The following is a 124,968-nucleotide window of genomic DNA, read 5'->3' as shown; positions in this document are numbered from 1 at the left end:
CCCTCAGAAAAACGGGTTTCTTTCCATTTAGCTATTCAATAGTTGATATGACATCGTCAAATTAATTTAGTATGTATTTGGTACTTACGTGTTATACCGACCACACTTTGTTCTTGACCTGTAATGAAACCGTTTTTTTTTTTTGTCCACTCGGAGATAACCATCTCAGCCTGAGCGAGATAAATGGTATATATCTTCTATATATATAAAATAAGTTGTCTGTGGATGGATGTGTGGATGGATGTGTCAGGTGACGTCACCTGAAAAAACTGGATTAGGTGACGTCAAAACTGAAAAAACTAAAAAAAGGCAAAAACTACAAAAAAAACTAAAAACTAATAAAAAAAATAAAAAAGCTAAAAAACTAAAAAAACTATAAAGGTAAAAACCAATAAAAAACTAAAAAAAAAACTGAAAAAACTAAAAAAAGGCAAAAACTACAAAAAAAAACTAAAAACTAATAAAAAAAGTAAAAAAGCTAAAAACTAAAAAAACTAAAAAAAAACTAAAAAAAGGTAAAAAACTAAAAAAAATAAAAAATAAAAAAAAACTAAAAAAAAGGAAAAAACTGAAAAATAAGCTAAAATAAAGGTAAAAACCAATAAAAAACTAAAAAAAAGGAAAAAACTAATAAATGACGACACTCAAAGAGAAAGCGACCAGGACAAAAGGAATGTTCGATTAGCAATCAACAAAGCACCGGGACACAGGGAGTATAAATGACGACCAGGACATAAGTAAAAAAAAAAAAACTATCTATATATATAAAAATAAGTTGTCTGTGGATCTGTGGATCGTGGATCAGGTGACGTCACCTGAAAAAACTGGATCAGGTGACGTCAAAACTGAAAAAACTAAAAAAAGGCAAAAACTACAAAAAAACTAAAAACTAATAAAAAAGCTAAAAAACTAAAAAAACTAAAAAAAAGGCAAAAACTACAAAAAAACTAAAAACTAATAAAAAAAATAAAAAAGCTAAAAAACTAAAAAAACTAAAAAAAGGTAAAAAACTAAAAAAACTAAAAACTAAAAAAAAACTAAAAAAGGTAAAAACTAAAAGAACTAAAAAAGAAAAAAATAAATGACGACACTCAAAGAGAAAGCGACCAGGACAAAAGGAATGTTCGATTAGCAATCAACAAAGCACCGGGACACAGGGAGTATAAATGACGACCAAGACACAAGTAAAAAAAAAAATTAACAAAACTAAAAAGAAGGTAAAAACTACAAAAAAACTAAAAAGAAAAAAAAACTAAAAACTAATAAAAAAACTAAAAAATCTAAAAATCTAAATAAACTAAAAAAGAAAAAAAAAGGAAAAAAATAAAGGAGAAAAACAAAACTAAAAAACGAATGTATATACAGACCGGTACACCGGGATACAAATGACGACCGGGACACAGGGAATATAAATAACGACCGGGACACAGGGACACAACTACAACGAGGACACCGGGGGAAACAGGGGGATATAAATGACGACCGGGACAAAAAAACTAAAAAGAAATAAAAACTAAAAACTAATAAAAAAAACTAAAAAATCTAAAAATCTAAATAAGCTAAAAAAGAAAAAAAAGGAAAAAAATAAAGGAGAAAAACAAAACTAAAAAACGAATGTATATACAGACCGGGACACCGGGATACAAATGATGACCGGGACCCGGGACACAGGGAATATAAATGACGACCGGGACACAGGGACACAACTACAACGGGGACACCGGGGGAAACAGGGGGATAACCTGACAATCTATTTATATGCAAAGACAATGGGACAGCAAAGAATGTTGTATATTCGCAAGTTTTACGTAGTTAAAACCATATATATATATATATATCTATATTCACAGGTGGGACATAGGGACACAACTACAATGGCGCGTAACTATTATGGCGCGTAACGACTTACGCGCGCGGGGGGGCTTGGGGGGGGCGCGAAGCGCCCCCACCAACTAGGTGTTGGGGTGGCGCGAAGCGCCACCCCAACAGCTATGTATGTATATTTTAATTAGATATTTAATATATAGAGGTGGTTAGGTTAGGTATTTAATACAGTGCGTTCTGTGTGGCCTGCTTTCCATAATTTTCTGTTGTAGTTTCTGTAATTTTATTACTAAAGTATAATATTTTCGTCACATGTTGGTATATTTTATAATGGTTAACCTAACTTCACTTCTTTGTTGTGGGCGCTATAACACGTAAATACCTGTATTTTTACTGTTTTTATGGCACTTGGTATGGTGGCCGGTTAATTCGGAAAAAAAAGAAAAAATGAAGAATTTTTAACTTAGGAACGGGTGATGGGATCTTAATGAAATTTGATGTTTAGAAGGATATCGTGTCTCAAAGCTCTTATTTTAAATCCTGAATTGATCCGTTGCCATTGGGGTGAGGGGGAACCAGAAATCTTGGAAAACGCTTAGAGTGAAGGGATAGGGATGAAACTTGGTGGGAAAAATAAGCAAAAGTCCTAGATACGTGATTGACATAACAGAAACGGATCTGCTCTGTTTGGAAGAGTTGGGGGAGGGTTAAATCTGAAAAATTAGAAAAAATGAGGTATTTTTAACTTACGAAGGAGTGCTCGGATCTTAATGAAACTAAACCAAAAAAAACAAGTTTTTTTAAATGAAAGTAAGGAGTGACATTAAAACTTAAAACGAACAGAAGTTCCTCCGTATATGAAAGGGACTTTTCGTCCTCAACGCCCCACTTTTTACGCTTAAGTTTGACTCTTTCTCTTAGCTCTACATTTAAAACAGTAAAACAGTTTAGCGTAAAGAGCAGGGCGTTGAGGAGGAAAAGCCCCTTTCATATACGGAGTAATTTCTGTTCGTTTTAAGTTTTAATGTCGATCCTTACTTTCATTAAAAAAAAAACTTGTTTTTTTTGTTTAATTTCTGGACGCTTTTGAAATAATACATTTTTTGATCTTGGCTCTCCGCGCATAAATAATTAAAACGAAATTTGCATATTGATTTTTTTGGGTTGAATGGCTTTTTCATAGTTTTAATCGAAAGATTTTGAGAAAAAAGGAAGCGATACAGGAGGCCTAGTTGCCCTCCAATTTTTTGATTACTTAAAAAGGCAACTATAACTTTTAATTTTTTACTAACGTTTTCATAAGTAAAAAATATACGTAACTTGCGAATTAACTTTCGTAGCGAACTTCTATATTCGTATGTTTTTATTGCGTACTAACTGTTGGGATGGCGCTTCGCGCCCCCAAGCCCCCCCCCGCGCGCGTAAGTTGTTACGCGCCATTGTAGTTGTGTCCCTGTGAATATAGATAGATATATATTTATGTTTTTAACTACGTAAAACTTACGAATATACAACATTCTTCGATGTCCCATTGTTTGTGCATATAAATAGATTGTCATGTTTACCGACTCTTGAACATGCAACATAAAATTGTCCATGGGAAAAACAATCCGTATTCAGATCTATACCTTATTATTCTAATGATTGCCCTTGAGCTTTGTTGATGGTGATTGCTAATCGAACATTCCCTGTGTCCCCGTCGTCATTTATATATCTCCCTGTGCCCCCGGCGTCCCCGTTGTAGTTGTGTCCCTGTGTCCCGGTCGTCATTTATATCCCCAGTATCCCGGTCGTCATTTGTGTCCCAGTCTGTAATTTCTCTTTGAGCGTCCCGGTCGTCATTTACATTCCCTGTCTCCCGGTGTCCCGGTCGTCATTTGTGTCCCGGTGTCCCGGTCTGTAATTTATCTTTGAGTGTCCCGGTGGTCATTTATATGTCCCGGTCGTTATTTGTGTCCCGGTGTCCCAGTCTGTAATTTCTCTTTGAGTGCCCCGGTCATCATTTATATTCCCTGTGTCTCGGTGTCCCGGTCTTCATTTGTGTCCCGGTGTCCTGGTCTGTAATTTCGCCAGTCGACAAACATGACATGACAAACAACTTCATGACGACATACAGCTCAATCCTTGTAATGACTTCAGTCGACAAACATGACGTCATTCGAAACACAAACATGACGTCATTCGACAGACAGACACACAAACAAACAAGTTATTTTCATATATATAGATATGAGTGGGCTCACCCCTCGTTGATACCTCGCTCTTTACACTAAAGCTTAAATTTTGTCCCAATTCTTTAAGAATGACCCCTGAATCACAAAGGCCGTAGAATAAATAGTTGAAATTACTAAAAATACTTTGGCGTAAAGAGTGAGGCATTACGAGGAGGTAAACCCCTCATATGCGTAATAATTTATATTCATTTTAAGTTTTAATGCTGCTCCTCACTTTCAGTAGAAAAAACCTTTCCTATTTATTTTTTCATTGTTTTTTTAAATAATGCTTGCTAGAAAATCCTGTGCCCCTCCATTGAAAGTCTCTTCCCCCTTGAGAAGTTCCTCCATGGAAAGATCCTCCCTCGTAACCCCCTTCCTCAGCTCTCCCCCCAAACCAAAAAAAAAAATCCCCTTGAAAACATCTGTACACTTCCCAGTAACCATTACTATATGTAAACACAGGTCAAAGTTTGTAACTTGCAGCCCCTCCAACGGGGACTGTGGGGGAGTAAGTCGTCCCCAAAGACATAGTTATTAGGTTTCTCGACTATGATGAATAAAATGATGGCTATCTCAGAATTTTGATCCAGTGACTTTGGGGAAAAAATGAGCGTGGGAGGGGGCCTAGGTGCCCTCAAATTTGTTGGTCACTTAAAAAGGGCACTAGAACTTTTAATTTCCGTTAGAATGAACCCATTCGCGACATTCTAGGACCACTGAGTCGATACGATCACCCCTGGGAAAAAAAAACTATTTAACACGCATCCGTGATTTGTCTTCTGGCAAAAAAATGCGAAATTCCACATTTTTATAGATGGGGGCTTGAAACTTCTACAATAAGGTTCTCTGATACGCTGAATCTGATGGTGTGATTTTCGTTAAGATCGTATGACTTTTAGGGGGTATTTCCCCCTATTTTCTAAAATGAGGCAAATTTTCTCAGGCTCGTAACTTTTGACGAGTAAGACTAATCTTGATGAAACTTATATATTTGAAATCAGCATTAAAATGCGATTCTTTTGATGTAACTATTTGCATCAAAATTCCATTTTTTTCATTCTTGGCTCGTTCGTTACCACGAACTATTTGATTTCATATTTAGAAGGACCTCGTAACTCAGATCTCTTACTTTAGATTCCGAGTGGATCCAGAATCATTAAGGGGGAGTTGGGGGAGCCGGAAATCTTGGAAAACACTTAAAGCGGAGAGATCAGGATGAAACTTGATGGGAAGAATAAAAACAAGTCCAAGATACGTGACTGACATAACCGGAACGGATCCGCTCTGGATCCGGTGGCATATGGGGGGGGGGGGGGGGTCGGGGGCCCAAAATCTTGGAAAATGTTTAGATTGGAGGGATCAGGATTAAACTTGGTGGTAAAAATAAGCAGAAGTTCTAGATACGTGATTGACATAACCGGAACGGATCCACTCTATTTGGGGGAGTTGGGGGGAGGGTTAATTTTGAACAATTAGAAAAAATAAGGTATTTTTAACTTACGAAGGAGTGATCGTATCTTAATGAAATCTCATATTTAGAAGGACCTCACAGCTCAGTTCTCTCATTTTAAATTCCGACCGGATCCAGCGTCATTGGGGGGAGGGGACCGGAAATCTTGGAAAACAGTTAAAGCAGAGAGATTAGGATGAAACTTGGTGGGAGGAATAAAAACATGTCCAAGATACGTGACTGACATAACCGGACTGAATCCCCCCTCTTTGGTGGAGTGGGGGGAGGGAGTAATGTGGAAAAATTAGAAAAAAATGAGGTATTTGTAACTTACGAACGGGTGATCAGATCTTAATGAAATTTAATTTTTTTAGAAGGATCTTGTGCTTTAGAGCTCTTTTTAATCTTGACCAGATCCTGTTACGCTGGAGGGAGTTGGAGGGGGAAGCCGGAATTCTTGGAAAACGTGAAAATTGAGGTATCTTTATCTTACAAATGGGTGATCGGATCTTAATGAAACTTGAAGTACCTTATGTCTCAGATGCTCCATTTTCAATTCGAATCGGATCCAGGGACATAGGGGGCTGGAGGGGGGAAACAGAAATCTTGGAAAACGCTTAGAGTGGAGATATCGGAAACTTGATGGGAAAACGCTAGAGTGGAAACTTGATGGGAAGAATAAGCATAAGTTATAGATACGCGATTGACATAATTGGAATGGATCTGTTCACTTTGGAGGAGCTGGGGGGTGTTGGTTTGGAAAAATTGAGGAATTTTTAAGTTAAGAACGGGTGACCGGATCTTAGCGAAATTTGATATTTAGAAAGAACTTATGTCTCAGAGCTCTTATTTGAAATCCCGATCAGATCTGTTGATATTGGGGTGAGTAGGAGGGGGAAACCGGAAATCTTGGAAAACGCTTAGAGTAGAGAAATCAGTATGAAACTTGGTGGGTATAGTAAGCAAATGTCATAAATACGTGATCGACGTACCCGTGCTGGATCCACTCTCTTTGGGAGATTTAAGGGGTGGGGTTAAGTGCTCTGGCGAGCTTCTGGACGTGTTAGGACGATGGAAATTGGTAGGCGTGTCCGGGAACTGCTTAAATTGACTTGATAAAGTTGATATCCCCGATTAGACCACCTGGGGGGGTTGAAGGGAGAGAAAAGGAAAAAAATGAGGCATTTATGACTTACGAGTGGGTGATCAGATCTTAATGAATTTTGATATTTAGAAGGACCTCGTGACTCAAAGCTTTTATTTTAAGTCTCGACCGGTATTAAGCCTCCGATTTTCCTTTTAAATCAATCTATTGATTCTTAGAATTTTGCTAGAGCTCATAACATATGAGCTTTTGGCTCTTGGCTCGTCCGGCCTCGTCACAAGTGCCATATGAGCTCTTAGCTCTTGTTTTTAATAACAAACAGATTTGCTGAATTTTACGCATGCTCATTCACAATAAGGTTTTACTAATAGCGAGATCTAGCTTGCGATGATTCGTGCATCAATTGAAACCAAGCACGGTCACAATACGGAGTTAGCTGGCGTTACGAACTAGATTGAAACAAAACTGAAGTTTAATGGAATTGAAATTAGCTAGGAAAATTGGAATAAAAAGGAAGTGAAGCATTGGAGGAGCTACTGGAGCTCATCAGGGCTTAAGAAAATTTTCATGACAATTATAAAAAAAAACTAAATGAGATCTGAGATAAAGACAAATCCATGGGATAGTTACGGTATTAACTGATTTCAGTGTTTAAGTTGTCCATTGTGAATGCTAGTATCAGCTATTACGGGGTTTTGGAACGTTTTGAATTTCGGTATTAGGGAAATCAAATTGTGAATGGACCTTAACTGCATCGTTAGCTCTTGCTTCCCATCATATTCGATTATGACCCGACGATCTACTCTGACAAATTTCCTTGTGACATTGCTTTTCTACCCAAGTTCGTGTCCTACAGAGATTGGATGGCACCCTGACACCCCAAAAGAACAGCAAGTACGCTAACTTATAATTGCTATTAAGTCTGTTGGAGATGTGACAACTTCTTCTGGTAGATATACAAATGACAAAATTCTGGAGACCACCCTCCCTTCCCATTATCTGTGAGGCAGATTATCACTGAACATGTTTCAGACTACTAATCCTGCAATCTCAGTCCTGACCAATCTGACTCTATAGGCATGAAAATATTTCACATAGGTCAATCACCATTGCAAATTTTATAAGAAGCAAAATATTCAAAATCTGAGATTTTCTAAATCTTCTTTCTAAGCATATTTTCGGGAAATCTATAAAACAGAAAACAAGGCATTTGGAATTTAAGACGTTCTGGATTAACATTTCTAAATGTGTTTTCAAACACCAAAAAACGAGAAGAACAATAGGAAATTTCTCAAGACAGTGGGAAACAAATTAGAATGGATATTTCGGCCCTATGTCCAAGGGCCCTCCTCAGCAATACAAATAAGAAAAAATAACTTACTAGAGGATAAAATCAATAAAACTAAAATGAACAGTTTTCAAAAAAAAATTTCGTCGCTATTTAAATGTGTTTTCTAAAAATCCCTTGTATAGACATAACTTCTAATCTTAAAACTTAAGGAAGCAATGCTATGTTTTTGTATGCGAATCCAAAATTACATGATCCTAAGAAGTTTACTTCGGGAGCTAAGACAATTTTGTTTGAATTTTGTTTAATTTATAATGAAGGTTGTTAGAAAAATTCTTTATAATTTCCTTTGGAAAACAATTATTAGAAAAAATTTGATAATGCTTCGGTAAACCATCCTGGAGTCACTTTTCTTTGCAGCCTCTTCGGCAAGTGCTGCTTTTTGTCCTATATGGTTTCACTTGTCTCTTATTGCACTCTTTTTGACAGCTTTATCCTCTTCTTTATAGTGTAGCTGTAGACAGTCTTTACGCATTCAGGATATCTCTCTTCGTTTCCTTCCGCCGTTCAATGAATTCCCATGTTTCTTCCGATATCCATTCCTCCTTCTTTCTTTTCTTGTATCCAAGACATGCCTTGGCGGTATCATGGTAGGTATTCTTGATTATCAACCACATATCTTCGACACCATGATTGTCAGTTTTATCCGTTATTTTCAAGGCCTCAAATCTGTTTTTCAGAGAAACACAGAAATCCTTTTGTAAGTCTCACTTTTTCAGTTTGTCGGTGTCGAACTGCCTATAGATACTGGTCACTTTCTTCTTTTGAGCTTTCAACTTAATTTGTATTTCAGCCATCATCAACGTATGGTCTGAATTCACTTCAGCTCCTCGAAAACCACTAATGTCAAATAAGCTGCTTCTCCAACATCTTTATATTAAAAAGTGGTCAATTTGGTTTTTTGTCCGACCATCTTGGGACACCCAGGATTATTTGTGGATTTTCTTATGCTCAAACCGTGTGCCATCTATGATCAAGTCGTTGCTCAGCACGTAGTCTACAAGAAGGGCTCCATTTTCGTTGATAACTCCTATACCATGTCGGCCCATAGCTTCTGGACAATACTGATGGTCTGCTCCAACTTCGGCATTGAGGTCACCCACAACACAGAGAACATCATGTCTAGGCACATCTTTGTTAATCGCTTGTAACATTTCATAGAATTCGCTTTTTCATCTTCGTCAGCTTCATTTTTGGGAACATAGCAGGCAATGATGGTCACTTTCGTGTGGTTTGAGATATATCGAACCACCAATAGACGTTCATTTATAGGGTTCCAGCTTACCAATGCCTTCGACACGCTTTGTGACATCAAAACTTATTTTACATTATTATATTAAACTTATGACACTGGAGATAATAGAACTGCTTATAAAATTTTTGTGGGTATATTAGATCCTGTTCCAAATAAAGTGATTTATAAATAAATCATTATAAATAATTTATAAGTTATTTATAAATAAAAGATAAAATTGGTTCAATTCTGTTTTCACAAGCATTCCCTATTACTGAGCTAAAAAAGTAAAGTTGTTCAGCAAAGAATTAAAGACCTTCTTAAGAATTTGAAGGAAGAATAAAATTATTTTGTATTAGAATTTGAGCTCAAAATAGACAGATATCAGAAGCACTAGCGCTGACTTCGCAAATGTGCCTCTCGTAGGCTATTTTATATCTCTTTTTTTCAACCATTTGTTATAGAAGGTATAGTTATAGAAGCTTTGGAGGGGCTCAATCTGAAGAATTATTTAGAGCCCAAATATGATTATAGGGCAACTAGATCCCCATTCTATAACCTTTTTACCCTCTGAGCACTCCTGCAACCCCTGATGATATGGGATCAAAATTTCGAAGTGGTCATTTTGTTCATAATCACCAAAAAAAAATCTAATAAACATGCCTGGCAGGTTGACATGACCCCCCACAGCTAAAGGAAGATGGCCCTGAATTTCAAAACTATCCATTATTCTGGGAGAGGTTTTTAGTAGAGAAGGTCGGCATGTTTTATCTTCATCATTTGATTTCCCAGAATTCCTAAAGGTAACACTCCTGAAAAAACTTATGTTCCAGAGTAATTAAAAAAAAATGTTGTATATACGATGGTTTCCAGAATACATTAAACTGTGAGAATAAATTATAAAGAAAATGGCTTGGTGGATTTTATTAAGACTTTCACGGGGTTTTGACAGGGGGGAATCGGAGGTTAAGTTTTGACTTAGGGAGAACAGTGCAGAGGAGCGCAGAGCTAAAAGAGTTTTGTCTTTAATACCCCTGAATGTCTTTACACTATAAGCCCCTATGAGATCCATAATCTATTCATGGTTATTAGCGAGGTAAATCAATAGAACATAATGTGTTCCTTGTTTTATCATAGCTTATTCGCAATATCTTGTGAAAAGTTTGGGGATAGATTCAAAACTCTAACGGAGTGTTGGGGGGGGGGGGAAGAAACGAGAGTACCTTGAATTTGGCTTGAATGGGGAGCATTGAAGAGGGGGCCAAAAAACGTTTGTCTTCATTCCGCCAAAAAGTGTTTCACCCTTAGCGGAATTTAGAATCGATTCACGGTGAAGTAGTAAGGTTAATCAAAAGACAGTATATATATTACCCAAGCTATTAAAATAGTGTATCAGAAATTTAACCACAACGGCTCGTGAGATGGATTTAAGACTTTGGGGGGGGGCTTTGAGAAGTCATCTAGATTTCAATAAAAAAAAAACTCTCTAGGTATCCAGGTAATAAAAGCATCGCATCATCAATATCCTAGAAACAGCTTGAAGTCTGAACTAATGATTTTCAAGTGTTGGAAAGGGGTTAGGGGATTCAAATTAATTGTAAGAGATGAGTTTAAAAGGAACAGACAATATTTGCCTTTGATCTGCCTAAAAGCACTATTAACGCTCCTCGGAGCTTAGAATCTCTTCATTGTGAAGTAACAGTATAAATCTGAAGACATTGTGGAGCCAGATTATCGAAGTAGGGTATCAACAATATTCTCAACTGCTTAAAGAAACGGGATAAATATTTTGGAGAGCGTTGGAGAGTTCAAAGGGGTCTCAAATTCTGTCTTGAAGGGAAGGGATAAAAAGGGGGAAGGATCATAAAAATATCTATAACGAACATATAGTGCCAGTGTTGGATTGAAATCTGTAAATATAAGATTTTGAAATCCTTATGGACTAGCGTTGGCGGAAATCAGACACTATTTGTTAACTTAGTAAATTCTAATGCAAGGTAAATTTTAATATTAAATATTTTTAATGATTTATATTCAATTATTAAAGACAATATCCTAAGTAAAGCTCAGGTTATTTTGAGTCATAAATGATGCATCATGTCTATTTGCAAAGTAGGAATGGGGAGGGTGCTTACAAGACGAACGGACCTAAGGAACCTACTTAGTGTCCACTGATTATGGAGACCCTGATGAACATCTTTACGTTAACGCACTTTGGCACCCACACATACACGATTTCCCATGCCTTCAGATCTCATAAATGATACAAATAAAATTTTCGTTTTTATCCTTTTGTTCTCTTTTGGTTTATATTTTTTATAACATTCAAGAAATTGTTGTCGGCTCTTCACCTAAAAACACATCACTCTTCGATCTCCACTAAACCTGATCCTAAACATATATAATTGTTTTTCAAATAATTTTCAAAGGCGTATATAACAACGATATACCTTTCTGATGAATAGAATAAATAGAACATTAATTTTATAAGATTTGTTTTTTGTTTTTTTAAGCATCCCCTTTGAACTTTCAAAGCCACCGCACAAATGTCTATGACATCGTTTTCTATCCTCTTTCCCCAAATGTTAATTGGTGCCCATAGTTGTATAAAATTACAGGCAATTGTGTTTTATAGCCCAATTGTTTAGCCTGTTAGCATTATAACTTGCTTAAAAAAAAAAAAAAAAAAAAAAAAAAAAAAAAAAAAAAAAAAAACAAGGGGTCTTACATCCCATTAAAGGGGACGCTCCTCATTACTCGTTATTTTTGTTCAAGTGCCGTTGCTATGCTTCTTTACAACTATTTCTCGTAATAATATATGACCAGAATTGTGTTTTGATAGTTTGTCAAATGATCTTCATCAATTTTTCTAATTCATTGCACCTGTCGAATACTTTCAGAAACTCCACAGGTGCTTGATTCTGCGCATTTCTCTCTTGTATTTAGAAATAGTAAGAAAACGAGTGGTATACTTATAAGGTTTCCATTTGGCTCTTGAAGAACTTATTCGTGCCGAGTTCGTCAGGGGGAAAAGGCCGAAATACCGGCAGTGCCTACTGGGAATTCGACGGATCGAAGTTACTGGATATCTTCTTGGTAAGAGGGAATTGCCCGAATCTTTTTAAAGAACAACTGTGGATCTCAGTGAGAGTGAAATATTCCTTCCAGTGAAATATCGTTATGGTTTTTGTACAGAATATATGGATAGATTGGCTAAGTAGATTTTGTGCATGCTAAGAAATTTAATAATGCTTTCATTCAGAATAATAATTTTAAGAAGCAACACATTCGTCCTGTTCTGTTTATAGGGCAAGTTCTTAACAATTTCTAAGGCGGGCAACTGGAAAACTTTTAAAGGGAGGAGGCTATCCTGTAAAATCTTTTAGTGTGAGCGGGCGTGTCATTTTTTTCTAACTGTGGCTACATTTTGAATTTCTATGTATTTAGTATTTCACGGGCGAAAGGATAAACGCAAAATGTTTTCCTTTTAGTAAATGACCATATTTGTACATTAGCCGGCTCAAGTAAAACTTTGAGACATTGGATTTTTTGAAATTTTGAGCAAACTATGGAAATCATTTATGCAGACGTACATAATTATATTCCTGTTTATTCTTCTTTTTACAATAATCATTCGCTGTGTGTGGTTATTTTCTAGGAATTAGGAATCAACCCTAGAGTTTTCCACAGAAAGTGAAAAAAAGAAGAATTTAAAATACCTACTAGTGCACTAGTTGAAATGTACACCACTAGAGAAATTTTTTGGAATAAATAACCGAATAATGATTTGTTTTTATGAAGCAAAATTCTTGAAGGGACACTATATCTAAGGGTTTACAATATAAAGAAATCTCAGGACTAAAAAATAAATTCAAGATCTATTCAAGATCATCAAAAAAAATATTTATTAATTTAAAAAAAAATATTTTTATTAGCTTAACCCATGGTTTTATTATGTCTGCACTTTCGAGAAATTTGCGGAAAATTTCTCAGGATATTGTCTATTGAGCACAAAAGTTTTGAAAATTGTTGGAGCACGCTTAAAATAAAACAGTTTTTCTTTTATTCAGAAATTAGGTACAAAATGATTCAATAGAAAAATCATATTATCTAATGTATTTGTATGAGACGAATACGATAAATGCTTATCAAGATCATATTTCACAGTACACATATAAGCCTTAGAAACTCGACTTCTTTCTTTAGAAGGACATCTATTTTGCATTGATATATCACTTATATTCAACTATTTTTTGCTGGGAATGCTCTCATAATTTTTTTTCTATGGAATATTTCCTACTATGTCTGTTTTATCTAAGTTCTTGCCTAGTTTTATCTAAGTACAATGAGATCAGTTCTGTTTCCAAAAATTCCAAATCCAATTTCCCTATCTACCTTTGGAAAAACCTGTCCATTTTTTAATTCTCCGTCGATGAACCTTACCTTGGTCTGATTTATAAAATATAATTCGAGTCTTTCTGTCAACAAAATTTGTCATCAATTTCTCTGTTTCAATCAAAATTCCTATTCCTGATGGAAAGCATCCATGGTAAACTTTTTGGAATGGGAAAAAACCTTAAAAGCGTGGTTATTGAAAGTTTTACTGCCACTAAGATTGGAAGGATGCTTGAGCATCCAAAAATAGTAAATTTGGTATAAATTGATATGATCAAAGCTCAAGATGCTACAGCATGCCAGTTTCTTCAGTCAAAATTTCTTGACAGAATCACATTGTCAACAAGTAAAACAGCACATAAAATCAGTCAAAGTCTCCCAAAAAACGGGGAAATAAATCTCATAATGAATATTCACTCTTGTGCTAACCCTTTTTTATTACTGATTTTGATTTCACTTCAGGTAATTAGACGTTTCACACTGGTTTGCATGGTGTCTGCAAGAAAGTAAACTTTTATTTGTTTGATAGATTTTTATTAAATCGCCACATAAAGGGGAATAAGGCTACAGTAGGGAAAGAGTAGAAGAAAATTCCAGTATCATTAGTCAGTTTACAGTTTAATATACGGTCAGTCAACTGGGTAACCAGAACAATTCGTAGGCAACATTTAGCAAATCTTCATCCACTTTTTGGGGCACCTATGTTTCAGAGCAATATTTTACCACTGTAGCTTCCAATATTATAATTTTGGCTTGCAGACTTATCTTCACATTCTCCCAAACTTTTTTTAACTGTTACAAAATACCCTCAGCCTTGGCCATTCTGCTTTTAACATCTTTACTGCTCCCACCGTGTTTATCAATGATACTACCAAGGTGAGTGAAGCTGCCCACCTGATCAATCTTTTCTCTACTCAGTGTCACCTTTTCATCTTCATTTATTCCTAGCGTTAGTGGCATACTCTTCTTAACATTAATTTTCAAACCTATTCTAGCACACTGAACTCGCAAAACCTCTAAAAGTTCATTCATTTTGCTCAAAAATTCATCTAGAATGCTCAAATCATTAGCTTAATCTAAATCCAGGAGAGTTTAGCCTATCCATTTGATTCCTTGGTTTCCATTGCCTGTCTTGCGCTCCTTAGGACAAAGTTCATGAAAATAATCCATATAGGAGTTGAATAGCAGCGGCGTCATTTTTTTTTTGGGGGGGGGAGGGCAAGGGAAATAATTTGGATACAAATGATTTATTTACTAATTTGGATAAAAAAATTATATTCAATATTTTGCATATAATTCCAAAATATTGCATAATCTCCACTCTCCGGGTGGAGACCCCTCTTGCCCCAATAAAAATGCTGGAGCTACGTCCCTGGGGAATAGAACACAACCCTGCGTAACTTAAGAATTAATACAAAACCAGCTGCTAACCTCATTTCCTACCTTAACCGCTGCAGCTTCATTCTTGCACAAAGCACCGATCGTTTTGATGAGTTTGTTTGGTATACCATACAAGGATAAAACTACTAGAAAAATATTCAATTTTTTTTCCATTTTTCTTATGGTGTTTACTTAAAGAATAAACTCATGCTATTTAAAAAAAAAAACAATTTCTTTTATTAAAGAAGAACTTATCTTATTGAAACAATATTACTCTGTCTGAACTTCTATTGGTTAAGACCGAAAGGAGACAAAAAAAGAAGAAAGAAGCAAATTATGAGAAACGGCCTGATTATCTTATTCTGTAGCCGTAAGAATAAGAGTAGCCGTTAATTTCTGAGAAGAAATAAAGCTGCCACGTCATTTTGGACTTAGGACGATTTTGGATCTGAGTGTCAGAAAGCTAAGAACTAGGTGAATCTAGCATAAAACCAACTTTTATTGGCTTCAAGACTTAATCAAGGTAAAACAATGGTTGTAAATTAAGTAAAAAATAGGATAGATCGGAGTTTGTCTTTCAAAGCTTATTTTGGGTAGACTTTTGTACCTATGTCTTAGACAGGGGCTTTTGCTATCTTGGGAAGTAGCTAAATTAGGTGAATAAAACTTACAGGAAAGTTTTTAGAGCCTGAATAATGCCCTGTTAAGAGGCCTAGGCTGGCTTACTGCCACCATTTTCCCAAAAGGGCATTGACAAAGCTTGGACAAGATTTATGTAATAAAGTAGCCTATAAACTTTTAGAAATAAATCTATCACCTAGTGCATTCAAGGCCCCAAGAATCTCTTTTTTAGCCTCATAGCTTTGGTAATCCTGATATGTAGGGTTTGCAATAATTAAAAATAAATGTGCTGGCTATTCAATTTGGAGGATCCATTCTATATTAGTAGCTCTACAGAACAAACCAGGTAAAGCTCTAGCTATTTCTTGGTAAAACTAGAATTTCACCAAACATCTACACTAGGCTAGTAAAATAAAAGTAGACCTAGTAGCCTATAAATTGATATCTTCTTAAATGTTATTTTTAATTTTCAAATAGCCTAGGCCTATCATGTTAGGTATAGGATTTGTGGTAATATAGTCTCTCAGATATAGCCCAAAGTGTTACTTCTACTGCTATTATTAACAACTCACTACAGCACCAAGCTGCCTAAGGCCAACACAGCTATGCACCACAACCAGTTTATTTCATGCTCTATCCTATTTGTTCAGGTGATTAATATGGGCTAATTATTACTACAGTAAATTTTTCACTATTCATACTATTGACTTGCAAATAAAGTGAACATACCACTTGATGCCTTTTTTATGTTCTTTACAAATATAATAATTGCTTCTATTGCAAATTTGAACTTAAGCCCTTTTTGAGCTCTTGAAAAAGACCAAAGTTTTCATAGTTTTTGGGTAGGCCTAAATAAAAAAAGACTTAAAACATTGTTTTCAAACTTGTTGTTTCATTAGAAGTTCATTTTTTAAGTATTGTATTACCAACAAGCACTGATAAATTTGCACAAGCATTGATAAATAAATAAATTTTGTAATATTATGCCATTTTATTCTTCCTTGATGCAGAATGTTCAATTAAAGTATGTATTTTTGACAAAATGATATTCTATATTTTCTCAGTGCCAAAATTTGTTCAACATTGTGATAGTTAATGCAGAAAAACATAGAAAATGTTGAATTTTTTCATTAAAACAGAAAAACCTGAACTAAAGTAAATGAAACAATAATTTTTAAAGGGAAAAAAGATAAATACCTTTATTATTACAGTTAAACAATCTTGGAAACTGAAACCAGCCAGATATCTCCTTCATCTGAATCCTCATCAGAATTTGCTCTTTGGTTTGCTTCAGCCTCCACTACTCTAGAAGGTGAGGGCTCTTGCCCAGGGAGGGGGTAAAGCTTTTTGGCTTCAATTAAAAAATATTGCAGGTTTTCTTCTGGCTCACAGATCTCAAAGAAGTGGCCTCAAGTACATACTCCTCTTCTCCAATCTTTTACAATTTTCTTCAGATAGTGTTATAGTCTCTCAATACATTGGGTGTGGATGGTCACATCCTCAGGGTAAACAAAGTTGTTGGAGTGATATATATGGTGGTGAGTAAAAACGATTTCTGACAGACTAGAGTATGCTGCCCAGCAGTAGCTTATAAATATTGAACCTGGCCTTATGTATCTTTGAATAAGAGGGACTAAAATTTCTTTATCCCTTCCCAGAGTCTCACTACCATCCAAGAGGGGAATTATAAACTTTCTCTTGCTCACCCTCTGGATTCCTCCAACTACCCAAACCTGGCTGAGAGGCCTCCCTCTATTATATTTCTGTTGGACCAAAACTCTTCCATTTCTGTCTACAACAACACCCTCACCTCCTATTGGCTCTTGGTGTCCTACCCAATGACCAAGTACCTCACTACATGTTGACTTCCAGTCCACACTTGTTCTTGACCTAATCCCCAGTCCTAGCATTATTCAAAAATGCTGCCACATCTCTGTCAAATAGCATGTGATGACTTTGTTGTGTAGAAGTCTGGTGCCATGTAGGAAACTTCCCTTCATATTGCTTACAGATAAGTTGCATTGTTTCCTCTTTCTTGCTTTTGGAATTGCAACTGAGTTGTTACATATCTAAACATTATTTGACAAGGAAGTAAAGTGTGAATAGGGGGTTTAGCAGTGAGGACAAATTACTTCAGTTGGAAACCATGAGCCCTGAGAATAGAAGACATTCAAAAATAAGAAAAATGGGTAAAATTCTAGTTAATTGACTTCTTGCTATCTCAGAAAGGGTTTAGGTTAGGAAAATGAAACTTTCAGCAATGAATCTCTGGACTAAAGTATGTTCCAGGAAGGTATTTTGAAGCAACTACCTCCACTCCTTCTCCCTCTAGAGGGCCCTGACCTTTGATGACCTTTAAATATATATGTGTTATAAAAGTGAAACCTTGCAAAATAGATCTTCTGCTTAATTGAAGTACAACAAAATTGTTTCCAGCTTCATAACTTTGCTCAATTCCATTTTATAAGGTTTTAAAGATATGCAAATACATTTCCTAAATTTTGAAAAAAAAACATTGATATGGCTCAAAATTCTACTCAAATAACAGGAATTGCATTTTCAGAACTAAAGGCAGAGAAAAAGCACCTAGTAACTGAAAATTAAGGTAAAATGTTGTTTTGTCAAAATTTCAATAGGTATAGACCTGTCATGGAGGCAAATTTCAGGGCCCTCTACAGGGAGAAGGAGTGGGGGTGGGTACTTTAAATACCCTCCCGGGACATACTTTAGCCTGTAGACCCATCCCTGAAGGTTTCATTTTCCTAACCTAAACCCTTTCCAAGATAGCACCAAGTCAATTAACTAGAATTTTACCAGAAAATTTGATTGGAAAGAGCATTCAATATTGAAATGTATTGCATATTTCTTTTTTTGTTCCAACTCATTTGCAGCAGTGATAAAATTTGAGAAAAAACACACACATTAGAAAACAGCAATATATATATATATATATATATATATATATATATATATATATATATATATATATATATATATATATATATATATATATATAATAAGCATGAGTTTTCTTCTGATCCTGCTCTTGAATCAAAATTTGAAGAATAATTCAGTGGTTGTCTGAAAAAAAAAATGAACCTTCAACATTTATAAATAAGCCAAGTGATGTATCATTTTGTTGTAAAAAACCTGAGAAAAGAAATTCCATGAGAGTTGATGGGATTACTATTAGACATTTTGATTATGCAAGTGCTTTTCTTTTTAATTATTTATCTATACTTTTTCAAATGTCTATTGAAAACAGAGTTGTTCCTTATCAATTTAAAGTTGGTCAAATGACCCCTATCCCAAAAAAAGACAAAAAAAGGATTTTACTGTGTGTAATTTTTTCTGACCTATAACAGCTTCTTGTACTGTTTTTAAATTATTTGAGTCAGTTATTTTGGATGAAATTGTTTCGAAATGTTATGTTCCACCCCACCAGTTCAGGTACCAAAAAGGTATTAGCTGGGAACATACCATTTTTGCTGTAATGAATGTCCTTGCTGATGCAGAAAGAAGTAGTTTTACTTGAAGTGTATAAAAAGGGGTAAATTTTTACATAGTAAAATGCCTTCTGTATATGTACCATCACATTAAGGGAAAGTTAAAGGGGGGATCTTCCCCTCTTGAAATTTTGAAAGGAGTTTGTCAAGGTGGCCTTACCTCACCATCTTTATATAATAACTGTGTTCTACATGCCCAAGATCCTGTTGATTTTTGTTGTATTTACCATGGATTTAATATGTCATTAATGACTTTTGCAGAAGACATGAATTTAAGCTGTACTTTTAGTGGATGTGGAAACGCGTTTCATCAGCTTCATATTGAATATAAAAATATTGGACTTTCTTTCAGTGTAGAAAAAACTGTTGTTGTAGCTTTCAATTTTAAAGAGAGAAATATCCCTACTTTTTTTTATCTTTAGCTGATGCTCAAATCACCCTTTCTGAAAAATAAGTTTACCTTATAATGCCTATTGGAAAAAATATCAAAGAAAATGAAATTATCCCTTGAAAATTTAAATAAAAACTGAGAATTGCTTATGCTTCAATTGTATCTAATATTAAATACATGGATAAATTAAGTCTTGCAAAAATTTATAATAGCCTAGTTGTATCTCATCTCCTTTCTCTTTGTCCAGTTTGGCAGTTTTTTAGTGAACCTCAGAAACTATCTGTTTGTAGAGTATATTTTCATTATGCTAAATTCCTTCTCAGTTTTCTCCTTGGACTAGAAATAGTTACTTAATGAATAAATTCAATCTAGTTTTGCCTAGATGTGTTATTGATAAAAGGCTATTTGATTTTTGTTTTTTCAAAAATGTTGATAGTATCTAATCCTTGGTCAGCATTATTTATTTTATTGTCTTTTGGCATTGATTTGTATTTATTAATAGCTTTTTTTCTCTTATTACTCCATCATTAGGGCGTTTTGCCCTCTTTTTGTAAAAGACAGGCTGTAAATAAATTGAATTGAATATATACATATATATATATATATATATATATATATATATATATATATATATATATCAACCTTAGGTTTATATAAAAATTATTACTAATTTTGACTTAATATTAATTTAATAATTAGCATAATTAATGTTAGCAATTATCATAACTAATTGAATTATTCAAACCTAGTAATTAACAATTAAATAAAAAAAGGTACCTGAAATAATCACCACTGTCATCATCCTTGTGCAAAAATTCAATTGCAGCCTCAAACAACTTGATTTGATAACCTTCACAATCTGAATTTGTTGACATTTTGAATATCTGTAAGTTTAAATACTGTCTTGGATTAGAACCTTGTGGGATATTTATCTAAACCTTCTTCTGCTGGCTTTCGGGTTTACAATATTTTGTCAAAAATGCATACTTTAATTGGACATTCAGCATCAAGGAAGAAAAAAACAGCATAATATTGCAAAATTTATTTGTCCAACTTAGTTGTGGAAAATCAGTGCTTGTGGATTATATAACATTAGAAAAAAATGGATTTATAATCCTAAAAACTTGAAATATTTGGTTATTTTTAAGAGCTCAAAAAGGGCTCAAATTTGAATTTGCAATAAAAGTCATTATTGTATTCATAAAGAGCATAAAGAGGAATTACCTTAATTTGCACTTCGGAGCAAATTAAGATCCATAGATCTGTTGAATGCTCCTGAGTTGAATCGGTGATGTCTCATAGCAGGTATGAGCAGGACGGAATGTCCCACTCATACTTCCAGTCTTTCATGGCCCACTCTTTATCCAGTGCCTTCTTGAATGCTTTGGGGGTGGGGGCTGAGACTGTTGCTTTGCACAGTTCATTCCAGGGGTTGACAACTCTGTTGGTGAAGAAACTTTTTCTGGCCCTGGTTCTGACTGACTGCTTGAACAGCTTCTTTGAGTGTCCTCTTGTGCACTGTGGGGGGCCTGGGTGGATGGGCAGGATCTTGGCATATGATGAGTTCAGCAATTTGCGGGTCATCATCATGTCGCTACGGTTGCGCCTGTACATGAGGGTAGGGAGGTTGAGAGCCCGTAAACGATCTTGATAAGGTTTGTCTCCAAGGTTTGTGATGGCCTTGGTTGCTCTCCTCTGGACTCCCTCAATTAGCCTGACATTATCTCCTTTGTATGTTGGGAAGGCAACGCACATGCCAAAATTCAAAATGGGTCTGACTAGTGCCTTGTAAAGTTTCAGGAAAACTAGTGGGGATCTGCTGGTAACTGTTCTTTTGATCAGACCTAAGTTTGTGTTGGCCTGGGACACGCTCTTGATGGTGTTGGCATGGAAATTGAGAAGGCTGTCAACGATGACCCCAAGGTCGCGTTCCTCTGTGCTGGTCTTGATGGGTGAATTGGAGTTGGAGGCATGTTCATGCATATGGTATTGGGCGCATGGGTTTGAGGATCCAAAGTGTAGCGTGCTGCACTTGCTTATATTGAACGATCAGAGCCATTTGTCTGCCCACAGCTGGATTTTCTGGACATCTGTTTGCAGGGATTTTACATTCACTGCTCCAAATAGCTTTGAGTCGTCAGCATAGAGAGACAAGTTGTTTTCCACCTCGCTGAATATATCGTTGATGTAGATGTTGAACAGTGTAGGACCAAGAACAGTTCCCTGCGGTACTCCACTGATGACATCACAGGGCTCGGAAAAGACCTTTTCACCTCCAGCACCAAATAGTCTGACTCTCTGGGTTCGTCCTGACAGGAAGTCCATAAGCCAATCAACCAGGTTGGGGTGTAACTGGGCAGCAGTATGCTTTTCTCTTAGCCTTTTGTGTGGGACTTTATCAAAGGCCTTAGCAAAGTCTAGTAAAACTAGGTCCACTGGCAATCCTTTGTCAAGCAAATCTGTAATGATGTCGTATGTTTCCAGTAAGTTTGTTTCTACTGACTTTCCTGGTTGAAACCCGTGCTGATTAGGGGATAGAATATTGTTGACTTTCAGATGTTCCAGTATTGCATCATTGACCACTCTTTCAAGGATTTTTGCGAATACTGATGTGAGACTTATAGGTCTGTAGTTTTCTGCTTTAAGTCTGCTGCCTTTTTTGAATATTGGGGTCACAAAAGCAGTTTTCCAATCAGATGGGACAGATTTGGCATTAATAGACTTTTGGAATAGGTCAGACAGTGGTCCTGCGATGATGGTTGCCAGTTCCTTCAGCAGTCTTGGGTGTGAGTGATCTGGTCCAGCCGATTTATTTGTGTCAAGATTTTGAAGCCGTTTGAGGATGTTGGAGGGGTCGATGCTGACTTGCTCCATCGTTGTGGGGGCTTCATAGCCCGGGCAGTTTGGCAGGGGGCCTTCCGGTTCACAAGTGAAAACTGAAGCAAAGTGCCTATTTAGTTCGTTTGCTACATCAGTTATGTTGGTTACGGTAGTGCCACAGGGTTTCACCAGTCTGGAGACAGTTCGACGGGAGTGGTTCTTGCTAGAGACATAATTCCAGAATTTTTTAGGATTTGTCTTACTTTTAATTAAGTCATATGTTTGCTTTATTTGTAAGTCAAGAATATTAAAAGCAAAAAATTTACTGTTACCACTACTAACATCTCACTACAGCACCACCACATGAAGCAAACACAGATATGAATACTCCTCCTCCATCCCAGTCTGTTTAAAGCCTCCCTCTTTATCCTTCCAAGGAGTTTCCATTTAATTAAATTTTTCCTTATTTACATCTTTAATTTTTCCTTATTTACACCTGATTTGATGATTATTGGTGATTTCATCATCCCATTAATTGAGTGGGTTGATGGTCTTGGTGTTGCAGTATCTATTGATGGAGATTCATCATTTGCATCTTGTCTATCTGATAATTCCTTTTATTAAACAGTCGACAAGGCATCATGGTAACCAGAGTCCTTCCTTGTTTGGATCTTGTAATTTTGAGCAGTCTAGACTCTCTCATTAGAAATGAATTTGTTTCTCCAGTTGGCAACAGCAACCACTCAGTCATCTTATCTGTATTATCCTTGAATAGTCATCTACAACCTATTCTTCATCCTCAAACTTTTATTTGACTATCAAGTAATATAAAAGGAACTACACTCAATATATTTGTTAGAACTATGCATTTCTGATGTCAACATATCATGGACAAATATTAAAGAAGTCCTCCTATGAACTGAGAGAAAGCACTACCATGTCATCTACCAAAAACAGCTGAAAACACTTCTAATCCTCAAAAAGAACACAAAGAGAATAATTGACAGGAAAGCCAGAGTCTGGAAAAGGTACAACAAGGATAAAGCAAAAGAAAATTGGCAGAGTTGTGTGAAGGCTTGGAACTTTGCCTCCAATGTTGCTTGGAAACTGAAGTTTAAGCATGAGCAGAAGCTTGCTGGAGATATTTGCTAAAAATCCTATCCAACACACCCTTCCTGACCTCAAACATAATGACATAACCCACTCATTGCCAGTAGATAAGGCTAATGTATTGAATACCTAGTTTGCCTCTGCCTTCACTGTCTGATCTTGTCCAACTATCCCTACAGCACCATCAAATTTAATATCTGGCCCAGTGCCTAAATTGTCGGCTACTGAAGAAATGGTCTTAGCTAGCCTGGATAAACTTGATATTAACAAATCCAAGGGATCAGACGGGATACACCCAAGGCTCCCCAAGGAGTGCTGAAATGCATTCCAAGAAAATTTAAAGAAAATGCTCCTCAATCTGAGAGAGAAGCCGTTTCTTCAGCCAGCAAATAACAAACTTGTGCTATCAACTCTCTGAATATACACATGCTGCTGATTCAACAGGTGCATTTAAGCAAAATCTTGACAAAGAATGGCTACACCAAGAATTCCTGTACAACTGGGAAGCTGTTGAGTCCTCAACTGACATGTAGCAAGCAACTGTATCAAGCAACCTACAGAAGTTATAACAGAGCATTACAAAGATGGAAAATCCTTAGATTTGCTCAAAACTGCAATTTAAGGTAATTTTTAAGGTAAAATCCTCCCACCCTATTTAGAGATGATCTGCTTTTGTTTGGCCCTAGCAATTGTCTAACAAGGATGATTTTGGGCAATATGTCATCCTTGTTTGTGGCTATTTGAATGGCTATTTGAATGGCAATTTTTCATCATCCATCCATAAAACATACCCTAACCACCTTAACCCTTCCATTGTTATACCCCTAGAAAGTCAAATTTAACTCTATGTAGTCTATTGTTTGATGTATGGCCATGCAAACAAGTGCCCAAGGCTATCATTGCTCAAACTGGGAATGATAATGCACACTTTCCTTGAGTTTTGCTTAGAAACACAAAAAGTAGGTGAAGGCATTTTCTGGTGATAGGCAGTGCACCAGAATGAGCGACTAGAAAAGTAGCATGCTCATAAAAGGTGCTTTACATGTTTGTCTGGGTTGCAGCAGTAGCTAGCTACCTAGTAAGAAACGATCACATCCCATAGTAAAAAAAAAAACAAAATAGCCCATAACTCCTAGAAGTAGTGTCAGATAAAAAAAAAAGAAGTACACTATTAGAACTGCCTTGTAAAATACTGCTATACTGGAAACTAACAGTCCCTGGGCATCCCATAGAAACAGAACAAAATAGCCCATAACTCCTAAAACTAGTGTCAGATCAAAAAAAAAGTACACTATTAGAACTGCTTTGTCAAATACCCCTTTACTGGAAACTAACAGTCCCTGGGCTTGAATAACAAGGAAAATATATTGGTAAAAATCAAGAAAAGTGACTAACCAGCAAAGATTGGCTGGGTCCAAATAAGCTAAGCCATTGAAACTATCCCAGTTCTATTTTTTTTTATACTGTGATTGTGGCAAAATCATTTTCAACGTTTAATAAGATGACAAATTTATACCTGGTATTTGATGTACTGAAATGGTCATGTTGTGACACAGTAGGATTGATTGTTGCTTAGTAATATAGGACCTGTAGTTTGATTTCAGTTGCAACATGGTCCAGAATTACATAAAGATCATCTGTTAGCATCTCCAAATAACCAAACAGGATTAAGAATATGCTGAAATTGTATATTGAATGTAAATTACAATATTGTTTATAAATTACTTTATGGAATATAAACAAAGGAATTAAGTAAAAATATAATTCTATTTTGAACAAAATTCCTATTAGGGTTTGATAAAACAGATTTTATTAAATCCCCCATGCATAAACTGATGGAGTAATAGGAATTTCATACTGTTAAGAATAGCATTTTATTTCATTCTTGGTTAGACCTGTGGGCACCCATACATTCTAAAATAGCTAATGTTTATGGACTTGTGTTCACTGGTGGTAAATGTTGTTTTAAAATGGCACCCAGACCTAGAAGATTTACTTAGCATATAAAATGTTAGTCAAATGAGTTTTTGTCCTCAAAATGAACAATCTGAATGTATTTTTATTTACAAGTTTAGTAGAACACTTGTAACAAAACATTGAACAAAAACATTTGTTACACCATGTTGTATTTGCATTATTTATGCATTGACCCAGCTCATGTTTATGTTTTATTCTAGAGCAGGACTATTAAATAATAGTCCTTCGTCAAGCAGTCATCCAAGATGGAGGATGCTCATGCCAAAAAATGGGAAGAAGTAGTAGACTATTTTGGAGTAGACCCAGAAAGAGGATTAGCACTGGAACAAGTCAGAAAGAACCAAGAGAAATATGGACCTAATGGTTAGTTTGGTGTTTTTACTCTGTTTAATTTCTTAACCTTAATTTTCTATTTCGTTGAAGGTAGGTGAATTGTTAAATCAAAATATATAGAATGAAGAAATAAGAATAATGAGAATAAAATTTGCGAGAATGGATGCTCCTTTCAAATATCTGAAATAAAACTTGTATTCGAATTTAGAAATTTACTTCAAAGAAGGCTTGGGCGTGAAGGGGAACTTAGATCAGAACTCCCTCTAAGCAGAAAATTTTGTGAATTCCTACAATGCAAAGTAGAATTTTGAGTTAGTTTTGTGAATTGATATGTACAAAAAAATGAATGTTGAGCACAATTATTTTGTGTTTTGACTTTTGTCCCATTCCCTAAAAAAAGTCCAAAAGTTGGATTTTATACACTGTGATCTTGAAGCAAACTTTAGAAAAACTCTCACTTTCTGAGGCTGTAATGAGATAAAGGTGAAGATGGTTAGAATTTCTTGGTGATGTCTTTTTTCTTCAGAAAATTCAACGTGTTAAGAGACTTGTTGCCAGTCCATTGAACAAAATTTATGCAGTAATATATAACTCGAAAATATTCTCTGCAGCAATAGCTGCAACCTAGTAAAGATTAAACGACGGTCCATAGTAAAACAAATTTAAAAAGTGCATCTGAAAAACAGTCTAGTGGGATAAAGTTTTCTTTTGCAACTGATTCGGGGAATGACAACTATTTTTTCAATTAGTCTTAATAGTAAAATGTTATTTTTTGAAATTTCGAAAACAGCCTGAAACTCCTTGAAAATGGTGATGGATTGAAACGAAAATTACACTATTGGAATTGCCATTACTGAAGACTCAATTCAGGAAACTTAAAGCCCATCCCCTACTTTGAACAACAAGGAAAATCACTCTTTTGCATGGGTAGTTATCTTTTTTGTACCTTTGGTTCTTCACAAGAGAACACTTCTTCACTCGAAGAAAACTGAAACATCATAGAGACATATTTAAGGGTTCATTTGAAAGGAAATTACAGTGCCTGTTTACTTTGCCCCTACCATCTGTCAAATTGTTTAGCCCCTGCCACCTTCCTTGAAGGAAAGGTCCATGGGAATGTCGCATATGGTTCTTGGTGTACAATACCCTCAGCCACATTTCTGAACCATATCTCTTAAAAGAGGTAGAAGGGTGCAAGGGAGAAGGGTCAAGAATAAATTTGTACCTGGGGACAAGTCTTGGCTCTCAACAGCCTGGACTAGTTTTCAAACTAAACATTTATTTTAGGTCAGTTATCAGTTTTGCTTTTATTATCCAAGGTTTTTTATTGACTTCCCTTGCTATCACAGAAACTTTGGGTGTATGGATATAAAACTTGGTAAATCTTTAATGTTTGCTTTACCATTTTTTTTATGGAAGTCCCACCAGTGCTTAGTTAATTGAATCAAAAAATGCAACTGAATATATATTTATATATACTCCTTGAAATATGACCTCGGTATAAAAACTTCTGAATTATGATGGTTGACAGCATATAAAATTTAGGGTAGTTTGTGCTCGTATTAATTCGAAACGTAAAATTTTGTCTTGTTTTAAAAAGCTTGGGTTTTTATTATCTAATAACACAAAAGACCACTATGTACTTAACTTTCGAAAACGTCGTACTAAATTCAAAGTACATCGAAAACGACAGTACATACTGTTTGGGAAACGTATGTAACCATCTGTCAAGTTACATCCATTTGATAAGCTAAGGATATTTTCTAGAAAACGACCATTTATCTTCATTAGATTGAGGCTTTCTGGCGTATCGCTGGTGGCATTTACCAAAAGACTAATTTTAGTTTTTCTCCTTGTCACCTGATATAGACACCCAACGTGGTTAATCAGTGTTTTTGTCATCTTAATTTGAATTCTGCAATATCCCCAGAAACTTTGGAAACATCAAAGTATGTATGGTGGGTCTAGATCAATCATAACATCTTTCCTTCACATCCATTGTTTAATTGTTTCCGGTTGGTATATTTGACAGGTGAATTGAAAGAAATAGACAATTAGGATTCCATTACGATTATTTGATATCTTAGAAAATCGATTACGTTTCCATTTTAGTTTAATTGATAAAACCAGAATAACTTGTAATCATACATTTTTTTATTTATTTTTGCCTATCCCTGTAATGGATAGTAATGTAATGGATAGTATCCCTGTAATGGCTATGTAATTAAAGTGAACATAAAAGTAACAGTTACATTTGCAAGGCTGAAAAGCTGGGAAAACTGGATCAGTGATCGTCTGAATCGTCTTTTTTAAAATATATTTATTAGACATTAGTCTGTATTTTTGTATCTTGAACTTTGTTTTTCTCCAAATTAGAGCTGTTAAAGTACAGCAAAAAAGTGTTGTCCTTTTTGAGTGCAACGTATTATATAAATAATTTCTGAGACCACACTTTTACCCTTTCACCATTACTGAGAAAGGGTCATCATATTTTAGTTTTGTGTTATGTTTTAAGGTGTCTTTTAATATTTTTATCAGTTTACTCTGCACTGAGGACAGCCAAGCAGAAGTCTTGACCGAAATATTTGCATTATTTTCAATTTTTTCACTGGCTGTTATCATTGTCCTCGTTCTTCTTTTCTGTGGGATTTTGTGTTTTGTCAACGTATTATGATGGATTCGTTCTCTGCATTACCATCAAATCATAATTATCAAATATAATTTATTTAAAATTAATTAGTCTGCCTAATTGCATGAATCAACGGTGGCATTGAAGTCTGGATTTTTTAAATATAACCTTATCAATTTTGGACATGAACATGCATTAGTATGAAAAAGTAAAAATTGTCTTTAGAAAACGAAATTTGGCTTCATTAGTGAAAATATTCATGCTCAGAATTCCTGTAAGACTTAAGATCTCCCACATGTCAATCCTTAATAAATATGGAAACTGGAAGATCGTGTTTTCGTTTTATTTTTGGTTAATCTGTTGTTTCATCTTCAATTTCCAGTGTCCTATGTCCAATGTCCTGTTATGTCTCGTTAACCTGTCGTAGAACCTTGGCCAAGGGAATATTTTCGGATCTGAAAACTTCTGGCAAACCAATCCTCTCTGAAAGTGTGCTTGGGACTATTTCCAGAGTATTGCCAGATCATCTTAGAACGTGTTTTTTTCTCTTTTGCGAAGTAGCGCTTATCCAGACTTATATTTTACTATAATTTGATCAAGACTAAAGTTCTTTATTGCTTGAGAAGAGTTAAGCTTATTATTCATTTAACCACCTTTATTGATTAGTTTTAGGTAGTCCATGTAAATACGTGTTAGCTTATTTTGAAGGGAGAGGGACAAATTTTTCAAGAGCTAAACAGATGATTTACATGAAAAATATTGCAGAATGTGGGACAAAAAAAGTTTAAATTCACCAGTTGGTTGGGCGTTGGTTGAAACACTATAGACAAATTGGATTGTTTATAACGATGAACCACGATTGTAACCATCCTGCTTATAGTTGCCACATTGCCACTAGAGTTATTTAATGCTTGTTTTTTTGGATGAGACTATGCGTTTGCCCTTTTAAACCCGATGCTATTGCTGCTAATTTTTTTTTTTTTACTGATTTTACAATTAAAGAATACACTACTTGCAAAGACTGGGTTAATTTTTTTGTATTCTCTGTATCTGGCAATTCCGATGCTTGCTTTCGCTTCAATTTCTAGATGATAAAGACGTTATAGCTTTTTATTTAATTTCGTTTGTCAGTGCTGGCAGGAGACTGAAGTTCATTAAGCCAAGAAAACAATAAAAACAACAGGTTTCTAGCATTAAATAAATGATATGGTTTAGAAGTTTGGACTAGGGTTGGCAACAGTGTTTTTCTCCAACACTATTCATCTACTTAACAGTAGCCTGTGATATTCATTCTATTCTGAGCATTAAATAAAAAAAAACGTTAAAAAAAACTTGTTTTTTTTTAATTTAATTTCTGAACGTTTTTGAATCAATGCATGTTTTGATTTGGCTCTCCGCAGATGAATAATTTAAACGAAATTTGCATATATTTTTTTTTTGGCTAAATGGCTTTCTCATAGTTTTGATCGAATGATTTTGAAAAAAAGGAGCGGGGGAGGAGGCCTAGTTGCCCTCCGATTTTTGGTTACTTGAAAAGGCAACTAGAACTTTTAATTTTTTACGAATGTTTTTATTAGTAAAAGATATACGTAGCTTACAAATTAGCTTACGTAACGAACTTTTGTATCCTCATGTTTTTATTACGTATATGAAGGGGTTCACCCCCTCGTCAGAACCTAGCTCTTTACGCTAAAGCTTAAATTTTTCCCATTTTTTTTAGAATGACCCCTAAATCACAAAAGCCGTAGAATATATAGTTGAAATTACTAAAAATAATTTAGCGTAAAGAGTGAGATATTAGGGGGAGGTGAGCCCATCATATGCGTAATAATTTCTGTTCGTTTTAAGTTTTAATGCTTCTCCTTACTTTCAGCTGAAAAAACTTTTTCATATTTATTTTTTCATTGTTTTTTTTTTTCAAATAATGCTAGAAAATCCTGCGCTCCCTTCATGAAAATTTTCTTCTCCCATGACAAATTCCTCCAAGAAAAGTTCCCCTAACATATTCCTCTCTTATCAACCCCCCCCCCCCCCTACACCGAAGAACACCCTACGCATCCTTGATCTGCCTTCTGGCAAAAAATACAAAATTCCACATTTTTGTAGATAGGAGCTTGAAACCTCTACAAAAGGGTTCTCTGATACGTTGAATCTGATGGTGTGATTTTTGTTAAGATTCTATGACTTTTAGAGGTTGTTTCCCCCTATTTTCTAAAATAAGGCAAATTTTCTCAGGCTCTTAACTTTTGATGGGTAAGACTAAACATGATTAAACTTATATATTTAAAATTAGCATTAAAATGCGATTCTTTTGATGTAACTATTGATATCAAAATTCTATTTTTTAGAGTTTTCGTTACTATTGAGCCGGGTCGCTCCTTACTACAGTTCGTTTCCACGAACTGTTTGATAAATCTTTAGCTGATGAAACCAAACAACATGATTTATTCTTATGCCAGACTATCACCAATAAAACTAGGCTTTTTGAGAATCTTAGCTCCCTTTAAAAAACATGAAACGTGCCTAGCAATTCCAACTTCCCTTCTTAAATCCCCAAGTTCGATAAAGATCTTTACAATGGTTATACAGACGTTGATAAAGAGATTGAGTTTAGATTTTCTAGTTTTTTCATGTCTTTCGTAAACAGTGGTCCAGATGACAGACACTTTCTAACAAAGAAGTAGTGTTACAGCTGGGATACCAAAAAAATTGAAGGAACCTGTCCTTGCTGTTTATAGACCTTTGTCGTTAAGAAGAAGAACAATGTTCGACTAGGGTGAACAAGGCTGTAACTGTTATATATCCCTTCTGGACTTGGCTAACACAAACGGCTTATTGCTGTTCACTCAGTTTCTTTGAACACGCTCTAACGGAAAGACCCTCGAACTTGATGGAGGACAGATTTCGCCAGACCTTATGATTTTACTTTATAAACATAGCCCTTTTTTGGAATATTTCGGAAAGCATCGCCAAAAACTAGAAAAACACGATATTGTATTAACATATTGAAATCTTGGTGTCTCTTTTTGAATAGTAAACTTTTTAGTTGGGGTGCTCAATGCTCTCCATCAATGTAGAAATTGCCACCTGACTGAGTAGATTATTGAACTTGTTCTGCTTGATTGCATATCCCACTCCAGAGAAACAATGCATTTTAAATCTGTGGAGTAAATATAAAATATTTTTTACTTTCCCTGAGATAATTAAGTTCTGTTTGCGTTTCAAAACGAAAAATGGCGGAATTCTCTGTGAAAATTCAGATTATTAAAAAAAATGAGAATGATCTATAAAACAAATTCTGAGAAGTATCATCCTATGTGATCTACTTCAACTATTACCCCTCTGTTGACCGTTTAAGCTATATAAAGTAACCAGCTCTGTAACACGCTGGCAAAATGGTTTTTTTATGAATATATGAAAAGTTCGTAACCACCAGGATGAAAATGACGAAAAATAATTGTTTGATTCTTTGGGCGCCTCTACAATTTACGAGAACAAGATCAAATTATCTCATCTTTTTTTCTTCTTGACCAATTGTTTGTTGTTCAATATCAAAGTTACTTTATTATATACACGTTTAATGCAGTAAATAGGATCAATAAATTTAGCAAACAGATAAAATTGGAAACTAATTTATTTAACAAAATATGGGCTTTTTCTGGTTTTGTAATTGTATGACGGTAATAAAAGTCTTATATTTTACTGGACCGAGAACAAGACAAGTTTGTCGCTCCTTTTTTGTTCTAGGCCAATCGTTTGTTGTTCAAAATCAGGAATAGTTTGTTGGTTACACATTTAAAGCCGAAAATACGATCAATAACTTAAATAAGCAGATGGAATGAGAGAGTCTAATATTTAACTAGACCCTTACATTTTATTTTAGACCCTAGACCCTTATAGACCAATACTATTATTTAAAATGAGTCTAATAAGACAAAATACCCTACTTTGTAAAAAGTGAACTTACCAGTGAACCAAAACAGTATTCTGATTTTCTTTTTGTTGGGGTTGTTCAAATATCTTGGAAAACTTAAAAGAGTAGAAACTGGGGCCATCGTGAAAATAATGGTAATAAAAGTCTTATATTTTACTAGACCGAGAACAAGACAAGTTTGTCACTCCTCTTCTTTCTTCTAGGCCAATCGTTTGTTGTTCAAAATTAGAAATAGTTAGTTGCTTACACACTTAAAGCCAAAAATACGATCAATAATTTGAACAAGCAAATGGAATTGGAGAGTCTAATATTTAACTAGACCCTTATATTTTATTAGAGACCCTTATATTTTATTAGAGACCCTTATTATAGACCCTAGACCCTTATAGGTCCATACTATTATTTAAAATGAGTCTAATAAGACAAAATGCCCTATTTTTGTAAAAAAAAGCTGTAAAAGAGCTTACCAGTAAACCAAAACCTGCCCACCTTGGAGACGGGCCTCGTAAATAAAATGATTGCAGGTGGAAAAATACTTCAGCAGGTTTTGTGACGGCGGGTCTGCTGCCAATATGCACAAATATTCTTTATCCTAAAAAAGAACGCAAATCGTAAATTAATACTTTTCTTATTCAAAATAGCTCTAATTAGTAATTTTTTTTCATAGTATTCTGATTTTCTTTTTGTTGGGGTTGTTCAAATATCATCGAAAACTTAACTGGGGCCGTTGTGAAAATAATGGTAATAAAAGTGTTTTATTATACAAGACCGTGAACAAGACAGGTTTGTCACTTCTCTTCTTTCTTCTAGGCCAATCGTTTTTTGTTCAAAATCAGGAATAGTTTGTTGGTTACACATTTAAAGCCAAAAATACGATCAATAACTTAAAGAAGCAGATGGAATTGGAGAGTCTAATATTTAACTAGACCCTTACATTTTGTACTGTTCGTCTTATTATTTTCGTCCCTTTGCATCAATACACTCCATTTCGGTATTACAAAAATGTCGCTATTAGATTAGTTTATGGTTTTAATGACCAGATATCACTACGAACAACGAAAAGGGAAATTAATGTAATGCGTGCTTTAAAGTCTGCCAATTATATGGGGCTTCTAAATAAATATGCCTTTAATTTAGTCTGTAATGTGTCTACTTTAATTTACCATAAAGTGTTCTTTTTTATACGGTAGTGGCACATCTTCTTAAGTCATGCTTTTCATGTGTTTTTTTTTATATTATTTGCTTTTGTTTTGTCTATGAATCAGAAATTATTATCTGATCTAAGAGAAAAAATGTTCTTTTTATAGGCCAAATAATTCATTACAAAGATTTGTGTTGTAGTTTTTATTCATGGCCTTTTTTCTGGCTCCTTTATAAAATTTCCCGTTGTGCCATTACATCTAAGCCAAACAAATAATTTTCAATTGGGAGGGAAGGGATTTATTTCCAAATAGCAAAATAAAGGCTAGCTTTTATGGGGGGGAGTGTATAGGTCATCCATTTTTGAAGAGGGTAATGTCTAAAGAAGAAAGATGAGTTTTTGATTGTGTTTCCAACGCACGGTAAAGCTAGGGGGTGGTGGTGGGCAAATGTACTTTTTCAAATTATGTGTGTGGTTTTGTTTTGTTTTTATTTTTTTTTCAATGAAAATACAAACCAGGGTACCTGAATAAACAAAATACCAAAAAAGGTTGTTTTTTTTATCTAGGAAGGGGCAAATACCCACTCCTTCTTCAATTGACGCCACTTTTCTGATTACAGCCTTTCTTTTATTGTATTGAATTTTTACAAATTTCCCATGGTAATATCAAATTTTTCCCAAAATTTATTTAATGCTCATAAATATTCATTGTCTATTTTGAGTCGCTCTATATTTTATTCTGTAGCACGGACCATTGTCTTGTATTGCTATAAATAAACCATTTTGTCCTGAACATATAGGTATGTTCTAATTATAAGTGCTCTGAGAAAAAGTTGTGTTAATTGCTATTTTTCTCATAAAAAATTTCAATGTAAACAGTGAAAGCATGTTCCATCACTGCTTGCGTAAGGTTTTTCAGGTAATACTTTGCTAAAAATGACTAACACAAGTTACTACGGGCCAGATTTGTACCTCAAGCCAAAACAAACAAATAATGTCTTCTTATTGTTGGGTTATTTTAAGATGTCAGAACATAATCTCCAAGTAATTCTGTAATTAAACGTGAATAGAACTTTGCGAACGAATAATTGAGATACCTTCAATAAAAAAGAAAAAAAACGAATATGGTGAACATAAGCTAGGCTGTAAAAATGAATATTCAATGGGGAGAAATTACTGAACCGCAAAAAATATATATTTATTAATTAGTTCCGTAACGAAAGAAACGACTATTTCTAGTACTTTCCCATACACAGAGAATTAAACCGGTGTTGAACTCCTGTTCTATTTCTTTTTTTCCGGGAGTATTTTTTCTTAGATAATGTAAACGAAATTGTGGTCTAGCAAATATATGTTCGGTGACATGATGAGCGCCACTGTATATTTGACCTAAATATCCGGATTGTTTTGTTATTTCGCTATCAAATAAAGGATTTGTCCCTAATAAACTGTTATTTATACCAAATGCTAGCCTCTTAGAAAGGAAATTGTTGTTTTTATTAATGGTATCTCAGACGTAAAGCAATGAGGATGTGTGTTAAAGTTTTTCTTTTTATCCGCTTCTTTTTTGTTTCAGAATTACCTGCTGAGGAGGGAAAGTCTCTGCTTACACTCATTTTAGAACAGTTTGATGATTTATTAGTTAAGATTTTGTTATTAGCTGCCATTATCTCTCTAGTAAGTACTTTTTTGTCTTTTATTTAATTTTGGAAGCTTTAATGGTCTAATAAAACTCGTCGACTTTGACCTTGTTAAATACTTCTAGTGTTGCTTATGTAGTTGTTACTGCTGATTTAAAAGTTTATATTTATATCACTTAAATGCTTGGTGAATATAAAATTTCAAATGTACAGCAAAATTTCACAAAGTTCAAGGTACACAGAGCGACATTAAGAAACGAAGAGCTAATGGGGATGTAACCTTTCATAAAAAATAATATCAAAAAGCAACTGAAAGATGCAGTGCTCTCGCCATTATTTAATGATAAAAAGCTAAATGGCCGACTATGCTAATCAAAATAGTGTTAAGACTTTGGTCGTTAAAAACTAATGGATGTAAAAACGAGTGGCTTGCGTCAATTGATTTGTGCTTACGTCAGTTGAGTAAAATTCACATCATTCATGATAATTCTATGACTCTTCAGAAAAAATTGAAAGAACGGTGACTAATGAATGGAAAATAAATCAGCGTTTTGTTAATTGCTCTCGTTATCATTTTGTTGTTTCCAAGATGGATTTAATCTATAGTATACCTTTGTTCAGGGCCTTAGGTGAATATCCCCGCCCTCTTCTTATGCAATGTTCCAAGGACTAGGGGGTGACAATTGGGAAGGGAGCAGTTACCACCCATATTTTAATCAAAATTAATTTTTATTGACAAACCCCCGCCCCCTGATAATTAAATGTGAGCATTAAATATTCGTAGATGCACCCATTTTTATGAAAGCTTGGTTTAAAAAATAAAAAAATTTTGTTTCATTACCCAGTTAAAATTAAAAGAAGAGCAAGATATCCATTTTTGCTCACTTGAGCAAATATGACTTATCAATTATGTAACTGGCTTAACAGCTCACATTGTCTGTCTGAAAGACATATTTGATTCAAAATAAATTGCAGTTTCTGTGTTCAATTACTAAGAATTTTCTAATTACGAGGACTAAAGAGTGAAGATGTATTTTAACGTTTTATGTATAGATTTTATCACTATAGTTGTAGTTGTTGATACCAAAAATGATACCAGCTAATCATAATAGGTCTGATGCATCATAAATAGATCATAAGCCCTTTTGTATTTTCAATGAAAGTAATTTAAAAAAACTGCAGATTTGTCACCCCTCGACACATTATGAATTAAAATATTTATTAATATAGTATTCAATTTAGGGTATATATATCGGATTAGCACTCATTCTTTTTTTAATAAATAAGCTTTGATTTTTTTGGGGTCTAAGGCAGGGGCTAGTTTGGGCCCAAACCAAAGGTAGTGTCTAAAATGGTCCAAATGATTTTGTCAATAATCAATGCTGTTCCTTATACAGAGCTATGCTATGAAACTGTAAATTTTGAACAATTCAATAAAACCAAGAGCGATGGAAGAAAAACACTTTATTAATAGTTATCGAAACCTTAAAATTATCCATTTTCGTTAGATCGTGGAACCTAGGGTATGAGGTTATCTATAGACATATACATGGATAATTAGATTATTTTTGGAGATAGCAGTTTTATTGGACTTTTAAAAATTTCCCATTTTTTGTGTCACCTGTTATTTTTGTGACAGTATGGCTTTTAATATTCAATTCCAGATCTGGCTACTTTATAACAGCCTCTCTAGTTCATTCTAAATTGGTTACTGAGCTTTTGAACAATTTGATCTTGCAACAGAAGTTCGTACTTCTGTAGCTTTGGCTCGTCAGATTTTTGAAATAATCGTTACCCGAATTAGTGTTTACTACTTTAAATTATAGAAATTAGCCCACATTGGTATCAATGCGTCCAATTTTGTATACAGAAATCCCATTAAATTAAAATTTGGCATTCATATCCCATCGGTACAGATGTCGTGGATTGTGAACCCCTGATGTGAAGATTCTTGAGTTATTATGTTCAAAAAAGTCTACTAGAATACATGTTGTGTTGGATGGATATCATGTAGTGTATTCTGCTGTATTTTGTCTTCAAAAACTCAAATGAAACCTGGTAATGTTAAATACGGAGCGTGTAGAGATCAATGTAATAAAGTACATGAAAAAAACAGTAGGGCGATTTCAAAAAGTAGATTTACTGCTCTTTTATTGTGTCAATCCTATGATGAAATAAATTTTAGCAATTGTATGCCCTGGTTTATCCCCTTGAGTATTGAGAATGTTCTCAAATATATTGTAAATTTAGCCAAATTGGCTAAGAAAAGACCCATTAGATATTATGTGACACGCTTCTTTTTTCTTATTTTGTTTTATTCCTTACTTTAGAGGACGTCCTTGTCATTGTGTAAAATTAAGTAGTTGATCAATTACTTTAATATTCAAACTTTGAACTTGATCTTTTATAGTGTATATATAGCTTTTTCTCTCCTTGCCTATTTATTTCTCAAGGTGACTAGTCAAATGCGTAGGCACACAGCTCGCTTCCATCATACAAAGACACGTCTAGAACCGATTACTTGATTTACGCCCATTTGGAATTCTTTCCAAGGACATTTTACTACCAAAGCCATCTTGCATTTCCTTCGAGCGAAGGTTTAACAGAAATGTAAAACCTAGTGATCAAACTGGGTGAATGGCTAACGGTGTAATGTGCACCTTTGATGTACTCTGTGCGTCTAACAAACATTGTGAAAACAAAAGATAATGGAAATGGTCCTTTATGTTCCAATATTGAACAATATGTTTGTAAGTGGAGATAGTACTTTGAAGAACATTTCCAATAGAAATTGCTAGAAATAGTTCTGAATGCTTCGTCCCAAAAATTATGCGTAAGCCATTGGCCAGCTGTGCGACCAAAGATTTAAGAGAACATAATCCTTTTAGTCCTATGATATTGCTTGCAAAAGAGGAAAATGGTTTCAGTATTTGGTTATATTTATTTTTATTTGTAGGTGCTTGCATTGTTTGAAGAACATGACGATGAAGCTGAACAGTTGACCGCCTATGTAGAACCTTTTGTTATTCTTCTGATTCTCATTGCCAATGCAGTAGTTGGTGTGTGGCAGGTTAGTCCTATATATCATGCGTAGCAGCATTTTGACAACCATTTAATTTCATATGCCTGCAGTTTTTTTTTTGCTAAATACTTCATTAGTAACTCGTTTTTGAAATCTCGAAAGATTCTTAATTCTTTCCACCTTAATTTTTTCTGCAGAGGATTAAGGTGAGTTAGAAGCCACTCCCAGAAACTCTAGGAGTTAGGATTGAAACCTGCTTGGCGCTTAAGGAATGGTGTTTCTCGGGATAATAGCCTTGGAACTGACATAGCTTTTCGCTGCTTCCCAGACTACTTTGTGCTGAGATTAGCTGTTATTTTTTTCCTTTCAACGAATATTAACGTTTTTCTAAACATTTCGCCTGTTTTAAAGGTAGTCTTATTTAAGAAATTTTGTGGGTAAACTTACTGTTTAACGTTTATTTAATTCACTTAAAAATACAAGAAACATGACTCACCAAGTTGAATATTCCACTTTGCCCCTATATAAAATCACATGAGATCAACAGGTACCTTCACCGCTGAACAAATAGCCCAAATCAGTGAAACGGGTGGTGAAAGCATATCCATTTAGACTAAAAAATTTGACATTCTTTCCTTCAAAAGGGAAATAATTTGAAGTTTGAAGGGCAGGTTTTATTCGTAAATAACAACCAAGACTTTTTGATAATATTGCAATATAATGTTTTAAACGAGACACTCTTGAACCAAATTTTGCGCCTCATCCGATCAGACGCATCTTTTTCAAGAAAGGGTGAAGCAGTAAGGCAGTACTTAACAGCAATTCTATCAATAAGTTTCTGCCAAACTGTGTTAAAGGCTTCAAAAAAAAAGATTTATTTATCCATATTTTTGGTCTTAAAAATGACTCTATTTTCTCCATAGAACTAAGCATTCCTTGGGAAGATATCGTGGTAATACTTGGCTTTAAATTGATTCAATAAATTAAGTAACTGAATATTAATTAAAATTAAAGTTAATCGATGTATTTACGCTGGTGTAGCCCAATGAGAGCCTTCAACGCAGATTAACTTTTGAAATGTCACTGACTACTCTTCTTATCGTTGTTTTTGTAACCGCAAGTGACGAGCATGTGAGTGTATTTTGTTTTAGCTTCATGACAAAGGAATTTCGAGATCGTCTCAACGTAGGCTATGCTTTCAGAGTCTTAACTTTTCTCAACTTTATCTAGTTATGGAAGAATATCTAAAAATGGGACACCGAAAATAAAAGTCTAAATATGTGTCTAATAGGAATACTAGTGACAATCCTGGTTTTCAGTTCATACTTGCCCACGGGGTTAAGGGTGACAGGGAGGGATTCTGTCCCCCTATGTTGGATGATGGTTAAACTTACTAAATGAATATATATATTTTTTTTTACTAAGATAGTGTTATTAGTAAGAATGGATTGCTGTAACCAAAAAGTGCCCTTTATCAATCATTAAAAAAGAAAAAAAAATCTTGAATAATAGAAGTATTTAATTTGGCCAAGACCGGAACTAAATAATAAAACACTTTTCCTTCTAGCTTTAAAAGTATTGTGAGCAGCTTTGTCAATTAAACTAAATTTTCTTAAGTTTTTAGGGCTTATTGAGCGTAATTCCACCAATGCAGTATTCACATGATAAAACCAAATAAAAGAGAAACTATAGCGGCAGTTAAATACACCCATTTTAATAAACATTTTAAAATAGAATAGTTGACAAATATCTGAAAATATTAATAAACTAGATTGTCACTAGGGCACAATCTTCGCCAGAAATTTATCTCTCGCACGACCACATTCAAAAAAGTATTGCATGCTGAATATTAATATCGTCTTCAATTCCTTGAATCCAATTATTCTGCAAAAAGCTCATTATCGGTAATGTCCGAACTTGCTATTATAGATTAATCCTTTAGCTAGGTATAACTGGTGAAACTGCTCGAAGCACACGAATTTAATCAGTCAAAACAATCCCAAAATCTTAGCTTATAGTTCATAATAATGCATGTAAAATCTTATTACTACAATGATCATATTTCACTACTACTGATTTTTAGCATCAAATTTCGTACATTTGAAGAATATATCAAAGAGTATGGGTAATTTATAAGTGTGGAAACTGGTGCTAGTTTCGGCAAATAAACCCATCAATGCCATCTAGTGTTAGGTAGCATTTGGCATTTTTCAGGCTTTGTAATCGTTGTTTTGTCAGGAACTGAGATCAGACACTTATTACTGCACTAATTTTACCAACGAAACAAATGAAATTTCTTATTATTATAGTGAAAAACGCACTATCGCCATACCCTAGACAGTGTTGAGCTTTTTTTGTCGGCACTGGTGCCCGTTCCCAATCTTTTAAGTTACCCATACTCTCTAGGCTATATGACAACTGTCGTCTGTAACATAATATTAGCCGATAAAAAAAACTCATTAAACTGCCTTTCAAATGATATTGGTACATGTTGGTTATAGAACCCTAATAGAGGTTGAAGAAATTAACTTCTCATTGAACTGAAATATTTTTATTAAACTTCGAGTTTTGAGAGGTCATGTCTTAAGGAGCATTAGTCATTATGTGTTAATTTTTATATATTTCTCTTAATTATGATTCCTTCTATCTGAAAGGGGAAAGAAGATGTAGTTTGTAGAAGTTAATTTTTTACTATTTTGCGACCCTCCATAGAAAGAAGTTCTTGGTACCTTTCCTTTACTAAATTTTTGAGTGTACGCATGAAATTCCTTTATCACAGACGAAAAAATTTCTACTTTGCAGTGCTAATTCCACAAGAATTTAGTAGGTAAACTCGGTGTGTTGAAACAGGGTAAATGCTGTCAATTCAAAGGGAGATGTCTTGCGGACTAATTCCATTGTCTGTTTGATTTTAGGAAAAGAACGCAGAGTCTGCTATTGAAGCGTTGAAAGAGTATGAGCCAGAGATGGGTAAAGTTATCCGAGCTGACAAGACCGGTATCCAGAAGATCAAGGCCCGTGACTTGGTACCTGGCGATATTGTCGAAATTTCCGGTGAGTTAATATTTTCTCTTCCTCTTCAGGGAGGTTGAAGGGCAAATTCTGCGGGGGGTTATAAAAAGAAGTTACGAATGCAAGAAATTAGAGTTACAAGCATTCAAACATGTTAAGGAAAACTGGAATGATCCTCGCACAATCAGATTTTTTGTTGCATTTAAAATATATATATTATAAATCTTTTTACAGTATTGTGACCAAAGAGTATGGGAAACTGATCGGATGGAAAACTGCGGCTTTTTAGAATGAGTCTAATATGAATTGTAAAACATAAGCGCCATTGACAGTTTAGCCTTACTTGCTTGGTTTTAATTAAGTCTGGTTAAGACATAGAATTTTAATTTATTAGCAACTGGGTTTCGACTAAAGCTCTAAATTTCAAACCAACGATAAATTTTTCTGCAAGTTGGCAGATTCTTTTGTTTTAAATAAATTTTATTGGTTCTAAATTAGTTTGGGGCAGCTTACTGTGTAGAACATGTGCTTCTTGAAAATGAATCTAAACATACATAATTGTCGCTCTTTGGTCAAAAGTAACCTTTATTGCCTTTTGGCAAAAGAGAACTTCTCGAAATGGGAGAAAAGATTTATGACGGAGAAAAGCAAACTGGTTTTTCGAAGAAGTAAGCTTTACAAGAATTAAAACACATATGGCGTGATTTATAACTCATGTGTTGAAAATACCAGTTCAGTTATCAGTTAAGAAAATGGAACTTGTGGAAAAAATTATATTTTCTCCAGACTTGGGCCTTTAGCCCAAACTGCCAAACCTCTATTAAATATATTACTCAAATATATTATATACAATACGAAATAAAATTAAATAATATTATTCTATTAAATTAAATATATATATATACATATATATATATATATATATATATATATATATATATATATATATTTTATATATAATAAAATTTTTTATTAAATAAAAATAGCCAAAGCCTTTTATTCTATTTCTAATCTTTTGTAATGCCAAAACCAGTGAAGCATGCCAAGAATAAATCTATTTCTAAAATAAAGACCACCGGACTGAAAATGATTCTTTGTTTCTATTTTCTGCTTGAAACCGGATTTGTTAGAGATTGATTATCTCTGGGCATTTTGTTCTCTCAAAATTTATAGGAACTGACAGTTTGGGTATTTGTTTGTATACATCGTTTGTCATAAGTCAAAAGGCTTAATAAAAACAAATTATGTTGTGTATAACATCTTCTCCTGAATTTAGTGTCTTGTGAATTTAATAAGCTTAATTAATGCTCTGCAAAATACAGAAAATATGTATTAAAAATAAATCCAGGAAAGTGGGTTTAGACGCCTTAAAAAAAAAAAAAAACTGCATATGCTCATTTGTATGAAGAACATTCGATCCCTGTTTTCAGGACACCCCATATCCAGTACGAGTTGTGCAGATCATCGGACTCCCCATGTTCAAGCATGCTATTCTGGCGCGTTCTAATTGTGATAGACTCAAGTCCAAAACGCTAGAACCATTAGACGAAAATGCTTTGATGTTTCGCGTGTTGAACAAGATGAACCCGAAAACGATTTTGTTGAACCTGCTTCAAATCCAGTGCCCGAAAACAGGGCTTTGGACTTGTTGATGAGACATTAAAAGTAGAAAAAAAGTGAAACTTATTGAGCTTCATTCGATTCTAGTCAAAGAAGGCATGATGACAAAGAAGGGAGTTTACAATTGTTCTTTAGTTAAAAGACGATATTTGTTTCAAGAGAGAATGAATTAAGCCCTTAATTTTGGCAAACGCATAAATCCAGCACACAAATTGTCCCTCCTCTGGCCAGGTTACATGAAATGACGAAACGACAGAGGATTTGGTAGTTGATGGTTTTTTGTTTTTTTTTTATAAATCGCAGTCATCACAAAAGTAAATAAGATCATCTAAAGTATTTGGATCTTTTTGGAAAACTCTTGGCTGCTTTGCGGGGAAAACTTTTGCCTAGTTTACTTTTAAATGTTTTGCTACCCCTAATACCATGCTCATTTTATTGTGTTTATACAATTCAGTTGGTGACAAGATTCCTGCCGATTTACGTCTGATCAGTATTCTATCAACCACATTGAGAATCGACCAATCCATTCTCACTGGCGAATCTGTATCAGTAATTAAACACACCGATCCCGTTCCTGATCCTCGTGCCGTCAATCAAGATAAGAAGAACATGCTCTTCTCTGGTACAAATGTTTCTGCTGGTAAAGCTCGGGGCGTTGTCATGGGCACCGGATTGAACACAGCTATTGGTAAGTTCCTCCTCTTTTCCGTCTTTTCTCAACTTCTTTCTCTCTCCAGATCTCTCTTCTATGATAATCCCTGTTTCAAAAGGCGTGTTTAAAAACGCGATTAATCTTCGTTATATGTATTTATATACACATCCCATACCTACAAATATAAAATTTCATGTATGACCCGTCATTTTTAAAGTAAAATCACACTGTATTAAGAAGCACGAAAATCTAGATATTTGACAGACATATTTTTGGCGCTGTTATAGACATCAGATCCACTTCAACCCCTCCGCCCTAACTGTAAAATAGACAAAATTAATTATAAAGCCGAAACGTGTTAATTAAATAGTGGTATTCCTTCTTTGATTTAAACTGCTGCATCCTAGCTGCTATTAAATTAACTCTTATGTTGATGATGGTAATTTCTAAGTTTATAAACATGCTAATTTTGATTGATCTAAATTTGTTATCGTTTTTTTAACGTCATCGCCCACATAATTAGAGTTGTCAAAACATTAGTCTGTCTAACCTTTTCTCCTTATTCTTATACAGAGAAGCTTTTGTGAAATATTCGATTGTGTATTTTTTAGACTCCCATTAGAACCAGGAAGTTATTTTGAAGTTCTACAGTATATTATATACCATGATGAAATTCCTGAAGAGAAATAGATTTCACTTGTCTGACAGGGAATTTCTTAGAAATCAAATAGTTATTCCATTGCTAAGATATTTCTTGTGTTACGTAAATGTATGGGGAAAAAAGCATTAAAACGAATATTAAGTATGTTAGACAGTCATTATAATAAGTAGTATGAGAATCAATTTTTTTTCCAGTTCGTATGAATAATTTATAAATCCCTTACTCTTGGAGATTGGGGCTCCATATGTTGATATATTCCACCATTCTATAATGGTGATAGTTGATATCACCATTCCATTCTATATTAGTCCACCATTCTTTGTTGTCACACACATGAAGAAGGGGAATTGGAGGAAATCTCCTTCCTCCCAAAATTGGTTTAATAGACACTGTCTGGCATAAAATATACTTTTTTCTAATTTTGACCCCCCCCTCCCCTGGAAAAGTTCTAATCTCCCCCCCTCCCCCTGAATAAGGGCTGGACCTATGTGCACCTATGTTAATTGTCATAATCTTTTGAAAAACACACCGTAATTTTTTTGTGCATGCAGCACACAACTCCTACCAGATTGAGTCATAACAAGTAGGTTAGTTCCTTAGTGCGACAGTCATTATTACTATTGACATCTCTTCTCAGTACTATCTACGCTTTTATGTGTAACATATTTTCTTCTTTTCTTTCATTTTATTCTTCTTTTTTTTTACCATGATCTTTTTCGCTGCTAATTCTGCCGAAAAAAAAAGTCCATCGGATCATTCTTGTGCTAATTGTGCAAATCCACCAAATGATTTGTATTTATTGTAAGAAATAAATTCCTAGATTTTTACCTGATTGTTTGCTGTAGAAATAGAATGGCTAGTGTTTTATCCTATACGATTTTCTAAACTTGGTTCTAAAAAACGAATAAATCTCTAAAGGGAGATTTAAACCTTTCAAGGAAAGGAACTCTCACATTTTTAGTTTGGGGATGTAACGATTATAGTTTTTGTCAAACGCCCTTTAATTTTACAGGGTTAATTCTCAACTTAATTCTCAGCCAAAAACGACTATTCATTTTTAGTAGGCTCTGTATTAAAATGAACTGACGTCCTAAATGCCATTTTTTTATGACATAATACTATCCCCATAACCTTATGTCTCGAGCTAAGTCATAACTAGAGCATTTTCAGCTGTTCCCAATGCTGTGTAAAAATGTTTAATTTTCTTTATTCGTAATGAACAAATTTATTTGAATTTTTTTATATTTATTATTCTAAACATTGACAACAAAATATATTACTTTTCATTGCAAATTTAGTGGCTTCAATTCTGGGAAATTTTGGGGTACAAAAAAAGCTTTTGAAAACGCATCAAAAATTTATTTATATTAATTTTTGTTATATTTTGACGAATCGGACAAAAATTGGGAAGTTCAAGCCCCTACCCCCCCCCCCCTCCTGGATACAGCCTTGCTTTACATATTGTTTCATAACTTAGCAGGGTAGCTGAATATTTGATGACTCTAACAACCTGAGAATTGACCTAATGCCTGAATTCCCGGTTTGTATGATTGACAGATTCTGTAAATATATCCCTAAGTTGATCCAATAGTATCTCATTGTAAGACTCTGAGAACAATTATGAAAACAAACAATTCCTGGATGTGTATGTATGTACTATAGATTGATTGCCGACACTTTTTGAGCAAAAGATGCCGACAGAAGACCATCCTATTAAAGAGACAAGAGCCGGAAGTGTGTTCTTTTGAAATGCCGTTTTATGACCACTTCAAGGGAGCGCTGATATAAACCTGGAACCTATTATAAACCTTTGACTCGACAAGGAAATTAGTGAAACCCTCTTGAATAGTTTCTTTATTTTACATGCGTACCTATACATCTTTGATTTACTTTGATCCCTAGTGTTTTTTTTTCTTTCACTGTAAATAAGACTTGGATGACCTAAGTGTATACAAATGCAAATTGATGCCTTCTATTACAGCAAGTTCTCTATAAATGTCAATTGTTCATAGCCTTTTTTGGCCAAAACCCACGGAAAAATCCTCTTAACGCAGCTAGTATTATTGTTAAAAAATCGTTCCTATTTAGTGGAGGGGAGAGGGGGCAGTGGCATCGACTGGTAGGGGATTGAATGCTTTTTTTTTGTATTTTCATTGGAAAACATATTTTTTGTATTTCCATTAAAAAAAAAAATATGACCCCTCCCCCTCATTAAAAATAATTCATTTTGCCTCTCTCTCCTCCCGCCTTAATTTCCGTGAATGGGCCCCACTGACGTAAAAAGTAGCTGCAGTGTTAGAGACAGAGTCAATATTCGAGACTGCAGATAGCATCAATGGTTTTTCATTCGTAATATTCTTCTCACTGTGTGGAGTGTGAGTGATGTGGTTGAGAGGATGAGTTTTCGAGGGCTGCTAAGAAACCATTGCCTTAGATGCTACGATTTATGATGCCCTTTATTTGCTTGTAATACTTTGTCTTGGGTTATCTCTCAAGCAATTCCGGGATATTCTCTCGTTTCATATTTTTTTTATAACGAATCCGTGCTTCCTCTTTAAACTTCAGTGTAATGCTCTATGTTTTGAATATTATATCTTTGGAGTGTCCTGTACAAGTCCAAGTATTGGGCTTCTTGGTTTTATTTTATCAAGTGCCTCTTTACTTTTATAAATACAGCTTCTTAACTTTAAAAAATTAGCCGTGATCGTGACGGAATTTTTTCCAGTACCCCTTGGAAAAAAAAGAAAAAAACTACCCGAGAATATGCGTCATATGTCAAAGTAAAATTTATGGAGTGGGTGAAGAGCTTAAGACCATTAGTTATCTGCACTGGGTTTAGGTGGTGTTCATATGCAACTCTAGCTAGATATCTGAGCCTGGACATAAATTTCTGACGAGACGCGTGTTAAGAGATTGATGTTTAGCATGTCATGCGTGTTAACAGCGCTTTCAAGCAGAAGTGATTAGCATGGCGACTTAATCGTCTTCCTGATTGCCAGAATTGGAAATCATTGATACCAGAACTAACTGCTTGACAGTAGCTTGTTACAGCCAATAACTGAATTTTACTTGTAAATAGTTGCTATCTGGCTAGGTACGGAAGTCTAGCATGTATGAACGATTCTTATGAATCTTCTGTTCGTGGTAAAGACCTACCACTGTTTTCTTGTCAAGTCCCCTCTAGTTAGCTTCTTAAGAACATCAAAAGTGGTTTTCTTTCCTTTATTGTGTTTGTGTATCTGAAAATCTGACTATTTCCTAAGTTTTTTTTTCCATTTTCTAGGTAGCATTCGTACTCAGATGTTCGAAACTGAAGAAATGAAAACTCCTCTCCAGCAAAAGCTTGACGAATTTGGTGAACAACTATCAAAAGTTATTTCCGTTATTTGCGTCGCTGTTTGGGCTATCAACATTGGACACTTTAACGACCCTGCCCATGGTGGATCTTGGATAAAAGGTGCCATCTACTATTTCAAAATCGCCGTTGCCCTTGCTGTAGCGGCTATCCCTGAAGGTCTCCCTGCTGTTATCACCACTTGTTTGGCCCTCGGCACACGTCGTATGGCTAAGAAGAATGCCATTGTTCGTAGTTTACCTTCCGTCGAAACCTTGGGCTGTACGTCGGTTATTTGCTCTGACAAAACTGGCACACTGACAACCAACCAGATGTCAGTTTCGAGGTATGATTTGGTCATTTCTATCGTTTCTGTTGCTGTTCATATTTTATTATTTAGTATTACTATTTACTATTTTTACATTTGTATTTTGATGAATTTACCATTTATTTTTTCGTTCATTTTTCGTTTATATTTTGTATTTTTAGCCGTTTTATTTATTTATATTTCTCAATTATGTAATCCCACATTCATTCCTGCACAGGTCCCCTTCTTTCAAGAGGTTGAAGTTCTGTCCATCCCTTTTTTAGGTTGTTTGGCTCAATTGAACTTTTAAATTTGTTGCTTATGAGTGTATTTTCTAAAAGTAAGCGCAATTAAAAAAAATTGATGAAATTCATGCCAAGACTTGATCAGATTTTCCATATGAACAATTATAAAGAATAGAAGACTCAATAATTTTCCATCTGTACTTTTTGAAATTTTGTGGTATTTGTTTATAGGATTAATTTCTTTCGAAAGTTTTTGGCAATCCAAATTAATTAAAAATTCTTGACTCTGAATATGGATCACTCAAAGGAAAAATAAACATTTTTCTATATATATTTAATTATTTTGCCAGTCCGGCGATCCTATGACCTGATGGCAAAAAGGTACATAGCCCAATAGCAACAGAAGACAATTTTGCATTTTTTAAATTGAAATGAAGGCCAGTCTATTCATCTAAAGACTAAAATTTTTACGGTTCCTCATCTAAATTTTAGGAGAAAATTTATCTGGGGAAAAGCTTAATAACTTTGATTTTGTGCTTTGAACTATGAAAAAGTTAGAAACGGCCCTTCGTTTGTGTATAGAGTGACGTAGCCATAAACACACGTATCCAATAATCATTTTATTGGTTATTTTTTTTTTTGCTCATTTATTCGCTTATTTTACAGATATTCCGTGACTATTGTCCGATCTTTTTTTTTTTTGGTTATGTAATTAAATAGAAATTATATACTCAATAGAAAAGTTAGTTTTACATCGTGTTTTCTGATCCTGATTATCATCCAAAAGCAAGCTGGTTGGCATCTAATCTTTTGTAATTTGAGATCAATTTTAATTCATTTTTAAGGATGTTCGTATTCAAAGACATCCCAGATGATGCTGCTCCTGAATTGTATCAATTCGAACTAACTGGATCTACCTATGAACCTATTGGAGAGACCTTTATGCAAGGACAAAAAATCAATGCCGCTGACTATGATGCTGTGAAAGAAATCACCACAATCTGTATGATGTGTAACGACTCAGCTATTGATTTTAATGAGGTGAGTCATGTTCATATTGTTCTGCCAAAGGGCGGATATGATGTTCTTTTGAAAATGAGTTTATATCTCCAACAAGGATCCGTCAGTAAAATTCCTATCCACAGGACACAATAACAGAAGAGTATTCGAGGCATACAAGGCAGAGTAGACTAATTAACATAATCCTATGAAACACGCATGGAAATAAAGCTTCATTAGTCATTTTATCTTATGTAATTCCGTAAAATTATGATCTTGTAAAAAAAAAAAAAAAAAAAAAAAAAAAAAAAAAAAAAAAAAAAAAAAAAAAAAAAAAAAAAAAAAATTAGTCTGATTCGTGCTGTCATGCGTGATTATGAAATTGTGTGCATGTCAATAGTTTTGGGCCATGGTGATATATAAACATCATAACAACCATATCAGCTCTGAAGCTCAGTACACTGTTTTGTCTCTTAAAACCTGGCCTTCCAATTTTCACATTAAATTCCCGTGTAGGTCATATATGATTCAAGTAGCTGCTGTTGGGTGAGATAAAAGGGCATTAGGACATTAATGTGGAGTAAGGGGTACGGTTTGATAAAATTTGGAAACTAGTGAAGCTGAGAAAAACAGAAAGTTTTATAGATAATATTAACTAACATTTTGTGATATTGTGGATCAAAATTGTTACTTAGTGATTGGTTCTTGCCGGAAACTGTTGATTAAGAAAATGACTGCACTTGTAGATGACACCCTCTGGTGATATGAAAAATGTGTTACATATGATTTCAGTCTAGATTCGCTTGAATATACCTCTTACTCTGGCATCAATGGCTTCCTTTTTCTTTATTTCTCTGGGCTGTTTAAAGGTCAGGGTTTTAATTCTCTGTTGTTTCCGACTTTTGAAACTTCTCTATCCAAATTTGGAAGCCATTAATAAGAACGATCTAGATATGTTGGCGTGAAACTGGATGGAAATCTAATGTATATGAATATCACTGCAGGGGCTCGTGAATACACACGAATAATGTCGCTGCTAGGGCTAATGTGGAAATACCATCCTCTGTTCTTTTTTTTCTTTTTTTTTTAATGTACTCGTAATGCAGCGTATATACCTGATCAGAAGTTTCTTACCTGTATTTCTTTGATGTAGGGAGCAAATTAGAATTTGGATATTTTCATGTTGTCATCCTATGTGTTTGGTGAAAGGCTCCCATTGTTGTTTTATGTCACCACACTTAAAATTAAAATTAATTCTTAATATAAAGATTGTATTGTTTATAAGGATTAAGCCACACTATATCTAACGCTTTCACAAAAACTTGCAATGACTGTTGCTTCTTTCAACTTATAAAATGTTATGTATTTATGATGGTTCTACATGTAAATCAGTCTTTAACTGAAGAAAAACACTTTGATTGTCATTAATAAATGCGGATAACCATAGATGGAGAGGGTGGACTAATGACATAAATGATAATTTTGAAAACTTAGTTTCAAATGGAGCTAATCGGTGGAATTTCATTTCAAAAAAATTGTGGGAAGGGTGGGGGGATAAGATGACTTTTTCTAGCGAACTGTTGGGTGTGGAAGGGGTATGTTTTTGGCCAATGTTTGATCATTTTTCCAATCTAAACTAATGATAGGAGGAATATCTCCTTTACATGCAAAATTCTGGTTGGATGAAGTAGGTTTTCCCACTTCTCTATAAACTCTTGGTTTTTGAGATTCCTGAATATATCAGGAACAAATGGGTACTGATTTGTGAAATTGTAATCTAGAAAGATGGGGAGGAAGCTTCTTCCCGAAACTAAATTCTGATTTTCAGCTCTCGTTTTGGTTTATGAATAACTTTTGTTTCTATTTACAGTATAAACAAGCGTTTGAGAAGGTTGGAGAAGCCACTGAAACTGCGTTGATTGTTCTTGGTGAAAAACTGAACCCATACAATTTATCAAAGGCCGGAAAAGACCGTCGTAGTGCCGCCCTTGTTGTACGAGAAGATATGGATACTAGGTGGAAAAAGGTATATTTTTATATAAATTGAGCATAACCTAAGATATAAGCATTGCTGTACATTTCTTTTCTAACTAACTGACTGTATGTCTAAGAATCAAATCCTAGCATGTCAAAGAGCCAACTTAATTTGCTCTAATCTGATACAGTTTTTGTTTTTCATTGATAATAACAAGGTTTACGAACTATTAGTTAGGTCTCTATTAAGGACTATATCAAGGCTTGTACCAAAATTAAAGAAGGAGCATCAAAACATTTTAATTTGGAACCATCCATAGATAGGAATTCAAGCAGTGCAGTCACTCACTAACAGCGCCTTAAAGGAGAAGCCGAGAAAATGTCATGGCTTCTCTCACTCACTAACAGCGCCTTAAAGGAGAAGCCGAGAAAATGTCATGGCTTCTCTCACTCACTAACAGCGCCTTAAAGGAGAAGCCGAGAAAATGTCATAGCTTCTCTCACTCACTAACAGCGCCTTAAAGGAGAAGCCGAGAAAATGTCATGGCTTCTCTCACTCACTAACAGCGCCTTAAAGGAGAAGCCGAGAAAATGTCATGGCTTCTCTCACTCACTAACAGCGCCTTAAAGGAGAAGCGGAGAAAATGTCGTGGCTTCTCTCACTCACTAACAGCGCCTTAAAGGAGAAGCCGAGAAAATGTCATGGCTTCTCTTGCGAGTGAAGGGTCATTGTGGTAAGAAAACGTCTTATCGCTTTTATAGCGTTTTCTTCATTCCTCGTCTTCTTTCTGGGTGTGATGGTGGTAAATTTTTACCATTTTTGAACAAAAACATGTTCGTCCGGCGCAACTACTCCTCAATCCGTATATATCCTTTTTATATTTCGATTTGGACCCCAAATAGGTATATATCAAGACGATATGGTGTCCTATAAGAAGATGGATACCTAGTAGTTGGATTTATGAGTTTGATCCGATTCAGTAATTGGTTTTCAGCTAAATTTTATTTCACTGAAATTTGTGTTTGTCTGTGAACTTTTAGCATTCGTGGATGGTACTACAATGGTCTCTTGGGATTCTGACATGTCAACACTCAAGAGTAAACATAGGTCGTCTTAGAAGAAAGTTACTTCTAGATGGATGTCAATCGATTTGCAACAAATATCGATAAATCGTGTGCTCTCTTCTTCTCAAGGATTGGAAATCTTCATTCAGAAATATCAGGAAGTAAAGACGAAATAGTCGTCTTTTCGAAAGACTATTAAATGACCAGATACAGGCTAAGCGAGGAACCTAGGTGCACTCATTGACTAAAATCTCTCTTACCGACATCACATCCATGCTGTGGAGCTGAAGCTTTCCCGTAATCTTGCCATCATCATGAAACTGAAGTATGCACTTCCTCAAAAACTTTGTCTTCTTTACAATGAAGTTATCAAACATCATATGCATTACTGTGCGTCAATTTGGCAGTCAACATTCGCATCTCACCTAAGAAGGCTTGATTCAAGTCACTAAAGTGCCCGAAAACAATGTGAAATGTGGAAGGGTTTCTTACACTTGCATTTCTTTATCAGTTATCACACTCGGTTATCATTTTCAAATTTTTCCCGGGATCACTTTCAGCAGTATCCCATAATCTGTCCTAACTGGTATCAGAACAGCGTACTGGGGATACGAGATCTGCATTAAACGTTCAAGCAAGACAAACACCCAAACTACGGTCGTATTTTGCCCTGGATGAGACATGCGCTAAAGTATAGAACACGGTTCCACAAGAGCTCAGATATAGGAGCTCCCTTGAGTCGTTTGAATAATAAAAAAAATATCTGATTATGTTTCAATCGATAGAGTTGACTAATAATTAACATTTTTGTAAACTTTGTTATTATCATTGTTGTCTCTGTTTTCATTGTCATTACTATTATTTTGAAAGGTTAAGGGGGCTATGCCTTCGGGGAGGAAGGGGGAAGGAGGAATTATTAGATGTTTAGTTGTTTTGACGTGCTTGTGTTGAGTGAAGCGAGAGCCGTAACGCGTGATTAAGAGGAATTTTCACCCGCGTTTTGTTTGCATAGAGAAGTATAATTTGTTTTATGTATTTCTTATTTTAATAAACCTGATGGAATCTGAAATCTGCCTGCAGCCTATATCAACTGTTTATACCAAGATAGAAAAAAATAAAGGTCTTCATGAAAACTATTCTTTTACTATATAGATTTACAAAAAAAAAAAAAAAAAAAAAAAAAAAGAATACAGGGAAAGCAAAATTCACCAGAAGATGGCGGAACTCTAGTACAGGCTTTCTTAAACTGTGGGTTGGGGTCGCGAGAAATTTTAATATTAGGTATTTAAAAACACAGTTTTATAACATCTAGGTATTTATTTTTGCAGTTACTCTCACAAACATGTACATACAAAAAAGGTTGGAATGCGTTCACCCGGGTTCAGCGAGACAATGATTCTATAACACTGACTATAATGTGAACTAGTATAGTATTGACTCTCCTCGCAGTGTTGCCATATCGGCTTATTTATCCCCAGACTGGCTGGCTTAAATCTTGGCTTAAATTTTATTGTGATCTGGCTTATTTATCTTCAATTTTACTTTACATTTCAAAATTGTAGCGGTAATGAACAACCTCTTTGTTTGATCAGCAATAAACTATAGGTTCCAGACAGTATGAAACCTTCAAAAAACTAATGCATCTTGAGTCAAAGTATGTTTTTATGTCAATAAACCAAAATAATATTTTGAAAGACCGTATAAATCTTTGTTGTTATTATAAGTAGGAGTGGATCCACCATCAATGGGTCTAGGTTCAGGCCTTCAAGGTTTATTGTCTTTACACTCCAAAAATACTAAGCTCTATTTATGGCTGGGGGGCGATGGGTTCGGCCTCCCAACCCTTACCATATATCTTGCCAGCTATCGGACTTCTCCTTCCCTTACCATGTCTTCCAGCTTAACAATAAGACTGAAATATCTCAAGCCGGTGTCTAATCCTAGCTGGAGGTTTTTCTTTCAGATGTCTTCTTGTTTCCACAGTGGACACCTCGCATTGTTTGGCATAATGGGGGTTCACCCCTCCCTATTCGAGAAATATATTTCCCGAAATTTCCTATTCCTGTTATAGCTTCTGTAATCATTCTCGTCTCGGACCTTTTCAGTCATAGAAAATGTTTAGTCAGGGTGGGGTTGAACTTCGGGAATAATTCCTTCGTTTCCTTACACCCCACCTTCCTATGTCAATTTTGTTCCGCTTTCTCATTGCTTCAACCTCTCACTGCCACCTCCCAGCAACTCTGAGAAATTGGGATGAACGGTTCTGGACCATAATATATCAGTGATTTCCCAGCCTTAGCTACTCCATCTGCCGTCTCATTACCTTTCATTCCCGAGTGCTCTGGGACCCACATCAGGGTAATTTGGTTTCCATCGGATGCCAAGCTATTCAGGGCTTCATAGCATTCCAATTCTCAAAGTTGCCGGCTCCTTACATTCTCAAGAGCCTTTAGGCATGCTTGATTGTCATTTAAGATACATTTATCTTTTCGTGTACTTCCCAGTCCCAACAGTCTTCAAGCTGCTTGTTTTATTCCGAACATTTCAGCTTGAAAAACTGAAGCAGACTTTCCCAGGTGATAAACTGATTCCCTTTAACTGACGACAATATGTTTTGGTGTCAATAAACCAAAGTAATATTCTGAAAGATCGTACAAATCTTAAAAAAAAAATCTTTTGAGAAATTTATGGCCATTAATGAAAAACATTTACTAACGTCATATGAAGTTTCATACCGTATTGCTAAAAATAAAATGTCGTTCACCGTTGGAGAAGATCTTGTATTGCCTGCTGCCATTTCTAGAAAAATGGTAGAAATACTAGATGAATATAAATATGCAAATGATATTAAAAAAATTTCTTTGCCAACCGACATTGCCTCCAATAGAATTTTCGATATTAACATGGACCAACGAGTGTAGCCTGTTACAAGAATTAAAAAAAGCTGGCTCAGCTGTTATTACATGTCAGTTACATTTATAAAGATTCGTGTTGGAAGAATTGTTAGTTTTTCGGCCTATGAAAGACCATACTACAGGGAATGACATAATTATATTGTAAAGTTGACAAATTTTTATTACTGAAGGTTTGAAAAAAAAATGCTGTTGAATATGCAAAGATGGTGTAAGAACAATGACGGGCAAAAATATTGTTTTTGAAATATTTTTTCAAGCTGCTCATTATGATCATATAACTTTTAGTCACTGCCTTATTCTCCAAGAGGCGCTTGGAGCAAGAACTTAGCACCAAAATTAAACGATGTGCTTCAGGACGCTGTTAAGATTACAAATTTTAGTAAGAGCCATGCCCTTTACAGCCGTTTATTTTCAAATCTCTGTAAGGATAAGGATTCGAGCACAGCTTTATTATTACATGCAAAAGTAAAGTGGTTTTGAAGAGGTTAAAGTTTAAGAATATTGTTGTTGTTAAAGGACGGAATTAAAATATTTTTATCCAAACGGAAAATGTTTCAAAATGACTTATGGCTATCCAAGTTGTGTTATTTGTCAGATATCTTTGCAAAATTAAACAATCTCAAGTTGTTTCCAAAAAAATGGAATGTATTTACTCCAAATGATAAAGTTGCAAGTTTTATAAAAGAAATATCAATATTTGGTAAGTATGGTAGAAAAAAATTTTTCAAAATGTTTTCCAGTGTCGACAATTTTATAGCCGAGAGAAATCATTCTAAAACTGTCTATCGCAAAAATTATTGTAGGTCACTTAAAAGCGCTAGAAACACAGTTCTGTACATATTTTATATTAAATATTGATTTTGATAAGGCAGATTCGATTCAAAACCTGTTTTGATTTGATAATTACCATAAAAAACAAAGTAAATGAAAACTCTACTATGCCCAAAGCATCTAAAGCCATCGGTGTTAGAGGGTGCTTTTTTCTTTACCTAGATTATGCCGGTGAACAGGCTCAAATAAACCAGTAATTTTTTGGCAATCAGCTCTGCATGATTTTGAGGTTTTATAAATAAACTGTTCTTTATATGTGCCTTAACAAGCATTCTATTCTGGAAGAAAATACTCTCGAAAAAAGTGTTTTGACGTGAAGAGGGACATTTGATAATCTAGGACGAGTTTCCTTGCGTTCAGTAAGCACATAGAAATTTGTGTTCAATAGGTAATTGGAACTATTAAACAGCATTGAAAAGGACTCGCTTTAACATATTACATTTATTTTTTCCTTATTGGGCTGTATAATTCAATAAGCTGCAAATGGTTCTAATTTAAATATAAAATTTTTAGTATATTTTTTTATATGGATAAATTAGAAATTGGTCCTGATAGAACATTATTAAAAGAATCTACGGAGTTATAATATTTTAACAATATTTTAGAGTTTATTTAGTGTTGCAATATTTTAGTGTTTTTTTTTTTTTATCCTAGAAATAACGTAGATGTATAGAAAGGAAAATTTAGACCACTAGAGTTAAAACTTTTAACCGTTTCCTTCAAGTCATGTAAAATGAATTCTTCTGCTAAACGTTGTTTAATAGTACACATTAAATGCGCGCACATTAAATAAGCTCTTTTTGGCGCTGAAAGAGTGGTCAATACTAAATATTACTCTATTGCCATCTGATTCTTTTTTTGTTGTGCGGTAAGTTTGTGCTGTTCAGAAATTCGCTAAGGATATGAAAGAGGGGACCTAAATACAGTGATGGAATTTGGTAATTGTGAAAGTAATGAATAGGAAGAAAGTCGAGTAAAGGAGTAATCGTCTTCCACTCCGTTTGCAACTATATCGGCTTCACTGCCGATAATTAGTCCTGTCGTTGCGCAAAGGCGTCTAATTCAGATATCTTAGCTTATAAAAAAGCGTATAAAAAATCTCTTTCTAGACTAACTGTATTTATTTAAAAAATTAATTTTAAGATGGGTCGAAGAATCTTTCGTGATTTTCACGATTGGATTCAAAATGATCTGATCTCTGAAAGTTTTATTTGCTTGGACCTGCTTCTCTCTGTGAAATATCGTAAAAACTTTTCTGGAATTTGATTTTCTACCGTAGTTTAGAGCAAGAACACCAGCTTTAGAGAAGAAGAAAAAGTGATCACAGTCTATCATACTACTAAATCTTCTAGAACCTTGAGTTTGGCAGCTCCACAAGGAGAGGCCTTCAGCCAGTTTTTTTTTTTGTGGAATTTTTTACGATTCTGCCTAACTATATTCATTGATAGTTTTTTTCCCTTATAAAATAAATTGTTTTCCTTTTAGGAATTTACTTTGGAGTTTTCCCGTGACCGTAAATCTATGTCATCGTACTGTGTACCATTGAAAGCTGGACTCCTGAGCAATGGCCCCAAGATGTTTGTAAAAGGAGCCCCTGAAGGTGTCCTTGACCGTTGCACACATGTCCGTGTAGGAACTAAAAAGGTCCCAATGACTCCAGCTATTATGGACAAGATTTTGGAAGTCACTCGTGCTTATGGTACTGGGCGAGATACCCTTCGATGCCTCGCTTTGGCCACGATTGACGATCCAATGGACCCTAAAGACATGGACATTATTGATTCTACCAAATTTGTCAAATATGAGGTAATATTATTCTGCTAATCTTTTAGATTCCTAAATTAAAGTCAATTCTCCTCGTGTTCGGTTTTTTTTGTATGTCCTTCATATTTAACTAGGGTTGTAAGTAGGGGGGGGGGGTAGCCCTGCTACCCCCCTTTTTCATGATATATATATATATATATATATATATATATATATATATATATATATATATATATATATATATATATATATATATATATATATATATATATATATATATATATATAAATATATAAATAAATAAATAAAGGAATTTGGAATCTCTCCTGACCCCATTGCGATGGAGAAACAAAAAAGGGTGAAGTAGTAAGGAGAGACTAAAACTTCATACGAGGCAAATAATAATAATAATAAAAAAAAAAAAAACTAAAAAGAAAACACTAGTGCCAAACGTAGTCTAGTATTGCAGTTATCAGGGAGAGAAAGGTGGACTCCTGTGAATGAACTATAACTTTGGACATAGGAAATTATGACCCCCCCCCCCTTCTGACTTTGATTCCATTCTTTATCCATCTACCTGCGGATTTTTAGCCTAATATTAAAATTTTTTCTCCTCGAATACAATTTTTACCCCTAAAAGAATATGTATCTAATGTTTGCGGGGAAAGTGTTAGGTTTGGGGCTTGAATCCACGACCTTGTGATTAAGGTTCTTATCAATTACACACTCTTTTGAGCAGGCGGGGCTTTCTAAAAAAAAATTTGTTTTTGCATTTATATATGAAACTAAGCATGCTTTCTATAGAACTATGGAGTGAACAGAATAATTTTGTGCCAAAAGTATCTTTAGTCATTTACTTCTTTTTTTGTGTGCCCGAAAGACAGGGCTGCTGACTTGGCATAGTTGGCGTTCATCCAAGAGCTTTCAAGCACCCTCCTTCTCTACGATTGTATTCTTATAAGGATATAATTCTTATATACGATTGTATAAGAACTTATGTGGACTTTCTAGGCATTGTTTTCTTTTTGAGTTATTTAAAGTCGTTTAATCGTGTTTTTGAGGTGGAGGTAAGACTCGAAACCTAAAATGTTTTTTTTTTATCCTGATGCCCAAGATGTTGCGTATCTAAATGTCAATTTTTTTAAGGTGGGGGAAAGGTCTACTGTTTGAACTTACGGATTATGGTAATTCTAATCTAGAGGCAAAGTCTTCTCTTTTCAATCTGCTCTGTTTAATAATAAAAACGTTAAAGATCGCATAGAGCCATTGATGGTTTATAGGTTGTCAAATTGATGTTTCATATTCTTGGTTGTTTTTAGAGGGGCAGGTAGTAATCTTGTCGTCCAACCTTGCGGCAGCAAGAATTGAACCCCGAGCCCCGTGTTGCCGAACAGAGCATCAATCCACAGTGGATCTTCTTTTTAATAGTAGTCAAGAGTTCTTTTTATTTCTAGCAAAACTGTACATTTGTTGGGGTTGTTGGTATGCTTGATCCCCCTCGTAAAGAAGTCCTTGATGCAATTGAACGCTGTCGTGCTGCTGGTATTCGTGTCATTGTTATTACTGGCGACAACAAGGCCACCGCTGAAGCTATCTGTAGGCGAATTGGTAAGTTATCTTTCTAATAATAATAGTTATCATCATTACAATTATCTGCAGGCGTTATAGTATAATATGATGCCTGCTAATATTTTAATTATTAAATTATAACTATCTGCAGACGATGTGGTAAGTTTTCTCTTGTTTGTCTAAAAATTTTCGTTTTCTGAAAGTGATCTTTTCACTGAAAATGAAACTTCTGAAAGTGAGTGGTCTTTTTCTGAAATACCGGTTTAAAATGGGGAAACACTGTCGAACTCTCTGTCCAGGTGTTCCTGCATAAAAGGGAAGTGGTTTCGCTGTTGTGGATTCGTTTCAACTTCAGTTCTTTTTTATATCGAACTATAATTAGAAGAACAATCTTATGATTTGATCACATAACTAAATTTTAGAATCTTCTAATTTGTGTAAACTTGTTTCCTATGGGTACCTGCTATTTATTATGATACTTATTGGTTACACACCAAACAAGCCATAAACTTAATTTAAAGTTGGAATTATTGGCAACCGTATGTTTAGACAGTAAATAAGGAGACTAGTATGTGACGTTTTGTTTTTTAGCCCTAAATACATATAGCTAATGACAATTTTTTAGATTTTTGGGAGCGAAACAATTGTTGTCCTGAAGGAAGGCCCTAAACTAGGCTCGGCTTTGCCACCTAAAGGAGAATATTCTATGTAATTCTCCCGTACACAAATAAGTCGCTCTTATACCCGGGCTAGAAAGCATTGCTTCTTCTACAGGCTATCCCCTTAAATGGCAAGCATTTTCTATTTTTGCATTTGCATATGACTTAACTCTTGGTTTAACTCTGTTAACCAATGTTTAACTCTGTTAATGATTTAACTCTTGGCTTAATGGCAGATATTATATCTGCCTGCCGGTTATAATACCGATAACCGGTTCTTTTGGTGGTTCAGAAAATACTCCCTTGTCAGTATTTCTTGTAGCTCTAATTCAGTATCGCAGCTGCTTTCAACTATTGTTTTGCCTCGTATCATTTTAGTATAGATGTAAAGCTATATCTTGCAGCTCCCCACTTTGAATGACAGGATTTTGCGGCCTCTCTTATTTTTCCCAAAGTATTAATGAAGATTCCAAAATTTGCTGATAAAAAAAAAGCCTACTCATAAGATCCGTTTTTTGTGGCTCTAACTTCATAGTTAATTGACACAATCGGGTGTGGATGCATTTTCACTTAGATTCATACGAATCTGATGAAAAAAATAAAATAAATACAAGACAATATTTGCCCTAGTTGTGCAATCTAAAGTTGTAAAGCTAAATTTTAACCCTCTCTCCCATAATAATCTGTTGAGACTAAAAGGAGAACCTCGTGATGCTTATACAGAATTGATACAACCACAAAAAATGCTGTGGATTGTACTCTTGTTTTGATTGCAGTATATGCCCTGCTGCTTTGGCCAAACGCTTTGCTTTTACCCTCCGATGGATATTAATAATGTTTTATAAGTTTTATAAGCGTTTTTAATTTATATATTTTAAGTTTTTTATTTCTTTTATACTTTTGAATTATATGACTACAAAATGATTTTTCTTCAGTTCTATACATTTGAGAAGAACTACGACTTTTGAATGTCCTAAGTAATTGAAATATATTATGTAACGTAGTTGACGTAATAGGGAGCGGTATTCCACTGGCGTCACTCAGAAGAGAAAGGCTGGCTTAATTTAGTGGTAAAAAAAGAACGAAGCCGAACTGAATGTACAAGTTGTTATCAGTGGTATTTTTATAGGTGTCTTTGGTGAAGATGAAAATACGGAAGGTATGGCCTACACTGGACGCGAATTCGATGACTTGTCTGTTGAAGGTCAACGTGATGCAGTTGCTCGTTCTCGTCTTTTCGCTCGCGTTGAGCCTTTCCACAAATCCAAGATTGTTGAGTATTTACAAGGCATGGGTGAAATTTCCGCTATGGTAAGTCAGTCTAGCGTACTGTAGTTTATTTCATTACTTATGTTTCCTCTCTATAATCCGTGGAGGATTCTCTAATAAATTTGGATTGTCAGGCAAAATTTTCTTAGTTTATCGATTAAACTTCAATTTAAAAAGCAAATTGAAGTATTTGTACGAATATTTTTTTTACGAATTAATGTTGTCTTTTTATCGATATTGTTAATATTGCTCGAGTAGAAAAAATCTTCTAATTAAGTTGCTAATTAAGTCACACGTATCCCCGTCTTTTTGTCATGTTTAAAGATCATTTCAAACAAACTTCAGTGATTGATCTAAGATCAATCGATTGATCCGAAATTAGGCACTGAAAGGTGTTTTCAAAGTCCTTGCTATCAAGCCTTGTGTAAATGTAAGAATTGAGAGGGTTTGCCAACGCAGGTATAACACTTGACTCACTTCTAAATAAAAAAAAAGTTTGGCCTTGACTGAACCACTTTTTGGTTTGTACTTTTCTTGATTTGGTAAGTTCTCAGGGTTTGAATTATATTTGTAGTCAATGTTTAGACTTTTTGAGCCTATTTTTTGTGGAATCTTTTGAGACTTACCAGTAGGGAAGGAATGAAGATGTGAGCTTAAAAAACAATGCTTTTATTGTTAATAAGATCGATTAACTCTTCAGTATATTCAAAGTCGGAAATCCTTTCGAAAAACAGTAGCCTTTAGCGCTTAACACTATGGTGTTCCCTATAGTAAAGATCATAAGGCTCTAATGTTTTATTATTATTTGCCATTTTTTTTCCCAGAGGTACTCCATACGGAAGTGATGGTCGTATAAACTTCGGAGGGGCTTATTTGATTGGAAATTGAAAGTTCCATTTCCCTTTTAATAGTCAAAAGAGACTGGAGGGCAACTAGCTCTCCCCCTCTTATCTATCCTCAAATCCATCTGAAAAAAATTTCGAGGTAGACATTTTTTAAAAATAAGTTCAAAACTAGAAAACAAAGACTCAGGGGTCGATATGAGAATATCGTAACGTTTTTATGTGAGGTTTTTAGAATAATTCAAAGATCAGATAATTCTAACTCTCACCCTCACTAAAAAAAAACTCATTAATGATATTTTATTCCGAAACTTGTGAAAGCTGAACCCTATCCCTCTATAGCCCGAGCTTCCTCTTTTCCCCCCTAAAAAACTTATCAATGATAAATCATGGGCGCTGACCTCTGGTCCTTCCTCCATTGCTCGACCCCGCCAAAAAAAAGAAGGAAGAAAACGTATTAACGATATTTTGTTCCAAAAATATGGGAACTGACCCCCTGGCCTAAACCCCTCCCCCACCCCGCAAAAAAGTCATTAACGATTCATTATTCCAAAACTCCAGGGAGCTTACCCCTGGTCCGTCCTCCATGGCCTGACACTTCCGAAAACAACTCATCAACAATATTTTATTTCAAAAATCATTGGAGCTGAGCAGTGGCCCTCCCTCTTTGGCCCGACCCCCCCCCCAAAAAAAAAAAAAACTTATTGAAGATATTTTATTCCAAAAATTTTGGGGACTCACCTCTGGCCCTCCATGGCCAGATGCCCTTCCCCCTTGAAGAAAATTTATCAATGCCCCCCTCGGAAAAACAAACAAAACGATTCACGAAATTTTATGCAACAAATCAAGGGAGCTGACCCCTGGTCTTCCCTCCATGGTATGACCCCCCCCCCCCCACACACACACACACACACACGCACCCACTCAAAGAAAAGCTTATTAACGATGTTTTATTCCACAAATCAGGGGAACCAAGTTTAATCTTATTATCTCTTTCCGAGATTTTTCAAGACTTCCTAACTGTCCACATGTAGTTTTCAGTAAAGTGCCAGTGACGAAGTAGGTTTCAGACTTTTGCAGTAAGAGGAGGAGGCAATACCGAAACTCTTGTTGTTCATTTCAAGGTGGATTTGTGTGCTCGATTTAAGTTTCACTCGAATTAAGATTTATTTATTCATTTACATTAGTACCTATTGTATATTTGTTTGCTACGATTATTTATTAGTTCCTGCTCGTTTTGGGTTTCATTTATTTTTTACTAGTAATTTCTGGTCGTTTTTAATTTGGATTATTGTAGTTTTCCATTTCTCTGATCTTGTTTAATATGGTCTTTACTTTACTTTGAAAAAATTCTTTTTTTATTTTTTTTTTTATTAATTAATTTAAATAAGAATTGCCTTGCTAGTCTATTCAAAATCAATTTATTTCTATCATGTGTTCATGGAAGGTAAAAAACGGAAGCCAGTATTTTGCATCCAAAATAATTGCTCCGGTTTCCTAAAAGTATTACAGTTAACCAAAATTTACTTTAAAATTTGTGAAAATTTATTTCTGATAGCCTTCTTTTAGCAGTGAAATTAACATTCACAACCCTGAAAGTTTTGCAAAACATGTTCCCATTTATCAGTAATTTATTTTACCCCTCCCCCTCAAAAAGTTTTAACCTTCTGATTCAGTGATGTCCCTCTCTGCTCGTTTGTCTTTCGTGACTACAAAAATTGTACATTTGTTGGAGGGTCCCGTATAATCCAACACCAGTAATACCTGCTATAACTTATGTAAATAAGTGAATGAGAAATTAAAATACCGAAGCGCCGATACAAATTTTGTTGGACTTATCTTTCAAAATGTTTAGTGAAAGGAAACAAATTTATTATTGATCAATGAAATGTGGGACGCATTCTTGGTCAACTGACAATTTTTAATGTACTTCTTGTTATATCATAGACAATGTATGTGCTATAGCAATGTCTCAGCAATTGGTGAGTTATAATTTTTATTAATAAAGCCTCGAATTGACCGAAGCACAGGGATAAAGAACGGTCTGAAAACATCAGTAAATCTCTGCTTTGAATTTTTATGATATCGTTTCGTTAAATGTGATTATTTCTTGTCTATACGAGAAAGAAAAATCCGCGACGAGCAACGAATTAATGGAGACAACTACACTACGTCCGTGTTTATCTGTAGAAAATTAGGTTGGGTATAGCTAAGAAGATAGGCTTATGAAGTGGTTGAGTCTGCGGACAAAATCGCTGCTTATTTCTGGTTTTGCCCATTTACCCTGCAAATGCAGCCGCTTACTGAATTTCTCGATAAAATTGTAAAATCAATGTTATTTGTTTAGTCATCCTAGTATTCACTATTCTCCAGGCTTGTATACTAGTGTATGGATCTATTTTAGACTGGTGACGGTGTGAACGATGCGCCAGCTTTGAAAAAAGCCGAAATTGGTATCGCCATGGGGTCTGGCACTGCTGTCGCCAAATCTGCCGCTGAGATGGTTTTAGCTGATGATAACTTCTCTACCATCGTTGCCGCCGTTGAAGAAGGTCGAGCTATCTACAACAACATGAAACAGTTTATCCGCTACTTGATCTCTTCCAATATTGGTGAAGTTGTCTCGTAAGTTTATTTTCTTTGCGTTTTCTCTTTTTTCGGCTAACTTTTTTTTCTTTTTTCCCAAAGTTTAATAGTCTGGAACTGTTAAGTCTTTAATTGCCCTTTATTGTACAGGGAAACTGAATCGAAATTTTCAGTAAAGATCACTCTCATTTTATGAAAGTTCTTTTATGTTTTTTTTTTTTTTTAGCAATAATGGCATAAATCAAGGATACTGCAAAGTTAATATTTTTAAAAAGAGATTTTTGAAGATTTTTTTTTCGGAGAAAGGTTGACCTCTCAAAAAGGGTCAGACTTGTTATTGAAGGGGACAAATAAAAAACTTAACAATGAAGAATTTTCGAAGAAAACTGTTTATGTTTATAGAGGGGTGGAGTGGGGGTCTTATCTACTGCCATTTTTGATGTAGAGTAAAATATGGTGTAAAGGACCGTTCAAAAAAAATGTATGCTTCCTGGGAGTACGGAAGACGAATAATATTTGTCCATGCAAATTGACAATATCACCGTACAAGATTGCTGGTTAATTTGCAAAACTTTGGGCATGTAATATTTACACTAAGGCGAGAGTCTAAGGTGTAAAAGAAATCTCTCCCGCGTGCCTAATGTATCTCTCCAAAATATCGCTGGATACTCTGCTGGATACCAGCAGAGAATCGGTTTTTCCGTCGTTGGTAGGCTCTACGATTTCCTCCTTTCAAGTTGAGGGGAATCTTTTTTTTTATGGCCCACAAACAAAGGCTGAAACTATTGATAAATCCTTCATTTAATTTTAAATCTTGTTGACATGGATAAAGAGTCTACTAAGTCTACGAGAGCGTTTCTAGTGTATTACTTTACGAGAATCATCAAACAAATAGGCTGCTAGGCGATCCACAGTTTGGCTTCTGACATAAAAAGATCGAATTTCTGGCTCTGGGACATGATACAGCGTAACTTTTTTTTATTATTATTATTTTTATATATATATATATATATATATATATATATAATCACAATTCCAAAGCTTTTGATACGGCTTAGGCTAGAGAAGCATAAATTACTTCTAATCTTTGGTCGACATTTCGTTCTGGATTATAGTCTCTTTATTCAATCGTTCTATGATCGGTGTCTCTCGCGTTATTCTGTATCATAATCTGATGCTTGGATAGTCAGGTTCAATTCAGAAAAACTGTAGAATCTCGTTTGTTGGTCGGTGGTCTTGCTTCGTCATCCCAGTTTTACCTTTTGAAATAAAGCCGTCGAGGGAGCTGATGAATGTAGAATCCTGTTTGTTCATTTTCAGTTGACCTTTCTTGAAGCTCCCACCGTGACCAGGCTCAATCCTCTTGTGCAGATATCTGGGAGCAATTCGTGTCTCGAAAAGCTGTCTTTCATCCAGTTCAATGGTCCCTCTTGATAAATAAATAACGACGAAGACCACACTGCCTTTCCATCACAAACACCAAAAACAAGAAGAACAATAGGGAATTTCTCAAAACAGTGGGAAACAATTTAGAATGAATATTTCGGCCCTATGTCCAACGGCCGTCCTCAGCAATACAAAGATATATAATAAAAAACAACTTACAAGAGGATAAAATCAATAAAACTAAAATGAACAATTTTTCAAAACAGTCCCAGCATCCTTACCTCAGCGAAGTTCAACCAGGACTCATCACAAACACCAAAAACAAGAAGAACAATAGGGAATTTCTCAAGACAGTGGGAAACAAATTAGAATGAATATTTTGGCCCTATCTCCAAGGGCCGTCCTCAGCAATACAAAGATATATAATAAAAAACAACTTACAAGAGGATGAAATCAATAAAACTAAAATGAACAGTTTTTCAAAACAGTCCCAGCATCCTTACCTCAGCTGGGAATTTTCATTAATATGACCAAACGTAGGAATTGTTAAGGCAAAGTGCTTCTCATACAGCCTCTTATCTTTAAGCATAAGTTGTGTTTATATTTGGTATCAGGGTTCTGCCTTCATATATTGTTAGACAAATTTTATTTTTCAGTATTTTCTTGACTGCTGCCCTCGGACTTCCTGAAGCTTTGATTCCAGTACAACTTTTGTGGGTCAATTTGGTCACTGATGGTCTCCCAGCTACTGCTCTTGGTTTCAATCCACCCGATCTTGACATTATGAACAAACCACCCCGTCGTGCTGATGAGGGTCTCATTACAGGATGGCTGTTTTTCCGTTATATGGCTATTGGTACATATGTTGGTGCTGCCACTGTAGGTGCTGCCGCGCATTGGTTCATGATGTCACCCACTGGACCCGGTCTTAATTTCTATCAGTTGGTGAGTACATCACTCTCTTTTCATGCTTCCCTCTTTCTGTGAGGTTTTTTTTTTTTTTTTTTTGGGTCTCTACCCTATATAAATTTGTATTCTCTGTTGAACAAAATATTTGTAGATGAAAAAATGTCTGAGATTCTCTCTCTCTCTCTCTCTCTCTCTCTCTCTCTCTCTCTCTCTCTCTCTCTCTCTCTCTCTCTCTTCCTCTTCCTACTTTAACTTTCTCTTCCTCCCTCCCTCTCTTCTCTCCCTCTACCTGTCCTTCTCTTTCATCCTTGTAAATCTCATACATATTCTAAGTTTTTAGAAAAATTACCTGTTTCAGTTTTGTACAACTTATTAAATTTATCTAGTAAAATCGGATGATTTTTGTTCACTATTTTTCAAGGCGGTGTTGTGTAAGTTTGGTTTAAAGACGTAATTTACCAAATGTTACTAGGAATGGGATGCTATTAAATGCAAGTGAAGGAATATTAAACTAGCGTTAAAAGAATTTAATATAAAAATTTTGCTAGGTGAGAAGGGGCTTATTGCCAGTGCTGCAAATCTTTCAAAAGAAAGATTTGCAGTTGCCGAACTTTCTAGTTTTTGACTTTTTCTTTCTAGTTTTCCGAACATCCCGCGTAAAATGTCTAATTTCCCTCTCCCTTCCCTGTTATATATGTACACTTGGTGATACCTTTTTAATACAAATTCATGATTTAATCTATTAACAATTGTATTTTTTTTGTTGATACTCTATCGTCAAGCCAGCAGGGTCGTTACTAGCCAAAATGTTTGGGGGGGGGGGCGAGAGGTTTTACAATTAGCATAACGCCCGTTTCAAAAGCAATACGGGAAATCACTGCAGAAGTCAGTAAAACCGCTGCATTTACCAACCCATATTCTGATCTTGGTAAAAATCATGTCACTATTGTAATGCTGTTTATTTAACCAAATGGCAAATTATCTGGCATCATTGGCAAATTACCTGGCATCATCCGTAAAACCAATGGCGTCATCCGTAAAATTACGGCAGGAATCGGTAAAAGTGCTGCATTTACCAACCCAGATTCAGATTTTGGTACATATCATGTCGCTATTGTAATATTGTTTATTTAACCAAATGGAAAATTATCTGGCATCATTGGCAAATTACCTGGCATCATCCGTAAAACCAATGGTATCATTCGTAAAATTACGGCAGGAATCGGTAAAAGTGCTCCATTTACCAACCCAGATTCAGATTTTGGTACATATCATGTCGCTATTGTAATACTGTTTATTTAACCAAATGGAAAATTATCTGGCATCATTGGCAAATTACCTGGCATCATCCGTAAAACCAATGGTATCATCCGTAAAATTACGGCAGGAATCGGTAAAAGTGCTGCATTTACCAACCGAGATTCAGATTTTGGTACATATCATGTTGCTATTGTAATGCTGTTTATCTAACCAAATGGAAAATTATCTGGCATCATTGATAAATTACCTGGCATCATCTGTAAAATTACGGCAGGAATCGGTAAAAGTGCTACATTTACCAACCAAGTTCGAAATTTCTGTAGATGACATGTCAGTATTCTCGTGGTCTTTGTTGAATCGAACAAAGAATTTAGTGGCGTCTGAAAAATCGTGCTGCAAAGCGCCACGATTTTATCGACTTCTTTTTTTACCGAGTGACCAAAAACATTGGGGAGGGGGCTCTCCTCCCATACGTGACGGCTCTGCAAGCTAAGGTAGGCTTTCATAAAGCACTTGGCTGTTGTATAGTAATTAAAGGAAGAGTTTTCGGGGTCCATCTTTTATTGTAAATTACCTGTGTCTAATTTTAAGTACTGGCCAAGAAAATAATTGGGGATATCTTCCTCTTCGGGAAGAAATCATTATTGTTTTATATTTATTTCTTGTTCTTTCAATAATATTGTAAATCTTATGATTTGAAAACTACAGGAGAACATGTTTGCCAATTTTTCTTGCAATAGACTTTCATCTTTATTAATTTTTTTTTCTTGACTGATTTGTGTAAGAGTGAATAAGCAGTTTTCCCCTTTCAAAACAGTTTGGGTTTTAAGACTTGATAAGTCTTCTCCCAACAGAGCCATCGTTTTCAATATACCGCTTGTATTCCTAAGAATGAAGCAGCTGTTGTGTCTTTAAAGGCCTCTTTTCTCTTTCTTTTCCTCGACAGATTAATTTTCTGGTGGTTTTTGTCTACATATTAGTGTAAAAATCAGTAAGTGACCAAAAAATTTGACTTGGTATACGAAAAATTTATTTTGCCCCTCCCCTCTTCATTTTCGTGCATATATAGTAATGTTGGGCGATAATTTGATTAATCGACTTATCGATCAATCGATGTTGTTACTTTCGATATTCGATTGTAGATATATCTGTTATGATATTTCTGATGACTTTTTTTTTACTCAGATTAACTTTAGGTTTTGCCAAAATTCAATAACAAACATTTTAATTTAAGAGTATTTTTCGACATGTTTTTCAAATTTTGAATAAATAAAAAAAAAACTTCCATTATATGGATGAATATTATACAAACACACATTTTGAATTACTCGGACTCACGATAGAGAAAAACAAGACCCTATGGTGGCGCAGTGAGTTCGACCTTAGCATGGTAATACGGGACCCAGAGATCGAATCATGCTGCAGTAATGCACTGCAGGGCCGACGCAGGGACCTGAGTAGTCAAGAAGCGTGGTTAATCTGATACAATACATTAGAAAAATAAGATACTGACTAATTTTGACTATTCAAAATAAGCCGCATGTTAATAATTTCCCCTTAGAGTCGGTTTTGCCTTTCAGCGATTAAATAATTTTTCCACTGAAATTACGGAGTAATATTAAAATTCCAAAGACAGAAATTGTTCCGTGTACGAGGGGGATAACTTCTCCTCAATACCTCGCTCTTCACACCAATTTTAAAAATCTCCTTACTGTACTTAAATGGCTCTTTTTTTTCCGGAGTTGTTCTTGAATAATTAGGGGAAAAAGTTACAATTAACGTAAAAAAACGAGGTACTGAGGAGAGGGGCCCACTCCTCATACACGAGACAATTTCGGTTCGTTTTAACATTGGATGTTGCTCCTTACTTTTAGTTGAAAAAAAATCAGTTTTTTTATTGAATTATTTTGAATAATGCCGGAAAATCCACCTTTTCTCTCTATTGAAAATTTTCCTTCCCCCAAGAAAATACCTGCTTGAAAAGATCCTCCCGATTAAGACCCCCTTTCCTCCATATAATTCCAACCCGGCTGAAAATTTCCCCCGGAAAACTTTCAGGACAATTCCGCTTGGAAAATTCTTTTGAGCCAACTTTCGTTTGAAAAGACTTGTTTTTCTCTTAATCTAATTGTTTTTCAAATCATGCCAGAAACCCTCCCTCCATGGAAGATGTTTCCTGAAATTCTCCCCTCTCAACGTCTCAATGGAAAGCTTTTCCTGCGTAAAATTCCCCCAAAGAGAATCTCACCCGTAAAAGATCCCCCCCTCCAAAAAAAAAGAAAATTTCAACTCCTGTGAAAATGTTCGCTGGGCAATTGCTTCGTTATATCTCAGCATATAAAATTAAATTGGCAAAGAGAAAGTAAGTCAAATAAAATTGATTTATTATAAGAATTCCGGTAAATTCCCCCGTGTATGGTTTCGCTTTGAAAGTTCCTCCCGGAAACTTCCCTCCCCATGGATAAATCTCCTCTTGGAAAATCCCCACTGCAGAAAATTCTCCCCACAGAAAATTTACCCTCTCAAATAGTGTCTGTTTACTTCCCAAAAACAAATACTAAATGTATACACTAGACATATTCTATAGTTTACAACCCAAAGGCATGATTACTTGACTTTTCAACTATGCTGATCAATATGACTGTCTCAAAATTTTGATCGGATGACTTTGGGAAAAAAGGGGTATGGGATCTACCTGCCCCCCCCCCCAATCGTTTTGGTCACAAAATGGGTAACTAGAAAATTTCTGTTGAGCAAGCCTTAGCCCGATCTTATATGACCGTTGGTTCGATAAGATCACCCTGACAAAAAAAAAAATCCTCATACGTAACACTCGTATGTAATCTTTCTTCTGGCAAAAATTACGAAATTCCACTTTTTCTTTTCAGATGGAAGCTAGAAACATGTATAGTAAGGTTCTCTGATATGCCAAATTTGATGATGCAATTTTTATTAAGATTCTTTGACTTTTACTTTTTAGGGGTATTTTTGCCCCTTCTCAAAAGTTATGCAAATTTTCTTAGACTTCCATGGCTTGTAATGGGTGCATGAGACTTGATGAATATTATATATCTGGAGTCGGTGTAAGAGCCAATTCACTTTATGTACCTATTGTTATCAAAATTCTGTGCTTTAGAGTTTCGGTTGTTATTTGGCCGAGATGCTCCTTGTTTACAGTTTGTTGCCACGAAAAAAAAATTATTAACTGATCAGGCTTAGAATCCACTCTCAGAAAGGGCATTGTTGACGGACATGGACATAAATTTTATGACAAATCTCTGTAGATATCTCTGAGACCCATATTACAAGACTTCCATGACTTGAGTGGATCAATTTTTCTTAGAACTAAAGACTCTTTACTGAAAATAAAAAAATACAGCTGTGCATGCTGTGTATCAGCATAGATAAGTCAATGGATTGAATACATTATGCTTCTTCTCGACCATTTACTAAACAATTTCCTCTGTTGGATCTTTTCTGCTGGATTTTCACTGGTAGATACCAAAAAAGCCGAAATAATATCGTTTTCGATATTGATATTTACATTTCGATATCGATATTTGGTCCGGTATATCGATATTGATATTCAATATCGCTCAACACTAATATATAGACAGTTTCAGCCTTAGGTCACCATCCTGTCCAGTTTCCCGACATTGAAAAGGTATTCATTTACTAAAGAAATTGAAATGTATATGAAATGAAAAACCGTATTTATTTGCTAATCAAAAGTTAGCTAATCAAAAATATAAAAATTATAAAATGCTTTTAAACCAAACAAACATTGCTCGTTTAAAGCTATTTGAATATATAACTGCTTATCTTCAGTATATAATTTACAAATTTTTTATTTTCGGATTATTTTAGATGTAGCTTGAATTAAAATGATAATCTTTGGGGTGTGAATAAAAACATCGATATAATTACATTTTAATTAAAATTATTATTGTAATCATAATCAGATGAGAGAATGATTTTTTTACCTTACTTTAAAGGCTTACTAATATTTCTTTTAATATAGCTATCATCTTCAATGCATAGCTGAAAAAGGGTGTTGTGACTTGAATAACAGACTCGTTGACGTTTTTATGGACATATTTATATAACAGCAAGTATAGTAATGTAGAGAATATTTTGGGTTTAAGTACTCACTATTTTGTTTTTTTTATAGAGCCATCACCTTCAATGTACACCTGAGAATGAATATTTTGAAGGTATTGATTGCGAAATATTTAGTGACCCTCATCCAATGACTATGGCTTTGTCAGTATTGGTCACTATTGAGATGTTGAATGCCATTAACAGGTAATGCTTTTCTCTTTTTATATTAATTATTTAGTGGAATTTAAAGATCATTTTTAGGGTAGTTATTTTTGCAAATAGCACTTAACTACATCAATGCGTTTTGTTTAAGGACTATTTGAACATATGGAGTACGGTATTGGGAAAGTAAAAGGTACATCAAAATTTTTATTACAGTAAATATTGAAAAATATAAATTGAGTTAACCTTTTTGCGGAGAGGGAAGATATGTTGATTTTGCATTTCGTTGATAGGTGGATTTGGTCGGTATAATATCTTAAATTACTCAGTTTATGCCTTTCTTCATATATAACTTAACCCTTCCCCCTTTTCTCAAACGATTAATCTCGACCGGTTCTTCTTCACAAGGGATGAGGGGGCGGGGTGAATTTGTCTGGAAAAATATGGTCTGAGGAGTAATTATCCAAAATATCAATTGAAAAAGGCATTATTTTGCAGATTGTAAGTCTTCTTTGCTTTTTCACATAGTTGCCTTTTAACTTAACCCTTCCCCCTTTTCTCAAACGATTAATCTCGACCGGTTCTTCTTCACATTGGATGAGGGGGGCGGGGCGAATTTGTCTGGAAAAATATACTCTGTAAAGTAATTATCCAAAATATCAATTGAAAAAGGCATTATTTTGCAGATTGTAAGTCTTCTTTGCTTTTTCTCATAGTTGTCTTTTTCGAGCTTAATATTTTCATTAATGTTTTTTTTTTATTATTATTATTATTCGGCCGCAATTGTTATTACTGTTCAAATATTAACGAGAAAATTTATCTAACAGCAGGTGAAGCTATCTTCATGGTTTTGACCTAGCCGCCTCCCCATTCGATAACAAGATAAATAATTATTTAGTTTTCTCAATTGTTATATTAGCCTTTAAAGGGAATTGACATGTAGATGGGATTTTATGCTAGTTGCTGTGAATCAATGTTTATCTCTATGTAACATAAGCTTGTGACTAAAGTTCCCCATAGCAGGACAAACCTTCAACATTTTCGTTGAATATTCCTCTCCTTTTCGTTTAATTTTCCTCTTAGTTTTGCTTTTTTTTTCAGGGAGGGTGTGTTTGTTCAATCTGCTCTAAGAAAAAAAAACAAAACCCACAGAAAAAAGTGATTTGCCAGGATTATTGCTTAAGTAATAAAAGGGAAAATAGTTACTGTGCTAATAGAATTGGAGATCTAAAGGTCTCTTCTCTAAGATCTATCAACATAAAGCCTCATTGGTGTCATCATAGACAAGGGTGAAGTGCTTTAGAAGTTTGATCGTTTGTAACCTTCTTGAGTTTGTAATACTTTAGGACACCGTCAGCATTTCCATTTGGTGCAAATACATCCCAGATGTGATAAGTAGTTCATCATGTTGTTGGATCATTTTAGAATCTTCACATATACCTTGATGCTTTTGGGTTTCAAGTAAAACTTTCCGGCAATATTTTTTCTTTAAATTTTCATGTTATTCTTAGAAAAAAGTATAGGTAGCAATGAAAATAAAAAATTGACTACATTATTAGCTATACAAATCCGATCATCATGGCCATTGATTCCGTAAAAGGTGATATTTACCCTTAGCATGTTGGATTTAAGAATGCTATCGCGAAAAAAAAGAATGTAGAATAGATGTAGCCAGATTAGAAGAATTTCAGAGGCTAGTGAAGCATGTCATGGTGCAATTTCCAATTGCAAACAATTCAAATTTACGAGAAAGTCATTGAAAATGTGGACTGTTCATTCTGAAATTTAGTCCAATTTTGCCGTGCTGGTAAAATTTTGTACATCTTCTCCGCAATTCAACGAGTTTTATGTATGGCCGGGGCTCTTTTGTGACTCAAAATGGACTATGAGTTTTTAAAGAACATACCTCTATTCAACTGCATTGCTTCAGATCGTTTTTGAAGTTTCTGCCAAATTTGGAGCTCTAAAAGGGGGATGTCCATTAATTCCCGCCTGATGGTCGGCCTCTTGAAGCGTATCTCAGATCTAACCCATAGGTAAAACTTAAATACAGAGTGTTTGCTTCTTCTTCTTCTACAATCCAACTTTTAAGGTTTTTCAGAAACCGAGAGTGATTTACCTGGTTGCGGTGCCTCTTGCAAAGAAGACTTAGTGCCCCTTCTAGCTATGGCTCCGTGTATAGTCGACAAATAATCCTTAGAAGAACGGAATTTTCAACTTTTAGCCACCTTAGCACTTTAAGAGTCAAAAGTTCTTTTTTGGGTGATTTTCAATATGATCTTGACGCCACAACTTCCACATTCATTCTCTGTTCCTTGTCCCTTCCGCTCTAATTCGGTTAGGTCGAACGTATTTTAAGTTTGGTCTCAATTGTCGTAACGAAGCCTTGAAACCACATTGCAGTTGAGACCGTTTTCTGCTTGATTCGTACTAGGAATCATGTCTGTGAGCATAGTACTTATATCACCCCGAATCTTCGGATGAAAAACGAAAAAGGAAGAAGAATAACGTACTCGACGTAGTAATGGCATGGTGCTCTACAGTCTTTTCTTGCAATGTTGCTTTTAATAACTGATTTGTTTTTGAGTTTCTAAGGAAATACTTATTTATTTATTTTTATTTTTTTGAAAGCAGTCATTGTTATGTTTTGTTCATTCTTAATTATTACATCCAACCAAGCGAGTTGCTCGAAATACTACACTTAAATTCAACTTGACGGTAGCTCAAGGTCAGATTACCGAGTCGGCTCGTGTAGTTATTCAGCAATCTCTTTTGATTATAGCTAGGGTTCCAACAGGCACATTCTAGTTCCGATAAAAAGTTCTCGTTCCGCTATCCGAGCTGTCCGTTCTCGTTCTGTTATGCGACAATTCGTATGATGAAAAAAAAACAACAAAAAAATAGCGATTGGAGTTGTCGATATCTTTTTTTTTTTTTTTAATATGTATGCTCTTCGGTTTTGAAAAAAAAGTTTTGTTCAGAGTGAGCAGGTTTGCTAATGCCCTGGAATGGGTGAGGTAACTGCCTTGATTATTGATTAAGGGGTTGACCTAAGTATCTCTCTCTAATTCTGAACTGGATAAGAAGAAAGAATACTTAGTTCATTTTTTTTACCACTCCAGGAAGTGTAGCACAAAGTGTAATTGTGTATTTATTTCACGCCATATAAAATACACAAGGTGAGTGACATTTCCCGACCACATCCACATTGATGTTAGTAGTGTTGTCACCTTTTTAGCTTGTCGATCAGGGCTATTTTTATGTTTAATGCCATCAATTTTGTTCTGTTTGTTTTCCTTATTGTAAATTGTGTGGGTGTCTTGCTTCTTGTTTTAATCTGTCGCCTTTTTTTTTCCGGGAATAAAAGCTTTTATTAAACATTGTTTGCTTATATACATTTCAATCAAACGATTGGTGAAATGAAGGTCAGGTAGTCAATTCATTAGCTGAGCTAGACGGTTGTAGAATGTACTTTAAATTATAGATTCCGACAACCTTACTTTGCTAAATTATAATTTTATGTATATATATGTATATATATATATATATATATATATATATATATATATATATATATATATATATATATATATATATATATATATATATATATATATATATATATATATATATATATATATATATATATATATATATATATATATATATATATATATATATATATATATATATATATATATATATATATATATATATATATATATATATATATAAAATATATATATATATATATATATATATATATATATATATATATATATATATATATATATATATATATATATATATATATATATATATATATATAAATAATTTGTCCATTACAAGATTCAAAAAAGTTTAGATACGCTTGGTTCTAATTTCTTTAGATACCCCCCCCCCCAAAAAAAAAAAAAAAAAAAATTTATTGACCTAAAAACTCTAATCGGCCAACTTTGCTTCTTGTCTCTCAACAGACACCAACAGACAAAAACTATTTCGCTTAAAGAAATCTTCAGAGGATGTGCTTGTGGCGAAGATAGATGTTACTTTCATCTAACGAAGATAGATAGAACTTTTATTTAAAACAACGAATTATACTTGGTACCAAAGGGGTTGGAAAGCAATACGTTATCCAAGTTGTAATACATTAAAAAGAAAATCGGGTGGAATATTTTTGTTACGAGTTCTAGTTTTTTTTGTATTTTCAATGATGTTTTGGTGCTTCATTCTTACTTATCAAATACACCCCCTCCCCTACACACACCTACGCCTGAGCAAATTTTGTATATGTGTGGTCTTTGAAATTATTTATTTTTCTGTTTGACACATTTACATTCTTTTGTAGCTTGTCTGAGAACCAGTCTCTCTTGGTAATGCCACCGTGGTCAAATATCTGGCTCATCTCTGCCATCTGCCTTTCCATGACTCTTCACTTTGTTATCCTTTATGTCGAAATACTGTCTGTAAGTAGTTTTGTTATTATTGTGAATTTTAAATGTTGAAAAGTAGTAAGTTGAAAAAAAATATGTCTCGAAAGATGAACTCTGAAAGAGTGAAGTAACTTCAGTTAAATCGCTTATCGCTTTTGCCGATCACCACAAAGGTTAAGGCCTCATTCAAGTGCTGGTCTATATCAACCACTAATTTAGGAAAACAGTTTTCCCTTTCTCCTTCTATCTCCTTTCTTTTTTCTTCTTTTTTGTGTGTTTGTGCTCTTACATTGCTGATTTCTCTTTTCATATATATATATATATATATATATATATATATATATATATATATATATATATATATATATATATATATATATATATATATAATCTGTTAAATATCACATGACCGGTTATAAATTTTAAGGAACACTTTTCTTAAAAATTGAATGCTGTTCTGGTTTGTGCCAGATTTGGATACTTTTAGACTTCTAAAGATTCAAATTATAGAGAAAGTCTTCCTAAGTAATTTTTTTGTACATGATTCAAATATGCGTACCATCAGATTATTTTTTTCTCGTTTTCTACTGTGTTTTTCTCTATCCCCAAGGGTTATTTAAAAATCCTTCTCTACAATATTATGGGTGCTATAAAAAACGCAAGTTTGTCTTTGAGTTTCACTTACAACATTAAGTGAGGAAATCCTTCTAATCAATTAAACTTTATTCTCGTTTTTTCAGTCTAAAGCACTCATTTCGGGGAAATCATTTCTGGACATATATGACCCTACAAATGTTCTATCTCTCTTTTTCTCTCTCTCTTCTTCCTTTTCACCATCTCTGTTTTTCACGTTTACTTGTCTATTTTGAGCTTAGCCTGAATAATTTAGCCCTCCGTCTTATGTCATATCCTAGCTTCACAGTTGCTCTGCGTGTTTTGTCTCTAAAAAAAAGAGCTGGGGGGGGAATCTATCTTTGCTTGTCCGGAGTTATAGTGCAGTAAAGCTTTGCACTTCCATTTATTTTCGTATTATGGGCATGGATCCAATTATATTTATGAACTTCGGCTCGACTCTAGGTTATATTGTGCTTCTAATACAATTCTTTATGCTGAAATTGGCCTCAGTTGTCTTCTGACATACTTCAATTTTTTTTTTATTATTGTTTTGTTATTTTTCCTTTATATATCTTTATTATTTTTTTTTCAATATTAAATCACGTAAAAAAAATCTCTAGACAAGTTTTTGCGCAAGAAATTTTTGGGCATGTTAAGTTAAAATGGCCTATTTTTCAAAAATAGTCTAACTTGAAATATTTTAAAGAAAATATTGTGGATGAATAGTATTCTGGTTGTTCTTTTGATTTCAGTATAAAAAATTCGATTAACTTCACATGTTTTTATCTTAATTACTGCCACCCTTTCCTTGAGCTGAAGTAATTTTACTTTCTCCCCTTGTCTCAATTGCAAGCCAGGGCTGATGTACTTCTAATCTTTTCCAGACTGTCTTCCAAATTTGTCCGCTGACATTAACAGAATGGATTGTTGTATTGAAGATCAGTTTCCCAGTATTGCTTCTAGATGAAGTTCTCAAATTCGTAGCCAGAAAATATACCGATGGTATGCCGCTTAGTTCATATTTTGTTGATGCATGGGGTCTCGTCCTCGCATGGGCCTTATTTTTTGGAGTGATATTCTATTCCCCGTTATAACTATGAACGATTTTAGGAACTCTATGTACCCCTTTGAGACGTGCGACGAAAGTAGTATTGCTCTCTGAGAACATGGCAACAAATTCTTTTGAAGTTTTTAATTATTTATTTAAAATGTTTTTTTCTCTAGTGACGGGAACAAATGAACACATTAATGCCATCTATCACAAAATTTGTGCAATTGTCAAAATTTCTAAGATATAAATGTTATTGAAATACATGTTAGAAATTTACATTCCGTTGGTGGTGAATAATAAACTTCGCCCCAACCATTTATATGTATACCTTTCCACAAATTCTCATTTTCTCAAAAACTATGCGGAAAATTATATTGAAGTAATTAAATTGATAAATTTTCTTTAATAATTGAAAAGATGTAGAAATACTGAAATTTTCCTTTCCTTATTTGTAAAAATTCCAAATAGCTATATGTTTATCATTTTCTTCTTTAAAGTCATCGGTAATTTGCAACACAAGAAAATTTGTGGAACGGTCTGTATTTCAGTTTCAAAATGAACTCTTTTCTTACGACTGTGTTGAAGTGTATTTATAAAACCTAGCATGTATTTGTCTTGTCTGTTTTATATAGAAAACCCCATGTTTTGAAATAAAAGTTAGTTTTTGCGTTACTTATTTACTAACAGTAGTTTGCGTAACTGTTTGAAGTATTTGAAGAAAACATGTTTTCCTTGCAGAGCAAAATGCTTTGGCTTAACTATGGACTCTTTTCTGAATTCGGAAGATATTTCAGGTGTTTAGAAGCCAAAGCGGTTTAATTTACTTTTCTGTCGATTCTTGTTTATAACTTTGTTTACTCCTGAGTTAAAAAATTCTTAGAACCACTACAAATCAATAAAGATATTGCTTTGTATTATTCTAAAAAGTCTACTAAAAGATGATTATAAAACATAATTTGATTTGGAAATTATATCGTAATAGTAACAGGTTTGGCATGAGCTGCTCATTTAGCATGTTAATTTTATTAAATAAAAATTTCCAAATTGTCTGAATCTTAGTTTATAAAATTCGAATAATGACAAGCTTGAAGAATTCTTTATTCGAGATGAAAAATCTTAAATTCGAGTTGAATCAGTTCGGTTTGATGTTTTTTTACAAGACTAAATTTGGTTGTAAAATTATGCTCTTGAAGCACTTGTGTCACATCTGGTCTATAGGCCGTGCAATTAAAAGAAATCTAGGCCTTGTGCCAAATTAGTAAGTCCTTTGTCTAAAATTTTACAGAAAAGTTAAAAAAAATCAAGAAAGATTCTAAAATTTAGTCGTTTGTCGTAGCGAGATTTTGAAAAGATATGTTTTGGGGTAGTTGGTTTCTTTTCAGAAAGTTTGGTAAAATGGACACTGAAATATGGAACAGATCTTTTAGCAGCACAAAAAAGTCATGGGTAAATGTGTCATTGACTATGTGACCAAACCCCACCGTTTTAAGTTGAGAGCAGGGAGAGGTCTCCCTGTGTTACGCTACTATAGTTCAATTAGGATTTTAATTTCTGTATACATCTTTGTTCAAGTTTTGCAGTTTTACCATACGTTCTCCAGATTGATATTCTTTTATATGTTCCTGAAATGGCATGCCTTTATAGTTGTGTCGTCTGTTTTTATCTCCTCAAGGTAATGTACTAACCTTTTGATTATGCATGAATAAATAAGTTAATCAATAGGAAGGGTCTCATCGCGTAAGCAGGTATTAGCTGAAGAAAGTTTCAAAACCAATTGCATTCGAATTATGGACAGGGGGGGGGGGTTAGTCGTTTCTAGCTTTTCAATTATAAGAGACTCAAAAGTTCCAGCTTTTTTTTACAGAGTGGGCTTTAGCTGAGGATTGCATTAGAGACCTGAATTTTGCTTGTTTAAGATCCTGACCGATGCCTCTCCTGTATTCAACCAAAATTTCTGAATGTAGGGGCATTGCGATCTCTTAGCTGGATAATGTTTTTAGAAGTGACTACTTTTAACCTTAAAAAATTTGTATGGCTGTATATTTTGACGCTTAACGAGAGATAGTGTGTTTTTGCAACGTCACGTGGGGATATTCGTACCAGAAATAACTTGATGCAAATCAAGTTGAATCTTGTCCAGTTTCAACGAAAATTTCATAAAAGAAGCAAGTACAAAATAATTTTAAGTTTCGGGTTGAGTCATTTTAATTCAAGTTCTGAAAAACAATGTGTTATAATGTAGTAAAAAAAAAGAGTGCATTATTAAAAGTATAATAATAAACTATCCGTTACAGATTTTAAAGGTGCCTGCTATATATTCGTACAGTTGTCACTTCGAAGGTAATTAGGGAGAAAAAAAATAGTGGGATAACACACAGTATATTCAGTGGCGTCACTGATTTTTTTACGGAGGGAAAAAGTAGTTTAGTTCCTTTAGGCTGATATGCCTGAAGATGATTTTTCTTCTATAATTTGCGAAACCCTAGGTTTTTTTTTTCTCAGCTTTGACGTTTTTTCTATCTTGATAAACTTGATACCTTGAATCCCTTAACTAAATCTCGTCTAAATTGTTGCATTCGAGTTGTTCCTCCGACGACTGCAACATATGTTGTAGGAATGCACCAGTAACTGGAAACAATCCAAAGTTGAAGCTGTTGTATAACAGCATCAGTTATTTATTAAAAATTGTATTTTTGTAGTTTTTTTTCTTTTTTTGAATTTTAAGAACTTTTCGCTCTCCCCCTAGTTCGCTTTGAGGTTATACATAGTATCATTCTGGTTCTTAAAAGAATATTTCTTTTCCCGTTACTCCTACAAGGCATTTGTCTCATGTTGTTTATCATTTTAAGCAAAAGAGAGTAAAATGGTGTGGTTTTGGAACTAGTTAGTTCAGCGCTAATTAAAGCCCTGAGTAAACTAGTAAAACATACTTAAAAACTATGCAATGAAACAGTATTGGAGCGGGGTGAAAAATCTACGAAAAGCTGAATAAATTAAGTTTGTTTGCAGCGTTGAGAAAGTAGTGCAGTTATTAAAATGGGTAGTTTTATATGAAAAGGCATTAGCGAATTTCAAACGTAATGTTACGCCCTTTATCTCTGCCAAATTTTGAGTTTTTCTTTTACACATATTATAAAATAGATCAGCCTTATATATAAAAGTGATCGAATGAATAGCTTGAGATTTCAGGAAGTGTCTGGTTAATATTGGGTGAGTGTTCTCTTATTGAGCTATGTTTCTTCTTTTGCTTATTTTTCTATTTGATGAAGTAGTTTGTGCTCCTGTAATATTTGTGCCCATCCCCTTGTTTTTTTTATTTTTGTTTGTGGTTTTTCAAAAGCCAAAGTAATTAATTTGTGAAATATCAGGACTTATTTCTGGTCTACAATTAATGTTTGCTTCTCACAACGTTAAGGTTTCATAATCAAATTCTCCTTTTCTTATGGTACTATCCACTGTCTCTCGAAGGTCTTCGTTAATTCAAATATTTTCTGGACTTAAAACACATACAAGCATCCAACTTGAACTGATAATTTATAATTTACAATCTCTCAGAACTTAGATTGTACTTTGAACCTGTCTTGATTTTCGACTACCAATTTACTACATGAAATCCTCAAACAGAAAATCTCTCAAATTACGCCATTTAGGATCTTTGAAAAACCATAGTTTTGAACCAAACCCGTTGATAAATTAACTGTAAACAGAAGGCTTATCCTAATCAGAGGATTCTGAGACTCGATTTCCCATTCTTTGACACTAAAGAATTTTCTATATTTGATAAAACTGCAAGTTATAAGATAAAGAAGCACCAATCGCCAAAATCCTTTGGTGTCACAATAGAAAAAAATCGAGTCAAATAAATCTTTCCCTATTCTGATCTTTCTCTCTTCCTCTCTCTCTCTCTCTCTCTCTCTCTCTCTATATATATATATATATATATATATATATATATATATATATATATATATATATATCGTACCTTTATTTATATACCCTAAACATTAACACCCTTTCTTTTCACAGAATTTTCTTTCATCAAGTAAACCCCTCGTGCCTCTGCCCAATTTTGGCGTGTTTGAATTCTGCTCATATTGGCTATGTGCTCAGTGAACCCAATTTTTAACCCTGCACAAGTTTCCATCCAAGACTTAACTTAGTATGAGCCGGAATGGTTTTATTTTTGTTAGAGGATAATTGCTCGAATTCTATTTGAGTTGTACATACTCGTATTGTAGCGAAATTGTGGTATGAAATATATTACCAATTTGGTTTACCTTTCTTTTTTGCCCTACCTGATTCAGACAAGGATACCCAATATATGTATATGCATGATTTCTACCAAAGTATATTTATAACCCTATTTGTTCTTGCCTGTTGTGATGTCCATGACCTACGCTTCTAAGTTACAACTTGTTGTCTGAACTATTGACCCAAGAAGAGATCAGAATCAAGTGAACCAAATTCGACAAAGTAATTTTTCAATTATTGATTCCTGATGTTCATTAGCTAAATTTACAATGAATATGATAATTTTTGGGTAATAACTGAGAATAAAAACCAAAGGCAAGTGAATTTGTCTCATTACTGCTCTGAAAGAAGTATCAGATATTTTTTGATCCCGATGGTATCTGCTGGAATACGAGTACCTATATAAGAATATAATTCATCGATCTACTAATAAATGTTAGGTTTCAGCAATATTAGAACATCAGTGCCTTAAAAGTCACTTTAAATGAATTCGGTTTACTTTGTTACTAAGCCCTTATAAACTTAACGTCATCGAATTTTATGAGTAATGGTTTTTGGAGATGCTATTTGTCAACGTCGGTATATTATATTGTTACTACTTGGATGGAATCTTTCAATTACACGAATACGCCATGGCATTACGCCAACTGTTATAAAAAACGCAAAATCAATATTGGAATGATTTCTAGTTTTGGAAAGATAAAAAAAAGTAATTCTTTCGTTTTTTTTTCATATTTGTCTCCCTTGCAACGAATTTGTCTGTTTATGCCTGGGACTCAGAACATCATCGTTTTCTTTGTATTTTTATGCTATATATTTTCAAGCCAGCAAAAAAAGAAAACCATCAAAAGACAGGAGAGCTGGATCGAGAGTGATTACGAGTCGAATGCATCTTAGTTTAGAGGTATTTTACTTAAAGTAGTTGAAGAATCGAGTAGAGTAACCGAAGCAAAATTTATGAATTCATTTTAGAGCCAGAAAACTGAAAGAGATTATGCTAAAACATGATCAGTGAAATTAAAAACCTGTTAGTTATTCAAAGATAATTTTTCACAACGCCAATATTGTCATTAAATTGCGTCTAGTTTTTGTTAAAAAAGAAACGGATTACAATTTTTCTGAAGTAGCACTCTTATCAATTTAAATCATGGATCATTCGAGGCTAGAGGGTCGTAAATTCTTTTCCTATTTACATATATCTACCCAGCGGTCATCGACATTGCATTCAGCACAGGGATAGAAAAAAAAATAGAGGGCAGATTCTGCAGAAGATTATACGTAGGTTTTGTTGTTAAGCTAGAGTTACGCTATTTCCAACTTGTGCTGTTTTAAAACGGAATAAAGAGCGGAGATAAACAAAAATTTGACGTCTTTTCATTTGTCTATCTCTATGATTGTCAGTTAATATCCCATAGTAGGCAACAAACTCATGTACATATAAGCATTGATTTATTTTTATCATGTTGACAGTACAGTAGGCTACTGAGTTCTTGCATTAATACTTTAATCTCTAATTAATTTCATCAGTAAGTATTATCAAACAGGGTTTGGTATAAAACTACAAATAAACAGTAATCCATTGAAATAGTAATGGAGACAAAAAAGCCATGTAAGTGACAATACATTTATATATATATATATATATATATATATATATATATATATATATATATATATATATATATATATATATATATATATATATATATATATATATATATATATATATATACCTTTAACGGTGATTTCTAAATGTAAAATTAAAAAGTTTAAGCTTAGAAATCAATAGTTATTACCATGAGTTAATTTGCACATATTCAAAAAAAAGAGGGAATCTCTTCACCCCAAAAAACGGGAGTCTCGATCTTGATGACAATCACACAATCAGGGTTTTTTTTATGATCATAGGACAGAGATTTCAATTTACCCAACTAGCATGGTCATGCATGTATGTTTGTTTTTTGCTTCTTTTTCTGTCCAGGGTTGATCGGACCCTGGTATCAGTCGTCGACGAATTTCAGAATAAAGCTCACTTGCTCAGAGTTTTTTTCAGGTAGCAAAAGATATCCAGCAACAGAAAACTTGTGATTGCTCCTATTCTGTGGTACAATATGTGCCCGAAGAGGGTGAAACCCTATAGCACAGGAGACATATTGAATAGGTTTATGATGGTTAAAATCAAGTGGCTGTCTTAGAAATATCAACCGAAAATTTTAAGGTAACCGCTTGATCCATACCCATCATAAAGCTATTTCATACGTCTCCTACTTCCAACGCTCTCAGTATAGCGTGTTCATCCTTAAACGAAGTCCATGCAAAATGAAAAGTGAATATAGACAATTACTTTTAAGCTTCGTTTGACTGAGCTAGTTTGTTTGAAGCTTTAGTAATTTTCAGACGGTAGTGTCTTTAGCGAGGATGCCAGTTGATGTGTCTTTAGAAGGGGGGGGGGTAGTGCCTGAAGTGTCTAAAAGTGCATTTCAAAGTTTAACGATGATTCTATTCTTCCTTAAACCATAAAAGCGTATTTTTTCCTTTGTAAAAACTCTGATTCCTACAATTTCATAAATTATATTCAGTTATTAATTGAGGAACTCGCTGCTGAAATGAGAGTTGAACCTTATATTCCGTGACGGCTAGCCAGAGCTACTATCCCTAGGCCAACGGACTCACCAGACGATCTTTTTATACAGTTATACACAAATCAAATAACTTTGAATAATAATTAAACTTAGAATATTTTTTTACGGTATAGAAATACTCGTATATAAAAGCTTCATTAGTTTCTAAAAGATTCGAGCTGGGTTCAGCGACAAGGTTTTTTGAAACTGTTTGAATTTGGCTCCCCTTTTGAATGTAAGGTTTAAAGTACGGAGCTTGAAAATATGGAGGGTTAAGCTAACTTTATTTCTTTTACAAGATTTCTCATTTGAGTAAAATCCGAGGAATAGCATTATTTCCGAAACTTCTCTACTGAATGACTTGTTTCAAACGTATTAATTTTTTTTTAAGATACAGTACTTGTAATGATGATGCAGATGAAACAATGATGCAGATCAGAACAAAGGAAGTAGATAGTGTGGCGCCGTTGAGGCTTGCATACCATGCTACTTTAGTTTAGCTTGTTTGTGGTGGAGACATACTTATTTTCGAGTGACAATAATTTCAACCATTTATGCTATTACTCTGCTGCTATAAATTATATCTAAAAAGCATTTTGAAAAGTAAGCGTTTAAATTCCAGACCGCTGACGGCATCTATTATTGAAATTCTAGTTGCATACCAACTGCACAAACCTCACGAAGATGTCACAACTGTTGAGTTTAAGCCAAAGAGGACAAAGAAATGGCGGGGGAAACGTGCAGGTAGAAGGGTCCAAGAGTGCCGTGTACTTTATAACGGTGATCACAGTATTCCAGTAATCAGTATAGTTCGCAATGACAGCAGAACGAAAAAGTCAAAGAATAAGCAACTCCAGACATGTCTAGTTACTATACATTGCTCAGAACCTAAACCAATATTACCAGCATTGAAGCCCTACTACCGCGAAGAAGCTTCGAACAACTCTGGATACCCCTCTCCTTTGCTAAAACCTGTCACTCTAAGTGCCGAAACGAATTTCCCAAGTCTGATTCAGTGCAATTCTAGATCACTAACGAATAAAGTAGACGAGTTAGAACTTGTCTTACGCATCAACTCTACACCACTAGCAATAATTACCGGATGTTGGAATATTACTACTGAAACAGGCGCTATAAAAGGCTATCAGAACTTCTTCAATACCAGGTGTGACAGAGACGACACACGACGCGGAGGTGGAGTAGGCATCTATTGCCGCGAAGACTTGCCATCCAGACAACTTAACAACTCTTCAGATTCCTGTCATGAGACAATCTGGCTGTGGTGCAGACCGAGAGGGTTACCGAGAACTTACTCGTGTGTCATTCTAGCAGCAGTATACTATCCCGAAGGTGCTCGCAACGGACGTGAATTAATGACGCTTCTGCAGCATCAAATTAACAATTTTTGGAAACAATTCAGTAATCCAGCTTTGATCGTAGCCAGAGAATTTGACTTAACGGACAAAAAGTGGATTTCACGTGTGTTGGATCTAAAACAAGTGGTCGATGTTCCCACTCTTGAAAGTGGGAGCATACTAAACCTCATACTAACGAATCCTGAGGTGTTTTATGAACCACAAGTTTCCCTAGGACAACTCGTTAAGTCAACCACAACGTTCTCTGGTGGAAACCAAAGAGCAGAAATCATATACCGAAACCAAAAAAGGTTAAAATAGTTTACAGACCCCTCAGTAAAAGCTCCTTCCAAGTATTTGACAGGTGGATCGCGAACTTTCACTTCGATCCAATCTATGTTATAACAAATATGGATGAAAAAGTTGAGACACTGTACTTGGTTCTGCAGCAAATGTACCATGAATTTTTTCCAGTTAAAGGAGGCACGATATGTGAGACGATAAGACGGAGATGGATACTAATATAAAAAAATTATCAAAGAACGATGTAAACTCCATGCAGCAGGAGACACACTGAATGCAAATAAGATGAGAAACAAAGTCATTTCAGCCCTCCGAACTTCCCGAAAAAAGAGATGTACGGAAAAAATAGCACAGCTCCTCAAGTCAGATTCTCAGAGGTGGCATGACACGCTAAAACGACTTAGCGGGAAAAGAAAGGAAACGAAGTATGAATTAATAACCCAGACGGTAGTCTAATAAAAGCCTCGGAAGTTAACGAATTCTTTACTCAGATTTGTGCTACCCACCCAACCGTAAGTGACGAACATATGTGTGACATCATTAACAACGGTAGTACAGATGAAATCGTAGAGGTGTCAGAAATGGCAGTTCACTATGCAATCGGACGGCTACGTAACAACTGTGCCTCATGCCCAGGTGAAATCCCCATGAAATTACTGAAAGAGTACACACCTTTCTTAGCCAAGTCTAAGGCATCAGTGATACACCAATGTTTCTTAGAACAATCATTTCCGAAAATGTGTAAAGTTGCATATGTCCGTATCATACGAAAAGTCAAGACACCTCAGTCCTGTAATCAACTGAGATCAATATCGATAACTCTCAACTTATCAAAAGTAGCTGAGGGTTTCATCTACCGTTCTTTGTTACAACGAATCGCTCCTGCGACCGATCCGTACCAATATGGTTGCATACGAGGCAGTTGCATGGCAATATATCTAGTACGAATGTATCACTTAATCGTCAAGTGGTTGGACACTTCTAATAGGGCTGTCGACTTATTTTTGGCGGACTACCGAAAAGCATTCGACCTTATCAAACACAAGACCGCATTAACGAATCTGAAAGAAATGGTAGCATAAAAACAAATACTACTTTTAGTGAGAGAATTTTTACAGGGGAGATGGCAATCAGTTTACCCTTTGTTTGCAGAAGATACCTTCTCTGAGTGGTCAGAACTAGCCTGCGGCTGCCCCCAATGAACGAAATCAGCTACTCTTTCATTTCTTGCCAACATCAACCCAATCCTTACAGAACTTGAAGAGCGTTTCAAGTTCAAGCATGTCTTAAAATCTTGTGGTTGTGTTTCTCCGTAAGTTTAGCAGCAACTATAATAAGATCTTCTATGTGAACACTGTTGATGAGTTTTGATTTGCGTGGCCAAATTGAATATCTCAGTAGCTATATTGCAAAACGGAGAGAATTGGAGCGGATTTTCAATTTATAAACATTTGTAAGAATCTTCCAAAAGAATGCAATGAAGAGGATGTGGATTAGAGCAACAGTGTTGTACAGCGCTGCAAGATAACGGGGATTGAAACGAAACTTAGCAGATACTATGGAACCTATATGGAAGCAGATACTATAAGGAATACTATGGAAGACAGCCGATATGGGGTATTTGATGACTTCTGTTAGGAGATAACGACTATGAGAAAACGGTATTTCCAATGGGAATATCAAGATAAATAATTTGGTCAGATGGGCAGATTTTGAATTCCCAAGTATAATCTCATGAGCAAGTGGGTGTGGCAAGTGGAAGTGACAAGTGTTTAAACAATCGTAACTTATGAACAATAGGGAAATTTTTTTCCAAGACAGTGGAATTCAATTGAGTGGATATTCCGGTCCTATGTCCAAGGGCCGTCTTCAGTACAACACCAGAAAAAAAAAATGTATATATGTAAAGACTTACATTAGAATGTGAAAATTAAAACTAAAAATGTTTTTAAAAAACTTTTAAAAAAATCCCTAGCATCCTTACTTCAACAAATTTCAACCAGGACTGACATAATCGCCAAAAAGGCACCGAGACAAAAGTCTATATATTTCAACATTACCAAAATACACGTTGTGAAACATACGATGAGATGAATATTCATTGAATTTGTTTACAAAATAAAACAGAGATTAGATCATATAAAATATGTGCATCAGCCGTCCTGGCTGAGTGGATTGGTGCGCTAGTTTCAGGATCCTTTGACTGAGAGGGCGGAGGTTCGAACCCTACTGTACCCAACTATTTAGTTTGGGACGGGGTCAGTGGCGTGACTCTGTAAGCTCAGCCAGAGTCGACCCAGCTCTAAATGGGTACCTGGAGAAATCTGGACAGGAAGGGTGTGCGAAAGCACAGGATGGTTGGCCCCCAACCCCCCATTGCACTTCCTGGCTGAAGGGCCAAGAAACGGAGATCAGCACCGCCGGTAGGGACTGTAGAGTCTAATGCCATATTCTTTACCTTTTTTACCTTTATACACAACGGAAATGAAAGGGTTAAATTTTGTACGTTAAAAAAGCATTGTTAATGACATATATATAGTTTCGAGAAGTCGGTAAAATATTTGATGAATAGGAAGTTGGTTAACTTAGCGTTGTTTTATGAATAGTTTTTTTTTCTACTATAATCTTCGTGGTTCCACCAACAATGATGATATGGTGCTAGTCCTGGTGTACTCGTTATCCAAACAAGTTGTTCAATCTCTTGCTTAAATGCTTCAAGTGAGGTATTTTCAACGATTACCTCTGCTGGGACGCTATTATAGGTGGATCATATTATGGTCACACTTACGGATAAAACCAAAATTGCTTACGAGTACAGTGCATTAGAGTAAAGATTGAAGGCATGATTTGTAAAATTAGAAAGGATGGATGCTCATAACTGCAGTTTTTCTATTCAAAAGATGGCATTCATGGCTTGGAAGGATTTAGTGTCAATACAAGCTTTTCAAGTCAATTTTTTGGCATTTGTATTTTTGTAAGTTCAATACAAGCTTACCGATAAAATCAAAGAAAACACATCATTCATAAATTTTTTTTTATGAATCGACAACTGTTGCTGCGGTGTGGATCAGGCTTTGAAATAACCTGAGAGTTAAGGGGACTTAATACCTCAAAGGATCGCCCATATCCATCATAATTTTTTTTTGTGGCCTAACTGTTTGGAACTAATTTGGCGGTCTTGTCATAACTTGTTCTTGCATGGAAAAGAGAGCCAAATGAACGACATAAAAACTAAAATCTGACACCTATTTTCCCAGGATTCTTGGAAAAATCATTTAGATTCGCTCGTTTTGTACCGGAGAGGGGAAAACTCAGTTTTGATGAAACCTACATTGTTAAAAAGTGTGAATTTGGTTTTCGATTAAATAGAGCAGAACTTCTTTTTATAGCTCAGGAAAGGGCAGTCCCTAAAGATATTTTAGTATACCTGCTAGGAAAATACCAAACATCACCCCAAAAGAAATGTAATTGATCAGTTTTACAGCTTTGGGAGTTCCCTGTGGTGCTACTCACTTTGATTGAAAACCGTGCCGACACAGTTTCGATGTCTTTTCAAAAGAATTATGTAGTCAAACCACAAATTATCAATATCTTTCGAGGATAAATTGTTCTCTGGGAGAATTCACTAATGGACCCTTCGTAACTGGGACGGTCAACAGATGTTGAGGCTCACAAAATGGTTTTTAAGGTATCAACTATTCTTAAGCGTTAAAAATCCACGGAACGCTAAAATTTATACAATCCACTACACTCTGAGAACCTTTCCTATTAAAGAGAACTGGTTTGATCAAGTGTGATTAACAGACATTTGGTCACTATTTTATGCTTCGTCAATGTTCTATCAAATCATGCTATTGCATAAATATTCATATCAGACACTCTAAAGAAACCATGTACGTTGAGACACGTCAAACGATTATGGAAATGTAGAAACAGTTATTTGTGGGCAATTCTTAGAAGAAATTTGCACGTAAAATAAGAAATATATCTTATTATTATAAGTACAGATAATTTATTGATTTGTTTCTAATATTGCTGTATTACTTCTTTCTGTTTTCACAACAAATATAGTTTTTGCTATTGCTGTTGCTGATTACTGTCAATTTGCTTAAAACACCTCAAAAAACATCTGGTTTAATAAATTCAGCCAATATTCTCCCGAAGGTTGGGTAGCTTCCCGAGAGTAACTGCAAGTTAAATATGAAGCACAGCTTTTCAAACATATCAGTTGGAAAATTTCCAACTTTTGAACATGTACATTTTTCGCTAATACTTAGTAGTCTAATAAACGTTCTATTTTTAGTTGGTGATGGACTCAAAGAAAGGAAATAATAATAAGTTGGAGATCTACTCAAAACAACAGCTTACCCCTTAGCTATTAGTAATACCCTGGTAATATAGCCTGGTTTGAAGTAGACACACAAGTGTTTTTATATGATATACATAAAGAAAAGATGGTCCTGGATTATTGAGTTTCAGCTGGAAGCATTCAATGTCTATTATTGTTATAAAAAAACGACATTCTTTCCGAATAAAGTTATTAAAATTTGTTAAGTGAGAATTACATTTCAGAAAGGTAAATAGAATATATGTGGATTTTGTGGTCCAGGAAGACTTGTAACACGAACTACAGCCAATTTAATCAAAGGCAATAAAATAGAAGAGGAGGGCTTATGTAGCAGCCAAAAACCAAAAACTCCAAACATAGAAAAATAATCATGCAAAAGTTTATTGTATAAAATTTGTCTCTGGTGGAAACCATAAATTGATACATACAGATGCAAGACTTTCATAAAATTGTCGTTGCCTTTCTTAAAATCTTCTTTCGGTAGAATATCAAATTAGCTCTTTCAGAACAAGAGACAATTAGACATAAGATTATCAAATATTGTTTTATACAATATATTACCTAATAGTAGCCTACATGTACAGAATGTGAAGTGTCCTTTTTCTGCCTTTATGAATCGCATGATTTTCCTTGCCTATAATCTTTTTCGAATCAGAAAGAGTATCCACAAAAACAGTTACTGCGTATACTTGTTGCAATGTTTTCTTTATTTAATTACCTATAACGCTAATTCGTCCAGAAAAAGATAAAAGCAATGTTTAAGAACAAAAAAGTAAACCTCAATTGAAAATCGATTAAAGAAGTGTGTTATATCATTAGCTGATTAAGAGACAATTTTTACATAAAACAGAATTAATTTTTTGCATTAGCTTGAATGTATCATGGAAAGCGCGATAGCGATGCCTCAGTAAAGAGCGATGTGGGTACAGTGTATTATTATTTATTTTTATTATTTTTGTTAAGACGACTTTTTATAGAAGGACTCGTCCTAGAAACTTCAAAAGGGGCTCATTCCATTGTAAATTGAAAGGTTTAGTGCCCCTTTTAATAGCCAAAAGTGATTCAAGGTCAACTAGCCCCTCCCCGACACACAACCATCATTTTCCCAGACACATGCAATCAAAATTTCGAGATAGCCATTTTTTTATCGTAATTGAAAGGTACAGAATAATGTCTTTCAGCATAACACCCCCCTTCCCCTCTCATCTCCACAGCCCTCAGGGCAAGGATTGTAAGTTATGACCTTGGGACATTAAAGCTTTTTTTTTATAGAAAGGGTGGTTGTATAAACCTTATAGGGACTCATTGGATGGGTAATCAGAATTTGTATTGTCATTTTTTTTATAGTTAAAGTGATCAGAGGGCAGCTTCACCCCTCCTCCACACGCACACACGTCGTATTTTTTCGAAATGCATCTGATAAAAATTTTGAGCTAGCTTTTTGTTCGAAAAATAATCCAAAGATCATAGGCAGTGCAATTAAGCTGCCTAAGAAAAGAGTGATGTGGGCACAATGTATTATTTATTATTATTTTTTTTAGATCAGGGCACTTCGTATAGAAGGAATTTTCGTAGAAACCTCCAAAGGGGCTTATTCGATTGAAAATTGCAAGTTCTATTGCTCTTTCTAATAGTGGGAAGTGATTGAAGGGTAGCCAGACCCCCCTCAAATCCATTGTTTACCCAAATACATCTAATGAAACTTTGAGGTAGCCATTTTATTCAGGATAGTTGAAAGGTCCAGCAATCATGCCTTTGAAGATTAGACCCCTCTCCCCGAGAGCTCTCAGGAAAAGGATTGTAAGCTATGGCTCGGGGCATATAAGGTTTTATGGAAAGGATTGTCGCATAAACTTAGGATGGGCTTATTGGATTTCTGAAAGTTCTAGAACCCCTTTCAATAGTCGAAAGTGATTGAAGTGCAACCAGCCCCCCTTCAACCATCATTTCCCCAAACACATCCAATCAACATCCACGTGTGCGCCGCCATTATTTCATTCCCGATATATCTAGTCACGTAAGATTACTTCACGCCCAATAAATCTACCAAGTCACGTAAGAATGCTTTGCATCCAATGTGAGCACCATTATCATGTAACACCCACTTGTTTCTTCCCCTTAGCTACAACCGGGGCTTCCCCACTTGACTCACTGAGTGTAAAATTCCCTACTATGTAACTTCCCGAACCCTACTCACATAACGACCACCTGCACCCTGAAGAAAAAAATCCCTATTACGTAATAGTCAAACAAATCCTTGGATTAAACAAAACCTTTTACGTAACAAGCAAAAGTAAACTTTCCCAATGGCGTTACATGCACCTGCGTCTCTTGGAAAACATTCCCTATGATTTAAAATGCATTTGCAGGCTTTTCAAGATGTCTTGAAAAGCAGAATAGGGGTGTTGTGGAATGGCGGAATATCGGCGTCATGGAAACTTGAACCCCGTCACTACTGATATACCTTCTACCTAATGTTCCTCTAATATGTATCTCTGACGCTCAATACTAATGAAGTACACCAAAGTAAGGTAAAAATTTAATACTTTAGAAACAAATTTGGGCTTTATATTTGCAAATTTGGGGGAAGGGCACCAAGTGTGGCGTGTCTTTATGTCTATTGAGTTTGGTACACATATTCTGCATTTTACGTAGTATGAATGGTTTTGCAACTTCACACTGTCAAAATACTCTACCCCCCACCCCCTTAATGCAAATATATCACCCAAATTGTATGTTTTTGATCTATTCTGTCATTGTTCTTTGTCGTGTCTCATGCTAAGCTGAAAGAAACTAACAAAACAAATCGGTTCTATAATGCGTCAATGAGTGAACAACTTGGGGGCAGGAGGTATATCATATAAGCCCACATTTTTCTTAAAAAGAAAGCTACATTGACTCTTTTAGTTTTACCGGCTAAAATTGGCAAAGAGTATTCTGTAAGATTTTTTGTGTGTATTTAAATTGCCTAAAAACGGACAACACTTTTCTTATGGAATTAAAGAGAAAAGTTGAAACTTGAAACGAGCATAAATTATTGATTCTTAGTCTATGTAATATATTTGTACAAAAAAAATCAAATAAATTGACTCGGAATAACTGTCAATGTTTATTTTCGTTTTAAGTTGCTTGTTTTTTTTTTATTTGAACCAGTTTTACAGATATGTGTTGCAAAAACTGTGAAGCAACAATTTTGCTCATTTTAAGTTTCGGTTAGTTTCCGTATTTCCCGTGAAAATTGACAAAAATTGAATCAATTTATACCACAGGTGGGATCAGACTCTTGCACCTGGAATGAGAAAGCACGTCTCTAACCACAGCGCTGCCCTAAGGTGCTGTTGTAATTTAATCTTCTCATAGTTTATTTACTTACTTTTGACAGAAGGTTTTTAATTACTGATTTACTGACTCAGGTGGGTTGTAACCTTTTGCAGGTTCTACGAATTGTTTACATCAATATAAAATTCAAAACGAAAACAGTATTTTGATATAACAGAGAAATCAGATTGCAAAAAAAAAGAAAGGAGAAATTAAAATCCCCTTTCAGCCTTTTTCTTTCAAAATACATAATAACCTTTTGCCGACCGTAAAAACCACTTCCATCAGAACAGCTTTGTTTTAACAATTGATATTCAGCAAAGCACAAACGAGGCTCTTTCCTATAAAAGGTTTTAGGGGCCAATAGTCCTTCTCTCGTTTTTTGCAATTTCTTTTACTTTTAAGCTTGACTCGACTTGAATTTCGGTTCATTCTAGGATCAATCTATTTATCTATAGCAATATCCGTCGTTTTTATGTTTGATATAAATTTGTTTATTTTATTTACTCTTCATTTTCAGCTTCGTCTTTTCATCGATTGCAATTTCTGCTCGTTTAAGATATAACTTAGTTTTACCCATCATCAATTTTGACATGGCAGTTTACCTGTCTCTGAGAAGCTCATTTTAAAAAAAAATTAAAGGCAGCACACGTCCATTTTAAATGGACACTGTTCGTTTTTATTATTATTAAAAATATTCAATATTAAAAATATTAATATTAAAGATACTAATATTAAATAATATTAATATTAAAAACTAGCTGTTGGGGTGGCGCTTCGCACCCCAACACCTAGTTGGTGGGGGCGCTTCGCGCCCCCCAAGCCCCCCCCCGCGCGCGTAAGTCGTTACGCGCCATATTAGTTACGCGCCATTGCGTCATTTATATTCCCTGTGTCCCGGTCGTCATTTGTGTCCCGGTGCTTTGTTGATGGTGATTGCTAGTCGAACATTCCTTGTGTCCCGGTCGCTTTCTCTTTGAGTGTCCCGGTCGTCATTTATATTCCCTATGTCCCGGTCGTCATTTGTGTCCGGATGTCCCGATCTGTAATTTCGTCAGTCGACAAACATGACGTCAGTCGACACACAAACATGACGTCACTCGACACACAGACAACTCATTTTTATATATATAGATATTAATATTAAAAATATTTGTTGAGTTGTTTCCATTTTTCTGATTAAGAATATAAATGCTGAATTTTAATTTACATTTTGGACACCATTTGATAACCAGTCGAAATTTTCCTCTGTATAGGGCAAAAGTCATCCTGACTCCCATTATGTAGAAATTTTTGAACATACGCGTATCTTTAATAAGTCATTCTAAACAACATCATTTAAAATCATTTTTAATCATTTAAGAAGATAATTAATTTTTAGAAGAGAATTTAAAGGGCAACTGAAAACTGCACAAATTGCTGGTCCACTTGCCTTTCTCTTTACAAAGAGGTTCGTCTTCGAGTAAACTCGGCGGGGATGGGGTCATTCCTCCTATCTTTCACCTTTCACAGACATAAAAAATCAATTGTGGAAATATTTCGAGTTCCAAAGTGCTTAAAACGCTCATAATTAGATACTGCTCTTTTCAGAAAGGAATTGGAGCAAGAATTGAATTGAAGCTTTCTGAAAAGAAAGCTTCCTTTCTTTTCAGAAAGGAAGGGAGCTTGGAATTGGAGCAGGCTTGAAAGTGAACTTTATTTTAGGGCTCAAACATTCTGTTGTTTAAAATGATTATTAAATGATAAGAGTTGTTTCCATTTTACTGATTAAGAAATAAAATGCGGAATTATAATTTAGAGTTTGGACACCATTTGAGAACCCAGTCGAAATTTTCCTCTCTATAGGGCAAAAGAAGGCTCAAAGAGTGGCTCGGCTGTTGATCACGTTTTTGGAATTAGCCTAGAGCGTTAAATTTTCGCTCCGGAAAATGTTGACAGTTAGAGACAGGTTTGAAAATGTCGGGTGCAATGCATATAGGATTTCTCCTGACTCCAGTCCTGTAGAAATTTTTGAACATACACGTATCTTTAATAAGTCATTCTATTAATAGAATTTGTACCCCTTCTTTTCAGTTAAATGTCTGCTTTGTTAAATACATGTATGTCAAGGTTACTTACAAAAACAAAATTCTACTTATTATCTGAAACAAAAGAGACCTTGTCAATGTATGTAGCCAGATCTGTTTCGTTAATTTTTTGCTCACTTAGTATACACCCTTTCGCAGAAGACACATAAGCTTTTTTTTCAATATTCACTTCCGCGTTAATGTTAAATGTTAAAAATTCAATGTAGATTCATGAAAAGAAGATATTCCATACCAACTGTAAAAAAACATCAATCGGAAAAATCGAATTCTTTCGCAAACTGGACAGAAAAATACCCAGTTTGGTGAAAAAGACGTCACTTTTGATAATTCGATAATATCAAAATTGACACGTTGCATATATAAAGCCTAAACCTTCAAATCATTGCAACGATAGTTGCAACTGTGTAAAGAGCATCCCACGGCACATAGTAACTGGAACTTAAAAAAAAAAGAACTGTATAGTGAGAAAATTGTCATTCGAAGATGAATTAGGAATATTAATCATCATTGCGGTTAAACTTAATAGCAACAGTTATTTTGGAAAAGAAATTTATGGGAATTTCAAATCAGAGCTTGAAATCTTCGGAAACGGAAACAACACCTATCCAATCATCATGGCCAAAGATCTATATAAGTGTATTACAATTCTTCACCTTGAAAATTAAGAACCATCACTTTTTAGAATAAGTAACACTGATGTCTTCCTTTTTTCCACTATGGCTATGAGGCTGCCACGACATCGCAGAAATATGTTCAGTTCCACGTTTAAAAGTTACTGCTCGTTGATATTTACATTTTATAGAATCCTCTCAATAATACTGTCTGTAAATGGCGTAGCCCATATCGCACTGAAAACGATATTGTTTTTTGCGCCATATCTCAAGTGGAAAGACAAGGAAGCGTAAAAAGTATATCATTACAGATTCTACTTACCAAACTCCTTGACAACATGCTTACCATCCCTGCTCTTGTATATTCCTCCTTCCATCCCTCTTAGTAAAACTCAGAAATAGTCTGCTGACTGACGAAACTGGTAGGCTACTGCACTGCAGCATCGTAGAGGGTTGTCTCCAAAGCCAATAATTATATTTAGCTAATTTTGAAAACACATCTGGATAACACCATCGTAAAATCCCATATGACACCAAAAAGGAAGCTTTTGATTCCACACATGGAGTTGAAAAAATGGGGAACATAAAAAGGGCACTGTAATAATCTGCAGAGTCAAAAACCGTTTCCAGGGGCTTTTATACCCCTTGCAAAAACGAACAAAATGAAGCAAAAACGAGGCGGACATGGATGCCGCAGTGAGTTCTGGCTCACTATCCTTGACTGTTGGCTTAGAAATCACCCTTCCAGTTCCCTTAGCGATTAGATATTCAAAAATAAGGCTTGAAAAAGAGCTGCCCAAAGAAGAAATATTTTTACTCAAATTCAAAGCTTGTTAAGGAAATATTGTTTTAAAAATAAAAAAAAAAAAAAATATTCAAGAAAATTGAAAATTTACATTAAACCAAAGACAAGCAAAAATAATACCATAAATAATCAAGAGCAACCCAAAACGAGCAGACATTACCAGAAATAGAAGAAGGCCACCTGTTACCGCCCCTAGGATTTCTAAAGGCAACATCGTTTTACGCAGCTTGCCGAAAACCATTTTAATTTCTCCATGTTAACCGAGATTGCTATGAATAATTAATAAGAGTAGACTGAATGCTAATGATTTTAATTCCTGCAAGTTTGGGGTGTGTTCGATTTAATAATGGCACGAAGCAGGATATATTAAAGTATATTTTGTTTTCAATAAAGCGCAAATGATGCTTTGGTCTCAATAAGGATTGAAAGGCTTTATTTCTAGTTTATTGCTGTTGTTTTAGTTCATTTTAGTTTATATTATTTTATTCATTTTGATCCCTGTTCATGAGTAGTATCCCCTTAACAATTTTGAAGGCAGCCATGGGAGTATACAAAAGGAGCTACTAGCCCCTCAAGACGTTATTTCGCGCATCTGGGTCTTACGCAATAATATAGTGCATCTATAACGGTATAGTTTACCTTCGCAATAATGAATGTTTTCTTCAGGGTTCAGGTTGCATGTTGCGTAAAAGAGAGTGGTATTTTTCTTTGGTTGGTATGTTATAGCTTCTGTGTACTTTTTGTTGTTACGTAATGGAACCTGCTAGAGTTCGCTAGTCAAATTGGGACTCCCAAGTTGTAATAAAAATGGAGACACAGACGTGGGTATTACGCAATGACGGTGCGCACGTGGGTGTTACGTAATGGCAGTACACACGTGGGGTTTTGCGCAATGAGATTTAAATGTGGGTTGTTGCATAGCATTTGTTCTTCAGGATTTAATTTTTCTTCAGGATTTTATTTTCTTTCAAGATTTTTTTTTTAAGGGTCCCTTATAATCTAAAGATTTGTTGTCCACAAAAGGATTTGAAAGGGAGTCCCCCTCAATGAGATGAAGCGCTCGACAGATGGACTATAAAAATGTTTCTAATGCTATTGGACTGTCTGTATGTGTTTGAATTATCCTCAGTGTGTTTTTGTCTCGATCTCCGTGTCTGGTTGTCTGGCAGTGTCTGCCAGTGAGCCTAAATTTTGTGTGGTTGTGTGTGTGTTTGTTTTTTCATCTGTGTGTTTTCGTCTCTCTCTCTGTCTCCATGCCTTTGCGTCTAATTTTTTGTGGTTTTATGTCTGTGCGTGTTCTCCCCCTGTGTGTTTTGTCGCTCTCTCCGTGCTGATGTGTTTGACTGTGTCTTTGCGTGTGAGTCGGACTTTGTGTTGGTTGTTTATGTTTCTGTTTACCTGTGTGTATCACTTTGTGTGGTTGTGTGTGTATGTGTTTTTCCCTCTGTGTGTTTTGTCTCTCTGTCCGTGCCTTTGTTAGACTGATTGTGTGCCTGTGTGTCTGATGTTTGGTTTTGTGTGTGTGTGTTTTGTCCCTTTATGTGTATTTGTCTCTATGTGTACACTCCTGTGTGTGACTGTGTGTTTGTCTGTCTACCTAACTTTTGTGTGGCTGTGTGTTCGTATGTGTTCCCTCTGTGTATTTTGTCTCTATCTTGTGCCCTTGTGTCTCTATGTGTGTCTGTGCTTGTCTTCTTGACTTTGTGTGGTTGTGTGTTTGAGTCTTTTCCCCTCTGTGTGTTTTGTCTCTCTTTTTCTTTTCCTGTATGTCCAACTTTGTTTGGATGTGTTTGCGTGAATGTGATTTTCCTTCGGAGTGTTTCCTGTTTCTTTTTCCGTGCCTGTGTCTGACTTTGTGCATGTGCCTGCATTTTTGACTGTATGTTATTTTTTGTGTTTTTTCCCACTGTGTATTTTTGTCTCTCTCTTTCTCTCTCTCTCTCTCACACTCTCTCTCTCTGTCTCTACCTTCCTGTTTGTTTGACAGTGTGTGTTCCTATGCGTCTGACTTTGTTTGTTTTTGAGTGCGTTACTTTTTGTATGTTTTTTTCTCCCTCTCCGTGCCTGACTGTCTGACTCTGTGTGGTTGTGTATGTGTGTGTATGTTTCTCTCTGTGTGTATTTTTATCATGCCTTTGTATCTGAATGTGTGTGTGTGTCTGAGTTTCTTACTTTGTGTGCTTGTGTGAGTGTGTTATTTAGTGTGTAAGTGATTTTTCCTCTGTGTTGTTTTTTCTCTCTCTCCCTGCATGTGTGTCTAACTGTGTGTGCCATTGTGTCTGACTTTGTTTGGTTATGTTTGTGTGTTTTTCCCTCTGCGCGTTTTGTCTCTCCTTGCCTGTTTTTCTGACTCTGTGTGTGTGTGCCTGTGTATATGACTCTGTGTGTGTGTGTGTTTATCTTTGTATTTTGTCTCACTTTCCGTGCCATATGTCTAACTGAATGTGTGCCTGTGTGTCCGATTTTGTGTCGTTGTGTGTGCGTACTTGTCTCTCTCTGTGTTTTTTGTCTCTCTTTCCTTGCCTTTGTCAGACTGTTTGTGATGCTGTGTGTCTGACTTTGAGTGTGTTTTGTCCCCCTTTGTGTATTTGTCTCTATTTCTACACTCTGGTGTTTGAGTGTGTATTTACCCGTCTTTCTCACTTTGTGTGGTTATGTAAGTGTGTTTTTTCTGTGTGTTTTTTGTCTCTCTCTTGTGCCCTTGTGTCTGATTGTGTGTCTTTGCCTGTCTGCTTCGCTTTGTGTGGTTGTGGTTGCAGTGTTTTTCCCTTTGTGTTTCTTCTCTCTCTCTCTCTCTCTCTCCGTACCTGTGTGTCTGACTTTATTTGGTTGTATTTGCGTGTGTTTGATTTCCCTTGCTTGTTTTTCTTGTCTCTCAGTCCATGCCTGTGTGTCTGACTGTGTGTGTGCCTGTGTGTCTGAATTTGTGTTGTTGTGTGTGTGTATTTTCCCCATATGTGTATTTGTCTCTCTTTCTCTTCGTGCCTTTTTTTCTGACAGTGTGTGTACCTGTGTGTCAGGCTTTGCTTGGTTGTGCGTCTGTTTGTGTGTCTTTTTCTGTCTTTCTTTGTTTCTCTCTCTGTACCAGTGTGTCTGACTGTGTTTGTGCCAGTTTGTCTGACTTTGTGTAATTTTGTGTATGTGTTCGATTTTCCCCCTGTGTGTTTTTGCCTTTCTATCCGTGCCTGTTTGTCTGACTGTGTTTTTGCCTGTGTTTCTGACTGTGTGGTTGTTTGTGTGTTTTATCCCTTTGTGTGTTTTTGCATTTCAGTTCGTCCCTGTGTGTCTGAGTGTGTATGCCTGTGTGTCAGACTTTATTTAGTTGTTTTTCATCGATTGTGTTTTTTCCTCTGTGTGTTTTTGTGTCTCCCCCCATGCCTGTGTGTCTAATTATGTGTTTCTGACTTTGTGTGGTTGTGCGTCTGCATCTTTTTTCCTCTGTGTGTTTTGTCTCTCTCTCCGTGTCTTTGTGTCTGAATGCTTGTGCCCGTGTGTCTTACTTTGTTTGGTTGTGTATGTGTTGTTCTCTCTGTGTTTTTTTCTCTCTCGCCGCACCTGTATGTCTATTTTCGTCTGGTTTTGCGAGTGTGTGTTTTGTCTCTTTCAGTGCTTGTGTGTGCGACTGTGAGTGTCTCTGTGTTTGACTTTGTGTGATTGTGTTTCAATATTTTTCTATGTGTGTTTTTGTCTCTCTCTCTCTTTCCATACCTGTATGTCTGACAATATGTGTGCCTATATGTCTGACGAAATGTGGGTGTAAAAGTGTGTTTCTCTCTCTGTGTGTGTTTTCCTCTCTCTCTGTGCCTGTGTCTGACTTTGTGTGATTTTATATGTGTGTGCTTTTCACTTTGTGTGTTTTATATTTCTCTCTCTCTACGCCTGCGTCTCTGGCTGTGTGTGTGGTTGTGTGTCTTGCTTTGTGTGGTTGTCTGAGTGCGCTTTTTTACTTTTGTGTTTTTGTATCTCTCTCTGTGCCTGTTTGACTCCATGTGTCTGTTTGTATAACTGTGTGGTTATGTGTGTGCTTTTCCCCCTCAACTTGTATTTGTTTTTCTGTGCCTGTGTGTCTGACTTTGTGTGTACATTTGTGTCTGTTTCTTGTCTGGATGTGTCTGTTTGTGTTTATTTTCGTTCCTTGTGTTTTGTCTCTTTCTCTGTACCTCTGTGCCTTACTGTGTGTGAGCCTGTGTGTCTGACTTTGTGTGGTTGTGTTCGAGTCTGTGCATTTGTGCGTATTTGCTCTTCGTGTGTTTTTGTCTCTCTTTCCATCCTTGTGTGTCTGACTGTATTTGTGAGTGTATGTCTGACTTCATGTGGCTGTGAAAGTGTGTTTATCCCTTATTGTGTTTTTCCTCTCTCTCTGTGCCTCTGTATCTGACTGTGAGTTTGCCTGGGTGTCTGACTTTGTGTGGTTATGTTTGTGCGTGCTTTTCCCTTTGTGTGTTTGTCTTTCTCTCTCTCAACGCCTGCGTGTCTGACTGTATATGAGCCTGTGTGTCTCGCTTTGTTTGGTTGATTGAGTGTGTGGTTTGACTCTTTTTATTTATTTCTGTATCGCTCCCCGTGTCTGTTTGTCTTACTGTGCAGTTATGTGTGTGCTTTTCCCCCCAATTTGTTTTGTCTTTCTGTGCCCGTGTGTCTGATTGTGTGTGCTTATTTTGTCCGATTTTGTGGGATGGTATGTGTAAGTTTCCCTCTGTATATTTTTGAATCTTTCTCCGTGCTTGTGTGTGTACGTTTGGGCCTTAGTTTGTAAGTTTGTTTTTTGTGTGTTTTCCCGCTTTGCGCTTTTGTCTCTATTTGCCTGTGCGACTGACTGTAAGTGTGCCTGTGCGTCTGACTTTGTGTGGTTGTTTGTTTGTCTGTTTTTCTCTCTGTGTGTTTTTATCTCTACGTGCCTGTGCATCTGACTGTAAGTGTGCCTGCGTGTCTGACTTTGTGTGGTTGAGTATGCGCGTCAGTTTGTTTTATATCTACTTGCTACTGACAGTGTGTTTGCCTCTGTGTCTCATATTGTGTGGTTGTGTGTGTGTGTGTTTTTCCCTCTTAATGTTTTCGTCTCTCTCTCCGTCCCTGTTTGTGACTGATTCTTTGCCTGTCAGTCTGACTTTGTGGGGTTGTGTGTGTGTGACTCCTCCTTGTATTTTTTGTCTCTCTCTTGTGCCTGATTGTGTGTCTATGCCTCTCTGCTTGACTTTTGTGTGGTCGTGTGTATGTGTTTTTCCCTCTGTGTGTTTTGCCTCTCTCTGTCTCTCTGTCTCTCTCTCTCTCTCTCTCCCTCTCTCCCTCTCTCTCTCTCTCTCTCTCCCTCTCTCTCTCTCTCTCTCTCTCTCTCTCTCTCTCTCTCTCTCTCTCTCTCCGTGCCTGTGTGTCTGCCTGTGAATCGAAATCTTTGTGTGTGTGTATGTGTGTGTTTGTTTTTTCCTCTGTTTGTTTTTGTATCTCTCTCTCTCTCCGTGCCTGTGTGTTTGCCTGTGTGTCTGGCTTTGTTTTGTTGTATGTTTATATGTTTACCCTCTTTGTGTTTTTATGTCTCTCTCCTTGTCTGTTCGTCTGACTGTACGGTTGTTTGTGTGCTTTTCCCCCTCAATTCGTTTTTATCTTTCTGTGCCTGTGTGTCTGACTGTGTGTGCCTGTTTGTCTGATTTTGTATGGTTTTGTATGTTTTTGTATCCCTCTGTGTGTTTTTGTATCTCTCTCCGTGCCTGTGTGTTCGACTGTGTGTGTGTACCTCTGTGCCTGACTTTGTATGGTTGTGTGTGTGTTTTCCTCTGTGCGCTTTTTGTCTTTCTCTCCACGCCTGATTTTCTGACTGTGTGTTTACCTGTTTGTCTGACTTTGTGGCTGTGTGTGTGTCGGTGTGTGTGTAATTTTCCCTCTGTTCGTTTTTTTTTGTCTCCCTCCTTGTGTGTCTGTGTGTTTTTGTCTCTGTCTTTGGGCCTTTGTGTCTGACATTGTTAGTTGTGTGTATGTTTGTTTTTCCCTCTGTGTTTTGCGCGTGTGTTTTTTTCTGTCTGTGTGTTTTTGCCTCTCTTTCCATGCCTGTGGGTCCAACTGTGTTTGAGCCTTTGTGTCTAACTTTGTGTTGTTGTATGAGTTCGTTTTTTCTCTGAGTTTTTTGTCTTTTTCTCCCTCCCTGTGTTTCTGATTCTGTGTGCTTTTGGCTCTGACTGTGTAGTTGTGTGTGTATGTCAGTGATTTTACTCTGTAGTTTTTTTTTCTCTCTCTCTATCTCTCTCTCTCTCTTCACCTGTGTGTCTTACTATGTGTGTGTGCTCAAGTGTCTGACTTTGTGTGGTTGTGATTGTGCGAGTGTGTTTTTCTCTTTGTGTGTTCTTGTCTCTCTTTCAATGTCTTTTTATCATACTGAGTGTATCTGATATTGTGCGGTTGTGTGTGTTTGAGTGATTGTCTCTCTGTGGGTTTTGTCTCTTTCCGTGCCTGTGTGTCCGACTGTGTTTGTGCCTGTGTGTCTTACTTTGTTCGGTTCTGTTTGTGTGTGTTTTTCTCTCTGTTTATTTTTTTTCTCCATGCCTGTATGTCTGACTCCGTGTGAGCCTTTGTATCTGACTATGTTTGGCTTGTGTGTGTTTTCTCCTCGGTGTGTTTTTGTCTTTCTCTCCGAGCCTCTGTGTCTGAATGGATGTGCCTGTGCGTCTGACCTTGTTCGGTTGTGTTTGTGTGTGTATTTTTCCCTCTCTGTGTTGTGTCTCTCTCTCCGTGCCTTTGTGCCTCATTGTGTGTCTGACTTTGTGTAATTGTGTCTGTGCGTGTGTGTTTTTACCTCTGTTATGTTTTTGACTCTCTCTCCGTGTCTGTATGTGCCTGTGTGTCTGACTTTGTGTTTGTGTGTGTGTGTGTTCTTCTCTATCTGTGCTTTGTCTTTCTGTGCCTGTGTGTCTAGCTTTGTATGCCCGTGTGCCTGATTTTGTCTGGTTGCGTGTTTTCACTCTCTTCGTTTTTTCTCCCTCTCCATGCTTTTGTGTCTGACTGATGTGCTTGTATATATGACTTTATGTTGCTGTTGTATGTTTGTGAGTTTTCCCTCTTTGTGTTTTGTCCCTCTCTCCGTGCCTATGTGTCTGACTGTGTGCCTGTGCTTGTGTGGTTGTATGTGTGTTTGTGCCTTTGTCTGTCTCCCCGAGCCTGTGTGTCTGACTATGTGTGTGCCTGTTTGTCTTACTTTGTTTGGTTGTGTTTGTGCGTTTTTCTCTGTGTCTGTTAGTCTCTCTCCGTGCCTCGTGTGTCTGTCTTTGTTTCTGTGCCTGTGTGTCTGACTTTATATGGTTGTATGTGCTTTATGTGTCTCCCCTCTGTGTGCTTTGTCTCTCTTTCCGTGCCTGTTTGTCATTTGAAAATATCTGGAAAATGTCTTGGAAATGATGAAGGGGTACTAAAGGGTACCAAACGGCCAGTTATTGTGTGACACGATGGTGTGAACTGACATAGTGTATCACGTTGGAGTTTGCGTGTTATAAAATGAACAAATGGATTTAAATCATATTTTGTCGTGAAAATATCTGGAAAACATCTTCGGAATGATGAGGGGGTGCCAGAGGGCCATTTGTAGTTTGACACGGTGGAGTGAATTGAGATTGTGTATCACATTGAGGTTGCCTGGCGAACAACACGAACCAATTTATTTAAAGCATGATTTTTTCATGAAGACATCTGGAATATATTTTAGGAATGATGAGGAGTTGCTAGATGGCTAGTATTATGTTGGCAAAGTCGTGTGAATTGAGATGATGTATTACGCTGGGGAAGTGATTTGTATAATCATGAACCATTGGGTTATATCATATTTTCATCATAAAAATATATGGAAAATGTCTTAGGAATGATAATATGCAAAATTAGAATGCCCTAGGCCTGCCACATATCGCCACAGTGGCGTGACTAACATGTTTTAGAGCTTAAAGTTAAGCAAAGAGGTTTTAAAAGAATCAATTTTGCCATCCATAAATGAAATGTAGCACTACAAATGACACTTTTGGTGCCACTTCTTTGATGGAAGAGTTTGGAAGCATAAAACGGTACCATTGTGATAATTATAGTCCGAAGTCCTTAACTGGAGGTTTATAAGAATCCTTCACATATACTCCCCTTCAAGACCCTTTTAGTAAATTTCATATCAACTAAATCAACTAAAACTCACAACTTTTCGACTAAAAATCTACTAAAAGAAAGCTTGAATGATGGATATTTTTGGGTTTAACCTTTAAACTTCACTCTAAGACGAAGCCTGTGGGCTAGTTCCAACGGTGGTAATTGAGGGGAGGGGATTTCCTTACTCCCTTTGTTTTCCCTCCTGCTATGTTCTGAAAAACAACTTTTTAACCATTTCATTGGAAAAGGAAACAACAAAAAATTCATTTTTATGTAATTCGCTATCAAGTCAAACTTATAAAAACGATTAAGTATAAATATAAGATTTTAAATGAGCCCTTAAACAGGTATCTTTTGTTACAGTAGCCTTCTAGTTTCTGTTAGTCAATGAGCGAGTTATAAAGCCTTCTCTTCGTTATGGCTTTTTCAGGCGAAGTCGGTCGTGTAAAAACAGGTTTTTGTTTATCGAAAAACAAACGTTCCTGAAAAAACATGTATTGTTTTGTGAAGTATGGATAATGAACTTAATGCTGTAGACTGAAAGTTTTACGTAGCTGTAAGCCCCCCGAAGAAAAGACCCCCCCCCGCGGAAACAACGGAAATCCCCCCGTGGAAAATACCCCGGGTAAATACCCCCACCCCGGAAAACACCCCCATAGAAAATAAAGCGTAAGAAAAAAAATGACAGTGGATTGTCAGTTTAATTGACATACAACGATTTTTATTCCTTAAAGTTTGGTAATTTTTTTTAAGTAAAAAAAGTTAAAACATTTAAAATGCTCGTTTTGAGTTTGACTCGGCTATCTATTGTAATTTGTTCGTTTTGAGTTTCATTTACCTATTTATGGTGATTTTTGGTAGTTCTACGCTTGACAGATTTTTTGACTTCATTTCTGCTCCTTCTTGGCTTAATGGAGCTCTTTGCTTTTCTTTGAAAAACCTCTTTATTAGAAACAGTTTTGTAAATTAAGTTCTGTTCGTTTTTTATTGACATAGTCTTTACCATAGAAAAAATAATAATTTACATCTTTTTAGTTTTGTCTATAAGAATCCCTAGTATGGGTTGCTATTTGTATTTTCGAGAAACTTATTTTTAATCCTGACACAAACAGTACTTTTTAATTTAATTTAATAGCTTCTGAAATTAACCTGAAAAATAAAACTTAATATCATTCCCAGAAAATTCTATTCTATCCATGCCCTTTGACAACCCAAATACACTTACGCTCTTTTTATTTATTTAAATTGTAAGAGTAGAATTAGTAATAGTAGTAACCCCAAAATTTTCAACGTAATACCCCCAGTCGTTCTCGATGTATTGCTAAGGTGTCTTATTGGCAACCATAAACAAAATGTATTTTGTTTTAATTTAAAGCAACACTTGTTTTTAAAGCATAATGGGTCAATTGCACAATTGTGGGGGATTGACATGCCTATTATCTCTAATGACACAGTTGCTGGACCGTTCTACTACGCTGAGCAAAACAGCTGTCTCAAATTTTGACTGGACGCGTTTGGAAAATGAACGGGTTTGAGAGAAGGACTGCTGCCCTCGAATCTCTTTTTACTCTTAAAAGGCACCAGAACTTTTAGTTTTGAATCAAATTAGCTCTTTTAGAAATTTCAATATATATTTCTATCTATTACAGAGTGGTACTGTTTATGATATTACTTATATTTCCCTTTTATAACCTGCATACATAGAATTTTTTTCGTTTAATTGAAACTCCTAAACGCTCCCCATAAGTTTCATATTAATACCCTTAGCATCATCAGTTACAGTAACTGTAGTGGTAATATTAAGAGCACACATATTGTGCCTTCTGGCTGGTTCAAAGTACCCCAAACCTACCCTTAAGGCTGTAAATTAATAATATAAGTTGCTATTGAGATATTGCTTTGCTACCTTTTAGAAAGTCCACATGCTTAAAGTATGTTTTTATGAAGTTCAACATCCCCCTAAATATTCCTTAAAACCTTCACCTCAATACCCTTAGCTTGTGCAGTAGCAATAGTTGTAGCAGCATTAGTAGCAGTATGCACATAGCACCTTTGATTTCGTCAATATCTCCTTCAACACACACTTAAAGTTTCAGTTTAATACATGCCATCAGTGATGTCACTGAAGGGGAGCAAGGGGGCAGTTGCCCTCCAATAATTTGGAAAAACTATAGTTTATTAAGTAGTTTTAAAAATGTTGCTTGTCTTAAGTGTCAAATTTACTCTTTATTTTGAACAGATATTTTTTTCTAATTACTCCATGATCGTTTTTAACATAAGGGAAACGAGAAAAATAGCAATTTATTACATTTCATAATATGTTCCACATTAATATTTTTCAAGTAAAAATGTAAGCTTAGTTAATGACAAAATTGAAAAATGTTCTATGCTTCTTGTTTTACCACATTTGCCCAGGTCGATTTTTCCCCTGACATTTAAGGTGCTTTTACTTCCTAAAATCTATCAGTTCTAGACTAGAATCTTTGTTTTAAGGCTTTCAAAAGTGGAAGTGACTACACCTTTTACATCTGCAAATAGGACAAAAATGGAATCATTGAAGAATAAGAAGGTAGATATGCAGTGAATATAATTTCCTGAATGAAAAAAAATCATTGAAAAATAAAACAAGACTTAGTGATTTTAAAATAATATCCGCAAAATAATTGGATAGACCAAATCGGTTGTAGTTTGTTCATGGAATTCGGTATAGGGGGATCCGCTCCAGGAATCATTTAATTGTTTTAATTTTGATATCCAGTATTTAAGGAAAACTCTGATTCTTTTATTTGTCATTGAAATGCCTCATAAGCGCTGATAACGTCCTATTCTTTGTGTTTTGGATTTACATACTAACGAATAAATATTGAACTCCATCTATGTACAGTAACATGCTGACTTATTGCTATTTTCGCTTTTCTAAATATTTTTTTAACCAATTTGTAATAAAGAACTGACATAAATGTGCTAGAATTATGACTGAAATAAGTCACATTTCACACAACTCCAGCACTACACGTAGGACATTTATATCTGCATCATCATACCGTATGAAATTTCTGCTGAGAATAGAATAAAGTAAATTTAAACAAAATATTTATATTTTTCTCACAATTTTGTGTGTACACATAAGCGGTACCAACCCATTCTTTTTTTCTATGTTTATCAGTCCTATCATGCAGCACTAGGAGACCATGTTTTGCTTGTGAAGGGAATTTTAGACATAAAGCGATATTCAGTGTAAACTCCTCCAGAAAAACACAATTCAGTGTGCAACCCTTTCCGAAAATGTATACGCTCCATTTCCAGATTTACACCTGAAAGCTTTTGTGCATTTTTATAAAATTCGTTTTTTAAAACAAAGATACAAATAGGAAGGTAATTTTCAAACTTTAGGAGTCAATTTTTCCTTCCGCCTGGCATCCTTTCATAAAACCTTTTCCTTTTTTTTCGGAAAACCCTTCCAAAATTTAACTAATTTAAGGTTTCTACCGGAATGATGCCAATAATTGTTCAGATTTTCTGGATATTCTCTGTCAAACATTGCCCAACAGATAAATTGATTATTCTAACTCTATTTTTCTAATATTTTCAAATTTGAAAAAAAACTGTTGCTATTTAAATGTGGGGAATATCTCACCATGTGATGTTTCACAATCTGTGGTAATATTTTGACTTATCCTGTATCTTTACTCAGACAGTACTATTGCGCTGCCTGTAATTTTTGTTTCGGCTATGGCCCGCTGATATCGATACTATTTATTAATATAAGTTGGCAAACCCACACTATTTTTCTAATATTTTCAAATTAAAAAAAACTGTTGCTATTTAAATATGGGGAATATTTCACCATGTGATGTTTCACAATCTGTGGTAATATTTTGACTTATCCTGTATCTTTACTCAGACAGTACTATTGCGCTGCCTGTAATTTTTGTTTCGGCTATGGCCCGCTGATATCGATACTATTTATTAATATAAGTTGGCAAACCCACAAACAAATCAATTTAATAAAAAAATCATGCATTATGTTTCAATAAATTACATATATTATAAGTATAGTAAAACAAATTAAATCTTACCGAGTCAAAATTGCAAGCAAATGAATAGCGCGATACCTGGGGCTATTGAATTAGAGCTTAATTCAACTATAAGATTGAACCTCCTCCGCTGGGTGTGGGGCTGGGAGAAGTTGAGGGGGGATATGTACTGCAGCATTAGTGTTGAATCTGGCTGAAAGAAACTCATCTATATATGAAATTCAACTTCGCCCACACAAAAGCCTGTTTACGCTATAATACTGTCGTCTGCAGTAGCTTATTGCTGACGATTTTAGTAATAGCCGAGCACCAGCATTTGTATATATGATTGTTTAATGTGTGTTTACTGTTTATAATGTATTACGCAATATTTTTAAATTCACTAAGTAGCAATTTTTTGGAATAGTTATTTTTCTTCACTACCCGCTTGAATAGCACCTACTTCAATAGCAGCCCCTCTTGCCCCCCAACAAAATACTTTAGCTACGCTCCTGCACACCATCAACCGCTCCTGAAGCAATTCTGAAGCGCCCACTTGAAAAACTGACTGGGCATAGTGTGTTTTGAATTAGTTCCATGCAGCTTCTATAATTCCCCGTTTTTTCGCCTTAATATCCTTAGTTTCAATAATAGTAGTATTATCAGTAAAATGAATTGTAGTAGCCTAAGCATTAGTGGCAGTGGTAGTAGTAGAAGTAGTAATAATAGTTACCGTAGCTGTAGTATGAGTAGAAGCAGTAGCATTAGGATGCAAATATTTTCTTTTGGTTAGTTCAACATCGCTCACAACATGCCCTGCTAGTTTTAACTTAACGCACCGAACAGTTCCTAAGATATTACTGTTACACCCTTTTGACAACTTGTATACAGAGGGTGTGTTCTGATGCATTTTATCCCTCGCCTCAAAATTACTTAAAAATTTCACCTTCATACCCATAGACATAATTTTAATAGTAGTCACAGTAGTCGTATTGATATCACTAGTAATAGAATTGAATAGTAGTAATATTACTCGCAGCTGTGGTATTAACCTATTACCTTTTGGTCAGTAGAACATCCCTCACATCAAGTCCTGGAAGTTTCAACTTAATACGATTAGCTATCGCTATAACACTGCTGATATGTCCCTTTGATAACCTGTATGTTCATATACTTTTTGAAATTTTCATCTCGATGCTCTTTGCCCTACAAGCAGTTGCAATAGAAGTAGCAGCAGTAGTAGTAAATGTAGCAGTAAGAGTAGCATTAGCAGCATTGTGTATATATTGCCTCTTGGTGAGATGATCTTCCCCTTTAAGTATTCTCAGAAAGTTCCAACTTAATACCCAAATCAATTGTTGAAATGCACTATTTTGACAACTTGGATGCACAGAGCGTCTCTTGATTTATTTCAAATTCCCTCTTAATACTGTAAATGGAGTAGCAGTAACAGTACTCGTAGTTATAGTAGTACTGAAAGTATACAAATATCGCCTTTTTGATCATCTTCTTTATTATTTCTTGAATTTTCCAAATTAATATACTCGGTTATTCCTGTGTTGCACCCTTTTGACAATCCGTTTACACATAAGATGTTTCGATTAGTTAAACAATCCCCTCAACTTTCTCTGAAAGTCTCTCCTGAATACATTTCGTCTTCTTGGTAAGTACAGTTCAAACATGCAAACCTTCTCAACAACATATATTAGGCGTAAACAATGAACGAACGACCTAACTTATAGCCCTTGTTCTGGGGACTGTGGGGAGATTCACATCCACAAAGACATAGATAGGGGACCTTTCAACAAGGCTGAACAAAATCAATCAATCAATCAATTTATTTATAACCCATCTACAAAAAAGAAGGCGGAACGCCCTTAAGATGGAGTAATAAGAGAGAAAAAAAAGCTACAAATAAATACAAATCAACACAAACAAACAATTAAATAAGTAATGCTGACCATGGGTGAGACACTATCGACATAGAAGAACGAAAATCATGATGTCTTTTATCAATAATAGATGTAGGAGAAACTAGGCGGAATTTGATCAATAAGTGACTATTTCTAGTCCAAGGAGGGTAACTGAGAAGGAATTTAGCATAACGAAAATATACTCTACTAACCGATAGTTTCTGAGGTTCACTAAAAAACTGCCAAACCGGACAAAGAGAAAGGAGATGAGGTACAACTAGGCTATTATAAATTTTTGCAAGATTTAATTTATCAATGTGTTTAATATCAGATACAATCGAAGCATAAGTAATTCTCAGTTTTTTCTTCAAATTTTCAAGGGATAATTTCACAGTTTCTTTCGTATTTTTTCCAATAGGCATTCCAAGGTAAACGAATTTTTGAGAAAGGGAGACTTAAACATTACCTAAAGATAAAAAAATAGGGCCATTTGTCTCTTTAAAATTGAAAGCTACAACAGCAGTTTTTTCAACATTGAAAGAAAGCCCAATATTTTTATATTCATTGTAAAGCTGATTAAACGCATTTTCACAACCACTAAAAGTACGGCTTAGATTAGCTTTCTTAAGATTTTGATCAGATATGTTTTGGGTAATGATAGGCTTTGGAGGAGGGAAGTAATTGTTCTTCATTAACTTTTGACTCTCAAAAAGGGCACTAAGACTTCCAACTTCCAAACAAATGAGCTCCATCCGATTCAAAGTTTATGCGATTACTTGTTCCACAAAAACCTTATATGTCCCGGGCATAACTTACAACCCTTGCCAATGGGCTCTGGTGGATTGTATCCAGCCTAAATACATTATTATATGATTCTTGGACTATTGATAACAAACTGGAAATCTCATAATTTCAATTCAGCTCGTTTTGGGAAAAGAGGATATCAGGGAGGGAGGCTAGTTGCTCTTCCTCATTTCTGAGTCTAATGGGGACTTTTTTCCCAATACACTGAACCAAAAAAACCTATTTGAATATTTTAGCCCTATATCTAAGGGCCATCTTCAGCAAAGAAAATAATAAAGAATAAAACACTTACAATAAAAATTTCGGTTAAAAATCCATCCTTTTTTAAAATTAAATAAAAAAACTAATTTTTTTTAGCTAAAAGTAAGGAGCGACATTAAAACTTAAAATGAACAGAAATTACTCCGTATATGAAATGGGTTATCCCCTCCGCAATCCCTCGCTCTTTACGCAAAAGCTTTTAATTGTTTTAAAAAGTAGAATTGCGGCAAAGAGTCAAACGTTAGCGTAAAGAGCGAGGGATTGCGGAGGGGACAACCCATTTCATATACGGAGTAATTTCTGTTCGTTTTAAGTTTTAATGTCGCTCCTTACTTTCAGCTAAAAAATTAGTTTTTTTTAATTTAATTTCTGAACGTTTTTGAATTAATACATGTTTGGTTTTGGCTCTCCGCACATAAATTATTAAAATGAAATTTGTATATTAATTCTTTTTTTAGCTTAATGGCTTTCTCTTAGTTTTGATCAGAAGATTTTGAAAAGTAAAGGGTGGAGAAGGAGGCCTAGTTGCCCTCCAATTTTTCGGTTACTTAAAGAGGCAACTAGAACGTTTAATTTTTAACGAACGTTTTTATTAGTAAAAAATATACGTAACTTAAGAATTAACTTACGTAACAAACTTTCATAATCTTATATTTTTATTATGTATACGAGGGGGTTTGTACCCTCGTTAATACCTCGCTCTTTACATTAAATCGTAAGTTTTGTCCCAATTCTTTAAGAATGACCCCTGAACCAGAAAGGACGTAGAATAAATAGTTAAAATTACTAAAAATACTTTAGCATAAAGAGCGAGTTATTTATCTTCTCCTAAATACCTCGCTCTTTATGCTAAAGTATTTTTAGAAACCCTCATATGCATAATAATCTCTGTTCGTTTTAAGTTTCAATGCTACTCCTTCCTTTCATTTGAAAAAACGTTTTCATGTTTATTTTTCATTGTTTTCTTATAGTAATGCTAGAAAATCCTGCGCCCTTTTCATTGAATTTTTCTTCCCCCATGACAGATTCCTCCAAGGAAAGATCCTCCAACATAGCCCCCTCCCCTCAGCCCCACCCCCAAACAAAATAAAATCCAACTGAAAACGTCTGCACACTTCCGAATAACCATTGCTATATGTAAACACTGGTCAAAGTTTGTAACTTGCAGCCCCTCCCCCAGGGATTGTGGGGGAGTAAGTCATTCCCAAAGACATAGTTATTATGGTTTTCGACTATGTTGAACAAAATGGCTATCTCAAAATTTTGATCCGTTGACTTTGGGGAAAAAATGAGCGTGGGAGGGGTCTAGATGCCCTCCAATTATTTTGGTCACTTAAAAAGGGCACTAGAACTTTTCATTTCCGTTAAAATGAGCCCTCTTGCGACATTCTAGGACCACTTGGTCGTTACGATGACCCCTGGAAAAAAAAACAAAAAAAAAACAAATAAACACGCACCCGTGATTTGTCTTGATTATGCCCTCTTGCGACATTCTAGGACCATTGGTCGATACGATGACCCCTGGGAAAAAAAAACCAAAAAAAAACAACAAATAAACACACACCTGTGATTTGCAAAAAATACAAAATTCCACATTTTTGTAGATAGGAGCTTTAAACTTCTATGGTAGGGTTCTCTGATACGCTGAATCTGATGGTGTCATTTTCGTTAAGATCCTACAACTTTTAGGGGGTGTTTCCCCTATTTTCTTAAATAAGGCAAATTTTCTCAGGATCGTAACTTTTGATAAGTAAGACTAAACTTGATGAAACTTATATATTTAAAATCAGCATTAAAATGCGATTCTTTTGATGTAGCTATTGATATCAAAATTCAACTTTTTAGAGTTTTGGTTACTATTGAGCCGGGTCCCTCCTTACTACAGTTCGTTACCACGAACTGTTTGATAGCCTTGGCATCATTACTTCTTAACGAAAAGTTTAGCCACGACTGTGTGATAAAAGCTAACATTTTACAAGCTAAAAAGGTTCATTCATTGAACTAACTGTATTTATTAAAAATTGGAATAATTTCTTATTGCGATATTTGCCTTCTCTGCAGCTAATCTTGTAGTTCTTTAGGGATTGGGCTTGTTTTTATTCGCTCCTATTTTTGTTTTATTTTGAATTAGATCATTTTTTGTAATTAATTTTGTGTACATAGGGTTGAGTGTGTATTCACCCAAGTCTCTATTTAGGGATGTATTATTATTTAAGTTTCGTTTGATTTCGATTGCCTCGCGGACAGTTTGTTTGATTCCTAGGTCATTGCTAATTAGAATTGTCTCGTCAGATAGGACGTAATGGTTTGGATTTTGAAAAATATGATTGCTTAAAGCTGAATGGAAAGATATGGAGTTATTTCTAAATTTTAATGCTTTTTCAATACTTTCTTTGTGTTTCTTTAATCATGTTTCTAAATTTTGGTGGGTTCGACCAATGTAAAATTTCCACAACTACATGGTATTTGATACACCCCTCTTAGACGAGTAACTGTGGTTTTATCCTTACCAGAATTGAGAAGATTCATTATGCTTAAATTACTTGTAAATACAACACGTAAATTGTTTTTTAAACAAACTTTTTTCAGTTTTCAAGTAATTCTGGGAATATAAGGTAGGTAAATCGTGCTTGTGAGATTATTCGAGTCGTTTTCTGGTGCGGGATTTAAGGCTTTAGAAGAATGCATCTTTAATCTTTGAGCAATAACAGTATTTATGAGAGAAATTGGGTACCCGTAGCCAAAAAGGATGTCTGTAATAAAATTTAATTCTTTTAAATATATTTTAATTTTAAAAATAAAAAAATTAATTTAGAATTAAATTTTATTACAGACATACTTTTTGGCAACGGGTATCCAATTTCTCTCATAAATACTGTTATTGCTCAAAGCTAAAGATGCATTCTTCTAAAGCCTTAAATCCCACACCAGAAAATGATTCGAATAATCCCACAAGCACGATTTACCTATCTTATATTCCGAAAATTACTTCAAAACTGAAAAAGGTTTGTTTAAAAAACAATTTACATGTTGTATTCACAAGCAATTTAAGTATAATGAATCTTCTCAATTCTGGTAAAGATAAAACCCCAGTTACTCGTCTAAGAGGGGTGTATCAAATACCATGTAATTGTGGAATTATTACATTGGTCGAACCCACCAAAATTTAGGAACAAGATTACAGCAATACAAAGAAAGTATTGAAAAAGCATTAAAATCTAGAAATAACTCTATATCTTTCGATTCAGCTTTAACCAATCAGATTTTTGAAAATCCAAACCATTATGTTCTATTTGACGAAACAATTATAATTAGCAGTGACATAGGAATCAAACAAACCGTCCGCGAGGCAATCGAAATCAAACAAAACTCAATAATAATACATCCCTAAATAGAGATAATATGAAAAAAACTTCGTTTTCTTAAAGAGTTAAAGAGGCTGCGTCCCAAAGTCGAACCTTAAAACGTACAGGAATTAGGGAAGGCAGTTGGGGGGCTGCCGCCCCCCAAACCCCCCGCTTTTAAAGACTCTTTTGTACAGGTTTTTTCTTTTGTTAATTAAAAGAGGGCCTTTCCGAAGCCAAGAGCGGGTACCTGTACAAAAGTCTTTAAAAGCGGGGGGTTTGGGGGGCGGCAGCCCCCCAACTGCCTCTCCTAAATCCTGTACGTTTTGAGGTTCGACTTTGGGACGCAGCCTCTTTAACTCTTTAAGAAAACGAAGTTTTTTTCATATTATTTCTGTACGTTTTTCTACAATCCATGGTGGATGTAATTTAATAATTTCTGTACTCCTCGTACAGGAATTAGGACTGCCTCTCCTAATTCCTGTACGTTTTAAGGTTCGACTTTGGGACGCAGCCTCTTTAACTCTTTAAGAAAACGAAGTTTTTTTCATATTTTGTGAAAAATAACGCCCGATAAGGGACTTGAACCCTTGACCTTAGGATTAAAAGTCCCACGCTCTACCGACTGAGCTAACCGGGCATGTTTGTAAAATACCTGCATGTGAATAAATATAACTTTTAAATAACTTTTAAGAATTTCAAAAATTAACATGGGCTCTTATGGGGAAATGGGTTTTTCTAAGCTAGAAAATTGGGGGGTTAAGATTTTCCGACGAAACTTTCCAGGGCAATTACTCGCAGAATTCCGCGTCGAATGAGTCTTCGTACACCCAGATCCGATGTCGGCTGTGACCTGTAGGCGTGGCGAAAAAAAAAGAAAATGAACATTAAGTGGCTATGCGTGGTTTCTGGAAAACAGGGAAGGAGTTATCGGATCAAGCTGAAATTTCGCAGATAAGCTCCTGGGCCCTAGGAGACCTTAACTTGTGAATTTCAGCCCGATCGGACAACGTTAAAGGGGGGCTGGGGTTGGGGGGTCGAAACTTTCGGCCAGATTTTCCCCCTGAAGGAAAAGTCGGAGGGAATTGAAATTTGGCAGGTTTCTTAGTTGGAGCTCGGGCTACGAAATGCATCCCTCCCCATCCCTCTGCGACCACTGGAACTGAAGATTGCTTAACATTGTCGTGGTTCGCCTCTTTAAAGAGGCACGAGTGTGCCTCCTTGACTTGGGTGAATACACACTCAACCCTATGTACACAACATTAATTAGAGAAAATAATCTAATTCAAAATAAAACAAAAATAGGACCGAATAAAAACAAGCCCAATCCCAAAAGAACTGCAAGATTAGCTGCAGAGAAGGCAAATATCGCAATAAGAAATTATTCCAATTTTTAATAAATACAGTTAGTTCAATGAATGAAGCATTTTAGCTTGTAAAATGTTAGCTTTTATCACACAGTCTTGGCTGAACTTTTTGTTAGGAAGTAATGATGCCAAGGCTATCAAACAGTTCGTGGTAACGAACTTAAGGAGCGACCCGGCTCAATAGTAACCAAACTCTAAAAAATTGAATTTTGATATCAATAGCTACATCAAAAGAATCGCATTTTAATGCTGATTTTAAATATATAAGTTTCATCAAGTTTAGTCTTACCCATCAAAAGTTACGAGCCTGAGAAAATTTGCCTTATTTAAGAAAATAGGGAGAAACACCCCCTAAAAGTCATAGAATGTTAACAAAAGTTACACCATCAGATTCAGCGTATCCGAGAACCCTACTGTAGAAGTTTCAACCTCCTATCTACAAAAGTGTGGAATTTTGTATTTTTTGCCAGAGGACAAATCACGGGTGCGTGTTTATTTGTTTGTTTTTTTTTTTTCTTTTTCCCCCTCCGCAATTCCTCGCTCTTTACGCTAAAGTTTGACTCTTTGCCACAATTCTACTTTTTAAAACAATTGAAAACTTTTGCGTAAAGAGCGAGGGATTGCGGAGGGGACAACCCATTTCATATACGGAGTAATTTCTGTTCGTTTTAAGTTTTAATGTCGCTCCTTACTTTCAGCTAAAAAAATTGTTTTTTTTTATTTAATTTAAAAAAAAGAACGGATTTTTAACCGAAAACTTTTATTGTAAGTATTTTATTGTTTATTATTTTCTTTGCCGAAGACGGCCCTTCGTTATAGGGCCGAAATATTCAAATAGGTTTTGTTGGTTCACTGTCTTGGGAAAAAATTCCTCATTATTCTCTCTTCTGTAGTTGTATTATCGAAAGGCAGTGTGGTCTTCGTCATTATTCATTTCAAATCAAATGAGCTTCTTCTTAAGATCAAACGACCACCCTTTCCATTAAAACCGTTCATGCCCGTTACAACCCTTAAAACTTTAATACGCTTAAGGTAAACTTACAACTCTTACACTGAGGGCTGTGATGGAGAGGAGGGTTGTCATCCTTAAAGACATAAATCCTAGGCCTTACAATAGCACTCAACAAAACGGCTATCTCAAAATATTTATTAAATGTATTTTGGGAATTGATGGGTGTGCGGGAAGACTGTTTGCCCTGCAATAAATTTCGACTACTAAGAAAGGTCCTTTCAATTTCCGATCGAGTGAGCCTTTTTTGTAGTTTCCACAACAACAAATGGTACTCTGATCACCTACTGATTACTTCTGATTACCAGTCCATTAAGGTCCCTCCAAAGTTTATACGACCACCCTTTCTATAAAAAATTTTTGTACCCCCAGGGCATAGCTTACAACCCTTGCCCTAAGAGATATGGGGGGAGGGTTGCCATTCTCAAAGACATGATTTCTGGATTGTTTAACTACGCTGAACGAAATGGCTATCTTTAAAATTTTGATTGGATGTGTTTGGGGAATTGGCAGGTGTTGAAGGGGGGTTAGTTGCCCTCTAGTTACTTTTAAATATTAAAAGGTGCACTAGCCCCTTCATTTTTGAATTGAATTAGCCTTTTTCGATCTTTCTACGACAGCAAACGGTCATCTCATAGTTTCTATGAGATACATTTCCGGAAAATAAGAGGTGTAGGGGAGAGGTATACTCCTTCCTATCACTTTGAATCTTTAAAAGGATATCATAACTGTTTATTACCAATCCACTGAACCCCCTACAAAGTTCATACGGTCATTCTTTCTTTAAAAACTTTAATTGCCCCTGGGCATAACTTACAACCCTTGCCCTGAGGACTGTGGGGTGTTGTCATCCTCAAAGACATAATTTCCAGAACCTTTAACTACGCCGAACAAAATGGCTATCTGAAAAAAATAATTGGGTTTTAATTGGATTTTAATTGGAAATAGTGGGCGTGAGAGGAGGGTTAGTTGCCCTCTAATCGCTTTTAACTATTAAAAGGGGCACTAGCCCCTTCTGTTTCTAATAAAATAAGCCTTTTTAGAAGTTTCTACGACAAAAATGGCCATCTCAAAATTTCTATCAGACATATTTTGGTAAAATACGAGGTAAGGGGTAGGGGTATCCACCCTCCGGTCACTCTGAATCCCAAACTGAATCTGAATCTGAATCCTAAAGTTAATACGAACACCCTTTCTATATAAACCTTAAATATTCCCAGAGTATAGCTTACAATCCTTGCCATGAGGGCTGCGGGGGGGGGGGAGGGTTGATCCACAAAACATAATTTTCGGACTTTTCAGCTAATTTGAACAAATTGGCTATTTCAAAGTTTTTATTGTATGTGTTTGAAGAAATGGGCTTGGGCGGGGGGCTAGCTTTTGTCCTTTTTTAACTTTTTTAAACTTTTGTCTTTTTTGGGAAAATTAAGAACGGAAGAGTAACTTTTTCTCTTCAATGGAAAAATTCAGAATAGAAGTTGAATTTTTTTTGTTTTCTTTCCGAAAATTCAAAACCGAAGTCTAACTTTTTTCTCTCCATTGGGAAAATTCAGAAGTGAAATGTAACTTTTTTCTTTTCTTTGGGAAAATTGAGGACAAAACATTAGTTTTTTCTCTTGTTTGGAAAAATTTATAAGCGAAGTTCAAGTTTTTTCTCTTCTTTGGAAAAATTTTGAACAATACTTGAACTATTTTTCTCTTCTTTGGGAACTTTCAAAGCAGGATTTTCACTTTTTCTCTTCTTTTGGGGAAATTCAGAACGGAAGTGTAACTTTTTTCTCTTATATGGAAAAATTCAGAAATGGAGTGGAACTTATTTTATTTTACGGAAAAATTCAGAGCAAAAACTGAAATTTTTCTTCTGCTTTGGAAAAATTTAGAATTAAAGTATATCTTTTTTCTCTTCTTTGGAAAGGTTCATCATCGAAGGGTAATTTTTCTCTTTTTTGGGAAAATTCAGAACTGAAGTGTAACTTTTTTCTCTTCTTTGGGAAAATTCAGAACAGAACTGTAGCTTTTTTCTCTTCTTTGGGAAAATTTCGATCTGAAGTTTAACTTTAATATATTCTGTGAAAAAATTCGGAGCAAAACTTGAATCTTTTGACTGTTTTGGTGGGAATCTGTTTTGAAACTGAGGTGTAGTTTTCTTTTCTTCTATAAGAAATTCATACCCTAAGTTGAACTTTTTTCTCTTCTTTAGAAAAAATTTAGAACAGAAGTGTAACTTTTTTTTCTTTTTTGGAAAAATTCAGAACTGAAATGGAACTTATTGGACTTTTTTACTTCTTTAGTAAAATTTTGAACAGAAGTGTAACTTTTTCTCTTCTTAAAAAAAATTCAGAGTAGAAGTAAATAGCGACGAAGAACAAACTGCCTTTCCATCACAAACAGTAAAACCCACAAGAACAATTGGGAGTCCGTTTTGTAAGACAGTGGAAATCTAATTTGAATAAACACTTCGGCTATGTGTCCAAGGGCATTCCTCAGCAAAATATAAATATGTAAAAGAAAAAAACTTGTTTCCTTAAATAGGGACTTGGAGGTATATTCACTAAATGCTCAATGCACAAATTTAACTAAAAACGATCTTATAAAATATTATTAAAAACCAGAAGATATTAAAACAGAACCAGTCACAATTACACCTTTGAGATTAGCTTTAAGTAGTCAAAGAAATAGCACTCCTTATTATGTAACAACCCACGTGTCTGCCGTCATTACGTAACACTCATAGGTGCGCAGTTATTACGTAACACACCATGTGTGTGCGGTCAATACGTGACATTAAAGTGTGTGCTGTCATTACACAACACCCACGTGAGCGCCGTCATCCGTTACAATCACAGATCCCCCACTTGACTATAACAAGGGAATCGAGATAACGTTATCTTCAATAAATACACCGAATCACGCAAGATAACATAATTATGAGCATAGGTAAACACTCCCTATCAGGTTGGATTCCCCGCCTGACTAGCGGACATTGAGACCTAGCAAGTCACGCAAAATAAACAATCCCCTATTGCGTAATATCAACCTTGTTCTTGAGGATAGATTTGCCAAGTATTCACAAGCTTAAAGAAAGTGTCTGGATTGGGATTAGAAGGGGATGAGCAACGTTTAAAATTGAAACCCTCTCACTACTTCCATCATTTCCCCCTTATTTTTCATTTTACATGGCGGATGGGCAACGAAAATTGGAAGAGCGCTCATTTGATCTTAAATTTAACGCTTATTCTCTCTTTGAGGAGGCTAAAAGTAAGGTGACAGAATTCTTTTCAATTCTAAACCCTCTTGAGCCCCTAGCCCCGAATTTTATTGGATACAAATGCAAGACAGCCATTGCAAGATTACCTTGTGTTATTTTACCCCTGGAATTCTCTTCTAAATCTTGGCTGCAAAAAAAACAGGAAGGGCTAATTCGATTAAAATTCCTTAACCATTTGCCTTCTGTGGATAAAAACTGATCAGATGGTAACAGTAACACCTCTTCATGTGCTTCCTAAACTCCCATGACACTGATCAAAACTTTTAACTAAAATGTTCGAAAGGTCTAAACTATGCTCATCTGGGGTGATAATATAAGTTCAGCCAAAAGAGCTAGGGAGCTGAATTCGGAAAACTGTCAATTTTTGGTGCATGTTTGAATGGCTTATTCTCATCAAAAGTGAACTTCGTAAACCTTATGTAAATTACATTCATACAATAGTTTTTAAATATAACAGTTAAAGGACCTAAAGTACGGTCCTTTGTTTAATTTTAAACCTTAATATTTCTTATTAATCAGAAAGGCGGAACATTGCGCTGTGATGCATAAGAATCGGACTAGGATTTTCAAAATGCATAATTGAGAGCCAGCGGTGATACCCATAGGTCAGTCGATCTTCCTCGCCAAATCAGCCATAAAAGTTTTCTGAATGTATATGCTTGAAGAGCCCGAACAAAACATCTGGACTCTTGCCCCCTACCACTCCTTCTCCTCTAAACTCTATATTGTCTCAAAATCTAAGGTAATATTACTATATAAGTAGTAATGGGCCGATTGATCCTGGCAGACACATAGGCACTACTCTACTCTTTCTTAGTTGTTTAAGATCATAAAGAAGGCTTAATGGCAATTTCCCCAGTGCTACCACCTACCTAACTAAAGCCAAAGATGGCGATATTTTTAACTATATCAGGGAAGGTATAGATTAGATTAACATACCCTACTATCATGCAAGAAAAAGGACGAATCCTTAAAAAACGGTGCGAGTTTGTATGAAATACCAATATGAATCACATAGTTTTTCTAGCTGTTAGAGCAGATCAACTCTTGGTACCCAGGGTTGTAACGCTTGTGTTGCAGGTATCTGGGGTAGTTGTAGGTGGGTTCCAGGCACTGATGCTGTGGAAGAGGTATTTTTAGTGGTCAGGTGTGTGTTTGAATGTCTGATTGTGTGTGTTTTCTTGGCTTTTTACTTTATGTTTTTCTGTCACCCTTTCTGTATTTGTGTGTTTGTTTTTCTGACTCTTTGTGTTTGTTTTTATTTCTCTCTCTCTCTGTATATATATATATATATATATATATATATATATATATATATATATCACTATGCCTCTGCGTCTGACTATGTGTTTGCCTGTCTCTGTCTGCGTCTTTTTCAGACTTTGTATGTTTGTATTTGTTTTTGTCTCTCTCTCACCATGTCTATGTGTCTGACTGTGCGGTTGTGCTACTCAGTAAGTAAGTAGTAACTAAGTTAATATGACAGCACTAGACCCTCAAGGTCCAAACCGGCGGTGCTGATCTCCGTTTCGTGACCCATCAGCCACTAAGTGCAATGGGGGGCTAGGGGCCAATCATCTCGTGCTTTTGCACACCCTTCGTTCTTACCTTTCCAGGTTCCTTCAGGTACCAATTTAGAGCTGGGTCAACTCTGTCTGAACTTACAGAGTCACGTTACTGACCGCCGTCCCAAATTAAATAACTGGCTATTATAGGAATCGAACCCGTGCTTCTTTGACAAAGAATTCACAAAGCAGCCCGCCAGCCACTTAGCCAGGCCGTTAGTGCCTTTCCCGGTTTTTGTCTTTGTATGTTTGTTTACCTGACTCTATATGTTCGCATGTGCTTTTGTCTCTCTCTCAGCATGCATGCCTGATTGCGTGTTTGTCTTTCTCTGTGATTGTTTTTGTGTGTTTTGTACCTGACACTTTGTGCTTTTGTCCTGACACCATGCCTATGAGTTTTTGCGTCTGACTTGGTTTGTTTGCGTGTGCTTTTTGTCTCTCTCCCATCGTGCCTGTGAGACTGAGCGTCTGTTTGCATATCTCTGTGTGTGTCATTGTATGTTCCTGTGTATGATTCTGTGTGTTTGTGTGTGTTTTTGTCTCTCTCTTTCTCTCTCTCTCTCTCTCGCTCGCTCTCTCTCTCTCTCTGTGTGTGTCCGAACGTCTGGTTGCCTTACTATGTGATTTTCATTGTGTGTTTCTGTGTATGATTCTGTTTGTTTGTATGTGTTTTGTCTCTCTCTCTCTGTGTGCTTGTGTATCTGAGCATCTATATTCCTGTATATGTGTTTTTCTTTGGCTGTTCTTGTCTCTTACTGTGTGGTTCTGGGTGTTTTTTCCTCACTCTCAGCCTGTATGTCTTAGCGTGTTTTTGCCTGTCCTTGTGTCTGTCTAATTGTGTTTTTGTTTCCGACTCTGTGTGTTTGTATGTGTTTTTGTCTCTCATTCCCCTTGCATGTGTGTCTAAGCGTCTGTTTTTAACTTCTAGACTTTTTTTTCTTCATAACGCTTTTTTTAACTTTAAGATGTTTTTAACCTCGAGACATTTTTTCTTTATGACGTTTGTTTAACTTTGAGACGTTTCTCTTGGTGATGTTTTTTGCTTTGAGACGTTTTTGCTCTTCGTAATTTTTTCTTTTCTTTGTATTTTTGGACGTGGTTATTCTTTGTGATATTTTTTTTCTTTGAGATATTCTTTTAATTTTGAGATGTTTCTTTTTTTTCACGACGTAATTTTCTTTGTGATGTTTTCTTCGAGAAATTTTTAACTTCGATATTTTTTTCCCTGGAAAAGTTTTTTCTTTGAGATGGTTTTTCCTCTGTCCCATTTTCTCCGATAGGTTTTTTTAACTTTGATAACGTAACATCTACTTGTG

General features: G+C 35.3%; 1 protein-coding gene across 8 annotated transcripts; it reads left to right on the top strand.

Annotated features, from left to right (window-relative positions):
- Positions 1-12,122: 12,122 nt before the first annotated feature.
- On the top strand, positions 12,123-91,381 carry LOC136039847 (calcium-transporting ATPase sarcoplasmic/endoplasmic reticulum type). Of its 8 annotated transcripts, none has more exons than XM_065723780.1 (19): positions 12,186-12,273; positions 16,947-17,111; positions 25,578-25,740; positions 34,991-35,091; positions 38,011-38,124; positions 40,992-41,130; positions 43,163-43,396; positions 47,305-47,701; positions 48,753-48,948; positions 50,777-50,932; positions 57,177-57,497; positions 58,910-59,063; positions 60,813-60,994; positions 64,199-64,419; positions 66,423-66,711; positions 72,107-72,240; positions 76,547-76,664; positions 78,131-78,248; positions 82,324-82,573. In XM_065723780.1, the coding sequence occupies exons 3-19, from the start codon at positions 25,623-25,625 to the stop codon at positions 82,341-82,343; spliced, it is 3,012 nt and encodes a 1,003-aa protein (XP_065579852.1). In that variant the 5' UTR covers positions 12,186-12,273; positions 16,947-17,111; positions 25,578-25,622; the 3' UTR covers positions 82,344-82,573. The 8 variants fall into 8 exon arrangements, with proteins under 8 accessions (XP_065579846.1, XP_065579850.1, XP_065579844.1 ...); XM_065723777.1 differs by lacking the exon at positions 82,324-82,573 and adding an exon at positions 91,131-91,381 and having other exon boundaries at positions 12,231-12,273; XM_065723774.1 differs by lacking the exons at positions 16,947-17,111; positions 82,324-82,573 and adding an exon at positions 91,131-91,381 and having other exon boundaries at positions 12,123-12,273.
- The last annotated feature ends 33,587 nt before the right edge of the window (positions 91,382-124,968 follow it).

The sequence above is a fragment of the Artemia franciscana genome, chromosome 20 (genome assembly GCF_032884065.1).
Source record: "Artemia franciscana chromosome 20, ASM3288406v1, whole genome shotgun sequence".
NCBI lineage: Eukaryota > Metazoa > Arthropoda > Branchiopoda > Anostraca > Artemiidae > Artemia > Artemia franciscana.
The sequence above is the reverse complement of the archived record's forward strand: the minus strand, read 5'-3'. Positions and strand labels throughout refer to the sequence as shown.

Coding starts and splice junctions, on each gene's coding strand:
- LOC136039847 (XM_065723772.1), top strand. CDS start 25,623: ATGGAGGATGCTCATGCCAAAAAATGGGAAGAAGTAGTAGACTATTTT. Junction 38,125..40,991: donor CAGTAGTTGGTGTGTGGCAG/GTTAGTCCTATA, acceptor GTTTGATTTTAG/GAAAAGAACGCAGAGTCTGC. Junction 43,397..47,304: donor CGGATTGAACACAGCTATTG/GTAAGTTCCTCC, acceptor TCCATTTTCTAG/GTAGCATTCGTACTCAGATG.